This window comes from Platalea leucorodia (assembly GCF_965183815.1).
Source record: "Platalea leucorodia genome assembly, chromosome: 1".
Taxonomy (NCBI): Eukaryota; Metazoa; Chordata; class Aves; order Pelecaniformes; family Threskiornithidae; genus Platalea; species Platalea leucorodia.
In genome coordinates this window covers 55,449,079-55,570,974 of record NC_138823.1, presented here as the reverse complement: position 1 = coordinate 55,570,974, position 121,896 = coordinate 55,449,079, and the positions used below count along the sequence as shown (strand labels likewise).

The following is a 121,896-nucleotide window of genomic DNA, read 5'->3' as shown; positions in this document are numbered from 1 at the left end:
TTCTCTTCTTGAATGTCTCTGTGATGCTTCTGTGTTACACTGTGGTCGGTAGTGTTCCATACATCCATGGATGCCGCTGGATTCTTTCCTTTCCAAAAATTTGTGTTCTAACACCAGGTCAGGAAATGGACAACTCCATATGTGACAAGTTGTTTTCCATGCCTCTGTGCCTTGGTCTGTCCTCCTTAACTCCTGAGCCAACCAGCACGATTGCAATCCATATGAAAGCAGAACCGATGTGATATTTTCAGACCGTCCAGAAGCTGGAGTGATAATGCTTACACCAAAAGTAGTAGATGGCGAACATCAGTTGGACAGGACAGTAGGAAGGAATGATATCCTGTAGCTACCATTTTGTTTCGTCTCTGCCAAGACCTTCTTAAAATGACAGGCATCACTGTTGTCCATTTGGCTTTTGTCCAGTACACCGCAGCCTTCTGCTTCAGCTTGCTTTTGGTTTTATCACCCATTCTGCCTGAGGATTTGCACGGTAAACATCTAACATGTACGCATCCGGATCCAAACAGTGCTGGCCTGAAACAGAAGTCGATAGCCATGAATCATAGGATGTTTTGAGCACATTAGTAAATGGGAGAGGGCTATGTTAAAATGTCCTTGAATGTATCTCCGACTTGCACATAGCGAGCCTAGTTTTGTGTGTCCAGCTGACATCTTGCCTGCATAGAGACAGTGGCTTTGGTAAATTTGCCAGGGATTTTACTCAGTGAGAGTCGTGAATTCACTTTTATTTCCAGGCAGGATGCCCTGCATTACACTGACTTATGGACAAGGCGTTTAGTCGAATGGTGAACGAATATTATGGTTTCTTTAGAAGCATTAACAACACTGTTACTGTAAGTGCCACAGTATGTTTTTTTTTATTTCTTTGGATTTACTGGGCTGGAATTACAACTCTGTGACTTCGTTTCTACGCTATTTTTTAAATGCTGAAAAAGTAGCTCTGTAAACCATGTGTTCCCATCCAGCTAGGATCTTGCAAAGAAATATAGGGGCTATAACGAGGTTTTTGGCAGTTGCTGGTTTGCTGGTTGAAAAAAAACCAAACGAGTCTTCTGAAGTCTGGCCGTCTGAGGGTTTGTTTAGCTGGTGACTGGGGCTAGGAGTTGGGTGGTTGGGGAGGCCCTGCTGCCTTTGTCACAGAAAGAGGCATTTGGTGCCTCTTAATTGAGTTAAGTTGATTTGTTGGACTATATTGCATTTACACTGGGTGATGAAGCCACTTAACTGGTGAGGTTACATTGCTGTGACGCAAAGGATTATGGTAAAATTTTTGTACAGTTACTTACAAGGTCACTGGAGTCCTAATGATTTTATTCAAGTGAAAGCAATATAAATGAATTAATGCATAACCAGTGGACTAAGGTACCCTGAAAGATCTAGGACTATAAGCATAATTTTAAATGAAGATGCAAATTAAATGTCCAGATTTTTGAAAGAGTGTGGTGGCAATTGTTTCATAAGGCCTTTAGGATCTTCTCCTATTTTAGCAATGGTTGGTCATCCCATTTAGCCAGGCAAAACAAATCACTAATCAAATTTAGCTTTGTATATGTATATTTTCAGTAATAAAGACTTTGCTTCCTGACTGCTGCTGAAGCAAGTCTGTGACGTTTTGTAATAACTTTATATAAACTGTTTAGAGCTAAATCTAGAAGAATTAAGGAATAATCTAATCAGACAGTTGACAAAAGACTCCAACAGAGCATCCAGAATTTTAGTATGAATAGAGAAAGGAAAGAGTCAGGACTGTGCAATATCAAATTAAAATCTGTTTTTTGACCTTTAGGCCAGGAACTTCTGTGGCAAGCCACTGTTGTTATTGCAAAAATGCCACCGCACGGAACATGGGAGAAGACAAAATCCCTACTGCAAGGAATTTACAATCTAAATAAAGTACGTGGATTAGTATAGTACACTCATACCTGCAGGGGCTGAATTCTCAATTCTGTGGTTTTTTATTTGGAGGAGGTTAACACTTAAACACAGTGAGGAAGAAATAGGTCTTGGGAAAACGATTGACAACGAGGTGGAATGTGCTCACGAGAGGAAGACTAAGGATCTCTTAACCATGGAAAAATGCTCAATTATGAGAGCGAGAGAGGTAAGCGAAGGGTCAGATGAATTTGGCAAGACTGTCAGGAGTCCTGCTGAGATCCAGCCATCAGGTCACTATATCTCCTGCGCGGTGCCCCTTCGGTCATGCTGGAGTCAAAAGGAATCATTACATTGATTTTAACAGCTTTTGGGTCAGAGTCCTTTCCTGCAGATGAACTGGAAGGTAGGAGAGACCCAGCTGTGTGAAAACAGCACTGCCCGGGGGTGTTTTAGGAGGCTAAGGACATTTAGAATTGAATTTTCAAAAATGAGACCTACCTATATTTCCTCCAATTTCATGTAAACTTTGGATCTGGCCTCTCATGTTCTGTGATGAACCACGGCTAGGATAGAAAAAAACCTTCAGTTTGTCTTCCTGTTATAACCACTGCCTTATCAACCACCATCTATATTAAGATAAAAATTGATATTTTTGCCCCTGTGAACTTATCAAAAGCAAGGACTTCCACCAACCGGAGCACTGCAGAATACTGAATCTGCTACAGAGGTAGATCACTCTGTCACAGTTAACTAAGCCTTCTATTATATTATTTATTTTTTATTATTTATTTAAAGAGAATTACGTAGTAACATGGGAAGACTTTACAGAAAAGACTTTCAGATACAATTTATCATTTTCCATAACTGTTAATAATTATTATCTTACAGAAATAAAAACATTAATGTTTTATGGGCAAATGTAAGACAATCCCTCTGGGTTCTCTAGGCAGCAAGTCTATAAAAGGTATGTTTTTAGTAGTGGCATAACAGAGGGCAGATTGATTCTGTATGGGAGCCAATTATTAAGTAAAATATAAGGAACAAAATCAGTGGTTAAAATTTCTATGACCAACGTAACCATAAATTAGCAATTTTAGATTAGAAAAAGAGTCCTTGTAACACAATGAGTCTTTGAAAAGGGGACAATTTATTCATTAATAGTTCTGACATTATTGCTCAGGAAAAACAAAATGTTCTGATTTACCCACCTGTTTTCACAGTGGAATCGAGCCAGGATGTCTTTGGCTTTTGTTTGGCTGTTGAGTTGAATTGCCATAGAGACTTTTGAATGCAGTGGAGCATAAACTCTTATCACCCCCTCGGGTATGTCAGATTGCAGGTATGGGGGAAAAGTGACGGCTCCCTAAAATCAATATTCAGTAGAGTAAGTCTAAGGCAAATATTGCTGTAGCTCCATTCAGAAGCAGTTCTGCAACTCTTTTAAGGTTGCTTGCAAAAATCGCTGTCCTGGATTCGCTTAATTATTCAAAACCCACATTTACAGTCATGCAAACACAAGTTTATAGATACAGTATAATAAGATGCAACACAAAGACACAAACTCCTTAGTAAGCATCACATAAGTGCACGCAGAATAAAGTCCAGCCCTTGAATTTTAATTGCTTGCAGTAATATTGAGTCAAGTTGTTATCTGAGATTTTTTAAGTTATTTCTGTTAACATTGGTCAGTGAACCAACTGCTTATTTAAAAGTACATAAAAATGATAAGGAATATCTGGTCTTCCTTTTAAAGATTAAATTGTCCTGAGGCACAAAGATCCAGTTCTCTGTTTCCACTTCCTATAGCTTCACCTAGATCGAAGCTTATGTACAGTAAAATATCGAAGTACCATATGGTTTCTGTTAATTTGAAATTTGACCTTGTGTAGGGTTCAAATGATCATCTGTGAAGTTTATGCACTCTTCCATGATTAATGGTGGATAAATCAATTAGCAAGGTTTGCATTCCAGTTCTAATCCAATTAATACCATGCTGAGGAGAGTACAATAGTCTCTCCAGTCTCTGTCCCTGTGTAATTTAGAACATCTGAGACCCGGGGGTTGTGTTAAGTGCTCTCAAAATTCAACTCAGTTATCTAAACAGAGTTTGCCTCCAATTTACCCTTCATATTTCAGCTACCTGCAATGGCTAGTCTTGCTTTTATTAGATGCAAAGCCAATTACTACGATCAATGAACTTGCCTTCCCGAAGGTGCAATGACTGCAGTAACTGACTCTCCTTAGAAGCTCTCACTGTATTTGTTCCAGGGTGAATACAGTTTTGCAATGCAGTAGTCTACACTGCCATTTTAAAGAAATATCTGTGTCTCCATCTGCAGCACAAATGTGTGTCCTACCCGCAGCGTATTTCAGTCAATGCTGGCAAATGAATTCTCCAAAGAGCTGAATTAACATGGATTCACGATTCATATATATCCTTTTTCCTTCTGTTTTTCCCCAGACATTCCCTTCTGCATTTTCGTTGTTGTCTGTATTAGGTGGCTTATTCTCTATTTCTTATAATCTCTGAATTTTGCTCCTTCCTAATTTGTCTTTTCTTTTGTTCTTCAAGACTATTCTTCAATACCTATAGAGTCCCTGACCAGTTCCTTGATTATTGCTCTTACAATTCACCAATCTCCATTCTTTTAAACCTCCATGGAAGACTCTAAAGACTTTCTCTCCAGGTTATTAAAGGTAGTTACTACATGGAAATACTATATATAAGCTGCAATATGGACTGTGTATGTTGTGCATGTGTACACAACATGCTTTGTTGCCCAAATTATATGTTATACCTAATACATAAGTTAATTTTAGGTGTCTATTGAAGTAGCATACCTCAAGTAAGTTCCTAAACTCCATATCTGCGCAGTGGAGAAAAGTTGGTGGCTTTAAGACCTCCAAAGGAAGATTTTTGTATCAGACTTTCCTAAGTCTGAACTGCACCTCGAGCTCTGGAAATCCTCAAAAATATCCACCTCTCTCCTCTGACTACATGGGGAATAACAACACAAACTACTTCATTAGGCACTTAAAATTTAGACCCAGTTTTGGTGTCTACGTTAGGCAAACTGGATTTTCTCTCTGCTTAGGAATTTAGTGCAAAATTGTAAAACTAAAGCTTGCAAGGAGAATATTGAGTGGCCTGGACCAGGGCATGGGTAAGTGCAATTAATCCTAATGTGGACCATCGTCCTACTCAACTGCAGATCCATGCATTTGTTGAGTATCTACAGATCATTGCTGTCAAGGACAGTCCACATATGACCATTTTCTTATAAAACAGGTACAAAACCAGCCTGTGTTTGTAACAACTTATAACTTGGGCTGCTAGAAATCATTCTGCCTTTCTCACCTTTTCTCAATCAATCCCCAAAGCTTTCTCTTATCAGGATGTTGGACTAGGAAGCACATCCTTCAAGATAGCTCCCAAATCAGCTTCTTTTGTATGGTAAAATTTCCTCCCCGCCCCCAGAAGCTTTTATGAGATAAGAAAGGAGGGAGGTTGCTTAAACCTGCCCTTGAAAATGATATATTTTTATCACACCTCTGGTCTTTCAGGTCTCTCACGTTCCATCGTCTTTCTCCTCAGAAGTTTTCTCACTCCTTTGTCAAACATCAGCTGCCTCTTGCTGTTGTTCATTGCTGCCTCATTCATTTTTCTCACTTGGGAAATCAGGAAGGATGGGACCTAAAGGGAGGAAACCAGAGCTGAGAATGTACAGTAATTTTTCCTCCCATAAAATTGGTGCTGGGGCTTTAGAAAGGCACCAAATGTTAGGCAGCAGAAGCTCTATTTATTCCCAGAAGATACATGCGATTAGTAGCTCCCCCTAACAACCCACGATTATTCCTTTGGTGAAACTGTAGATCATCTTTCATACCATATGAAACTTTTTAGTGAAGTTTGCAGTTGTAGAAATTTTATTACGAGGTAGCCTTTGCAATCCCCATCATACCCTCCCTCTGTTATGAGGAAATGAGCTGACTGTTGTCATCCTCATGCCAACCTTCAGAAGTCCAGCAAGTAGCACACACTTTCGGCCCATATTATTATGGGCTAGACTTCAAACAGTCATTTAATAATCTCATTCAAGTTTAGATATCTCACCTAGGCATCCAGATTAAATCACTCTCCTATGCATTCTTCTGTATAAACAATGGTGTTGGATAGGTACCTCCCGAGGGCAATTCGTGCTAAAATGGATGTCTTAGTGACATTGGTGAAGTAACTCTTCATCCAGAGGTATCTGTCACCCTATCTCATTCTAGATATAGAAGACTTCAGCCAGTTTCCAAAAAATAGCTGTTTCTTCTAGGAAGGTCAGTTTACTCTGATTTCTACAGAGCTGCTGCATATAGCAAAATACTTCTCTGTACTGGAGCCATAAAGAGGGAACCAGCATTACTCACTGTCCACAGGATGTCCTGGTACCGAATTAAAAGCCGCACAATGTGTGCTGTGGTGGCGGCTGCTTGCATTTCTTGTTGGTTTGCACGTTTCCCTTTGTAGATGAAAAGGTTTGGTGCAACAATCATAGAAACATTCCACAAATTCATTTTGTTTTTCCCTTCATTAGCAACCACCTTCTTCAGGAACTGAAGAAAGGCCTGGAAAAACAACACTCGTTATGCTGAATCTCACAAAATAGTTTACTTCTTAAATGCAACATTTTCAAATGCACAACATGTCTGGCTTGAAAGCTGGTATATTTACACTTGGAGGTGACATTTAGGGGTTTTTGCATTTTATTTGGATTACTCTGATATTTGCTGGCACAACCAACCGTGTCAATCACAGAGGAATAGTTAATGTTATTAAAATACACATTAATAATTTATCTATCAATCACTTAAAGCATAATCCCAAATGTATAAGTCAAGTACAATGTCTGCACTAAGGCTCTGAATCCTGTAGTAGAGGAAAGACAGAAAGGTGTTGCAATGGAGTAGTTAATTTCTTCACAGATTTCAAGGTGTCCATTTTGATGTATCTGGCCAAGGCTTTTTATATTGCAGTCATCAGGGTGATCAGCCTCTCTTCAAATGTGCGCCAGTCCCATATGTGATTGATATAATCTGAGGAATTTCTGCCAGCACCCCCCAAACTTTTATTCTGGGATAATGAAAGCAAGAAGCGCTCAGTGGTTGTTCGTTGATGTCACTTTTGCACATGCATGGCAGAGTCAAAGGAAACTCATTTCCCTTTTGGGCAGTTTATTCAGAATTTTGCTTGAGTGACTGAATAGGATGGATTGCAGCTGTGGCTGGAGTTGGGGTCTGCCAATGAATTCTTTTGCAACACCATACCATTAAAACCACTGTCTTTGTACCCTGACATTGCAATTAAAACATTTTTACAAACCCAGGAATTAAAAAACAGAAACTGTGTTGGAGAAATTTCTAAAACCTCATTATAGATAGCAAGTAGAGATGCATTCAGTTTTTCATCACTTCTATTTTTGTATAAAAGCCTAGTAATAATAATAAAGACTACTCATCTAGCACGTTTTACGTATATTGCTCTATATAGATGCAGACTTTGGTAGAAGAAATAACGCCCATTCTTCACAGAGCACTAGTAGACCTCCAAATGCTTTAAAGAGGGTTGTTATTCTTGTCCCTTTTTATTGTATAAATAAATACAGGTAAAGAAGGCACCTGGACTCATAAAGCTGTATCTAAACTGACTAGTGGGAGACTTTCAGAGGTGGGGGACCTGCAGGGTCCTGGGGAGCAGGGCACCTGATGAAATGTCTGGGCGTTCCCAGGCACCTTGTTCACCCAGGTTTCCTTTATGTGGAAACAAGTCCAAAAACGCAACCAATGTCTCTTAGGGTCAGGACATAGCTGCAGCTAGATCTGGGAGCTCCCAAGAACCCAAAATGCTTGTAGCCACCGTGTCTATATCAGGAAGTAGTACATGGGTGCGGGTTTGTAAGACAAAACAGCTGAGGCTGAGGCCCTGACATCCGTGCTACAGATTTACGTTTCAGGGGTTTTTACTTTGGACTACCTCCTCCAGTCTAGTCCAGTGCCCTGGAAGACCTACAGCCCTGGGAGTGCACTAGACAAGCTCCTGGGGGGCAGCTTCTTGCCTAACTTCATCCCAGAGAATACCAGTTATACAGAAAACCCAGAAACTGGACCTTCTTTTTCCAAACTATGTGAGGAACATGCCTCTTTGAAATGGATGCTCCAGAATAAATGATGCCTGGGAGCGATTTACTGACACCAGCAGTTGGATAACGCCAGCAACTATTTCTTAATTGCTTGTAAGAGAAGTGACAGCCAGGGAACTGGAATGTCTTTTCAAAGAAATGATAAAAAACACAGATGAATAGTTTCACGGTGCAGCATCTGATCAACTGACTGTTAGGAAAAAAAAAGTGTCTCTCATTTAAAAGTCAAAGGCACCACAGATGGCAGGTGATAGCAAACGAAGAACTTTTACTTACCTTGGCTGTGTCTCTGTTGGCTTCAGGCAGCAGCATGATCAACAGATGCAACGCTTGTAGCTGTAACTTGATCTTGGAGATTTCTGAGAATATGAATAATTATTTTTTTTAAAATCCCAATTGCAATTCGTTTGTTCTAAAATCCTTGTTGGTCACCAGTTCTAGAAACACAGCAACCACTGCCTGGTTGAGACTAGTATGTTTAGATATTTATTAACCATAATCTTTTCCCCAAATATAAAACCAATTGTAATGAGTGGATTTTTCGTCATCATCTTGGGTCTTTGTCACAGGGGGAGACAAGGCTCTATAAAATTCCGTCTAAATAGCAAGGAGCCAATATTTTTCAGTAGTAGCTGGTTTCTCTTCCAATATCATGGTTAGAATGTGTTGTATATGGATCAAGTATTTTCCCCCTTTCAAACTGAAATGGATTTTTTTTTTCAGAAAATTTTCAGACTGTTGTTATTGATTAATTTGCTGAACGCTTGTGCCATTGGAGTGAAGATTGATTGCTTATAACTTAAAAAGTATTTGTCCCAAGTCTAGTGCTCTAGATAAATGTAGAGCCCCTTGTCAGTTACAAAATACCATTGTGTTTTCAGCAATTGGTATATATTGAGACTGTGCAATGCTCACTAGAAGAGCTGGGGTGGAGAAGATGGGAAGAATAATTCTGTCATTTGCTTCCACTCAGGGTGGATGAGAGAGGTTTGGAGAAAAAAAAACAGTGAGTGTTGTGGACAGTGTATCTGTTGGAGGGAATAAAGTCACTTTATTCTGCACAGACCCCTCATGTTCAGGCTTCTCCAGACTGCTAAGCAATCGTAACTGCATGAAGTCTGGGACTCACAAGGAGTGCATTCAGGTACGTGAAGGTTACAGGAAGGGGTCACCTCCTTGTGCCCTTTAAACTGCCTCTTGAGGACACTGAAAACTTGGCTGCAACCTTATATAAAGGTTCAAAGTTTTCTGTACTAATTTGCCTAATAAATTTACCATCCCAAGTGTTTCACTCTGTCCTAGCTCAAGCGAATTTACAATGAAGTCAATAGGTATTGCAAGGTACTACTGTGTTCTTCCTGGAAGAGAAATGAACAAAACGTACTGAGAATGAGAGGGTGTATGTACACTGAAAACAAAACCCGACTGCCTGAAGCTTTCTGTGATCACATATATCTTTGTACAAATATTCTGACCTCAGCATAAACAGAGAGAAATAAAATAGATCCAATAGAATATCAGCTAAAGGGCAGTAACCTGAATTTACCTTGCAGAAATTTTCATTTGTGAAATCTATAATTTGTGTGACTCAGAGTCTATATATGAAAGTCATTGCTCAGCCAGCGTTTGCTCACAGATTTCAAATCTCATATTAAACAGTTATGTCACTCACACAATGACTCTACGCTCTTAGCTAAATGCAGAGACTTTTTTCCATTTGAAAAGGAAAGCTTGCAGAAAATTTAAATGCTTAGGCAATGATGTACTGGGCCTTTTTTTCTCTCTACTTCAGAGACAGAAAAAATTCCATGTTTTTTTTCTCTCTACTTCGGAGAGACAGAAAAAAGGTAACATCTACTATTACATTTTATCTAGATCAGTCCATACTAAGTAACTGCTTTTCCACCTACTTTCCACAAGCATGATGAAAGCAGGCAGATATTCTACTGTGAAGAGTGGGCTTGGGAGTTCTCTTATAAACATTTTCAGCAGTCCTGCTGCATCATTATTTCGTACTTGGTCCCAGTCAAAAGTGTCTTCATAAAATTTTGCCTCGAGTTCTTGATGGAGATTCTGAAAGAGAAAAGGAACATCTGACCTTTAATCATTGCTTCTGACCCGGCAGTTTGAGATCACTTCAGCAATCCCATTACAAACAACAGGCAGGTTTACACCGTAGTTGAATTAAAGTAGCCCTAAACCAATAGCAGTCTAGGTACAGCCGCGCAGAGTTCAGAGCAGGTTAACAGATCAGATTCCTGGGGATATTTTGCAACCCAGGCTAAATTTGGTTTGCCATAGCTACATTTCTGCCAGTGACCCATTCGAACCATTTCAAAGCAAGACAACTTTGTGCAATGTCTTAGAACTAGAAACAGAAAATTCAGTTAAACAGAATTTTTAGCACAGCTCTTCTTTTTATTTAAGACACTCTCCAGAGGTTTTGACCCTTAAATCACAAAGGAGTGGCATTTCTTCCTCACTGCCAGTGAACTTGCTAGACAATCTGTTGGCATCCAAGTCCATGGGCCTTGAGCAAATGACTTTAACTTCAAGTCTTCCTGTCTTTAGAATGATGTTTTCTTTTAGGATAGCTATAATTAGATTTGATCACTTCATAGAAAAATAAAGGTATCAAACCATTACTGTCAGAAAACCTCCATTTAATACATGCCAAAAAACCCTGTCAAAAACCACAAGAGAGATCTAAGACAGAATTGATTATACCCTTTTGGGTGCCCACTTAATTCTCTTGTTCTCCAATGTCAGCATCTTGCTCTATAACAGGTCTGTTTAGTTCTGGAGGGTAACTAATCAATGTTTCACACAATATGAATGGAAATATTCAGCAAGGTTCCTAGTAGGAACAGAATTTGACTTTAAACCCAGATCACAGTTTGGAAAAAAGCAAGCTCCTCAAAAATTTGTTGGGTTAATAAGATTGTAGGGGGCTATTGTAATATAAGGATATCCATAAATAATGCAGCTTTCACAAATATTACTGGCCAAACACTGCCTTATCCATAGGAAGTTTGTTGTTGCTTTTTGTGAGATGATTTATAACAAAATATGTCTGTAGCTAATATTCAGGTTTCAGATCATGTTTTTGTCAAATATACTTTAACATTACGCAGAAAAGTTTAGTCCATTCAGACAGAAAAGCTTTTAGAAATTAATTCTGTTTACCATGTCTCACATGAATGGAAGGAAATTACATATCAAATATGTCACACATAATGAATTGGAATGGTTGGCACAAAAGGAAATAGAAAGTCATTCAGGATTTGGTATATAATGTTACAATCTCATTTTTACTAGCACATTTTACTGGTTGTAATCTGGGCTATCTCAGCTTCCTCTGTATTCACATCCTTTGCACATAATCCGTACAAACACCTGGATTAAATTCTCTCCTGGTAACTGACTGGGAAGTGTGGAACAGAAATCCTCACCTCATCAAAATCACGAGGGGAGAAAAAAACTACTCCACATTTTTCTGCTGAGAACTGGGAAAAGGCCATAGAATAGAAAGCAAGATTTTTGAAACATAAACACTTTTATATATATATATATCCACACGAGCAAGCATATATGTATATTTTTATATACTCACCCCCCCCCCATACATATATATATATGCACCTAAGTACTTTTAAAAAATGCTTTTGCAATTTTTTTAAAATGTGACTGATCCCGCAGTAGACTATCATGCATTTTTGGTTCACTGGAGCTTTTGTTATAAACCAGATTACAGACAGAGGAAAACTTGTATTTATTTCTTCTATTCTTTGTTTTATATGAAAGTAACCTTTAATCACTTCCATATGTCTTTTCTTACTCCAAACAAGACTGAAATAAAATTGGAATGTCCTCAAATCCTAATGTCATAATAATGTATGAAGGCTTTGAAGGATGAAATCTGGATCTGCTTTGAAAAAATCTCTCTTGCTGGTTGGCTTGTTGGACTGACTTAAATGAAGCCAAAACTCAAATAATTTAAAACTTTCATATGGGCAGTTTAACTTACCACCCAGTATAGGAGAGTTACATATAAAGTCATATCTCATAGCAGCTCCCTGGATATAACTTGTGAATAAGAAGAGAACAAGACACAGTACAGTATATGCAAAGAATATGAGAGTAATTTAATTAGGTAGAGCACAGCCCTGCAGTGTAATCTCCCTGGAGAGTTTGGAAAAAATTGAGATTGTGTGAAATAATACTTTAAGTATTTGTATGAAAAAACGAGGAAGCTGAAAGTACAGGCCAAATTAGGAGTGTCCTTCTGCAAGATGTGGCACTTCACAAGGTGCTGAGAACTTCTATCAATCCACAGGGTCAAAGGGAGCTAGGATGCTACTGCCTATCTTCGATGCATTTCCTGTAATGCCACTTTTTCTTGTACAGTTATTTTTATGATCCTCAGCCCATCAACGTTTAGCAGTCCCCAACATTACTTTTTGTGTGGCTGAAACAACGTTGAGAAAAAAATGTTGCCTCAGAAAGCAAGACAAGCTTTCTTGAGGATGAGAAAGTGGGAGTGGGATGCAGTATAAGAAGTTGTTTAAACCAGATGATTAAAAAAAAAACAACCTAGAAAAAACAAAAATCTGGGAAACAGGTAGACACTAGTAAGCCCAGAAAAAACTTGTTTTCCTAATTTGCCTCTGCCAAAGGCTTCCAGCTCCTGGAATCAAGTTAGTCTGCAGAAACAATTGCAAGCATTACTGCACCACAATGTCAGGTTATTGGGTACCAACTATCTTGTGCTCATAGCCCACAAAGAGCCTGTGAAAATGCAGTACTTGAGGCTGCCGAACAGTGAACACAGGCCAAATTTTCTCTCACTTGGAACATGAAATTGTAAGATAACAGAAGATAAATGAGAAATAAAATGACACAAAGGTTAAAATGACATAGAATAAGATCTTTATCTAAAGTTCGCTCAGTTTAGCAACTCTGGATTTCTGAAATAAATTAAAACAGAGATAAGATCACAGCAGTTTTGGACAACAGAGATAGATAAACTGAAAGGATCCCTCAATGTTTAGTAGAGAAAAACTGCATTCAACATGAAGTCTGTGCTTTATATAGAACATTAACAAATGCAAAGCAATAGACCACGTGTTCTGTGATTTATTGGTTCCCAGGAACCAATCTGACCTTTCACTGGTTGGAGTAGAAATGCCGATCTACACGCATCAGTGTTTATGTGCAGTGTGCATTTGTGTGTGCTGCATTATTTTACATAGGGTCTGTGGTCCAGGAGACAGAAAACTGGCACGGGCGTGTACCTTGACTCTGGAGGCAGATCCAGGCACTCGTAGAATTCCTTCTGTTTCCAAACCTGTTTCCTCAAGCTTGAGCAGCAACTGGAAAAAACCCAACAAAACCCAGGAAAATACTCAGAAGCAGCACTTAAAAATACTATTAACCTTTTTTCAATCTAGGTATCCTTGAAACTAATTTGAAAAAGATACATTTCTATGTAATTTGCTAATGAAAACAAGCCAGCTCATGTAAGTAAACCTTCCTATTTGTTCTCCGTATTCATGACCCTGAAATATGAAGTATGCAGAGTACAGAAAACTGATAATGCAACAGGCCCCTCTGTCCTTGATTAGAGGCTTGGCACTGCTATAGAACAATTAACATGTAAACTTATTAAGAAAGGGGCAGATACACTGGGTAAAACACAATGGTGTTTTGAGGGAAAATTAACCTCTGAGAAATGTTTAAGCCTTTCCCCGAGGAGCACAATGGAAAGGTCTATAGATAACATACGTTTCTGGGAACTGAGAACTCAGATTAGAAAATGATCCCAGGATATTTTATTTTGAAATTTCTGTGAACAGAGGAATAGGCTTTCCACTCTAATTCTTTATAAAAAAAAAAAATGTTTTGATTTAACATAATTTAGAACAAGGGAAAACAAATAAAATCGTTTCCTAGCATTTATTCATACACCTCTGGCTTTTCACCACCAGCTCTGCTTCCTGCTGTAGCTGTTGGATCCTTCTAATTTCCCATGGTACCTTGACAGGGGAGCTGTGGAGCTGGTTGCAAAGTCATGTAAATATTCAAGTCATGTCAGTCTTTCCCCTGGCGGTCCACACCACTTCCCCTTTTGTCAGTATTTACAGGGAAATTTGTTGTAGTTTCGAGTCCATGTAAACCTGTGTAATTGCATGTGTTCTTCTATCTGTCTACCTGTCTCCAAGACATCTGCTGAATGTCATTGTACTGTCAATGTATGTCAATTTATATGTCAAATGACATATAAATGATGTTGCCTTGTTATACAAACCTCAACAAGAAGATACCACTTCCATTCTGGAAATAGTAGCTAAGTAATACCTACAGTTTGAATTCGCGTGAAATTAAAACTCCTGAGATGCCTCATCTGTGCCACTTCTGCACACATACACAGTTTTGCGTGGCTCTCTAATTTAATGAGAAAGGGAAACAGAAAGCCAGACATTTGTTTCCCAAAGTTTCTTGTACAGTACCATATAATTACAAAAATGGAAAGAGGTCCCCATCACAGATAAAACACACAAAAGGAGCAAAATTTTGTCTCTTGTCATAAGGTTTTCAAACTACAACATACAGACAGACAACCTGTAGACACCTTCGAGTCTGTAAAGCCTACATCTTCTTTACCTGATGTCTGCGTTGAATGTCACTGCAAATGATGGAAATGTGAATGTTAGTGGCTGTGCAGGCTGAGTTATACTCACTTTTTGGAAGATGAGGGGAACTTTTATTCCAGGAACCTTCTTTTGATCATTCTCCAGCAGTACGGTAAGAGGGACTCCAAACAGACCATTTTCTTAAAAATAATAACAACACATGTGAAAAAGAGGAAACACAACCTCATACATGTCATCTTTGCAATGCTGAGCGGCGCCCAGGTGGCCGCCATGGGACGCCACAGCACAGTACCTCGTCCCCGCACCCTCTCTGCGCGGTTCCTCTTCAGCTCCACCCCCAATGCATCATAGAAGGCTGTTAGCTCAATCAGGGAGAGGTAGCGGATCTTCTTCATGTCTTCAGGAGAGAGGTCTCCAACCTCTGTCAGTCCAAACCGGCTTTTCCGAACAATGAATTTCTACAGTAGAGATGGGTCTTATCTTTATTTGCATAAAAATTACAGGACGTGAATTTTTGTTTTGAAAGAGATGCCCATGATAGGAAGTCATATTAGGGTAGATGGTTAACATCAAAGAGCTGAACTACAACCCTGTATATTCGCTTGGTATGTTGACATAACTTGCATCCATCTGAAACATAAAATTGAGCTTCTTGCTCATCATGTTCCCTTGCAGTTTGACTGGTAAGCGGTGCTGGAGCAGAGGTGTTAACCTCAGTGTCTGTACTCCAGCTGGGACAAATGAGCTACATGCTAATTAAACTGTTGCCCAGTTTCAGCAGGATCTAACATTTTGCTCTGCTCCTGCCTCCCCCAGACCGTCTTTGAATGCTGTTGAAGTAGCTGACACATTTCATCATGGATATGGTTGTATATCAATTGTCTGTGTCTGTGTGTGTGTAATGAATCCAAGCCTGCTTTGCATATTACTATTAATTTATGAGGTCTTACAGAAGACTTCAAACTAAAGACCTGAGGAAAAGCCCAGAAGCAAAATCACTTAGTCCTGATGCCAACTTGCCAATTTACTGTTACTTTTTATTACTTGAGAAGCATTTAGGCTTAGAAACAGGACTCCCAGCAGCTAAGAAAGAATTTATTCAAGTAGGCTTGAACTAAATGATACTTAGTAATTTGAGGGCATGTGAAGATGTCTACATATTTTAGAAACTGCAGCGTCATGGACCAGTGCCAGGCATTTTGCATCATGACAGAAGCATTTGTACAAATGTCAAAAAGAACAAATAGCCATCAGTTTTTGACATAATTGTTAGACATAATAACAAAGTTATAGTAAAAAACATGCTTTCCAAAGAACTGTGGATCTTCGGTATCAGTTTTTTTTTTTTAATTTATACCAGTAATTGTTAGTCAGACGTATAAATAAATAACATTACAAATCATCTCCTCCCTTTAGGGAACTGAGTGGAAACCCAGCCTTTAATAATGTTTTGCTTCGGGAGATTTCAGCCCAGTCCTCCCCTTTTAAAACAAATTTGGACTCAATAAATTTAACCCATCTTTAGATGAAGCCAGTCAAACAGATTAAGAAAAAAACAAACAAAAAGAGAATTAAACTTACTTACACCAAATTTCAAAAGTAAGAGAGGACAAAGGACATCTAGATCATGTAGGTTAGGACTTCCTAAATTACATTGCACATGGTCTTTCAATAGGGATTAATCATAATTGGGGGAGAAAGAGTGCAGGGGATGGAATAACTAATTTAAATGCTGTCTGGGGTATTTTAGGCCAGAATCTTCCCAGAATTTCCCAGAAATTCCACTGTTACTCTTATGCCAAGACTTAATAATGTAACAAAAGCTACATGGAGGATAGTCATCTGAAGACACATAAAATACTAAAGAATATCTATGCATTTTGGTTCCAGTGATGCAAAAAGTCCAAAAGCAGTCAAAGCACAATAAATAATCTTGAAAATAAGAAAAAATCACACAGTATACATACATTTTCTGAGGGGAAAGAGAAAAAGTATGTTTGCCAAGAAAAAATGACAAACAAACACTCCCAAACCAACTACAAAAGGCAGCTACAATGATTTTCCATGGTGGCTGGTTGACTCCTTGGGAGACTATGATGTGATGCAGTGTTAACACAAGGTTTGGGGCTGGGCCTCTTTCTTCTGTCTTATGTCACAATTTTCCGGTGATTATTCTTACAAACAGAGGAGTCACAAAATGCAGCACTGAAGGAAGCTGTGCTATCCTAAAATTAGATTACTAGCATTTTGGCTAAGGATCGTGTCTGATATTGTGTGACATATTGTTTCTATGTGGAACTGTACAGTGTACTAAGATGGGCCTGAAATGCTTACTGACTCTTAGTTCTGTAATATCTTCAATTAAGTCACATTGATCATGGTCCCACATTGGAGAAATTGCATGTAACCCTATGTAGACAGTGATTTTGAGCTGGCTCTTTTGGGAGCTGTAGGGGACATGCTGTTTTATGATATATAACTTCTCTGTGTGCAGCTCAGTATATGCCATCCATGAAGTTGGTTGTATTAATGTGTCAGACCTGTCCTGGAGAAAGCATGATGTTGTGTAGACGTCAGTCTGGCGCTGTTGGCCCACCTTGAGGAAGGAGGGGCAGTCCTTCAGAGTGTAGGTGACCGGTTGCTCTGTGTAACAGAGCAAGAGGTGATCTTTTTTTTTTTGCTGGGGCCTATTACAGTCTAAGCCATTATGGGAAAAAGCAAATACCATGAGTGGCAGCATATGAAGTAAGAGAAATGCCAATGTCAACATCTACGATTGTTGACTTTATTCAGAAAGTCTCTGTCTGTGATGACTTGGTATATTTCTCGTGTACTCTTCTGAGCATGCAAAATGATGTCCTGCACGCAGAATAGTTCATCCCCAGCACAGTACTGGCCTTTTCTAATACTAATCAATTATAGAATCATAGAATCATAGAATCGTTAAGGTTGGAAAAGACCCTTAGGATCCTTGAGTCCAACTGTTAACCTAGCACTGCCAAGTCCACCACTAAACCATGTCCTCAAGCACCACGCCTGCATGTCTTTTAAATACCTCCAGGGATGGGGACTCAGCCACTTCCCTGGCCAGCCTGTTCCAGTGCCTCACTACCCTTTCGGTGAAGAAGTTTTTCCTAATATCCAACCTAAACTTCCCCTGGCGCAGCTTGAGGCCCTTTCCTCTCATCCTATCGCTTGTTACTAGAGAGAAGAGACTGACCCCCACCTCGCTACAGCCTCCTTTCAGGTAGTTGTAGAGAGCAATAAGGTCTCCCCTCAGCCTCCTCTTCTCCAGGCTAAACAACCCCAGCTCCCTCAGCCGCTCCTCATAAGACTTGTGCTCTGGACCCTTCACCAACTTCGTTGCCCTTCTTTGGACATGCTCCAGCACCTCGATGTCCTTCTTGCAGTGAGGGGCCCAAAACTGAACACAGTATTCAAGGTGCGGCCTCACCAGCACCGAGTGCAGGGGCACCATCACCTCCCTGGTCCTGCTGGCCATGTTATTCCTGATACAAGCCAGGATGCCATTGGCCCTCTTGGCCACCTGAGCACACTGCTGGCTCGTGTTCAAGCAACTGTCAACCAACACTCCCAAGGTCCTTTTCCTCCAGGCAGCTCTCCAGCCAATCCTCCCCAAGCCTGTAGCATTGCATGGGGTTGTTGTGACTGAAGTGCAGGACCTGGCACTGAGCCTTGTTGAATCTCATGCAGTTGGCCCCGGCCCAACGATCCAGGTCCCTCTGTAGGGCCTTCCTGCCCTCCAGCAGATTGACACTTCCACCCAACTTGGTGTCTTCTGCAAACTTACTGAGGGTGCACTCAATCCCCTCATCCAGATCATCAATGAAGATATTGAACAGGACCGGCCCCAGTACTGAGCCCTGGGAAACACCACTCATGACCGGTCACCAACTGGATTTGACTCCATTCACCACCACTCTCTGGCCTTGGCTGTCCAGCCAGTTTTTAACCCAGCACAGAGTGCACTTATCCAAGCCGTGAGCAGCCAGCTTATCCAGGAGAATGCTGTGGGAGACAGTGTCAAAGGCCTTACTAAAGTCCAAGTAGGCAACATCCACAGCCTTCCCCTCATCCACTAAGCGGGTCACCTTGTCATAGAATCATAGAATATGCATCCACAGGTCCATGATATTCAATATGGCATCTTCTCTTCCCTGTTTGTCACCAGTTTCCCTGCTCTATCAACTGGAAATTGTCCAAGCTGTTGCAGAGAACAATTTGTGTGTGTGTGTGCGCACGCACGTGTGTGTGTTGTAGTGAAGGCTGGGGTCCTAGGTTTGCTATTACAGGGAGCAAGGATGAACTTCTGGTTTGCCAAAATCATGATGAATGCAGAGATATCCTTAGTCTCCACAGGACACCAAGTTATCCCCACCACAAAAAACCCCAGACACACTAAAGCACAGGGATTTCACACCAGTTGTAATCTACTTGGTGTCTTATCCCTCCTTTCAACAGGGAAGCTTACTTCTGCATTTCAGGTTCTTCTTCCTTGGTGGTGCCTGAGGTGGACAAACGGATAATTCTCAGAGAATTCAATGTCTGTGTGGATAGCAACAATCTCCTATTAGTTCAGGACCTCAGGACATCATAACATTCAGGAAATTCTTCCAAATAATTTACAGCTATTTCATACATTTCACTAAAAAGGTGGTATCTCAAGCACAAACCTAATCTCCAATTTTCAGTAATGGAAGTTGTGAGGGCTGATGGAAACAGAAAACTAAGTTCCTTGACTTCAAGAAATAATTCCAGATAATGACACAATTGCTTAGTGTATGTCTGGTTGGATGATATGATAAACTTTCCTTTAACCATTCATGTAGTATCTCCTATAGTGTAATTGCACTGAATACTGTTTGGAGACAATCAGTACTGTTGCAGGACTAAGGCTTGCTTTCCCCCTTTCATCTGTGAAGCAGTTTTAAATCCATGTGTTAACAAAGGCAGATAATCTGTGGGGGAATAAAGTAGGGAAGCAGACCAGTAATGAAAATGATTGTTAGTTTTAGTGCCAGTAACTGGTCTTTATTTCTATGTGAAAAATGTGTGGATGATGCAATATTTGTGGATTGAGTTACACATATTCATCTGCGATGGGTACAAGTATAAACCAGGCTTGGATATCCAGTTTAGCTTTGGTGCCTCTCTGGAAATCAGTCACAAGCGGTAGGCAGGCAGGCACAGCAGGCGGTCTCTATAAAGCACACATAGCAAAGGACAGCTAATGTATCATAATGGACTCCGATGTCCTGGGGATATAAAGCAGGAAATTACTGGGTTAAAGAAAACAATTGAGGAAATATGTCAAGGACAAACTTACAGGCAAAGCAGAGTCTTCCTTTTTGAACCTCTGGCTTTTCGGCCATTCTTGGGTTTTTGGATGGACCGTAATGGATTCTGAGAAAGAGACCTCATAGGAGAGCTCTTCTGTTATGGATGGGCTGCCTTTATCTAGTCCGCAGTCTAGACAGCTATTAGCTGAAAATAAGGGAAATTATATATGAATGCTGAATGTATGCTTGCATTTAGCACAGAGACATTAAAAAATTGAACCAAGAGGACAAAAATCTTGAGAAAGTAATAAAGGAAGTGCTTCAAAGAGGAATTTCAGTATAAACCACAGCATGTTCCTGTTTTGGCTGGAGGAAATAACCCCTTAGAAATAAAATCCCTATTTTCATTTTAGATTATTTAACTTGTTGCTTTTCGTGAGAAAGATAGTCAAGCTGGAACTTCCTGTTTATCAGGAATTATCAAGTTTTTGCACCAAAACAGGACTCAATGTACAATCTTCCAGTTTGAAAAACACTGTATCTACTGGAATTTCTGGTAGATATTGTGAAGTGACTTAGTGTTCTACTCTAAAATTTAGTCACCTGCTGAAATTAGTGGATGCCAAAGGAAATTTTTTTAAATCAGTACAATCAAGTACAGAAATACCCTATTGTCATGGAGTCCAAAGTGTGATAACATGCGTGAGTTCCAGTGTTGCCAGCTTTCATGACTGATCTCTCACATCTCAGGACAATTTTACATTTTCCGTTAAGGTCCAGCTCCTAGACCCACACAACTGGAACAGAATCATAATTTTCATTGGAAGTGAAGCAAAATTTCGGCCCCCAGGACTGCAGAGAAGAGTTTACTAACATAACCGAAGTGCATTCAAAAGCCATGGAAATCAGAAAGTGAATTAAAAAGCATTGCATGTTTTATAAACACGTGCTTGCCCCATGATTTTTGAATCATTGAATTTACAGATACAGGGACTTAAACACTTTTTTTGCAACACCCTTTGTTTTGCCAGCCTTTGTTTTGCAAGTCTGGGATGAAAAAGCTAAGTGTGTTATTAAGTGGCTTCTGAACTGTGGCCTTAGATGTTACCTAATGGCCAAGATGTTTTAAGACATTTTCCATATCTCTTTCCATCCTTGGACCTGGGACCACAGACCATCCACAGTGTCCCTGGCAATTTGGTTTCCTATCTGTTCTAGTACAACTGCTTGCGGAGCAGAGGTATCAGCAGAGCAGTAAAATGAACAGTTTTTGCAACTAAGGAAAATGTCTGTGGCACTATATCCAGAGGTAAACATCTAAGAGACTAGTTTTGAAACTTGGGTATTGATATCCCTTTAGTTAAACCCTGAACAACAATGATGGGAAGAGCTTTCAAAATGAAAGATGGACATTCCCGTGGAAGGCTGCTGACAGTTATCCAGACACTGAGTAGAGCAGAGCTATCATTTTCATTAGCACTGCCAATCACTGTCAGGGCAAAGTGTTTAAGGAATGTCCAAAATAACACCATTAGTAAATCAGAATAATAGGGCAGAATCAGAAAAATGATTAATTTCTAATACTACAGTTTCTGCAGTACTGGAGAAGAAATGTGAAGGAAATATGCATCTTTCTTGCCATGATTTGCAACAAGAAAATACACTGCTGACATATTTTGGACAAATTCTGCACCATATTGTTTAGATTCTCTTTTGACATTCCCAGCCTTGCAACGGTCAGTACTTTTTAGACACTGACGCCTCAAGGGCAGCAGTTTGTGTCTGTACAACACCGGTCATGGATGGGAAACTTTGGTTCCTGCATGACAATAAGCTGACAATGATTTTAAGAATATATATGCAGCACGGCCCCGACAGAGAAGAGGGGACTAACCTGAGAACCACAAAAGGATCTTTCTGTGTATCATTTTCCTAGGAGGAAGTGAACACTGGTTACATGTTTGCATACTCACAGCTAACTGATTTCCAAACTGGCTTCTGCCCAGGAAGCTGGATACCATTAGAAGGAACTGGTGACACTGGAACTGTCTCAAATGTGGGCTGATAGGCAAGGAAAAATGATCAGACTGCAGTGAAGGTAAACGTCTACGGACAGAAACTGCTACAGTTCAAGCAACAGCGTATCATTTTCAGCTTACACTCTTTTGCCAAGTTTAAACAACCTGTTGTGATTCGCCAGAGTACATTTTTCATAGCCAAGCCTGAGAATTAATCTTCCCCACGCTGCACAGATTTGGATCGTGTTGAGGTCAGTAATATTGCAGCTCGCTGTAGCTAATGAGTCCTGTCCTATATAATGACTGAAATTAGCTAAGTAAATTGCTGTATGTAATTGTACTAAGTGAAAGGTCCTCGTCAAGTTGTAATACATCCTGCTTTTAATCATTTTGGCCAGAAATCTTTTTGAGGACTCTCTGACACAAGCTGAACATCCGCTGCTCCCAAGCACCTGTCAGAAATCAGGCTATTCACTGCCTTCTAGGGTTTGGGCACCAGCAAATTGTTAATGGATGGATGTCCTCCCATAGGTTATATACTAACACTTTATAAGTGAACTGCAAAAACATTTTTTTGGGGAAAAAAGACCTTTTCTATAGTCAACTTCATTTCTTTCCGCTCCAGAAATCACTATGCACTGTGTGAAAATGGGGGAAGCATGTGTGGCACAGCAGAGAAAGGGCTCTGAAGCCCAGGGGGTGACTTTCAAGCACTATCACCTCTTCTTGGCAACTGAATATTGCCCTTGTTCTCAGCATTTTTGGGAGTCGTCATAAGACAAATCTGAGTGTATGTGTTTACATAGAGCAGCAGCAGCTCATCTGCATGTTCTTGGGTAAAAAAAAAGGTCAAGAATTTAAAAAATGCTCTGAAGGGCACTCAGTGAAAATAAATACAATGCCCCAAACCAGCCTTGTATTTTTTCTGCTGTCCTTTGCACCCTAGTGGGAGCCCTTGCAGCCCTCCCTTTCCCAAACCTGCTGCCTCACCTCTGAGGCTGATGGAGCAGCCCCCAGCTTTCCAGCTGAACCTGCAGGTGAGGACCCCAATAAGCCCACAACAGCCACTCTTTAAATTGCTCTTTAAATTGTTAAATTGGCTGTTTATCAACAAGCAGCAATGCCTCAGGGCAGAAATTTTGTCTTCCCCATTTGTAGCCAATGCACAGGAGCAGCATCCAGGCTGCTAAAAAATGTCAGATATTTAAAAGACAGGCAGCTCTTCCAATTGGAAGCCTGAAATAATGTTGCCATTGTTTTATTCAATCTTATCCTATAAGCTATTTGAGTAAGAAAGTCAAATGTAACATGAATAAAATTTCTCCTGAGAGAGTCCATTCAATGGCCCGCAAACTTGATAGGAAACAAGATTTGAGTCACATGGACTTCCTTTGCCAGAAGACTGTAAGAACCATTGATTTTTTTAAAAGGAGAACTGTAGGATGCTTTTATGATAAAATCCCATAACATTTACACAAAAGACTTTAGAACATAAAAAAGCAAGAGAAATTTCAGGTGGGAGCATGGAAGTGGAGGGGATGGTTAAACTTGCCTCAGCAATTTGGGAAAATCAAACACAAAAGTAGTTATTCTGCTGCTTAAGGTCCAGATGGAGAAATTAATGGTAAACATTAGCAACTGGCTCATCTACTGTCACTGCTCAAAATGTCTGACCCTGCAAACAGTATTCAGAATAGATTTACGGTGAGTCAAGTTTATTAAGGAAAAAATCCTTCCAGCCTTGTTACACAGGTGAAATCAATAGTGAAGCAGCTGCAGTAACCAGGTTCTGTTAAGCATGGTGGAGCTGGCGAAGGGGAGCTGACAGCACAACTCTGCCTCGCACCCAGCAGAGCTTGCAAGAGCCTGTGGGCTGCTCTAGCTTGTGGCAATTGAATGTCATGAACCATGTAGAGTATCAGGGGTAGCTAAAAACATCGTATTCTTGGTCTCATTTCCCAGCTTCCACAGGGAGAGCATATAAAGAAACCAAATCTCTGTCTCTCTTGTGAAAATCTCTTCCAAACAGGACCAACAACCCCTTCTTCCCCCTTTTTTTAATCTTAGGATAATATGATACAAAGAAAGGGAAGACTGGGAATAAAACCTTTTCAATGCATGAATTTTAAAGATCCAGATGGTTTCTTTAGTAAAAAAACAAGACTAAAAAACTTTGGAAGCTCATGTCTTAATGAATGGGAAAGGCCAAGAGCCAAACTGTGTCCTTAACTAAATTGGGGCAGCTTTATTCATTTGGCTGGGCCTCCAGCGAAGGCAAGACTTCTCATATCCTGATTTCTGACTGAACGTGATTCATTAAACAGTTCACATTATCTGATACTAAAAATGAGCCCGGTGTTTACTGGCACAATGTACACAGGAATTTCCAATGGGAAGAGGAAACCAAAAGAGCAAGGAAAAGATGGAGATGAGGTAGGTAGTTCTTTAGTAGCTACCCTCATTGTAGAAGATGTAAAACCAAATCATTGGAGCTCCAAAGCAACCAAATTCTATTGTCAGCCCTGTAGCTAAGAGAGATAAAGGCAAAGGAGGATAGCCTTATAACTCTGGTCAGGATACAAGTTGCCCATGCTCTGGATATATTCATATTTCCGAGCACTGTCATCACAAATGCCTTTTCATGCAAATAGCTCTGGGTTAGTTAGTGATTCTTCTTTAATTAGGACATGATTTTCTCATGCATTGCTCAAGTAAAATGCTCCTGAAACTCTTGAGGACTTTCAGCTGATCACAACGTACAGGGTTGGGCTGTTAATGAGCACGATGCTTCATTTCCACCCTCCAATAATAAAATCAATGTTTCCCCCCCAATTTGTATTCTGCTGTTGATTTTTCTAGGCTTTGAGCACTAGCAGAGCTGATAGCTTCTGATGGAAGCAGCAGGGTACCAGCAGTAAGGAAAATCAGGCCGCTGTGATTAAGAAACCATCCAATTTAAATCTCCATAGTGTGGCTGTCAGTCAAGCCTGCTGTGTGTAGGCCTGTCTGAAGCAGAGCAGAGGCACCTCAGCTGGGGCAGGCTGCTCCACCAAGGCATCACTCTCAGAAGGGTGAGGTACCGCAGGTGCTACATTTTGTCCCCAGAATCACAGTACATTTCCAAGGTGGCCAGCAGAAAAAAAAAAGAATAAACCACAACCCCCCAAAAAAGGAAATATGGCTTCATTTCCTTTCATTTCAGTCCACTTGGGAAGTTGAGGGAACACTCCTGTCCTGAAGGGATGGATGTCAAGGCAGGATGAGGGAAAAGCACCCTTTACTCAGTGTTGACCCCACAGACACTGGCCACTAATAACAAAATATCTAGCAAGCAGTTTTTTTCAGAACAGAGAAAAGAAACTAGGGCAAATCCATCTTTTTTTTTTTTTTTTTTCTCCCTGCTCTGGATGACAGCTATCTATGCCTCTTCAGTGGTCTCCTAAATCTAATCTCAGGTGACCCTAGTGAGCTAATCACCTTTTCTCTCATCATTAGCCACAGAAAAGAGTAATCCATCCTGTGACTCATCCCTCTAGGCTCCTGTAATGCTTAGGTTGTTGGGAAGAAGTTCTAAGTCCACCATCCTAATGGGGAGGATTATAGACTTAGGTGAAGCAATTAGAGCTGTTTTGCTATGTTTACTTCTTCCCTTCCCAACTAAAAAGCAGGATGGGAAAGCAAAACTCCTGCACATCATTTCAAGCACTCTTTCATCAGCAGCTGTGCTGAAAAGATTTGCCCCTCCCTGTTGCTTTTCTTTTTTGGTGGAGTGTTTTTTATTCCAGATCACTTTCCCAAACTGATTAATCACAAAGATTCACCAACAGCTGTAGTGCCATGCCCAAAGAGGCAGCAGAGCGTGAGGGGCTGCTTCAGCTGACACCCCCTTACAAAGGGCTGCTCAGGAAACCCTCAGCTTGGGGCACAACGCCCCCCTCCCCCGCGATGCATCTGTCCCTCAGGAGCTGATAATTAGGATGGACTTTCTAAATCCCATAATAAGTAGCAGAGATAGGAGCAATGGTTACAAGGAATGCCCAAAGGGTGTTGGGAAGCTTGCAGGCTTTTATAAATACAATCTGTTTTGCAGTCCATTGGAGGGAGGTGATGGTGTGCTCTGTAGCTGTATTTGTGTATCTATCTGTGCTTAACATTTATGTAAGCACCCTGCAGAACTGCATATTTTTGTGGGAAGAAGAATTAGAAGTCTTAATTACTTTTCCAGTCTTATCTTTCAGACTTTCACAATGCAGAACTAGTAAGTGAGCTGACTTTCAGAGGAAGAAAAACAGTGATTTGAAGGGCAATGGCCCTGAAGCTCTTGATTCCTTTAGCAAGTGAGAAACAGAGGTGAAAAATAAGCAGGGCAAAACCAGATCAATAATGTGCCCATCCAACAGAACAGGTACAACATTTATTTGGCTGATTGAAATTTATTAGGAAATTCAAGCTTTATTATAATTTTAAAAAATTTTTAGCACATTAAGGTTTATAGATACTTGAAACAGGAGAAGTGTGTTAATCTAATAAGAAGTGCCATCAGCCTTTTAATGTTCATGCAAACATGCCTGAAGATTTCTCATGCAAGAAAGTCTGCCCACAGGAAACTACTGGATGCTTCTGGATATGTGCAAGGGGTTCAAAAGAGCCCAGATACTTAAATTGGAGACAAATACGTTAACTCCCCAACAATTATATCTTTGTAATTTTAATATAACTATGCAGCTACAATTTTGTTTCCCAATTTTTTATTTTAAATTTATCCAGGATGCCAAGCCTTGAAGAGAAGGTAAAACAAATAGAAATGGACAATGCAATTTCATAATGAAAAAGAGTTTCTTGGAGTCTTGTAATGGCAAGAACTTTAATATTAATTTCAAAGGTGAGTTTGTGAGCTTATTGGCGACTCCCATTTAAGATATCATGAGTGACATATGTAAAGTCACGTGTGTTGCTTTGAGCATTGGACTAAACTCACACAGTTGACTGCATTCACCAAAATCAAAATGTGTAGGGATAAGAATTGGTGCGTTTAGAGCTATCCTCAGGGAAAAGTGGATGAAACCACCAGAGGCAATGCTCATTTGTGAAGCCAGGAAGCAAATGAACAGTTAATAGATTTTCATTTGCTATGTAAGTGAAATGTAACTGCTAGTGTACCAGTTGCAATCATGCTGGCAGGTGTTTAATTGCTTATGCATATTTGAAACCCAGTTGCTTCATTACAGAAGTTTTACTTCACCACTGAGACTGCTGAGTAAATAGCAAGTGTCCCCAGAAGCCAGCAAAAATTTGAATAGCTGCCAAGAGTAACTCACCAATTTCCAAAAAATAAAGGAGTAAATGTTAGTCTTGATAGGAGATTGCAGGAGGAAGGCTGGCAACAGATACAACATTATGTCACAGGTTAGTTGCAAAACTGTGCATCATCTATTTTATTTTTCCTTTGCTCTGAAAATGTAGTAAATACAGCATTAAAAGTCTGGACTTAGTGCCAGGTACTGCTACTGCCTGTCTGTACATTGTCAGCAGAAAAGGGTTCCTGTCTGGTAGAAGCTTTGATGAGCTACTTGCAAAATGCATAAAAATTAAGCTCAAAAGCATTCACTAGGATGTATTGGCTACTTACAGAAGAGTCATTGGTGCCAAAGATGTCTCGCACATCCCGGACTGTGTGCTTGTTCTTCTTCCTCAGGGTCTGAGTGTAGGTGTTGTACCTCTTCTGTACGGCGGCAGCTTGAGTTCGTGTCAGAGTGGACAGCAGGGCTTGGCCATCCTCCTCTTCAGCTCCCGAGATCAATGTAGATAAACCTACGTCTTGCAGCCATTCTGCCTCCAGCTCCCCTTCTGTGGAGGAAGAGAACTTGTTACCAGGCCTGGCATGGGAGGGAGAGGGGGCTGAAGGGAGGTGGCACAGTGGACTGCTGCCTTAGCCTTTACCTTGAGAAGACTGCACTTCCAATCTTTCTTAGGCCACAAGTGTAAGTTAATTTAGTTTTGTCAACATACTGCCAACTTTCAGTTTGGCAGTCTCTGCACAGGAGAGGCTTAGGAGAAGAACAGAAGAGGTATTTTTAACCTGTGCATCAACTCATTCATGTGAAGAAGGCAGTAGGGTGCCTAGCCTGACACAGCAAGGTCACTAAAAACTAATCCCTCATTCAAGAGCATAAATCCCCTTGGTTACCATTTATACCATGTTGTACTGGATGAAGCCATTTGGCAGGTGAAAATTAAATTGGTATTCCAATTAAAATAAGCAAAAATACTGAAGTGGTGTATACAATAGAATAATGTATTTGCACACTAAGGATGAGATTTGAGGTGCTAGAGAGTCAGCTGGTAATGAGACACCTGGTGAAGATGTCACACTGAGAGAAATGTGATGTCCACCTAATCCCATAGCCTGTTTCGGACAAGATGGTTAAGAGCCAGAGCCACTCACTAAAGAGCAAAGGTCAGGCAGGGGTAGGTATCAAGGAGGTCAGGTAGGGGTGGAAGATGCAGAAATAGCTATCCTTGCATGCTAGGTATCATCCTGATTTCTAATAATTAAAGACTGGCTAGCACTCTATACCCAGGATTTCTTGATATCCTGATTAGTAACTAATACCTTCTTGAATCCTGTTCAAAACCTGTTTCTTAAATGGTTCAACACGGCAACTGGTTCCATACTGAGATTATGCATCGTGTGAAAAAGTATTTTCTTTCCTCAGATTTCAGCTTGCTACCTGGTACATTAACTGAATATCCCCGGTCACTGTAGGACAGGGAGAAGCTCCCAATCTACCTTCTCTAAATCACTTAGTAATTTTAAATTTTGCTGTCATTACATTTTTATTTGTCTGCTTTTTAAAGTACAGAGTCACAGTCTTTTAAAATCTCTCCTCACATAGGAGATTTTGAGGGCCTTCATTTTAATTCTGTCCGTGAACAATCCTAGCTCAGCAATACGCTGTGTGAGACAAGACAAAAATTGCATTCCAGCTTTGACTGAAGAGGAGGTATTACAAATAAACATGTCAAACAGGAAATGGATTAATTTGCAGCATATTCTATAAAACAACTAGTCAATGTGCTTATTGTTCTTGTCCCAGCACTGGTCTTAATGGCAGGTTGGTATTTCCACTCTCCCTTTATTGCCTCTTCTTGACACCAGAATGGAGGCAGATTGATGGATACCAGTTCGCTGCACTTTGGCAGTTAGATACACAAAAAAAGAAAATCACAGGGCTGGACTGTAGGGACAAGTGAAAGCATCTTACACATGTGCCTTCACTGACTTCATTGTTAACTGCCTTGTCTCTCTACAAAGCTCTACAAAAAATATCTGCTTCTAAAACTCCTGCTTTGTGTTAGATGGGATGTGACCAGCCCTGTATCTCATGAAACAGCTTGTCTCTGCTCTGATCCTTTCTGTATCCATAGATAGGATGACAGGCTGTTCCTTTCCCTCCTTGAACCAATGGTTCATCTGCCGTCCTCACTCTTCTTTCTTACAAGGTCCCTTTTCATTTCCCTGTGCTGCTGTTCTAGCCACAACAATTTGTGTTCCAGTTTCTTAATTATATTCATTTTGTCTTTTGTCCTGACATATTCTTTCCAAGAATTTAGTTTTTAATCAAACTTGGCTTTCATGATGCTATGAAAAATAGTAAAGCAGACATGAAATTGTGCCTTATTACCAGCCACCCCTGTGATTTGTTTTCTGTGGCTTTTGCCCTTTTCCTGTTCCAACCACTCATAAACAATGGACTAAGAAATAACGACAACAACCAGAGGAGTAAAACTATTAAAGAGAAGGTATTTCTGCATAAAAAAAAAAAAAAAAAAAACCTCAAAATTTTATGACACATAGGTTTAAATAAGGGCTAAAAGAAAAACATGTTGTTTTACAAATCATTATTTTTATAGTGGTAGCTACTTAGCAGCAGGGTCTTGATACTGTGTTTGATTCTGCTCTGCCAGAAGACAAACAGATAATCAAGAGGATTCCCTCTGGCTGGTAATTCTCTTTTTCACATAGAGATTGCTAGGAAAGAGGTGTGCTTTTCCTTGAAATTCAGATATAACCTCGAATAACTCACAGCATCCCAGCCTTGTAACACCAAGTGTCAAAGCAGTTCTGCACATCACTGCCATCTTAAATACCGCATGACTTCCTCTTCCCCTATATTTTCACCCCTTGTATCACTTGTTATGATCTTCTGTTCTTTCTTGACTGTAGTTATTAACGTCAACAGAGTAAGTGTGCTGATGTCTTCCCCTCGCACATGTGGTCTGGCAAAAAAACAGTTTTGTGGTTTTGATAATATCAGTGGTCCCTGGCTGCTATCACCCTTTGGCTTACTTCTTAAGGATTCTGCATCTCTTCCTCTCAAAGACATCTCAAAAGGGTGACATTTTTTTTTTTTTTTATTTTGCCCTGAGGACTTCCACATTGATTTTCAGTGTTTTGATCCTTGGGAAGGAGTATTATCGTATTAGGAGCTTAATAGAACTCATTATTATTTCCAAGATTTATAATCCCAGACTGAATATATTCCTGAAGTTAATAACTAGAACAAGCATTGCCTGGTGGTGTGTAGGTGTATGCAATATATATGTGTTTGAAATAACAGTATGAAGGTAAATGAAGTGTGGAGATGTATTGCATTTTACCTTGCAGTCTTATTTTTAATTCAGGACAGAGGGGAAAAAATCAATGCAATGTAATGAGGTGTAATCAGACAAAGGGTAACACAGAACTGCAGCAGAATTTGCACTGTTGTGAAGATTTAGCTCAGAAGTGATGAAACTGATGGAAAAGTTTCTGAGAACATGGAAAATGGGCTTCTGTATTGCCTTGTCCTACTAACTCACAGATATGTGACATTCCCCTGACCGTGCAGACAAGTCAGGGACACCCAGTTCACACTGACAATTACTTGAAGGACACACCGAGAGATTCACAATCACTTTCTGGGGTCTCCAAGCTAGAGAGCATGATCACACAGGAATTTTCCCAAATAAGGTCAAACTGATTGACACAGATTTTTTTTCTGCCTTCCCATAACAATAACCATAAAGTTTCAGTGTTTTACACCTTGATTTATTTTTATTTGAGAACACAGGCCAGCACAAAGAAGTGCAGTTTGGATTTAAGCTGCCAGACCATAACCCACATAGCAGACCGACACTTCTGGTGAACAGAGGCCTTCTCCTTTTGCTTCCAGGAGAGCCCTGCCTGGAACTAGAGAGTGGGAGGTGTTCCCCATGGAAACAGTACATGGTTGGAGCTATATACCTCTGTGTGGGATATTTACCATGACTGGTTACATATTTGGTTGCTTAATAAAGTAGCACCCTTTCCCCCTTTTCACCCTTCTTCCTGGAAGCAGAATTAATGACATCCCATTGCATGTCAAGGTAAGAAAAATACATCGTCACTCGTGTTAATAATTGTATGGAAAGAACATACCATTATTTCAAAATCTATCCGTAGATCAGTAGCTACCAAACTAGCGGCCATGATCCACAAAAGGGCTGCAGCAGTTATCAGTGGGTCATGACCTCAAAAGAAATTCTTTTTCATCCTATAGTAACACCTGATATTTTGTGTTGCACAATATAATGCATTTGTAAGTTGGGTCATAACTGGAAAAAAATGAGAACTGCTGTTCTAGATGTTATCAAATCATCTAACACAAAGCTGCATTGCAACAAGCTAGTGCAGACTATTACATATTTTTCCAAATACATTATGAAAAAGAAGAGAGGGAAACGTTAAAGTAACAGAATGAGGTAGTAATACCTTCAGCATAATTTGTATAAGTGATGAATGAATTTGGACAAGTGGGGAGTCTGAATGATGTAGGCATCCATATAGTCAGCCTTATTTAATCTTTTCTTGAATTGTATCTAAATTGGGCAATCTCAGAGAAACACGCAGTTATCAAATTTCCAATATCAGCAAACGATATCTAACTAAAAACTGCTTCAAGACTTTCCTAACTTTTGCATTATATCCTACCAAAAGCCAGAAAGTTGAAAATTCCAGTATACCAAATGAACTTTTTTGCTCTTTTCTATGTTTTGGTTTATTTTATTTAATGCTGGAGATGAAGTTTTCATTTAGTGCCTCTCTTTTCTGAATTACACCATATCTGTCCTCTTGAAGTACAGATAAAATTGGTGCAAAAAAAGCTACTTCAGAAGTCAATAACCAGCACCAGTGCATAAACCAGACTGAATTATTGTTTCTCTCCAGTGATCTCTCGTACTGTGACATTCAGAAGTAGAGCTACAATGACCATAGACCCAGCCTAGCATTTTTGCTCATACTGGATGACAGTAGGAAAGAGACCAGGGCGTCACTAAAGAGACAAGGCAAAGTCCAGGTGTGAGGAAGAAGTGGTGTTCATGTGCTTACCATCAGCAGGTTTGAACTCCAAGAGCGTTGCTTCTTCAGATCCATCTTCACTGCTCTCCTTGATGCTCTCTACTTCGCACCAGAAGTCCTCCATGGAGGTACTGTCCATGGAGGCCTGTGAGTTGGAGCGACTGAATGCAGGAGAAGGTGCCGACTCATTGGAAAGCATCCTGTTAATTCTTCGACAACGAGGGAGAGACTTTCTGAAAAGAGATAGAGATGAAAATAAAAATACTCTCTTTCCATCATGCTAACTTGTACCATGCAGACAAAGCCTGCAACTAGGGCTTCGACTGCGACTGTACCAGGGAGCAGGGAACGAGATGTTGGAGGCAAAGTGCACAGTTCTGGTGGTCTTCATGATCTCTGTTGCTCATAACATTTATGGCTGGAAATTTATTTTGCATCTAACAGTTTATCTCTTTAATACCCTTCAGTGGTTTACACCATACAGGGGGACTCAGGAGTTGCAATTTCTGTTTCTAACACTGATACCCATCTAATGAGACACTGGAAAATTATGTTAACTTCTCTGTGTCTCCATTTCTCTTTCTATCCCTTCCTGTTTTGCTTACTGGCTGAAACATTTCAGTGCAAACTTCTTTGGGGAAAAATAATTAAACTTGGGAACCCTGACATATTTTACAAATTCATCTTGGCTCCAGAAAAGAATTAAAAACTTGAAATATTTTGATTTAGAAGAATAATTACCTTTTATTTGAAAATCCTTTAAAAATAATCCATTTTAAAAATGAAATTAAAATAAATGAAATCTTAACAAAATTTGTCTTTGAAATGAAATAGTATGTTTTAGGCCAAACAGAAGGTTTTCATCACAGGTTCAAAAAAAATTATGATTCACTAAAAATCAAATTTCAAGTTACAATTCAATACAGTGATGGAATCAAAACGAAGAAGTTCACTCCTTACCCCTTTGTTCTTTTCTTTTCCCACTGTAAATTATTGCAGCTGAAGACAGTTATACAAGGTCATACAAAATCTTATAAAACACCCACCACAAAAGTCTTGTCTGACTTTGGTCTTTCACATTATTACGATTGCAATACTGTAAGCAGCCTTTGTAAGTGTAATTACAGTAGTTACAGTAAACAGTAATAATAACCACAACAATATTTGTACAAAGGAGTCAGGAGGTAATGTAATTATGGCAGAGAGCTAGACTACAGGAATTAATGGAAAATTCTGTCTTGTGGCCTTCACTTATCTGAATTAATTCAAATGCAGTTTCCCTTTCTCTTCCTTTTCTTTATGGCATCATCCTGCCAACAGGCCTTTGTTTAAAACCACAGGCATCACTTTTACTCCACTAAAAAAAAGGATACTTCCTTTTCCGTACTTCCGTCCTTGTCAAAGTTTTCATAATGGATGTATAAACAATATATTATTTAATAAAGCCGACTGGGCATGCTTTTCCCCCTTTGTGCTGCTGCCTCTGCTGCATCCCGCCTCGTCAGTGAAGGGCTGGCTGCTTCCCTGAGGCTCCTGGAGCCTCCTCACTTTGTCTGGGTGGTCCCAGGCAATTCCTTCTGGGTTAGGTCTGAGCCCCAGGTTGGGGAGCTGCAGTGGAAACAATGGAGCATAACAAAGCCAGCTGTGGACATTATCAGTGTTTTAAAAAGGCAAAGCTCAGGTCTTTGCCCCTTTTTGAACACAGGGAAGTGTCATACGGACGATTCAGCTGCCAAACCTGCCCATGTGCTTTTGGTCAGCTGCTGGGAAGCAAAGCTTTCTGACGGGTGACAATATTTCGGCAGAATAAAATGTACTATGGTGCTGTGGAGACACGTCCTCCAGGAAGAGAAGTGCTATCTTCAGTGTTTCTATCCTTTTTTTCCTCATAAACAGCAAATGATTGTTTGCTTTTAAACATAGTGCTGAAACTGTTATTGTTTTAATTTGAACAAGCCACGGTCACCAAATCTGAAAAGAATTTGTGACACAAGTGTGGTTAAAGCTATTTGAGTGCTTTCCATGTAGCTCTCCCTCTAGGGAGATGTGAGCATTTCAGTTGGCTTTTGTTTGCAAAGCCTCAGATGACTGGGGTACCTGATAAATCATAATTACTGGAATTATGTGTCTGGACGTGTTGGCCTCTGTTTTTTTTATGGATTCACCTATCTCTCTTCCCTGCATTGCCATCAGCAAGGAAAAAGAAAATGCAAGTCTCACAGGACTTAAATATAATGAGTTAATACTGAACCAAGCGTCCCCAAGCAGAGTTTTTAATGAGCAGAAGCAGAACCCCTGAGAAGCAGCCAGAAAACCCCACCTCTTCAGCTGGGAGCTGATGGGGACGGGGGAAACAGCTCCCACCAGCCAATTGCTTACTGCTGTGAAAAGCTGCACTCTTTTGTTTAAAAGGTGATAGTGAACACAAATAAGGAAAAAGGCAAAACTTCCTGGCACTATAATGGCATTTGGGGCCCCTTTTCACTGGGCGCTGTACAAGCAGAGAGAAGCCACAGCCTGGTGTGAGGTGTGGAGTGGGTGCCCATCATCTGGCAGCAACCTGTCCCTCCCCGGCCTCCTTAACTCGGGGCTCTGCCCACTGAGCAATTCATATCCCTGCTTAGTATAAACCTTTGTGAAAAATAAGTCCCTACATCTGCTATATAGCACAGCCCAGAGCTCCCACACTAGCAATCATAGGAAGAAATGCTCTCGCCAGTCTGGAATCAAACACGTGCTGGGATGAGAAGAGGGCTTTTTCCCTGATAGCATCACTGGCTCCCATCATTTAGTCATGGTCAGGGAATTTAAACATTTCCTGCTCTCCCAGTGTGAATCTTAACCACGACCCTTGTGCTCTTCATGCACCACACCAGACTGATCCTTGGGCTTTGACTCCATCAGCACTTCAGCTAGCTCAAACCAAGGCTTTTTATTTCACCATATTAGGAAGAAAGAGGCTTGGCGGGTTGTTTCTTTTCTCCCCACAGTGAGTATGTTATTTTGTAATATTACCATACCAAAAAGCTAAATGCAAAACAGACCACGTAGCATGGCAACAACTGCTGTGACAACCAGCTTTACCAAATACGTCTAAGGTTCCTGGGTAATTAACGTGCATTTACAATATTAAAAGTACAGCGCTTGTTTGGAAAATCAGCTGAACAAAGTCTCTTGAAAACCTCATATCTGAGGCTTGTTATCTCAGCCCAGATTAAATCAAGCTGTGTAAAATTCCTGTAACAAGAAAGGTTAGGCAAAGGTGCTTTATCCTTATTGGTAAACAGCTGAAGCTTGCTTCCAGGTGGTCTGGTACAAGCCTTCTGCAATTATTCTGAGTCTGCCTATTAAAAGCTCACATGTTTGAAAAGACCTCCAGCTGCCTTTTTGACCTATATACCTGTGGCTTTTGTCCTGGAGGAAGTGGTCTCGCTTTTATGTGATAATGGCAGTTGTCTCCATTTCCTCCAGCCAAAGCTGCTCAAAACAGTTTCAAGAAAAAAAAAAAAAAAATCCTACTTACTGAGGAAGCAAAGCATATTCTTCACCACTTTTAATTCATTCTTGAAGGACACTGAATGAGCACTGACTCAGCAAGCTGCCTGCCTGTCTCAGAAATAGCTGAACAAGCCCAGGTTGCCTGTCGTCTGGGAACTCTCCTAGCTGAAAACCTATGTTCTGGATACTTTTTTCACCCTCAAGGCTTTCTGGCTTGTTTGTTCTTTTTCTCAGTGTCTGTAGAGAAGTTTACAAGGATAAAATGTTTTCACTAAGCCAAATCTGTTGTTCTTACAGAAAATTTGAAAACCAGTCTTGTTAGGTAAGTAGTAATCATGAAGCTCGTGCTCAGTTTCATTTGCTCCCTCTCACACACAGGCAGCAGTGAGCTAATCTGAAAGGCTGACTAAATTAAACACAAGAGGGATCTCAGATTCTGGCTTGCTAGATGGAAAACGCTGGGAGAGAAGGAAGAACCTTAAAGCACTGAGCAAAAATTACAGTGACTCCACTGAACGAACTGAAATTGTTTTCAGGGTGGAATTAAAAAAAAAAGCCACACAGACACAAACCCAAACCCTTGAAAAAGAAAAGAAAAAGAAAGAAGAGAAAAGTATACTGCAACGGCCAATGTTATCAAAGAACTCCTCTGTTACTGGATATTGGTCACAGAAGAAAGGGTTAAAGAGTGCCAGTAAGGGGAAATATGATGATATCATGTAGAAAGCTTTCTGTGGAAAGATTTTTGCAAAGAAGTAGGGTATTTCCATGGGGCACAAGGAGGCTGATTCAACTGTGTGTGACTCTGGTTTTGCCCTGGTGTATGTTTATAACTCTGATGAAATGCAATAGCAAACCAGGCCCACTGAACCTATATTTTATATTCGTATATCATGCAGAAGTGTGTTGTTCACGGTCTGACAGCACACATTGATTTCAGGATAGCCAAGCCAAATCCAATAAGCAATTCTTATCCTATCCCCAAAGTGAAGGTTTGTCAAGCCACACGAAGAGCTGGTTCAGTGACACCTAATGATTGCTCACAGGCTGACTAATGATAAAGCCAGGCTTGTGTTTTCAGTTTAATTAAGTAATGGGTGGTAAAGAATCCATAAAACAAATGGGAGCAATAAAGCCATCTTGTAGTTAAAACCAGCATTTAATCCTTGTTTACACAGAGAGACGGGACATCTTACTCGTGTGCATCATTATGCTTCATTTCATTCAGCGGGTTGTGAACCTGCCTCACCACAATAGTCACTTTTATAGGAATGGGGAAGATGAAGGAAGCAAATTCTCCTGGTCATTTTAGGACCAAGATCCACTTTTTCATATTGCAATCATTCTATCAGTGTAGCCGCTTAATCCAATGAAATCAGTAGTGCTTGAAAAACACAACAGTGGCAGCACGGAGTGTTGTTTCCTGTATCCAGATCTTTCTATCCTTTGGTTTATCATAACAATTCACCAACTTCTGACAAAAAATAATTACCCTCTCTCTGCTCAGCTCTTCCCAAATGTAAAAAACGAGATGGTAGCTTGCATTGATAGGGAAACAAAATTTATTCCTCTTTATTAAGAACTATATTTTCCTCTGTTCTGAAATGTTAGCTATCAATCATGTGCCAATATTTCTCTTTTTTTTTTTTTTCATAAAATGTGTACAAATTCCAGGCAAAGAAAGAGTCCAGCAATTGGAAGTAGTATCTTTGTGCCCCAGGCAAAGAAAGAGTCCAGCAATTGGAAGTAGTATCTTTGTGCACAGTTCATGGCACAGTTCACTCTTGCCTCAAATCTCTTGTCTTCTGGTTCCTTCCTGGTGACCCTGTTCCAGCACTGCTTGCTGTCTGCTTGTTTCCTTCTCTCCATGCTTGGTGGCTTCTGCCCACAGACAGGGGCATATCTTAGGCAATATCGCCACAACTCCATCTGCACACTTTTGTTTCTGATTGTCTTGCCGAGGTTAGGCAAGTTGTAGGCAGGGGATCCTAATGTTTCCCTTTTCTTTCTCTAACATCTAGCATAGCAAATATTTAACCTATCATGCTCATTGATTTCATGGAGGTGTCACCCAGCCTCCCTTGTAACAGAGTGTTGACATGAGAAGCAGAATAGATTTTTATTTCATTAATAATTTTCTCATCCTGCTACCTAGCAGAACTCCAAAATCATATTAGTCTGATGATTGCTCTTTGTTACAAAGCTGGGTTTGAAAATAAGCTGAGTTATCACATTACTATATCAGCTAGACTTGAAAGCACAGGATTTCAGTACTTTGCATGTCTACAAAGCATTCTACAAAATATGCTTCTGTCAACTATTAATTTTATTTCTAAAGATGCTTTTCTGTCTCCGGAAACGTTTTGTGGACCAAAAGGACTTGTTTAATGAGTCTTAATCTTTAAAGACTTAAATGAGAAAAGACTTATAAGACTTATAAGATTTAAAGGAATTAAAAGAGTTTCATTTATTTATTCATAACTCATCTGCAATTCATCAAAGTTACTAACAGGAGCTAGGAGATTCAGCTGTAGAGTTTGCATGCCAGTGTTACCTGCCAGCATTTAAAAATGCATTTCACCTTGGGTTCTTCAGCTCTCTCTTACGCAACTTTTTCATAAGTGGTAGGGAAGTCCCCTGTCTGTAACAAGGGCCACTTTGTGACCGCTCTGCGGCTGAGCGTGAAGATTGCAGAAGAATCTCTCTCTGTTTGTAGGTTTCAATGTGAGGGCTCTCACAATCAGACCCTTTGAGCTAGGGGAGTGCAGGGAATATACTCGCTAGGTATTGCCTGCTGGCAACGATGACCTTTGGGGACATGACCCAGACCTCTCCTCCACACTGGCAGTCACATCACTCCAGCGCTGGCTCGATGGGACAGAGACAGTGCACTACATGGCTTCAATTGTGTCTGTCAAAATCTGAAAGGGACTCTATTTTGTCTTCATTCTCCTAACAAGGCTGTTCCTAAAGGGCAGCAGGGATTCCCAAATGATTAACACTAACAAGAGTACGTTCTGTTAACCATTTTTTTTTTCAAGTGAATTGGAAAAAGATTCTTTTCATGTAGACTAAGAGGCAGCAGGATAAGCTAGTTTTGAATGCTGAAGACTTAAGGACATGAGAAGATCATGACAGAGTATGTTAGATGTAATTTTCAATGGATATGGGCAAGATAAGAAGCATCTGGCCAAGGCCTACAGCAGGCAAAAGCTGGTTGTGAGCAGCTAGTTTAAACATCTTAAACATTTCCAACATATTTTTATTGTTAGAGGTGACAAATTCTTTTGTTGTGGTGGTGCTTGCTTAAGTCCAATTGCTTTTATATGAAATAAATCCACATATCTAGAGCAGACCAAAGTTTTCCAGGAAGAAACATAGGCACGTGGGCTATGTACTGCGGGCTTAGGAAATCCCGTGCTTCCAGGAAATGTTTGATCTATTGTGCATGTACAGTACAAATGATTTGTGTCTGAGCATTGAAGACAGTGAATCTGACAGTTCACTGTACATACGCCTCAGAGCTGATGAAGGCCTCCAGGAGCACTGGGCTCACTGTGCATGCACTGTACAATTTATCCACTCATGTTGACTAGGTGCCTCCAAAAATTCCATCTGTCTGGCACTTACCCAGAGAGATCGCTAGGTAGTTGAGCACCCCAAAATCCAAGGCAAACCCTTCAAATTCCACCTGGACAGAATTTGAAATCAAGATGTATGGCAGCCCTGGATATACTACTATAAGGTTACCAGTCTTTGGGATGAATTACTTGGTTCAGCCACACAGTAAGTATGAAGCAGACACGTTTCGTTCTGCGGCTTGGTGCAAGCAGCTACCTGGTGTCTTACCCAAAGTAGCAAGCAAAGATGAAGCAGTCACATGAATGAAAAGGAGAGGGGGAAGCACAAATGCACTACATCCTGCTTAAACTCTGGTATGGCACAGTTTAATGCTTTTCACTGCATTCACTCAGTCCCTCCTCATAGAGCTATCTGTAGTAGTGAGAAAACTCTCACAAAAGGCAGTGGAAAAGCTGTATTTCTCTTTTGCTTCCTACTGCTCTGGCAGTGTCACTTCGAAGGTAAGCAACAGCCCTGTAAGCCCTCCCTGGGCGTAGCATTCTCTCAAGCCAACTGGAGTATGTCAGGCCACTATGCACGCATGTGTGTGTAACTACAAATACCAAGGAGGCTGGGAGAAGGAGGGTAATGTGCAGAGTAATCCAGAATCTTCTCTCACAACAAAATTGATAAGCCTTTGCCAGCAACTCACGCTTAGCCAGACTCATTATTTATAACACAACAGGATACAGTTAACACTGCAGGAAATGCACAGGTTAGAGAGCTCAGATGAAGCTTAAATCATTCAACAAGCAAAGTACACCAAGTAAAACCCACTGTGGATGTAAACTGGACAGTGTTAAAAGATTTTTGGCTCTGGAATCACAAACTAGATTTTCTAAAGAAAAAGAAAGATTAAAATACTCATCAGGCACAATGAAACACTGAAACATAAAAGGTCAAACTTTCTACAGCTTTCAGTACAGCTGCTAACACTGGTGCATTTAAGTGGCAATTGTGGAAGAATATATACTTATTTTTATTTTATATCATTCTAAAGGAGCTATACTTTCAACCAGCATGATTATTATCATTAAGGAACTCACAGTATTTATAGGACTTTCTCTCTCTGAAGCACTTAAAAAGACAAATTCAGTCATTTTCGTTGAATTAAGGTAACAACATAAAGAACTGGACTATACTACCTACTGGAAGGCATCTAATGCAACCACATACATTTCAAGTGAAGCTCTTTAAGCTCCTGACATAATCAATGAAGGGAGGCAGATACTTCTAGAGAGTGAACATATAAACTAAACAGGAGCTCGAAGTCATGCAATATATCTTTGAAGTTTTCTTTGTGCTTAGCTTTAAGCGAACTCCAGCTGTTACTTTCTCTCTTCCTATAATTAATGCACCCTTTTAAGTAAATGTCACCACTCCACACATTACAATTTTTTCAAAGGCTTCAGGACCTAAGCAAACAAGCAGTACTTATTTTCATGAGATATTGGGTTTTCCTTTAAATGTGTTTTAATGTATATGGGAGGCAATGGTTGAGCTACAAAATATGAATATGTAAACTCTCTAATGTATTCATTTACATTTTAGTCATGAATGGTATCGGTTATCCTGCAATTCATGAGAAAACATTTTGAACATTGTGCTTAATAGCGTTCACAGGACTGGACTGAAGTAACATAAAGCAACACACTGAACTTTTAAAGCTAAGCAATGCACATCTTTCAAAGCTATTTTATTGAAAAAAATGCTTATGTGGTCAAGATACTGTTAAAGCTTTCAACACAGTGAGAAGCAACGTCACATTGTCACTATAAAAATCTTGGATCTGATTCTCAAATAGTTATAAACTGTTACAACCCCACTGGCCTAATTTATCCCTTATGTTTAAATTCAGAACATCCTTCTTTGTGGCACTGCTAATGTTGAAGTTATTACAAATCACAAAAATTTCATGAGCAAATGTACTTCTCACCATTTAGATTTTTCTCAACAGCTCTGTGTTGGCTGTCAGGCAATTCTGAACCCTCAGCCTGTATTTTCCATGGTGTATTGTACTTTGTGGCATACTGAATCAGTCAGAAGGAATGAAAAATTTGCTGGAAAATGCTGCAGCCAAATAAAAATCAAGATGTGTGCATAATTCTATTTTTTGCCACTCAAGCACATTGCTGAAGATTGTATGAGTTACTTTGGAAGAGTCTCAATTTGTTGAATAGACTGTTCTTTTGTTAATGAGGCTGCTTAATAAAGCAGTGTAGATGAAGAATGTACACTGAATAAAGCAATGTAGATGAATCTTGGAGAATATCTCAAAGCACTATGTTCCTATTTTTACCTGAATAAACATGGTTACGCATCAGTTGTAATCCGATGGAAAGTACATCAACGTGGAAACTACAGAAAAACAGATTTTTAGCACATTATCTGTTGATTATTCTTGTCAATGTCCAGAACAGTCTGTGACTTTATTCTGGATGACTTGAAGCAACATGAGACCTCATCTCTACCCTTCCATCTCTCCATCTGCAGCCAACCCTGAACCCTGCCTCTTTTCCTTCCTTTTCTGTTTTCCAGAAAGCAAGTGCTGCTGGGCTGGGTGGGAGCCTTGTGTAGAGGTGGAGCAAGCAGGGAAGCTGATAAGGGCTCTGTGCAGAGAGGAGGTGATACCAGTGTGGCATAGGGGGACCTGACACACAGTGCAAGGGATGAGGATTGCAGCTGATGGGTGTGTTCCCACACGTTTCTCCAACCGCATTTGACTGTCATATCTCCTTATCAGAAGAAGCCACACACCAGCCTCTCTCTCCATCCAGTTCTAAATATTTACAAAAAGCTCAGAGTCAAAGCAACTATGGTACTTTGCATTCTAAAAAAATTAACTACTAAAAAATTCCAAACAGCTAGGCAATATTAACAGAGGTAAATCCTCTTGGCTCTGCTGAAGCCAATAGAAGTTTTGCTAATGTGGTGCACATTTCACCTTTAAGCTTTAAAAAATAAGCTGTATTAAAGTAGATTTTTGACCAACATTTTTGAGGGAAACAATGAACAACTAATTTCTTGCTAATTCACTCATCTTCTTTTTGGTCAAAATTTTAGTGTGTTTCACTCACTTTAAAATTAAATAGCAGTATATTATTTGGTAACTTCTCCCATTCAGGACATTGATAACTGTACAAGCATAAATGTGTAAGCCTAAAGCTGAATTTAAAGCAAAAGCTGGTAGAAGACTCCTATTGCAGTTTGGTCTAGAGAATTTTAATTTATAATGTAGGTACAGAAATGTGTTGGCAAGAACCTCTTGAGTTGCCAGATGATACTAGTAGCATTACCAGTACTATGAAAAGTCCTGGTGAGATGGTGGGAGATGTAACCACAAGAAAGGACAGAGCAGAGCTGAAGATGAAGAATGGAAGCTTAAATTTGATGGAGACAAACACAACAGACAGGGAACACCAAGCAGAAGATCACAGGTGTCCAAAGAGCAGATGTTTCCATTTTTTAAGGAATCAATGGACCAGAAAATCAAATTTATTTTATTATATTCTCAGGTCTTCAATAGAGGCATGAAGAGGGCAAGGAAAAAACAATGCACATTCTTATACTTTGGCTATACAATTCCAATCAATTAGGTACAAAAAGTTTTCTGTGATCTTAAAGTGATTTCTAGGCTTATGCTAAGGAGATGGAGGCAATATCTTCATGAGAATTTTCAAGGCAACACCCTAAATTTCAACTGGTATTTTTCTAATTTGTGTTCAAATGGTTGTATTATGTGCCTGTGGAAAACATAACCTTTCTATGTAAGGAGCCAAATGAATCAGTGATGCTTCCAAACCACTTGAACTCCTGTGAGAGCTGGAAATGCTTGACTAGGTTACACTTCTTTACAATGCCCATAAAAAGGCAAATAACAGAATAAGAAAAATCACCTCTTAAATGGGAATACTAGTACATGATGCATAGCAGCTTTCCAGTTGCCTTCAACTACCTTTTTTTTGTCATGCTTATTTTATTTTAGAGGTTTATCTCAAATATTTCATCTATGAGCACTCTGAGGGAAGCTGCAGTATGCCAGGTATTTCAAAGCTAACTTTCCAAATATATGCAGCTCCTGAAGCTCTTGTAGCTAAAGGGACCACTAATATTTGCAAAACATGGTGCTTTTGTCTGCAGTTCCTCACTGATATGAGTAATTCTGAATCCTACAAGCAGCCCTGCTGAAGCCGGCCAAATGACTCTTGTGCATAGTGTTTGGAAGTTTAAATGTCTTAATATTGACACCAGGGAAGTAAGACGTAGCTCTTGGAAAACTCTGAGGACAATGGGCTCATGTTGGAGGGAAGTCTTCAATGCTCAGAAGACGTACAGGGACAATATTACCTTAGCTTCAAGCATCTTAACATAGGTACAAAATGCCCATTCATGTTCTCCTGGGAAGCAGAAACCCTAGATGGCCCAGAACCATGCTAGAAAGTTCTACACCACCTTTTGTAGACATCATGTATTACAGGAAGGGACTACTCTTGGCTATTTTGACAGTTACTGATTTGTTCTGGTTTGTTCTAAGCTGTTCTGCATTTGCACCAGGTTGCGTTGGGAGAATGGAAAGAGGACTTTGGATAATTGTCTCTTTAAGCTGTGTTGAATTGTCCTCAGTCACAGCTGGGAATCTGAAACCAGATACCAAATCATCATGCAGTGGATAGTACCAACAGAATCAAGAATTTGGTAACTACTAAAACACCCCAACCAGGCCCTGCAATGTTTAATTAACTATATGGGCAAGAGCTAATTCATCATAACAGGAACATGGAGATGTCAAACAAGAATTACAGAGGGAAGTAAAGTGACATCTCTAAAATCACACAGATGTTTTGCCACAGAAGAGGGTTAAAAATGCAAGAGCTAGTTCGTGACTTAAAGCTATGGTACACCATGAGTAATAGAACTGCTAATCTTTAGTAAGTCCTGCAGAGCTTGGCTGAATTTTCTAACTGAGCTTTGTCAGCCCTGCACATATTCTTGGCTGGATAGCCTCTAAAAAGTAATTAATATTGCTATACAAACATAGTAAATCATGTGTGAAAGCTCACATGCTCACGTCAAATGGGTACAACTAAGCTGTTATTGTGCCCTCTGTCATTGTGAGTACATGCTCCTCTTCCCGCTCCTGCCTAGATAACAGCCATGATCCATGATAGGAGGTTAAGATTCACAGGGCATTCATCCATCTTTTAATGATCGTGTCAGATCTTTCACTGTGCAGGCACTTTATGAATGTTGTGAAGCTGTAACGCTATCCTTCCCATGAGGACATCGAATTACTTATCCATGCTTTTGATATAATGCATCTTGGCTGAACTGTTGCAGCTCTCTTGCTCTGGAAGATTTCCAGTCAAAGGCTATATTTACGTCAGTTACAATTGATTCAAAATGCTTCCACAGGATCTTGAACAGGCTAACACATCTTCATGAGTTAAATCCAAAACAGAGATGATAGATTGCTTTCCAGTAAAACGGGAATAATCATGCTTGTACCTCTAGTTCTTTGGTTTGAGATGGCATCCGTGATGGGTATTCAGCCACTGCTTGGATCAGTATCTTTTCTGGACTTCCAGGTGATGACAGATTATGCTTCCAAAAGGGACTTAGGAGGGCAGTCACCTAACTCTCAGTTTCAGAAAAGACTGAAGCATTCAGGAGCACAAACCCTATGGACTTACAGGGAGACTAAATGATCCTGCACACAAAGACAATTTTGAAGGTGGTACTTAGGCTATTAAGTCACAGAAGCACTTTTGAAAATTTGCCTTCAACTTAATTGTGTACTATTTTACTCTTTGTCCTTGGAGGAGTTCTTTTTCCGTGAGCATTAAGCTTGCTCAGTTTTCTGGGATTTTGACCACCTAAATTCAAGCCTTATCTTTTAAATTTGGCTTTGATTAACACAGCCAATGTTATTTATTCTTTTGCTTGGCAGGAGTTTCTGCAAGACCACCATAAAGTTGGCCTGTTTGTATTGTATTGTACCATTAATCTCCTTTTCCTTTATGACATACACACACAATATCCTAAGGGGAAGATTACTATACATATATATGGATTCATACTTGCATATAAATACATGTATGAATACACAGCAAAGATGGGAACAAAGGGAGGGAATATTTTAGTAATCATCTCCTAAAAGCCTTTGTGAAAAAGTCCAGATAACACATAAAAAGGAATGTTTTGTACAGCATGAACTAGGGGATCAACTTTAATTGGTTGCTTAATGGAAGCATAATTCAAGATAAAAATGGAACAGACTTTATTCAAAGTAGTTGGAATCATTTGGGTGTGAGAAAGATCTGTCAAATTAAGAGGCTGCTATATCATTATGATCATTTATGCGCAGCTCACCACCTAAGGTTTTCCAAAATAGTGCATTTGAAGACACTTTCTAATAAAAAGTAATTAAGAAAGTTGAAGAAAATACAATGTTGCTTAGAGTCGCTAGGTTAATTTTCATCAGAATTTGGTCATTATCTTAAACTAGCATCAACAGCAGAGAATTTCTAGCTATCTAGAAACATCTACATTTCTGTGTCTCACAGAGACTTTCTGAATTAGGAATCACTTTGCAATTGCACTGCAAAGCCCTGCCTGAAAAAGCCCTGACACCCAAAAGTGACCTACCTTTTCATTGCATGGACAGGATCACCTTCACTAAGAACAAACAGGAGCAAACCCAGTGATGGGACATCCCTCAGAATTTTTCCAGTCATATGAAAAAGCAGTCACAAAATCACAAAAAGCAGTTTGGACAATCATTTATGCCAGTAAGCCCTATCTCCCATCCTGACAGAACACTACTGGGACTCATAATGACATTGTATTTGCTGAAGAAACTCTATTAGTGCTAGGAGTATAACTGTCCAGTGGAAATATCACAATAACTCTGCTGATCTGATTCTCTTTTCTAAACAAATCAATCAAGAATCTAGGTAGCAAAAGTCAAATCTCCAGGGATATTACCTGCCTGGATTTCCTTTCAGCGAACCTTCAGGTTTGACAAAGGAAAAAGAAAATACTTGCTCTTTCATCCTGATCAAAGTCAATTAAAATCTATTATGTACTCATCATATTGGACCATGGTCATCATATTGTGCTGCTCTGCTGCTCTTCAGCATCTGATCCCTTTGATCCCCAGTATAGGCCTTGTGCTGCCCCTACAGAGGGAATAACAGGGGAAGAAATCCTTGAAAAGTTTTCCCTAAGGCAAGGAGTATTATTTCTGCTGGTGGTCATGACCCCGGCTCGTGATATTTTGCTGCAGGGGGACTTTGGAACCGGAAAGGTTGCGCTGGCCATTTCAGTGTGTGCAAACTGCCACAGAGCAAGAACTGCTAAAAGAAACTCCTCAAACACTCCTGATGTTTACTCTGGACGTGCAGAGCTGTGAGCGTCATGCCAGCCAGCCAGCAGGAGAGAAATCCCCTGGAATCCCTCTGTGAGGGACGAGAGCGCCTGTCCGTGAGCGCTGGATTGGTGGTCTATTGTTTGCATTTATTTAGACTACATAAACAAGCTTCCAGTTTCCTCAAAACAATGTGAACAAGTCCTAGTTTCCAGCTCCCTTGAATTTCTCCAGTTTTCATTACTAGGTAAACAGTTTTAGCTGCTCTTCACCACCAGTCCCCTGATGCCCTGGATTTTTACCTGGTTACTAGACATAAGCACCTTCAAACTGAAAACAGCCATTAGAAAGAGCCTGCGCTACCTGCAAATCCCTGCCTGCCAAGTGTACAGAACCAAACCAGATTTGAGCACAATTTGAAAAACGTGGATTACGATAATGTATTTGTGAAGGTAGGAGCACTTTAGCTCATTTAGCCATGTAATCTCTATGAACACATCACTTAAATTGTCAGACGTGGCTTTTCTCCCGTGGAATGATATAAGTCAGAAGTTTCTTCTTTCCTTACAGCTAGGTTTGTATAAAGCTCTACTTGTGCAAGTTAGAGTCTGGTCATGACACTGAGCTGAAATACACATAATTATCATAAACCTCTATAGGACATCAGAAGGTCAAATTTGAAAAAGGCAAATTTCTGACCCCAAATCAAATGAAAGCAAAAATGGGAAAAACTGTGATTAATCCATTTTGAAGTAAAGATTCTGCTCCCTCTGGAACGTTATTCCAGCAGAACACATTTTTAAACAGAATAAATGGTGAGAAAAAAATGTATTATAACAGAGTATAATTTTCCAGAAGCACACCTTGTTAATAAAACCTTAATCAGGTTCATGTTAGCAGATTCTTGAGACGCATTTTCATACAGCTTGAGTCAATGCAAAGCATGCATATGCCCATCCTGCAGTTGCTTTTGCTTGCACTGTGTCCAGTTGTTTTTCTACAGTGGATAATTTTTTTTTGTTCCCCCCTTTCCTGCCTGGTAAAGCTGGAAAATTCCATTAGTGATAACTCTGACAGCTTGCTCCCCCTCCTGTCACTCCTCGTTTAAGAAAACAAGAGGGAGAGAGCAGGGTCTGGAAGGCTGAGAAGTTACTCATTTAGTAAATTCCGCAAGTCTTACCTCGGAGCAGAATAAAGCCTTGGTGTTATCCTTAAAGAGGCAAAGCAGAGTCCTTCTGAAACCCAACTTCTTCATGCTCCTAGTGGCAGTGAGTCCCTCCTCAGCCTATGATCACCAAGTTGGATATTCTGGGAGCTATCTGACAGCCTGTGATAGGGTATTCTGCCTCTAGTCGTACAAAGGCTGCGGGAACAAAGAGCGGTGGAGCTTCTGGCCCTTGTGGGAAACGGATTGACACTGCTTCATCACTATTTAAAAAGTAGATGCCTTCAGGATAAATGCTCTTAGTGTGCTTTCCTGTTTGTGTCAGAACTTAAACCTTTTATCCATTTCCTAAGAGGAGAAATAAAAAAGTAATCAGCACTAAGCTGCGCTGTAATTCAGGAGAGTCCCTGTAGGGTGGCTCAGAAAAAGACAGAGCCAATTTATGTGTTTTCTGCTAAAGGGATATGAGATACTACCATTAGCATAACACAAAAAATCGTAAATGACCAGATGCAAATTAATGAGGAGCTCTCTCTGCACGGAGATGGCTGCTCCACCCAGAGCAGAGGCATAGTGCACAACGCCAGTGAGGAAGGAGAAGCGAGCCAGAGTACAGCTGTTAAGAAATCAAATATTTATGGGAAAGCCTTTCTTGCTTTTCCTGCAGTGGGAAGATCAGTGGGAGGCCTAGATGAATGCTGAAAAAAGCATGCACCAGGTTTTCTATGAACTGTGGCCCAGAACTGGGTTTTGGCCACAAGATTGATAAAAGTCTTGAAATTTGGGGACTATTTTGAGCTACAGCTGGGGGATGAGGAAACACACTGTTCTGTTAACGCTGTTAAAGGAGCCCTAAGAAATAACTCTTAAGCATGGAAAGCATATGAGATGGTCAAAGTTTACTCCCTCCACCAAACCTTTGTTTATCCATTGAAATGCTTAAACTGGTCTGTCAAATTTACAGCATTCCTGTCATCATTCCTCAAGTCTGAAATACAGGAGGAAAAGCTGACTTTCTGGTTATAAGCTTTTTGATATCCTTCACTTCCTCCAAGACATGGCTAAAGCCCTTCAGCAGAATAAAGGGAAAAGAAAGCTTGTTATTTAATCAGAACAAGCAGAGAAAGAAAGGGGAAAAAAAAGCCGGGGGAAAAAAAAAAAAAGAAAGGAAAGGACTTCCTGAATCAGCCACAGATTTCCGAAGGGGACAGAAAAGAGCAAAACCAGAAGTGGTTTGGTTTTACAGTTCATCTTGAAGTTAAATTTGCTGTATGTTTTAAACTGGACTTAATGTTGCCTATTTCTCCTGGTGAACTTTTAGGATCACATAAATCCTTGAAAAACTGGAAACCTTCCAGTCATTTACCACTGTCTGTAGGTCTTTTTAGGGACCAGGATCCTTTAAAGGATAAAGTGCAGGGAAAAGAGTGGCTCAGGAATTTGGTAGTGCCTGTGGGGCTGTTCATGCTACAAATCCAGCTGGTGTTGGTGGTGACCAGCAACTGCTTGGCAGCTATTGCTGTTTTGCCTGAAATGATATAGTGATGCTAGTCCACATCATCCTGACTAAATACCTCTATAGTGTTACCACCTATAGACATTCAGAGGCAACCTCTAGGCTGAATAGTCATGAGATTGCCCTCCCTGCTTCCTTCAAGGATGTCTTCTCCCTCTTTTTAATTAAGTGGTACACTGCTGCCACTATTACTCTTCTTGAGTTGTAGCTGTATGAAGAAATTAAAGTCATTTTATACTTAATTCTAGGCTTTGGCTGAACAGTCAGATACATGCAGTTTTAGGATTGCCTTTTCCCAAAGTTGCTCTCTAATGGAGTTTAAACAAGCCTCGGTAACAGTGACTTAGGTTTTCCTAGGAGTTAAGGTGAGTTTCGGTTGGATTTAGGGAATGTGAAGGTGGGTTCCCATTTGCAGCCCAAGTCCCTTACAGCTCTCTGCCTGTGCGGCACAGAAAAATGCGGTCGGGGAGAGAGGGGAGGAAGCAGAGGCTGGCTCACTTGCAGCAATTCACAATGAGCACGCCTTCCCTCTGGTTGCTGTTGGCAATTAAAACACTCCCCGTGTTTCAGTAAGTGCTGGATCCTCTCGTCTAACCCTAGATGTTGAACCGGAATGTGTGAGCCAGGACCTGCTTGCCACAGGCGCCTGATTACAGCCAGCGGAAAGAAAGCCACCTCCAAAGAGCAATTCAGCTCACCTATGGATGAGATGAGAAGACAGTGAGGGACTCACCAAAGAGCTGTTAAATGCTGGAAATGGATAAGGGCTCTCCGGGTGTTAGGTACACTAAAAATTAAGGGAACTGTAACCCTCTCCCTGCAGTGTCCTTGCACTTAGCATATTTTACCTCCAAAATGCAGTGTTTTCTTTAAATAGAGTTTAAACAAACATTTAGTTTAAAAGTCTTGCCATAAAACTATGAAAATGTGTTTAAACGTCCTTTTTTGTCCTCACTCTTTCTGGACCAGCACAATGGTGAGCCCTAATCACAGCTGTCCTACGAAAAATAAACAGTGGTGAACTCGTATACACAGGTGTCCCACCGAAGCATGACACAGAGATCTGCCTGCACTAGTGTCTTTATTCGTATTTGAACGTTCTGTTTCATGGTTGGTACAAAAGTAGCTCTGAACTAATTCCATATATGGGACATAACGATGAAATATTTCAGCAGATATACTGAATGTCATACAACTGATAAATACTGACACATGATTTCATGCTATTCTTTTTCTAAAGTTAAATGCTGGGACATAAAATAGATCTGCTGTTGACTTGGTTTTATGACTGCAGAAATACATAGATTATCCTTACAATGAGACAAATGTTTAAGCTTTTTCCTGCATCTGGATGTAAGAACCAGTCATAAACAATTAGCTATGTAAATAACTGATTTTTCAGGGCTTTGGCCAAACAAGTAATTGAACAAAATCTTCATTTAAAGTTAATCTGAAATAAAGCCATTTGCTTTTCCTGTAGAAATTCAGAAGAACAATAAACAGTTTCATCTCAGAGATTTTTTTTACTTTTCTGTTGAAAGTTAAATCCAAATAAATTAGAAACAAAACAGTTCATTTAGGAGATGTTGCAATGAAATGTTTCAGCTTTCTCTGATTTTTGCCTATTTTTTTTTCTTGGCTGAAAAAAGTACTCAGTAGATTATTCTGATCAACCCAAACCTTTTTTTTTTTTTCCTGTGAAAAAGGAATGTTCCTTTTTTTTGGTCCCACTTCTAACTACAGTCTTCTGCTTTAACAGGTCACTGTTGCTGGGGAATAGCTTTAAGGACTTGTCTAACTGATGTCATATGGCAAGCATGAAAATAAAACTACAAGGAAGGAACTGGAAGAATTATCATCGGATTAATTATTCCACAGAAATTAAACTGGCATGATCATAATCATGTGGTAGTTTCTTCTGAAACATGACTGCTATGTCCAGGGACTCTATATATTGATCTATTCCAGCTGTTAGCGAGCAAAAATCAGACGCTCTTCGCCAGGCTAGATTTTACATTAACACTGGGATACATTAAGAACACATGCTCCAAATCTGGCTTGTTTTTCATGGTAGAAAAATGGCAATATCCTAAAACTTAATAAGTGATGTATTTGAAAGCAACTATGTAGATAGGAAGAAGATAGTCATTCATGGCCAAGCAGTCCAGAATTGACATCAGCTTCTCAGATGCCATGAAAGGTTAAACCTCCTCTTAGGAGATCTCTGCAGATCTCCTTCTTCTGTCTGGGCTTTGGCAGGGGATCTGTGAAATTTCCTACCTACACTCATGATCGATTAAGATTTAATTGTGGTCTTAGCCCTGCCTAGGAGACCATTAATTTACAGAATAGAGATTTTTCAAAAGAAACTACTTAACCTCAAGACCATTTAGGCATAAAACCAGTCAGGCAAGAGAAGAGGGTTTACAGAGCATGACAAAAGAAGGATTGCAAAATGTGCAGTGCCGACGTACAAAAACTGCGGAACAGAGAAATCCTTGCAGTTCCTGTAGGAAGGGTTTTGTTTTGCAACGCCCCTGTGCCTTGCAGGAGGCCCACGGCTGGCCGCTGAGCTGGGTTTCACAAACACGCTGAGGCGGCATTCTTTATCTGCAGTAACGCTCGGTGTCAGCTGCGAAGGTCACCTTGACAAATGAACTTGCCTGGTGGAAAAAAACCTCCTCCGCCAGTAAATGAACAGGAAGAGACTGAGCTTGTTTTCCAGTGCCCGTTGCAATAGCTGCAGACCAGGGCCATATGTACACTGGAAACAGTATGTGGAGCCATGTGATGGGGGAGCCATTTTTTGTGCCGAATTTACAAACACAGAGGTTTTTTCAGGTGGCTCTTTGATCTTTGGAGAAACACTATTTTGCACTTTGATTTTCAGTCATCTGGTGACTTTTGACAATATTCTCCTATTAGCTCCCTACCACAAAAGCCTGTCTTACTTCTTGCGTTAAACTATATCATGGAGAAGCTGTTAGTTATCCCAGTCCCAAGGATTTACGGTACAATTCCCTAGAGAAGCCACTTACTTTCTTTAGAGACATAATTTCTTTCAAACCTAAACAGGCCAAGGCGGCCAAGAATAAAAAGATGACAGTCTGGTAGAAGAGTTGCTGAGTGAGGAGGATATGAATAACAAACCTTATCAGTCACCTGGCAAGAAGATGAAGAAAATCATTACTTGCTAGTATCTCTGAATTTCAATGTATTTTCACTTGGAAAGAAGGACATAAGCTGATCATTTGTAATGCTACCATTTCCTACATTCACCAGGCTTTTTTTTCTGGCTTTTGCTCTTCTGCAGCAACATCCTGACCGTGCTCACACCCTGAACCAGGTGTGGCCCTGAAGAGGCTTTCCTAGGTACAGTTTGAATCACCCCTCAAGAGCAGTGAAATTCTGACCCTTAAAAGTAATCTTTTTCACTGATCCTTCCCCATTTTGCTTTTTCTCATCCCAAACCATCTTTCTGAATTGATCTTTCTGCTACTTCTCCCTGATGTTGCTCCATGTCTTTGACGCACAGGGAAATCTTATGGGTAGGGTTCCTGCAGTCTAAAATGATTGCCTGCCTCTCTTCTCCAAAAAAAGTATATTCATAACATATGATGTGGGATGAGGGTTCAAAGATTATTATAAAGAGTATAGAAAACCCAGAATGCATGACATCAAGGGCTGAAGGATTACTGCAGCTTGAGCAAAAACAGAGGAACTTTGTCTAAACCCAAACAAAGCCAAGCAATGGGTAAAAGCCCTGCTTACTGATTGCCAAATGTAAGACATTTATTCCCTCTCCTCCCTTAGATGTTAATGAAGCACTGCTAAAGTAACTACAGCTAAACCACTGTAATGTATCAGAGATATTTTTATATTAACAGATGTTCTTCACTAATGTGACTTTAAAAGTAACTGTAACTGCCAAATTCATATTTGGCCAGTAAGCTTTATTTTAAGAACTGGGTTAAGTTTCTGCTGAGTTTCTAATGGTCTATCAACCAATTCGCTTCTCCTTAAAGGTGAGGATTTAATTTGAACACAATATCTTACTAGTTTCACCCATTAGGTAACGTTAATTTAATAAGCAATATTACCTGAGGGGGACTGTAAATCATGAAATGTGTTCCAGTAAAAGCACTTTAAAAAAATCCCTAACTAAATAGGCATTACATCTGAAAATTCTGTTGGACACAAACAGACAAAGGAAAAAAGAAGTTTTTACTTTCTGTACATAATTATGGCTCTGAATATGCTCAATCAATTACAAATGTCCAATCTCCAAAGTTCATTCCTTTAAACAGAAACATACATAAGTCAAAGACATATCTAATTACAATGTATAATGTAAATATTAGGTTAGTCTAAAATTTTGTTAATTATTTGACATGAAAGCAGACCTGGGCTTGGCAGTCAGGCAGAATTCGAGAGGCCTGTCTTGTACAATGCAGCAAAAAAGAGTGTAGGAGAAAAGAAACTTTTATTAGCAAGTTTAAAAGAAGGAATCCATGTTAACCACTCCACTGTGAACCATCACAGACATTTAATCATAAATAAAATATGAGAAATTTGAAAATATTAGTGTGAGATAAAAAAGAACAAAAAAAGCAGCAGCCCGCCTCAAAAGTAAATGTAATACCATTGCTTATGATTGCCACAACTCATTGGCATTAAGAGAATGACGGTAGCTGAGGCCACAGATCTCCCTTGCCTGACTTCTATCCAGAGACCTAGAGCCCACTGCATTCAGTGCTTGGCACACCGAGTGCGGCCAAAATCCTGTCCATGCCACCTGAGAAACCAGGACCATCACTAGCACTAGCAAAAGTGGTGTTTTGCCCCTACTTGTGCAGGTCTGAATGGCTACAGTGGGTGCAAGGTAGTGGAGACTCAGGCCCCCAAAGGCACTTTTATCTGCTTGGGAAACAGACATACATCTTTTCAAACAGAAATGCCTTCATGAGCCTGAATGCTGTTCCTGCTTGCTTTCAAGATCAAGGCTTTTATCAAGATTTAGAAATTTCTGGCTTCAACAGCACTGCCCAAACAAGATATACCCAGACCCATGGTTTTCATGAACGGTGATACACAGAAGAGCACTTCTTCAGGGCCAGCCATCACCTGCTGTTTCCAGCTTTTCTTTCTCAGTCCCTCTCACACTTGCACAAACCCAGCTGGGAGGCCTGAGGACACCAGCCGTGTGACAATGTTACAGGTTTCATGTAGTCCTGGGAGATGATTATCTGACAGTTATTTCCTCTTGCAACACTCTCTCTTGCATCAAAAGTGCTTCAGCTCCCTGTTGTTCATGTAACAACTGGTACTGACCCCAGTGCCAGCGGTTTCACCAGCAGGAGTTTTTTGGCATTGGCAAGACAGAAGAAAAATGTTGATTATGACTAATAAAAAGTGCTGGATCAGAGAGAGGAAAAATTCAAGATACCTGATAAGAGATGGTGTTTCGAAAAGGCTTTCCTGGCAAAACTGCAGTAACAGCCTCCTTTGCCAGCTGTTGCAACTGCAGGCAGCCCTTTTCGGGTGCTCTGATGGATGAGTGTTTCACATAGTCCCTGTTCTTGTTTTTCTGCTGATCCATATGAGCTGAGAGGGCAACTTATGTCTTATAGGACATGCATTTTTAGCTTACTTAGTGGTGGGTTATGGCAGATGGGAAAAAGCATGTGTTTTAAAGCGGGGTCAGTGAAATCTGACAATGTCACCTACACAGGACACATACAAACACTATCTGATGAAGACACCCTTTACCCCCTGCCACACTAGCATCGGTGTTGGGGCTGTGGGTGCAAGAGACCTACCAGGAAATCCCATGGGGCCATGTCTTGGTAGGGCTGCAGTGCTGTCTCTAGTATTCTGGCCCAATTTCAGCGTACATCGAGGCCTGTTTACAGTACTCATGAAATTTCAGTCTGCTGCTTAAGCCACCTCTGCTCATTGTGTTTGTTTCTGTGTGCTGTGAAAATGTTGTTGTTGTTGTTATTATTATTATTACTATTATTATTATGCACTGGAGGTGTGAGTCAGAAGCAAAAGCCTCCTGGGTGCTGTGCTTTGTACCAGCTACACTGAAAAATGCTGTTTACCATCAAGAGCCTGCAGCTGACCTCTGCCCATGCGGAGCACTGTACTCGCTGGCCATGTCCTGATTGCAGTTCAGTCAGAAAATGTTGTCTTACACCCCTAAGATAGCTACGTTTCAGAGATGGAATTGCTTCTTTCTCACTACATAAACTCAGAAAGTTAGAGGTATAAGAAGAACATAACTATAACATTAAAAAGCCAGAGTCTTTCCCGTATTCAATTACATGGCAATTTTAAAGCTGCTGTCTTGGGTCCTATGAAGCATAGTGCTCTGGTCCAGTGAAGAATTATTTCTGGCCTCAGAGGGTATGAACATATGTGCGTGCATACAAGGCCTTAATCTTAATCTTAATCAGTGATCCAGGACTATACTTTGTCTTTTTCAGGCCCTAGGCCAATTTTATTGCTGAGGAAAAGAGGTAAATATTTCCTTTATTTTTGTTTTTCTTTCTGGCAGGCTGCTGAGAGACTATAGCAGCTATATAAAGATGGCCGGAGGTTTGCAATGCTGGTAAAATTTTGTTGTGGAGGAAGTGGAAGAGTGAGCAGGCAGCAGGTGAAGGGCGGTGTTCCTGGGTTTCCACAGGTCGTGTGGTTTTCCACGTGGCTAAAATGCTGGGTGTCTGCGCTTCGGTACCACAGCTGATGCACTGCAGGCAACTAACACACACCACGCACATACATACGTGTACGAATGCACAAATGAGCACAGGAGAGACCATACCATGGCAAATGTATACTCTTCAAGGATTTTTAAAGCATTGAGTAATGATCAGCTGATAGGGGAATTATGCAGCCTGACCCTGAAACTAAAACCTTGAGGAGACTTGCCGTGACAGCAAAAAGTGTCTCTGCTTGCTTTGTCATCCCTTTCTCATTATAGTCTTCAGACTGGTTACAGATCTGGCTATAAAATTTGAAAATTTGCTTAGCATTTGTAATTTACAGCTGCTCTTTGCAAAGATTCGCTGTTATTGGAAAGAGATGGAAGTTGAGTGCACGGAAGGTGCACCTTGTGGTGACAGCCGCGTTTAGAATTATCGACTTGAAGTATTTCATGCAGTGTATGCTGTCAGGCACACCACGAGTCCGGGTGTTCTAGGGATTTCTTTGATTTGATTTAACAGCCCATTGCCTCTTTGGAATATACACTGACAATGCCCGAGAATTTATTACACGCTTTCCCTTCTCCTCTGAAGTTTTTTTTTTTCACAAGTTGAGCAAAAGGAATTTTGAATAACTCTGGGTAGGAAGTCAGTTCAGGCTAAAATATTGTCCCCTGGAGTGTCCCCAGCTGCCAGTGGCCTATACTGGAGTTTCCACAGTGGGCAAGCAGTGGTCTAACCCTGCTTGGTACTGACTATTCAGAATAAAAAAGAAAAAATATGGGGGTTGGAGTGTGGTGGGGAAGGAAAAATCTCAGTCAGAAGTGCCAGGGCTCAGAGCTGGAAAGAGTTTTTTCCTACAAATCAGAAAAATTAAGCAAGGCCTGAGTCCTGTGAGGTGCTCAGCATGTTGGCCATGATCCAGTAAAGCACTTAACATTAAGTGTGCTCCGGAGAGTGCCATCGGGAACAGCCTGAGCACTAAGTACCCAGCAGGATCAAGCTCCAAATGGGGACCAGACATAAACCAGATGGCATTATGTTAGCTTTGCCATATTAATAAGCTCTTCGGTTTGCATTTTAAGATCTCTCTTATTTTCCCTTTTCTTGCTTTGCCTTTTCTGTAACAATCAATAAATGCACTGGTAGAGGAGGACAATGTAGTGAAATTGGCCCTTATCACCTTTTCACAAGCATGGAGTTAAAACAAGAGCTGGGAGATCTGCTGCTGTTTTTTAAACTTGAACTTAAATCAGCGGTGCTTTGACAAGGACCATCAGGAGTTTGGAGCTGCTGAAGGAAGGAAAACACGGACTCTGTCCTCTAATGAGCTCCCCAAACTTGTGTGGTGAGTGTGCCGTTGCGTTTGAGAGCACCGGCACCTGCATCAGAGGTTATTCCAATGCCTTGGAGATTTTTTGGGGATGGGGACAGGTAGGATGGCTGAGTAGATACAATGGGAAGCAGCTCTCTGGCTGTTCATAAACTGGATTCAAACTGAACTGAAGCTAGACTGCTGCCATGTAGTGCTCAGCACTCACACATCCACTGAGGTCACCTGCAGAAGGCAGCGGGAAGAAAATAAAACCCTAGTTGCCACTTTGTTTTTTTAAACAAGCTCCCGGCTTTCCACTTCTTCCTTTCCAGCACAGTTATAACTATCTCCAGAACTTCCTCAGACCTGGGATTTGTGCAGATGCCAGCTTTTACATGGATGTTTTTGAAACTGAGTGCTGCCCAACTGGAAGCTGTCCTAGCTGGAGCTGCTTTCCCGCAGGGAGGGCACAGTGAGCAGCCAAGGTGGGATGCGTGCCTCTTCTCTGCTGACACTGCTGACTTAAGACAGGGCCATCTGGGCTCAAGTCTGAGCCTTGGAACCTGAATTAGGGCAAGCTGGCTGGCTGGCAGGCAGGTTAGGGGTACTTCTCCTGCACAGGCTGCGGCCATCACTTGTGCTGGAGCTGTGCATGCATGTGGGTTGTGCAGTGAGACTTAAGAGGAAATTTCTGTGATCATTTTAGCATTCGGTCAGCTGGAAAAGGAGCTGACAGAGGCGCCAGGCCTTTGCTTTCATGACTGCATTAATCTTCTCCTAGCCTTGGAGAGAAATTTTAGATGAACTTAGCACATGTTCTCAAAGAGCTTTCTTTCTCAAAGTTATTTGTGCTGTGGATCCTGCACTGATGAATGATAATGCCAGTGAAACGGCCAATATAAATCAAGCTTTGCTCGATCATCATTTTAGTAAGGATGCCTGATGCTGTGTTGTTATTTAAGAAGTTGACAGTTGACTACCATGGTCCAGAACTTTTGAGACACATGGATTAAAAAAATGGTTTTTTCCTATCTCAGAAGGTGGTGGGGACAGGAGGAAGCACTAATGCCTCTTTTTTCATATCTATGTGTCACCCAAGAAAATTTCTTTCTTAGGTGTAGTTATGGAGTTCTTTTGGTCCAGGGGAAAGAGTTTCAGATGTATATAATTTTAAGAACTAAGACAAATAATGTTATTGCTACTGCTGGAAAAGTTCCTGGTTGGCAACCAAGCTATATTAACTATCATGTGAAAGTTTAGTCCACAGCAAATGTGGCATAATTCAGAGTTATTCTGCCATGAAAGAGGTAAAAGCCTAGTTAAGTTACATTTTATATGCCCTGTGCTAAAAGCAGGTCCCTGGGCAGTTACAAAAGTTCACATTGTAAGTGGTGGCTTGTTCAGTCATCACAACTTGCTTGTGTTTCTGAGTCCTAACAGAGTAGGATGGAATGAAAGTAGTTTGGAGATAGCTGACTACCAGACAGTACCTATGGGCTCCATGGGAATTTGACAATAACTTTTGATCAAACAAGGAACAAACTGAAACTAAGCTATTTTGTATTTGTGAGCTGCCTATTCCTCTAAAGTTTCCTCCAGAAAATGCTCGCATACATGCACTTGTCACAGCTCCAGGAGGTATACGAGTCTGGGGCAGCTATTTTGTTTGTTTTTCCTACACTTTCTGTCCACACCCTGGCCATAGGCAGAGCTACAGTTCTGAGAACAGACAGGGAACGTTTTCTGGCCACACTGTAATGCTTTGAGGCAATGCTCTGAGCTGGGAGGTGGGTCAGGAGGACCCCAGAGCACGCCCTGGCACATCCCACAGTCAAGCTTAGAAGTTGCCTGGGTCTGTCCTTTATTAGCAACTGGGCAACACAATTAATTCCGCCAGATGTCCATCTGTGACAAAAGTACAATTCAACAATTTTATATAGAATATTTCTATATGAAACAGAGTACGAATAATAATGTGTGAATCAGGCCCAGTGAACGCTGCAGGAAACACAGGGCAAGTGCTACTAAGAATAAGTTTATGATAAAGTTTGTGTCCAATGAAAATTAGACAACTACAGCAACTCAAAGGAGCCGCAGTGTTGCTCTTGTTATTTATCTTGTCACTAGGCTTAAAACCAGCCCATCCATCAAAAGGTGTTCAAAGTACTTAGAAATGGAGCAAATCAGAAAACTTTCTATGGTACAGACAGTAGAAGTATGTAAGTCAAGAATTTCCCCTCGAGATATTATCTGGTTGGTTTCTTTATGCAAAATAAACGAATTTCATTTTTGTTAGGCAAACATAGGATCATAGCATGAGGCCACAGCTAACCAAGAAGCTACTCTCTTATAATTTCCAGGGAAGCAAGACTTTCCTATTTACATATTGTATACAATAATAGCCAGAACTCAAATACAGTGTAATAAATAATTTGACTTTAGGCATTTCAAGGATTGCATCAAAGAAATGTACAGACTCGACCTTTCAAAAAAGTTCTCCCATCATATCTGTTATGAATGTATATTTCATTATGCTTTCTTTGTTGAAATACCTGGTGACATCAGTGTTTCAGTTACTTGTTTAGACTTCTGAGTAACTATTTTGATTTCAACAATCAGTATTTAATATTCTAGTCACAAGCTTTCTTTTCTACATAATGCAATTACAGAACTTTTCAAAAGCTTTAATTTCAACAAGTGCATGATTAAATCAGTAATTTAAATAAAGCACCACATCAAAACTAAATGTTGAAGTTGAGATTCATTTAAAATAAGCTTCAACTAAAGAATTTTGCATGATCTTTCATCTACTTTCATCATGGTTTCAGTCTATCCTTCACTTCACTACTTAGTAATGGAAGAGTGTATCTGCTCAGCAAGATCTCTTCCAATGCTGTCAAACATGTCTCATTTTCAAAGACTGACGAACCAAATTTTGTTTGATGACAAGACAAATGCAAAAAAAACCCCTCATCTGCATAGCAAAAGCATTCACATGAAAACATGGCTGTCATAAAAGTAGATTTTAGATGTTTTCTTTTTCACTTATGTACTTCCTATTTCCTTAACTAATTGCCACTTTATCCTTAAATTTTGAGTTTTATCTCGAGTTCCTTTAGGTTATTTTAATGATTGGAAGATTCCTTCATTAGGTTTCTGATTGGTGGTTGTATTAATTTATTTTATCTTTACATAAGCTACACATTCTGAAAATACAGATAGGATGACATAAATCTCCACCAATCTTCTTACCTTAGGCACGTAAAAATTATATTTATATTCATTTAAATTGATGTCTATGATCAAAATCAATTCAATGATTCATCCCTAGAAGGCACAACATCAACTGCAAAGACCAAAATACCTTCCCCATTCTCGAAATCTATAGGACTTATTGCAAAACCACAAAAGAGCAACTCATCAAAAGTCAAAAGTAATATCAAAAGCATAGAGAATATCACGGGTAGAGGAAAAAATCCCACAGCTTGATACTTACAGAATTTCTTAAAATCTAGCCACTTTCCAGCTGCCAGCCAGAGGATAGCTGTGCATGAGGCAGGGACACAAACAGTACATCCCTTGTTACCTGTCCACACGGCTATTTGAAGTCTGCGAAAGAGCAAACTTCAGAGCACTTACATAATGACAAAACAACACGAAGGAAAAACACATACATGATTTCTGCGTCAGCTCTTCTGCTTTCTGCACGGCAATTCCCATGAAGATCGCAATGTAGAATATTTTTTTTGCTGTTAGTATTGCTCACTTTGAGTTTTTATAGCTGCTTGGAGATCTGCATCATTGTATTTGATTTCAGCTAATCAAGCATACAAATGAACAGGAATGCAGACACACAGCACTGTAAAAAACACAGAAGGAAGTTTTTTCAAACAAAATCCCTCTATTAGGCAGTGGTTCCAGTGATGCAATCAGAATAGGAAGGAAAGTCTGTGTTGCTTCATTGTTTTGTTTGGATTTTGGGGTCCAGTGCTAAGTTGTGATAATATTTCCATTCGTAAGTATATTTCTCTGAGGGCAATCCAAAAAAGTGACTATGATGAATTTAATAGGAAAAATATCCCATTGAACTTGCTAAGTTTTTCCATCATGAGTGACCATTACAGAATTGCCCCACTCAATTATCTTTCCTGTGTAGTTCAGTAGCTTTTGGCTAAGTTTATTGTTTTCTATCAAATTCCAATACATGCACAAAGTGGATTCAATAGAAATGTAATTACAGAGAAATTCAATAACTGATTCATCCCTGTGAGGAATTTAAGAGTTTTTAAATAAGTGAATGGAGTGAATAGCATAAATGACCAAAAAGAAGCACTGCAATATATATCAAAGATATAGAGCTGGTTGCAGGGACATCTAGATCGTGAGAGACAAGCCCAAAGCCTACTGCCGCCAAGAGGAGTTTTGGATCTGACCTTAAATGTTGTGAGATGTCAATTACATTTGTAATCTAAAGATTCAACTCTCTATAACCTCCACAGTTCAACAGTTAAAACAAACATGTCCTCTCTACAGACATGACTTATCTGATCAGCCCATCACACCGCATAATTCTAAACAGGATTTTCCAGGTGGCATGTACAGAGCACTGTATCACCTCTCTGCCTTTAGGTAGCACAGTTTAAATGTGAGAAAGGCCAATGGTGGCAGAAATGTTAGCTTAAGCAAACAGGATTTTTCCTTACATCTCCCAAACATAAAAAGCACAGCAGCAGTTTTGCAAAGTGAGCAAATTCTTTTCATCAAATGTAAAATTGATATTGAAGATTAAGAAGCTTCCTCCCCTTCTGTAAGAATATGTCACTGCTCTCACCATATGTAAGTATGGGTTGTTCATTGTTTATCCCTGAGACCTAATCATCGTTTTCAAGTGATCTTCAGAAGATGCTAAATTTGGTCTGCTGTAACCACATTATAGGGCATTACTCATTTTTTAGGTTGTCACGAATGATGGAAAAGTGGTATTAAGTTTTTAACTAAATATAGATCACAGGAAAGCACAGAAAAATAAATAGTGAGCTTCTTATCTTCAGCTATACCAGTTGCTTAAGTTTGTTGACGTCAGTGAATGTTGTAAGACCCTGTGAAGATGACCAAGGCCATAAATATGTATTTTCTGTAAAGATATCAGAAAATCTCTTCCCACTGTCTATTACTTTCCTGACTGTTTCTGGTACCTGCCTGATGCAAACTGCTTAAGTTCAAAGATGAATCCAATACTAAAAGTTTAAATTTATTCGAAGTCTTCAAACATTACCTATCAAATGTTATTGCTAGTGCTATGTCCAGTGAATTCATGGGATGTGGCTGTCTGGGGGCTTTACGGTAGACCCACAGACGCATATCATTTCAGTGTTTGGTTCATTTCTATTGTTGCACAGTCTGAGGTCCCCTTTGGTTTGGATGAAATACAAAATCTATCTCAGTGATGGAAACTCATCACCAATAACCTCAAAGGAGGTAACTTAATCTAGCCATCCACTCCACTGATATAATTAGGAATGCACTTCGTCAGCCTTTGAGGGTTTAACTACAGCTGGCTGGGTTCAAGGCAGTCTCAGAAACCAATCTGTTCTTAGTAACACCATCTCCTTCACAGAATTACAGACATACTTTCAGCAGATATACCCAGCTAACTGCTGAATGATGGTTTTCCACCCACTTATGTCTTTTTCATGTCAATGTCTTTTTCAGCATAACTGAAGCGCTGGATCAATGCCATGAAATGATTCAGAAACCAAAGGCTGAAATGACAGCTCAAGAACAAAGGTTATGAACCTTATTTACAGTGTCTGAATGTGGCTCAATTCAGCCTCTGAACATCATCATATTCCTGATCCAGCTGATGAGATTTAATTAGAAAGAGATGCTAATGGGTATTCGGGTGCTGACTGGCCTATCTATTGTTTAAGAAATAAAAGATATTTTAGGCTCTATTCACTAGGAAAATCAGAACTCTACTTTTCACATGGATTAGCTAAGTTAGGGGAAAAAAAAAATGTAACCTAATAAAAATTTAAAATCTTTTTAAAATTTATTCATAAAACTAGTTCTGGATCCCTGCTGTACCCTTGACTCTTCTGCTGGAGTCTGCAGGGATTCAGATGATGAATACCTTGATAGTATTGTCAATAAGCTTTTTGACCTGAATATCACAAGCACCACTCCTTTTTCATGTGCTTTGCTCTGGTAGGAATCTGATTTGCACAAATGAATGAGATATTCTGTTGTGGTTTAGGTAAGTTGCGTAAAACTTCCCCTCCAGCCTGCAAAATATTTGAGAAAAATGCAGTATAACTTTATACCTATTTACTTTATGCACCCAGACCTGAAAATGCCCAGCCTAACCTATTAATCAGCAGAGTGACCTGTTCAGAAAAAAAATACCCTTTTTTTTTTTTTTTTTTTCTTATCAGTCCTGAAGCATTAGTCTAAACACTTTGAATTCCAGCCTTCAAGTTTCCACCTATAGCTGTGTCAGTGGGCTGGACACAGGCTTCTCCAGGCCAGAAGCCCTATAGCCGTGGTAGTGCAGTGCTGCGCCTGCTTATTTTCTTGGGCAAAATGCTGTGCCAGCATCATTGTACAGCTCCTGGACACAGGCAAAGGGAGGCTGGGTTTGCTTGCGGCCACCCCATAAAAAGATATCCTGAATTCCTGTGTTGTAATTGTTACGTGGTAATCATGAAATTCACTAAAGCCATGGATTTATTACCTTGCTGTTAAACCTTCTAATGTCAGACTGAACCTTTTGATTTTTTTCACCGCTGTATTTGGTTCCTTTTTGCCTGCAATATAGATTTTCAATAGGTGTCACAATATAGGCATCACAACTGGGCCTTACATATGCATAGTGCACAAATTTCAGTGTCCTGTGTCTGAGAGAAAAAAAAAAAAGGACTGCGAAATAAATAAAAAACCGATACACCTCCTTCTTGCTTCAGTAAGTCTCCATGTAAGTAGGAGAAGGTTAACTGTGAAAAGTACAACTTACTGTATCTTTTAGAATTCTTGATAACACTAACAATGTTAATTATAGACATCCTCATTACCCACATGAATATCATACACCATGTTTGAATCTGGAAAGAGAAAATGGGCCTCCAAGGACATCCTATGACAATAAACTCACCATACAAATGGGCGATTCCTTAAAACTGCAGTGACTCATTGTTGCATGGCACGCAACGTAATTAACTGCAGATTTACTTGTGTTCAGTGTAGACTGAGGCAAGCTGGTTTGGTTTGCATGGTCTTACTGCATTGCTGAGTGTGGCACAGTTAATGTCAGGCCTGGGTTAGCTAACTCTTATAAAAAAATTCAGTAGTTAAAAAAAGCCGTAAGAGATGGAGTCCATTAAGGATGAAAAGCATCTTGACCACACAAAACAGCTGCAGAGTCAATGTCCCTCGCAAAAATCTGTGGTGTGCTTCCTAAATACAGAACATGGAAGTCCTGTATGTTCAAGAAGGCTTTTCAAAAACTGACGTAGTAGGTTCCTTTGTTTAATTGCCACTCTTTGTCAGAGGCAACAGATGGCTTGAAGACATATGCTTGAAGAAGATTCCAATTAATATTTGATTTGTGGGATAAGTAACTCTAATGTTTGCTGTATACTCTGTGAATTGCCAGTGGCACATGGGTAGCCTTAAGCTTCATACTCCATCTATGGACTTGTACATATTGTACACACACACGTAAATAAGAATAAATGAATACTTCCAGAAACCTCACATTTCCAGTAATGTTATCCTTAAATTCTCATGGTTTAATTGCTTTTGCTAATTGAAAGAGAGAAGGAGGGAAGAAAGCAAGCAAGCAAGGCAGCATCAAAGGATTTCAGCAGATCACTGGGGATTATGGGGAAATGCATCCTGTGAGTGGAAGATGTAAGAAGGACCTTACACAAGGCGGACACAATTGTTTCAGCAGGAGACTAAAGACTCCCACATATTTAAAAGACCCCTCTCCTGTGCTTGGCCAGCTGTCCCTGCTTCCTTCTGCCCACCCTCTCTCCAGAAGTGAGCACTTTCAATGTGAAATCCTGCTGCAGCCTGAGTACAAAGGCTTCCCTTGTATCTGTTCATCAGGATAACCTCGTTGTTTCCTTTCGCTTCCTTGCACATGCGTGATATGGGCACCATCTGGGCCAGAAATGCCCAAGGACAGCCAAGCCTGCAAAACATCTTCAGAGAATGCCCTAGGCTCCCCTGCTGCATGTTTCACGTGTAACTACAGCAAAGGTTTTATATTCATCTCCAATATATCCAGACAAATATTTAGAACTCAAGTTTTCAAAATATTTGAATAATGGAGGGAAGTATTGCAAAAGGAAGACAGGCCTAGTCACAATTATGTTTAAATTATCTAAGACTTCATACTGATGTCTTATTCTGCAAGAATCCTACTAAATAGGAAGTCAGCCTCAGCTGAGACAAGAGATAGCATAATCAGATCGTGCACTGTAAGCAAAGTTATTGATAAAAAGATCTGAGTTCTGGTGGCTTGATCCCATTTCCACTGAATTCAGAGGTAAAACCTCCATTACTACACCTAGGTATCCATTAACTCAGTCCATGCGTATAAACAAGGCTCATATCCCACTTGATGTTCCACTGCAGGATTTATTATTGACCTTTTATTAGACTAGAATATAAAAAAACCCAGAACATTTAATGTTGGATTGAATGCTAAAACAATCCAGTTATTGCTCTTATACTAATGTTAACCTTAAAAAGGATCTGACATTCTCACTTTTAGATTCCCTCTTGGCCACTATGTATGATCATCACTGGGCCAGAAAATAAGCTTGGATGATATTTTGTTCTGAGCTTTTGTTAGCCAGAGAAAGAGAAACTCATGGGGAGGAGGCTCTCCATCACCATATCTAGAGTTTGCATAGACTAAACCAGAGTCTGGGTAACTGCAGACTCTCTGATGTCTGCAGGGGTGTAATTAGTGAGGAACATACTACTCAGTGAGTCAAATTCAGGCCTTGTATAAATTTGTTATTCCCTGCCCAAATCTGTCCATTGGGAAACTAGTATTTTTCTGATTAGCTGTAGTAACACATGAGGACTTACAGCTCTAGAGCTTCTTCCATCTCTTGTAGCAAACTGTGAGAGTGACCTGATGTCTGATGTCCTGACGTTTCACCCACAGATGTTTAAAATATAGTTCCCTGGCTTGCCTCTTGCTTTACTTGTCTTTTAGCTGGTAAATGATGTCAACCCAGCTGGACTTCTATATCCGATATAGGTTTTCAGTGTATTCTCTCCTCTGTCTCTCTGCACTGGTAGGGCTCTTCTACCCTCCACAAAAAGACTTATGGTCATTATTTATTTTGCTCATTACATGCTCAGAGCAACTTCTGCACAAAGAGATGTTTTAAAAGGCTTGTATAGTCCTCAGGTAGAAATTCAATAATGGCAACACTTAGTAGCAGAGATTTCTGTCTCTCCTTTGTTCAGATTTCTTCTGTCTAAACATAGGTCCATCCTAAACTGGATGATTTTGCACATCGAATAATCCCACAGGCTGACAGTAGCCAAGTATTACACATAACATCCTAAATAAGAAAACATAACCGTCTTCAAACGAACAAGCTGATAATAGGCTCCCTGCTCCAGTGTTTGTTCCACTCTCCTCAGAGACTCTGGCAGTGTCTGGAAAGTTAACAGATACAGGCGGGGTAAAAATGAATTACAGAGATGAGGGATCCCTCACAAAGCATAAGTCTTTCCCTTGCATTAATTACAGGGGGTGCCAACTCAAGCACTTCTGCTGACCTCTGCTAAAATAGTCCTTCAGGGTAATAGGGCTCTTTTTCAAACAACCTGTCTTTTAAACCAGTTCAGCTTTTGACTTCAAAATCACCACTTAAACGCCATTCCAAAACCCATTGCCACATGTGTCTGGTGGGACTTAGGGGTCAGCTATAAATGGCCCTACCACACAACATCCTTTGGGAGACATTTCTTTTCTCACTCCAACTCCTTTTATTTACACACAAGGAGAAGAATCAGGTCATATACCTGTGAAGGTGGTCCTTCTCCCATCCTCCTTTGCTCCCCTCTTCCTCCCTCCCCCTTACATTCTCTTTTTGTCTCCTGAGTCCCTGGCACATACAACAGGACTTGGAAGACTACCATGGGGACTGTTTCCACCAGGAGAGAAAGAAGGAGGCAGGCAAAGGGGCCAAAATGCTAGATAGGATGCCTGGCTTCAGTCACCAACTTGGGATGTGACTCTGGACACCCTTCTCCTGGTTTCCCTCCTGTGCTCTTTTGATGCACCCACCACGGTGGTACCTGAAGGCTGCATAGAGCATGGTCCCACCCTGATGGCGGATGTGCTGCCTGCTCGCCTCACTCTGCTGTGCTGCCTGGCCAGACAGAGCAAAGGACCACAGTGGGCCAAGTGGCTGCTAGTACTGTGGTTAGCCAAAATCCAGGATGTTAACTTGATTGTTTGCTATGGATACTCCACACTATTTCAGGATGTGATTCTATATTTGTACAGTGCTAACCAGATGCTTTTCAGATATTGTTCTAGCTAGGACTTTTACTACCATTCTATAGTTGTTCCTTGCAGTTCCCACCACTGCACATTTTCCACACATTTACACTGAATTATTTTGATCTCCTGTGCAAAAATAACACTTTACGGTTCTTGATTCCTGGCAGTTTGTTATGCCAGTGCTGTCAGTCTGCCAGATGCAATCTGAAGGTGTCTGTGTAGGGCATGCAGGACTCTCAGGTCTTACTTTTTTTTGCGGGCAGCTCCGACCCTCATGTAATCAGAGATAAGTGACTTTTAGTTAAAAATGAATGGGGCAGCTGGCTAAATGCTCAACCAAACAAAATGATCAAAGGGACAGTGCCAGATGTTTTCCATCAGCTCTACATATGGAGGTACCAGGGAGAGCAGCAGGAGCACCAAACTAAAAAGAAACCAGAGAAGCCAACTCTAGTTTCAACCATAACATGAGGAACTGGCTATAAATACTACATTCCTCAGTGAGGCTCCCACAGGACATTCTGTAGGTATTTCTAAAACCTACAGGAAAAGCGTGTCTACTATTGTCTGACTTATTTATATGCATCCTTCTGGTAAATATTTTATTAAGAATAATCATTCTTAGCATCTATAAAAAATATGCTTTAAAATAATATTTTAGAAAGCTGTTAGAAATTATAATTTTTTTTTCCACAAAATGTATTTTTTTCCAACTTGTGCAAATACAGTCTTTTCCTAGACTACTGTTTTGTGGGGTTTTCTTTTACCACTTTTAGCACATTTTAAAATTTTAATTTCATAGGTTTTGAAACCAAGTTACTGCAAGGGGCCCAAGTCATGTCAAGATTTACTGTGGAAAAGGAGCCAGATTTTTATTTTTGTCTTCTGGGGAAGTTTATGGTAGAGTGAGATAAACATCCAAAATAGTTAAGGTTGTTTATCCTGCATCACTTGGAAGACATTCTTGACATCACTTGTATACAACTGAGCAGAGGAGCTGCTCAATCAGCACTGACAGAAATTAAACCCAGATCACTCAGCCTCAGGGCATACAGACCTTACTTCAGTGTGGTAAAATCTGCTTCTGTTGGGATAAAACCTGAACTGCTCATACAGCTGCTCTTGTCACAAGCCAAATTTTGGTGCATAAAGGCTCTTCCACCAGTTGTATTCCTTCCAGAGACACAGTCATTATTTCAGGACACTTTACCTCACCCTGACATATGTCTGTAGTATCTTGTGGCTGGCAAAAGAGGATGAATATTGCAAAAAGATCTGGTGCCATGCTTGTCCAGTGTAATGTCTTTACTATTGGCCCCAAATCTGCAAGTCTTAGACATGGAGAGCTGGCTCCTGGAAGTTACCAGCAGGTAACTCAAGGCAACATAGAATCTTCAGAAATTTTTCCTGTTCTTTTTTGACTCTACAGTTTAATGATGCCTGCCTGAAAGTCACCCCCTGACAGTAGGAGGAGGGAGACGTGCTGAAGATGAAGAGATTGGAAAGGTATTTCACTGAAACAACTGAAAGTGCCAGATTTGCTGTTGACTAGGGGAGAAGCTAAGAAGGGGTCTTGGCTGCGTTGTTCAGTGGTGTTGAAATCCAGTTTGTCCCTTACCTATATAGCAAGCTCCTAGTTTTGGTAGTATATATGCTGCTCTTTGCATGAGTATTGATTATAAAGATGTTTATTCCATGCATAAAAAGCTTGATGTGCCCTTGAAAAGCTGCTCTAAACCCACTCTGCAGGAACGAAGCCCGTGAACGTGCCTTTTCTTTTCTCTGACTCTTATCTCATGCACATATAAGCGTAAGCGACTTATTGCAGTGGAAATATCTGTGATTTGCAGTGCAGGATGAGCTCTTTGTTGGTAGATATGCTAGTAACAAATGGGCTGAGGAACTCACTAACTCTCATACTTGAGTCAAGGAAAGCTGGAGCATGACTCACTTAGGAATGCTTTGTACTCCCCTAATTGCATAATTACCTTAGAGAGCTCACTGGCCATTTGGCATAGAGGGCATGCCTGTTTCCTCTGAGCACAGGAATAACTCCTCCTAGCTTCTCCTAGCAGGATAAAAAGGAGATGTGAGGAAGACGTATGGCTGTGGCCCCACTTTTCCTCTATATAATCCAGGAGCAGTATTTGTGCACAACTACAAAGTCCTTCATTCTCTGAAGTGAGGATGGGAAAGTTGACCATTACGTAACATAAATCAGCACTTTCACCCTTGCGCTGAGGCAATATCTGTATTGAAAGGGATAGTGTGATATTCTGGGGTGTTTGCTACTGGTACTTGTGACATCTGAGTTCTAATAAATGGGATTAAAACAAAGTGAGGGGGATGCCACAGGCACAGGAATCTTCCCCACTATACTCATATGCCATAGAGTTAATCTGACTGCCAGGCAAAGAAAACAGAGATCTCTCCAACACCTTGTTCTCAAAAGCAATAAGTAAAAAAATATATGAATAATATAAATGTTATCAACCATTACAATGATGCAAAGCAGATGGCAAGCAAAATCAAGTGACCTGAATGTCCCATGAGAAAAATGGAAAATGAACTTGAGTTGCATTAATGGAACTAAAGGAAGATTTGGCTGGAGAATTCTCCTGGACCTCTAGCAAACTCAACAGTAAAGTTTTCAGTGCTCACCCCATGTATAGAACTGGTAAAGTAAGTAATTCTGCAAGATGGAACAAAAGAAGAAAGAGAAATGAATGATATAAATAGCTGAGGAGGAGATATTTAAGTATAGCTATCTTTAGTCCCCCTGATGTTCTCTTGTTCTGGAGAATGGCTGGAATTTGTGGTCCCTATTCTTAATCTTATTAATGTTATCCAACAGTAAATTTGGAAGCTAGAATTCTCCTTTGCAGATTAGTGATGGCATCACTATGTAGTCAAGCTTTCATCCTGCTCTCCCCTCTGTTACACCTGTGAATTTACCATCCTTCATTGCACCCTGATGCATCTTCCATTCAAAGCAGCTAAAGCACATCTTCTTCTGTCCCCCTTACAACCCACCAGCTAATATCCCCTAACATATAATGGGGTATATACTCTCTTGTCTCACTGGGCTTATGAATAAAAATACTTGTGGCTGCTATACTTCATGCTGATGCTAATGCTGCCTGTGTGTTTTAGATACGCACACAGGATACCTACCTGATTGGCCCTTCAAGAGTTGTAGATGGATGTGAATCCGAGTGGTCTGATGCATCTAAGTTACTTTATCAGTGTAAACTTTGATGTCCATGGGCTTCTCAGCTGTGTACTTGGATTGGCAAGAGTGTTTAAGATTACTCATTTGTTTAGAGGTTCATGATGGCTACTTAAATCGTTCCTTCTTTTTTATCAGTGTCTTTTTAAATAGTGGAAAGCAGAGCAGTTTAATGCTGACTGAGGCTGCATTAGCTTCCCCTTTCTGTGAGAAACCTCTGCTTAGAAGGTTCCCAAAGTGAAAGTGTTTGCAAGAGAAAACAGCTGGGAGACACTCACGTCCAAGCATTGCTCTGGTGAGTGGAGCTGTTCTTCTGATAGAAAGGGAGCATCATTCTAAAACAAGAGAAATGTTTTGGGGAGAGGAAGGAAAATGAAAAATCTTGATTCCTAAGCTGAGAGAGAACTGGTCAGCAGTTTATCAAATCAAAGGGTAATGTCAAAGACTGATTCTGTTCTCACAGATTTATATCTGAAGTATGGACTTCATTAGAGCTACATCTAACTAAACTCAACTGAATTCAGACAAAGTCAGGCTCTGGGTCCCAACTGCTTTTGTTATCAAACAAAAAGTAGGAAATGCCTCTGTTCTTTGCATGCTTTTTTGAATCATTCTTCTGGAGACTCAAGAAGTTAACATGACATAGTGCGGGTGGCTGCCCTAGGGATCAACACCAGACAGAGTCTATAGTAAAGCCTCTTGCATTAGGATGGCGGCAGAGGAAACTATACAGAAAATGCAGTCCAAGAAAGAGTTCTTAGAAGATGAAGCAGGGATTAAGCCAGAGCCTATTTTACCATTTGCTAAAACGCTCAGTGCATTTGCCTTCATAGATCCTGCATTCCAGAGGACTGCATGCTGAGTTAATAAAATCCCTCTCTTGAACAGGCTTTGGAAACTCAGATGGTCACTGACTGCCCATATGGCAGAATTTGGCTATTGCTATTAGACAGCTGCAGGAAGCTGAAGACAAGAAAAGGGAGACAACACCAAAATCTTATAGGTACATAGATATAGAGAGACACATAGCTTTGCCTCATGGCAGGAACTTCCAAAATATGTTCCTCATCAAAACGCCAGGATCCTCTTTTCTTTTTTCCTTTCAGGAACTGCAGTTTGCACTTCTTCTTTTCTTAGGTGATACATATGTGATTTAAACCCTCATACACCCTGAGCTTAAGTTTCAAGGGCATTTTAAAACAATTAGCACACCTACAAGAAAAATAGCAAAACACCACATTTCCGTTGCTCACAGACTCAAAGGGAGATTGAGTTTAGCATTCCTCCTTGGGGAAGAAATGACATGCTCCCCAGTAACCCAATGCCAAACCACTGCTCTCTGTTTTGAGTAGCAAATGCCATTCTTGCTGCGTCTAGAAGGCCAGACTGTGTTTCTTTTCTTAACATGAAATTGTGTATTTTGGTACCGCTCTCAAACAACAGTTTAACAGAACAAAGGAGTTATCTTTATGAGACAGCCAGGGAAATACACAAAGAACAGGAAGATGCAGCTAACCTAAATAATGACACTGAAAACAAAATAGCTATCAGCCTATAAATAAACAATATGAAGTAAATATAATTATTTTTATTAACAGAAGACACAGAGTTAATTCCTGGGGATAATGACATCTACTGCTTCCTCAGACTTTAGTTCTCATTTCTTTAGTCAAGCCACAGAATAACATTTCCTACTTTCTTCAACTTTTTACAGTATGAACTTTCGTACCACTTCTTTTGGAGAAAATTGCAAAACCCAGACACGTACATTTAGGAGAAAGGTCGGATCTTCTAAAACAATAAAATTGCCCAAACTGCTATTTTTGAACTGTGCAAATGCATGCATTCTTACAGAGCAGGGAAGTAAACATACACACGACTGCATTAATTAAGACAATGCTTAGTTTCCTGCAACCCAAAGGAATTTTCTTATTTAGACTAAGTCTTTAACGATGCAATCTCCCATTGTGTGTATGTGGGTGTGCAAAGCAGCAACTGCAATTTCACAAAAAGGCAAGGGCTGGTCCTGACCTGGTGGGTGAATGGGGAAGGAATTAAATAATCCTCTAAACCAAAGCCAGAATCAACTTTCTGAGCGCCAGACTCAGTCACTCTAGCCTTCTCACTTTCTGTAATACAGTCCTAAATGACCTGAGCAGAAGCCTGATTCGTGTGCTTTTTTTCCTGGGGATTGTCTTGTTGAGTATTTTGGGCAGGAAACCAGCCTGATCTGTTGACTTACAAGATTTAAAATAAGCACTCGTGTTTCCCCCTCCCAATCCTGACCAGCAGCACTGGGCTCAATCACTTCCCTGGTGGAGGCAAGAAACATGCAAGACCAAAGTGCTCGCACAGTGGCCGAGCGATCGGGAAGCGCACTCGGGCTGACATACAGTCAGCAAAACCCATGACCGACCCTGGCGAAACATCAGGGTGCAGCACCGATCCCCATCCCTCGACTTTACCTGCTGTGGGGTGAATGGCTGGGGGGGATGTCCTGCACAAAGCTCTGCTCCATGCTCGGTATCCTGGCCGGGTTGTGGGGATGGTAAGCTGTCAGGACCACGCTGCCCGAGTCCTTCATCTCCATGGTCATAGGCACATGTCGGCCCCGCTGCCTGTGACAAAGGCGACCAGGGGGTGCCGACGGGCCCCGATGGGAGGGCGAGCAGTCCTGTCACAAGCGCGAGCGCATGGCCTGGCTCCGTAGCAGCCCCTTGCCACCGTTGGCTGTCAGGAGAGCTGTGTAACTGAGACACGGCTCCTCTCCCTGTCAGGAAAGCTGAATTAGCATATATTCAAAAACACCGCCCACAAAACAACCCACGGGGAAGTTACTACGTTCCTAGGAAACTAGAAACCTGAGATAATCCTGCACAGCACTGAGCGACTGCCGGGAAAACTTCTTCCTTTCTTTCTTGTTTCTTTTTAAGAGTCAATTTCTTAACACTTCTCCTGCTCCTGAAATAAGCTCGACTAAGTGAAATTATCTGCCGGCTAAGCAGCAGAATGAGTGGAGAGCACTACTCAAACACGAAACATGGTTTGGCGGAGCAGGGAGTGACATTTAAGCTGCTTACATGAGAGATTCAGAAACCGAGTAGGCTCTGCTCTGTTTAAATAATCAAGGAGCAGGAACCTTGATTTCCTACATGCTGGATCATTTCTGTGGCAGAGAACTGCGCTTGCTTTCTCCTGAAAACAGATTAAGTTTTCGTTTTGCCTGATACAGCTGTGTACATAATGAGAAGGGCACTGGGAAATGAGTGAATTATTTTTACAATAGTGTGAGTTCATCTGGAGCAATCTCATAAATAAATACACTCTGAGGCGCTTGATATTTTTTCATCCTTGTGCTTGATCTTTGTACGCTAATTGAATTTTTTTCTCTCAAAAGGAAACCAGCAAGCAAAATTATTGGGGTCCAACTCTGGAGTAACACCCAGAGAAAACCTGGTGGGCAAAATGAGAAAACTCACACAGCCCTTTATTTTCCTCTCTCACTTCTTCAGTGTTTGGGTTTTTTTAAAAAAGAAATGTTTCTGATAAATGCCTATTCCTGAAAACTATTGTCCTGCCTATGAAATCATGGGAAGGATGTCCCCAATTTTACTCTACGAGCCACCGCTCTCTGAGCTCCTTGTGAGCATGTGGGTGAAACAGCAGTCTCTGTGCACCTTTGTCAGAGCTGAGGCCAGTGTCCCCAGCACAGGTACTGTGCAAAACGCCTGTCAGGCTCCTCTTCCACATCCCCCTTGAACGAAGGTCATCTCACTAGCATTGCTATAGGGCTGCTTAAATTGCACTGTTGGTCTCTCCACCTAGCAAAGTAACTCAAGTTTTGAAACACAAAAGTTTTTGAAGCACAAAAAAAGTTTTTGAAGCACAAAAATTATTAATCTCATCTCCATCTTCCCCCTGAGCTCTATATCATGCCTGAAGGGGCAGGACAGTTTCAGTCAAATATGTTGCTGCGACTCATGTAGGCAGTGCCCAAGTTAATTTTAAATTGGCCGGCATAGAACACTGATAACAGTACACTTGGCAGCACTTCTTGCAAGACTCACCCAGGAAGCATAAATATTTGAACACACAAAGCCTCTAGGCTTGCTCTTGTTACACTGTTAACATGTCCTGGATTAAATATTTTAAAGCCAGGTTGCACAAGATAAAATCATGGTTGCTTCCATGGCAGCTTGAAGGCCGTCTGGGAGCCACCGTGCAACCATGTACATATCTTAGCAATGAAGGAGGAGGCTCTAAGCTAACTTTGGAAGCATTGCCTACTGCCCACAGCATCAGGACTATATCCCACAGTGCCTTCAGTGAGGACCAGGGAGAATACAATAACCAGTGAAGACCTCATTGTGCTGTGTGATTACTGGGGTATTCAGGAGAGGGATAAGGTCTGAAAAATTAGGATAGATGCTGTCATGGATCTCATATCCCAGCTTTGTGGAGCACTGACCGAATGCCAGGTTAATGCCTGGCTGCTGGATGACCAGGGATGCTGCTGTCAATGTAATTTTTTTTCTCTTCCTACCCTGGCTTTATATTCCCTTTCCTGGACCAGAAGGTGGGTACCCCACTTCTCCGATGAGTGGGAGTAAATTATAAATATAAATTTATATTTGGCACAAGTGCAAATAGGTATTTTGAAAATTAATCAGTCAAAATACACATATGAAACTGAGAGCTAAAAATTTATAAAATTAGTTATATCTGCTGACACCCTTTAAAGGCATTCTCCACAATTTCAAGAAACTAAACATGTGAAGAAACACACATTGTGGAAGGCACCAAACACCATCAGAAATGGCACAGGTGTCCTTTAGGAGACCAGGCTGCAGGCAAAGTATTGGCTGCAATTCCAGGAAAGTCTTTTATTCTCCCCTTCCTAGCATCATGGCACTGGGCTTTCTCCAGTACCATCAGACAACAAAATGATGGGTATGTGCTTTAGGCTGTGTGTAGATAAAGCTCACAGTAGAAACACTGTGTATTTTGAGTATTTTTTTTTATTTCCTCTCTTCCCATAATAAAAAAAAAAATCAAATATCAGTATGACTTAGAAAAGAATAGTAAAATCCATGTAAAGAAAAGAGGCCCACACTTACTTAATGGCATTTTCTCTCTAAGAAAAATAAACATGGAAGATTTTATTTGGAGATTTATAAAGTGCTGGTGCATAAACTGGAGGCTTGTATGGAAATAGCAGTCTGTTTGGCACAAGTACAAATAGATATTTTGAAAATTAATCAGCCAAAATACATATATCAAACTGAGAGCTAAAAATGTTTATATGCGTAATGGCTCTTGGGGTTAGACATCTGCATATTAGTGAAAACTAAAATGATGCTGAATCAACTAGAGATACACATCAGCCATTAAACAAAGTTTTAACTGGACTTTTTAATACAACCATAAGAAAAGTGTACAAGGCAATGTGGGCCAGATTCTGCCTTCAGTTCTCTGTGCAATTCCATTAGTTAAAGGAGAATTTATTCTCCTGGTTTCTAAAGAAGCAAATAGGAAAATATTTTAATCCAACATGCTTGTGTTTCTACAGGATCCCCTTCAATACTAGATCGTGAAATACTCAGGACTATGACACTTCCAATTGTTTTTTCAGGTAGTTATTAGCTCTGTAGACCTTTCAAATACACTGGAAATGCCAGTTTGGTGAGAAGTAATATTGTGAGGATGCTTTTGGTGGCAACCAGTAAAGTGAAGTTACAGCAAGAGAAGAATCTGTGGGGAGTCTGTAGCCAGTGAACACATGAAGAGCTCCTTTGGGTTTGGTAGGCAAGGACCTTGTGCTTTTGAATTTTACATTATGCTTGTGCCGAAGGGAGTGCTTTGCACTGTCACAAATTTGGCAAAATAGTTGTTTATATATGGATCAGTGGGCCCAAATTTTGAGAATGAGGAATGTAAAACCTTTATTAACTTATTGTTTCAGAAACCTAAATCAGTGGCTATATAGTTGTATGATGAAGCCTTCAGCTCTTCTGCTGAAGAATACCTGTGACAGCCGTATACAAGAAGTATAAACACACAGAAAGTCACTAGTTAATCTTTACTGAGATGAAATCTTCCTTGTTGCTAGTAATATTAATATATATTTACATAATATTAATTAATAATCATTGTGGCAGTAACATGATGGGCAACCTTTGTATGGCAAATTTAATGTCTATTGCTTAGAAAGGAAGTAATAAATTTTTAACATAAATTCTAAACAGCCTTTTCTGGTTAAGTCCAAGGGGGGCTGTCCCTGAGAGGAATGGGATTTGTCAGCTAGAGGTTCTTGTCCTGAGATGGTGGGGGCATGCACTGTTATAAGAGTAGACCCACAGAGCCTTGGAAAGTGCAAAATTCCCCTTTGAACTACAAATTACACAAAAATCTCTGGGTATTGAATTTCATTGCTTGCTTCCAGCTTAAATTAACCAGGACAAAGTTGGACAGAATTTGCAAAACTTTGAAGTTAATTTTGGACCAGTTTAATGTGAACTTGGATTAAATTAAGTTTTAAAAGGAAGCTGTGTAAAACACAGCATTTTTTACTGATTCAATTAAAGGAAATACCGTGGAGCAATACACAGAAAAATGTCATCCAAGCACTGTGCCTAAATTTCCTCATCCTTCTTGTTCAGACAGTAGTATGCAATAAATTTTGTATTTATCTGTGTGAAAGAAGCCAAACCCAGAACCACTGTATTTCTCTATGCTTTGGGGGAAAAAAAAAGGGTATATCTTACTTGCCTTTAATTTGTTATTTGGATGGGAAGATGCTTGAGGGGTGAGAGGCAGAAGGACTCACTACACCAAAGAGTTAGTGCGGGCAAAAAGCACCTGGGCACTGAAAAGGAGGAGTGCCACAAAGTCTCATGAAAGTCAATGACAGTGACGTGTGTCTTCTGCGGCTCAGCAGCAACACCTCCGGTTAAAAAAGGCTGTGAGAAGGGGCTGGCTCTTGTGTCAGGAAAATTTTCACTGTGGCTTGAGGTTTATTTCCTTTAAAGGAATTTTGTGCATCATGAAGGATAGTTTCTAATGCTTGATTTAGCCTCTGTGCTTTCTATTCCCGTGATGCCGGAAGGATTACAGTCTTTTTTTTGCACTATAAAGGTGAGGTGTTTGTGTTCCTCTGTGTGGGCAGCTGGGAATGTGAGTGAATGGGTGAGATTCATCGGTAGCATCAAAACACATCCACTGCTTTTAGAACATTGAAAAATTCATAAGCCAAAAAAACCCCCAAATTAGAGGAAAATCTTTGTTATTCTGCTTTCTTCATCTTTTCAAAGTGAGATTAAAAACAACATTGAGAAAACCATTGCTTGTGTTTTGCAAACAGGTTAAGTATCAAGGCTATTTAGGCAAAGAGAATAGCAATTGGATATCGTGGCAATTGGTGGTGTTTCAAAGGTTTTTGGAGTATGAAATAAAACATTCATCTTTGTTAAATATAACCTCACATATTTCAGTCCCAGGCCCAATTTAAATATACATCATACTTTGGTGAACTTTAACATGGTCATTTTTTTATTGAGTGATTTACAGTGGTTTCTTTTATCTTAAAAAAGACACAAAAGCATAGAAAAAAAATGCTTTAGGCAACTTTGTGTAGCTGCTTGCTTAGCAATGACCCTCATTTATTTTCTAGGAGTTCAAAAGTTGGTTCTCCTTAGCCCAGATTAGACTATCCATATATTATTCCCATGTTAATTATGTACAGAAAATGAAACTTTCTTAATCCATCTGCCACAATAGGGCTTTCTGGAGGTTTACTTTAAGAAAAAACTCATATCCTTTCATTCATCCATTAGGTTCATGCTCCTTCATGACATTTTGATCTAACCACTTCAGCTGGGACAGCTGACATCCACAGCTGAATGCTGTGGTCTGTTTTTTTTGTTCTGAGGCAGTAAGTTAAAATTACATGAAGGAGTGGTAATGTGGTCAACCTAGGAAAAGTAGCATTGGGAGAGGCTGGGTGCTTCTCTGAAATGTTTCTGTAAGCACAAGCTGAAAATGGGAATTGGTCTCTGCAGCATGGAAGGGGAAAAATGGTCAGGGATAGACAGCAATGAGCATTTTCAATACATGTATATCCATCCTGATGCCTCTGAAACAGCAGAATTGGGTTGGGCATTTGCATTTCATACGGGGAAAATGAGTCCTCATCTTAAAATGATATGTATATTTATAAATATTTATATACTCCACATCATACAATTAGGGTTGTAATGAAAAAAAAACATAGGAAGATAGTTTCTTGTATAAAAAGCCAACCAGATAGAACTCTATAACATTAACTTTTTAAAAGCTACTGCTTTCCAGGGGCTAGTCAAATATTTAAGTAGCTGTATGTATATGTATATGTACATATTTGCTTAGGATATATGTATATACACACATAATCCCTCCTCCCCTTTTAGCCACTATTCTAGCATTTAAGAAAGGTATTCCTTTTTTTAAACACAGTGAACACCAAAATGCAGTTTTCTGAGGGTGGTAATGATTTATGCATCTACCTTTGCCATTACAGTGTCACTTTAGTAGAATATCTGAAGATAAAATTATTAAGAAAAAGATTGTAGACCCTTTCTTGTTAAAATAATAAGCAATTTCACATTCAGCATTTTGGTAACATCTTTAACCTGTAAGCCACTCCATTTCTAGGGTAAGTTTTATGTAAGGTGCCGCCGGGATTTCCCTGTAACTATGACAATGATTTCTTTCATCGTGCCATTTCGTAACCGAGTCTGTTTCCCAGGGATCAGCAGTAGATATGGGAAAGTTGTACCCAGTGAGGCAGCCACCAAAGCACTGCTCTCTCAATTGAACCAGACTTTGAGCTGTGTTCTGAGGGATATGTGTAAAAATTGATGAAGAAAGATAGAGAGGTGTTAATACAAACCACTGATGTTTATCAGGCACATAATGAGAGACATCAATATCAGCTATCTTGTATTGATTGCATTCTACTCCTTTTAAAATCAAGAGCTGTGGGTTTTAAAATTACAGAGTCTAATAGTGTTATGAACTGAATTTCCCACATCTGCACCCAAGAGGAGAAACCCCAAATTCTCCTGCCCATCTAGAGAAGAGGGTTGTATTTCAACAAAGCATAGCTTACATCTTCAACCTGCTTTGGCGTTCTGTGGCTTGATGACTGGAATTCCTGAAGTTACTAAATTTACTTTTGCCTTTCCTATGCAAAAATGAAGAAACTATTCTTCTTATCTGCTGAATTCTCCATAGCAGTACCATATCACCACTAAAGTAGTAACTGAGGTCGTTGGAGGAGTATTATTCATGTATTGGTCATGCAAGCATGATATCTCAGACCTTCCCTAAAATATCTGTGTGTGTAATGAAGAAAGGTGTTCAAGTAGTGGGTCTGGGCTGTATACAGTGGATCTATCCACCTACCCCGCATAGTACCCACTTCTGGAAATGCTGTGAGCATGTTGCCATGACCATACGGCCAAGAATGCCCAAATTGACCGGAGAACTTCATGCAACACTCATTTCTCAATTTTGAATAAATTCAAAAGTTGCCATGGTCATGAGTGGGAATCTGTGAATTTCTGCATTCTGAATTTTGGTCAGTGCTTTTAAATATCTAAGTTATTGCAGAATAAAGTGAGTTCTACTCAAAAGTGATTTTCCTATTTTGATAGAGACATTTTTATAAATTAGTCATTTCAAATTTAGATCTGCCACAAAAGTAAGTAGATTTTATTGACTTACACCAGCTCTAATGATTTTCCATAAGAGGAGGAACAAATAAAGCTAATTAAAATATCTATAAGTGAATTTAATGCTATAATTTACATTACAAGTTTGTTATAATTTTAAATCCTAATTCTAAGGCCTCTATAGTTTATGAACAGTAAGAAGAGAATGCTCTCAAATTAAAAATAAAATAGTTTGAATATACCTAAACAATTTAATAGGCAGCAGAAAAGCACTGGAATGTACAATTATTAATGGCCATTTGCATTTTGAAATCATATTATCAAAGGTATGCGTTTACTTCATAATATTGCTAAATTAAACATATCTGTGGGAAAAGCATATTTCATTAATCTCTGTACAAACACTCTGTGTTTTAGGAACAGAGACATGGAACTGACTTTTCCAGGAAAATGCAGGATGCCTGTGGCATAACCATAGAGGGAACCTAAGCTGCGTGACTCACAGTCCTGTGCCCTAATCACATGTGTGAATGCAGCTTAATTAATCAACAATTTGGAAAGTACTTTTGTAAAGGAACGTGTGAAAAAGATAATACATTTAATCAGCCACAAAAAAGAGAACAACAACAGGAGATGTGGAGAACACACCATGTGAGCCACAGAAATGAGCCATCTTCCCTGCAAGTGCCTAGTTAGCAATTTATTCTCTGCAGAGGGTATGTGCTAATTTTGGTGGGATGTCTAGGGAGACTAGAGGGCGTTCCACCTAATAATTATTAAATCATCCAGATTAGTCCTAAGTGGAAACACTTAAATGAACATAACATTGCTAAGCACATTAACAGTAAAGTTTCTAGGCTACTTTTATGGCACAGTATTGAACACCATGAGCTTAAATATGTTTTAGAAGCACTAGAAATAAATTTTGCCGCTGATCCAAGTGGGTGGTTGCATCACCGTGGTGAACTAAATGAGCAATGATAATCAGAGGGTGACAGAAGGGAATTTTGCAATATAAAGCATCCGGGAATTACTGTCTTGGGAGACTGCAAAGAACATTTCCAATTTTTTGCTTAACAAGGTCAAGCATGAGCCTTTCCCTCTGTGATACTGGCACCAGGAATTTTGTTTCATAGTTGAAAGATATATTGGAGTTTGAGGACATGGAAATTTAGCATTAAACTTTGTCATTGTATATTGTTCATAGAAAAATAAGAATTCCCAGGGTTATTGTGCCAATTTTTTTAGTGTAAATTGCTAGCCTTCTCAACAAAATAGAAAAAAAATTGCAGTTATCCCAAAGGCATTTCTGTTAGAGGAAAAAAATATCATGTAGTTATTATTTATTTGTTTCATTTGGGTTTTGTTTTTATTCACATGTAATTTATCGGTGGCCTCAACAGGCTACAATCCATGGTATGCAACCCTATTAAAACAAAACAAAGTCCCACCAGGGATGAAATGGATCCATTTTCTCCAGATTAATTTAATAGATGAATGTTTCACACAATGAGGAAGCCAAGACTGCAGATGACTTGTTTTTGGTTTGGAACTTCAGGGAACAGATGGGAAAGCGGCAGCATTAATGTACCTTAATGGATCCACAGGACTGCATTTATTATTTGGCTTCAGTTCAGATTTTTTTTTATTTTTTTCAGTGACTGTGCCTTGCTGAATCACCTCAGCGTCTTTTCAGAAACGTTTTCCTTCATTTCTCTACTGTACTTTTTTCCCACTTTTGATCCAACCTTTGTTGTCATGCTTGATTATAAGTTCCAGTCTCAAAAAAGCATGGGCAGTCTCTAGCTGTTTTTCAAAGCGACTATCATACATGAAGATGCTTGAAGGACTGAAGGGAATAGGCAGGAATGTGGCCTCTTGGCCCCTGCTCCAGGGACTGTGGATACTGGGGAGTACAAGGAGAAGGGCCTGCAGAGAGCAGCTCAGCTCTTCCTAACCAGCATCTCCTATTGCCACTGTTGGAGACAGAGGACTGGGCTAGATGGACCACAGAACTGACCTTATAGGCATTTATTGTGGTCCTCTGTTCTCAGAACGAATTTTTATTAATTACTGTGGAATAGGATGGGCACAAAACTGGACAAAATAGAGATTATCCATATAGGACAAGGTTTTGTTTCTGGTACAATTCTGGTCTCCCAAAGAGATGCAGACAACAAACACAGATACTGATTATCATAATTTAAATACTTTTATTTGGGGGCACTGTGATATAAGAAGTCGAGAAAAAACAGGAGTATATTTTTTATTAAAAAACTGTTTATATCCAGTTCACGATGGTGATTTTGTGCAGTTATAACAAAACTAAGGCACGGGTCTCAGTCAGAGGAATGAAGTTCCAAAGATGTTTTTGGAACTTTATTTTTGGGAACTTGAGTTTATCCTTCAGTACCTTTGGGGCTGGAGGATAAACTCAGGAGACCCTGGAGATGAGATGCAGCTTAGAAATAAAAAAGAAAACTTATGGTAGTGATTCTGCTTATTTTTGCTTTTACCATACTCGTCTGACCAAGCAAGTTCCTGTTATTAAGTAGAAAGGTGTCATGATCTTACCCATAAGTGGAGGCAAAGCATATTCACATATTCGCCATTGAACTTTAGTCCACCAACAATCAGTGAAGACACCCTGTGGAGGACCTGGAATTCAGTTTGTGGCTCTGTTTGCCATTTTGTTCAGCAAAGTATTGGATAAATGTGTATCTTGTCTATGAAAACAGCCTGCCTTCCGTATTTATGAAATCTTAGACTTGCTTCTAGCTTTACCAAAAGACGGTGTGAGCGTGGTACCCCACAGGGATCTGCCTTGGCCTATCAATCGGATGTGCTTTTGTAGCACTACCAAACTGCAGTGCTCCTGTGTAGAGGACTCTTGTCTGCTGTCATCCCACATGGGGCACAGTAAGGCTTGGCTTGCTTACTTTTAAATACAGCAACAAAAATCTCTGGACTGCTACTAATAGTGCTGTCTCTTTGGATATGTCTTCTGCATGTTATGTGCAACATAATTTTCTTTTATTTCTTGCAAACAGCAGTTTCATTATATCTCTCCAGTTGTTCTGCTCTCTGACATTTCAATCTGTCTTACCTTCTACTGACCTAGAAAACGATACCATTAAGTGAAACTTAAAAAGAAAGAGAGAAACTAGCAAACTCATAATTCATTAAGTGTAGTTCAGCATGACTCAAGTAAGTACAAAGAAGCGCAAGAAAAAAAAAAGATCAGATACTGGTAAACTGGGAGTATTTTGTCCTCCTCAAAGTCTCATCATTTGATGAATGAAATACTGCAGGTCTGTTACTACACTGGAAACACATTTCTTGTGTAACCATGCTAGGCATGCATGTCTCAGCAAAGATATAATGACAAAGATACATGGATAAATCTGAATTACAGCAAGCGTAGGATTTTATTTAGTCATCCAAGTTTTTACTCAGCAACCAAACTGGTGTGTCAAACCTGGCATTTGATTGCATAAAATAGATAACAGAAACTCTGAGCAAGCTCTATTTTCCTGGGAAATTACTGGTATTGCAACAAACAAATAAAAAGGCTTTCACACACAGAATGCAAGGCCATGCATTTTCCTGGGTCATCCATTGTATCTAGTGCCCAAAGTGTGCCTTGCTCTTTCTCAAAACAAGAGCTATAAATAGGCAGGCATTTTGTGCCATTTTAATGCTGAGTATTACACATTCCAGCAACTTCAGTTTTTCTGCTGGTTATTTTTATTTTCCTTTGTTGTGACTGAGAAAGTGAGCCAAGCCTACTGAAATGCCACCCACTCCTTGAAAGAAAAATCTAGGAATAAACTCAAAGATCAGGAAAGGGCTCTGCCTAGAAATACTCCTGAAGCAAGGAGAAGATATTGCAGAAAACTAAATGAGAAGACTGATCTGAATGCAGGGAGTATTCTGTTTGCAAACAGCAATGAACTTTTGTCTGAAAAACTCTGCCTTTTCTGGTGTTATTTTAAACCCCAGTCCCTAACAAGAAACATCACTAGACTTAGGACGGATGAAGGAAATTTTTTATGGCAAGTCAGAAAGCTGCCTGAAACATGTTACTTTTTTTTTTTTTTTAAATATGGCCCCCTATTGTTTCCATACCTTGGAATCTGGCACTCAGAGAGCCAGTAATTTCCTCTGAACAGTTTTAGAAAACACCAGGAATGATATGGAACATGAATATCCCTTACAAATAGTTTGTGGGGGAACTACTACAGCATGAAGACACATTTATAACACATCACAGGGTCTTCCTCACCCTGTTATCTTTAGCAATACAGCCCTCAAATTTGCAATCACCATCCTGCTAGCAAAAAATTCCTAAATCTGCATTCATGTCAGCAGCAGCTTTTTGGATGCCCTTTGTGTTAACAGGTCGCGGTGCAATGCTAAGTCTTTAGTTCACCTGGATGCTGAAATCTGTGCTGGACCCACGCTCTGGTGTCAACCTGGGCCTCGTGTTGCACATTTAGGCAGCCTGGACTCTGGCTGCTTGGGAATCCCACATCCCTTGGTGGCAGGCAATGGCAAGACTCTTCCAGGGACAACTACAGGCAGAGTCATCTGCTTAATCTTAGGCACTGCAATAAGGGCAGATAGAAACAGAAAGTCAGAAGGGCTGCATCATGCTGGGGCTGTTCCTTGTGAATACAACCATGAAACTGTGTGTTTTGGAAAACCCAGGGCATATACAATGTTTTTCTAGCAGATTTACCAGCTAGTTTGCCCAGACTGGTCTGTGAGAGTACTCTAGAGGACAAACACTCAGCAAATCTGACCGTGAGCTAACAATAAATTGAATAGCTTTACTGTCCCTCTTCTCAGGATTTAAAAGTTTAATACTGAATTATGCAAAACTCCTGTTCCTGGGAAACATTGTCTATGTGGGATCATAACTATTCTGTATACTGGCAGACTGTGATCCTTGTGGTCTCATATTGATGTCACTGCAGTTTTATTCTGGGCTAAACTTCTTTGACCAAAATAGAATTACTCTTTATTTATGACGCTGCAAACAAGGCTAGTACAAATGGCTGATCAAAGCAACTGCTCCAGCTTCTAACAGCTGGGCTAGGACTGGTGCTGGAAGCTGCGATTCCATGGTTCTGCATTGCTCAGGAGGAGGCCCATTTGCACAAAGCTTCAATACCCTAAACTTCTGCTACAGTTTTGGTCCTTCGCTAGACCACTTTCCAGGACTCTTGGCCCTCCTCCACCTCGCCAGTAATTCGTCCAGCCTCATAGACAAGGTTGCAGATTTGTTATGTTGTTTTAGTTCTTAATTTTCTCTCTATGGTGAATTTTGTTCAGGGTGATTCTCTTCAGGAGTATAGGAAAAGGACAGTTTGGTGACCCCCAAAGAACATCATAGTGTTTACAATTGGTAGTGAGCATATAGCAAACACTACGGGCCACTGGACATCTGGACTTAAACACAGGAAAAGGTTTGAACATGACTGTATTTCCTGAGCTGCAGCCTGCATTCTAGTAACGGGTGTCTATGGGTGCCAACTCTTCCTTCACAAGCTGATGAAAATGGGTATTTGTGCTTGCAGCAGCTAGAAGGGCAACCATCCAAGTGTGGTCTGCTGTGTAACACATACAGGGCTTTCTCTGCACTGACAGCAACTCTTAGTGCTGCAGATCCTTTGATAATTTGCCCTTTACTAAGTAATCTAGCTCCTACTCCCATTATTTGTATGAGAACTGTGTCCTTATTCAGATTGTGAAATTATTGCAGCCTATGTGCTGAAAATCAATTAAAACAAGTTAAAGAAAATAATAATAAAAAAAATTCTTTGTGATTCTGAATAAATACCAAGATCTTTTTGCTTAGCAATTACTGTACCAGCCAAGAGACACTGTGTCCAGCAAATCACTCAACAAAATGCCTTTCTGTCAGAGAAGCCTGCTCACCTGACTTTGCTTCATTTGCAGAGAGGATCAAAGAGATTTCTTACTGCAAGTGGTGTGCTGATTCTATTGGAAGACAGTGTAATTATGATACATATATACCATTTTAAGTTGCAAGTAATCCCCTAAAGGGCTTTAGAAAATTCTGCTTCACAGTGCACCAAAGGGGCAAAAAGGGAGGCACAATCCCCAAAATTCGTACAAGTCTTCCAGCTTTGGCTCTCTAACTGCCATGAATGATGAATTGTGTGGTATTGCTTTTGAGTCAGATACTACTAACTTACTTTCATGGAAAGAAAAACACAAGAGCAAAGTATGCCCTTTCACCTGGAGCATATGATTAGAAAACAGAGAAGGCAACATAAGAAATGTTCAGCACAAGGACAGGAAGAGCCTGTCCAACTCAATAGGCCCAGTCTTTTCTTTTTGCCTTTGTTTATCCAAAACTAACTTCCCTTCTTTTTTCACTCTGCTCCTCTAACTCATTCTGAACTTGTCTTCAATTTCCAGCACTTTTTCCATTAGCGCTACGTAAAATCTTGGCATAAAGTAGTTGTGATGGAAACATTCCCCAGTTTCTTCTAAGTTTTGAACTTGGGGAAGCTCTAATCTATTTGCCTGTAGTTTTAAAGGGCAGTGCAGACAGTGAGCACACAGCTTTAGTCTGCTAGCTGTCTGTGCGTTACAACTTAGCTGAGTTTTAAAATTCTTGTGCCAAATTAGATTAGCCTGGAAGCTGCTCCAATAAACTTTTAAATAACCATAGTTGCTTGTGGCCATACTTTTTGACCAGCATGGCACAGAGCTGTCCCATCAGTCTTCCTTTTCCCATTTAAGCATTGTCAGGACAAGGGAATATTGTAAGAAGTCCATAATTTTCCCTACACCATCAGATTTTAGTCAACTTGGAAAATTTTGTCACATTTCATGAGGAAGGTAAATTTGTGATAGCTGTGAGGGACAAAGCGGACATACTCCATCAGACTGTGGCCCTTGATTTTTATAAGTCCCATTCAAATTACTCATACCTCAATATTTTTAGAATGTTTAAAGCATATACTTCAACTAACCCTGCCATAAGCAGTAACCTCTTTTCCTCTTTAATAACAGCTGTGCATCATTCTCTTTTGTTCTTTACTTTAGGACACAATTTTTATCATACACTAGCTCTTAGCCTTTGTTCTACACTTTTTACCCAGTAATCTTTGATGTGAAGCAATGCTAACTATCTTCTGAAAACCTAATTAAATTAGAATTCTCCTTATCTATCATGGCAGTAATATCTTCAAAGAATTCCAACAAGTTAAGGTTGAATTCCTTTGCTTCAATATAGTCCAAGTGTCTTGAGATGTTATCCCCCTATCACAGAGCTCTTTAAAATAGCTTTCAATAAATTCTTAAAACAGTCTTCAAAAATCATTGGATCACCATCTCGTCCTACCTCTCCCATGTAACTGTTTTGATGATTGACCTTAAATTATCTGTCTCTGTTGTTTTATACAAGGATCCCACTGTAAGTTAGTGAACTTCATATCAAAATTAAAATAAAATAAAAATTTGTTCAAATGTTCTCTTTCTTCTTTTACTCACTAATGATCATGGACATCACTTTGATTAAACGGAATTCTACTAACCAATTACATTATCTACCTAACAGAATATATTCTTTCCTCTTTGACTTTGAAGACTGATTCCTAGCTGAGAGCAGCCTGCTTTGTATTTCCTTTACAAGGGAAGGAAACATAAGAAAGATTTAATAATTTTATTACTTTTAATCCCATAATAACCTCTCAATTTTTTCTTTTCAAAATTCCAGTCAACATGCAGGTTTAATATATAGAGGGAATAAGAGCAGTTGGATTCATATGAGGTCTTAGTATTGAGAGCTATCCTATCACTTATGGTTGGTTAATTTTTGCTTTAATTTTAAAAATAATTTCTAGGTTTTGTTTGTTTGGTTTTTTTTTCATAGCACTCTGGAATTCCCAGCTTGCCAACTCCTTTTTCACTTGCATAACCATAAGCACACTGTAAGTTTACACAGTGTCCTGGAATAATTTCATTTTTTCTTAGTAATTTCACCTGTGCTTGTGCAGAACTTGCCGAACACTTGGCTCTCCTAAGCTAAAGGACCGGCTGGGCTGACTTCAGTTCTGCCACTGCTTGGCGCCTTCCAACATGTGGTGAGCTTTCAGTTCCTTTTTTATACCTTCCGTGTTTACAGTAAGGTTCTGTGCTTCCACTAGCAATGAGTTAACCAGACACCAAAGCTGATTCCAGCTGCATAAAGCAGTAAATGGAGTCTGTAGGAGAGATTTTGCTGGGGTTGTACAGAAGTTTGTCCATGAGCTGGGAAGTGTGGGGATACATATGTATAGGAGAGGGAGATGTGAGGATCTCAGGAGCCCTACTGCTTTCTTGCAGAGGGGAGACAGAAGATTTCAAAATACCTCCTGTAAAAGAGCAACGGCCACTACCTTACTTCTGCCAAGCTGCAAAGCGTGGCTAACAGGCACAATTTACACAGCGGTGTCCAGGGAGGAGGAACCCCTCATCAGCGATCCCATTTAAGGGCTTGCAACAGCCCTGTTCTCTCCCCTGCTGTGCCAGGGCACAGGTCGGCTGGGCTTGTAGTGGTCTCCGTGCCCGATGGCTGCCATGGCATGAATGGTGTAACCGTTTCTGCTTAAGCATCATGTAGCAACTTTAATTACACTTTTGTTTAATTTAATGGTGCTCTCTAATCATTCGCATGAACTAAACAAAAGTTATGTAAAAATCAGGGGTATCTTGAACTGAAAACTTACTTTTGAGGCTAATGTCTGTTTTTTTTAACTAGGATATCCTTTTTGGCAGGTTTACAAGCATGTGTCAGACAAATGTTTTACAACAAAAACATTTTGCTACAATCACAGGCTGATAGAATGACTGATTATCATTTAAGAGACCCTTTGTTCTGACTCCTCAGAGGTCTCCTCATGTGCTTACAGTCTGAGATTCATTTCTCTCTGAAATTGAATTCATATGTGCTGGAGAAAAAAAATCCATCCCTTCATTCTTCTACCATGAGGTCTTTTTCTTTCCCCCCATGACTGATTTTCATAGTCCTGTAAATGATTTTCATAGTCTGAAATTATAATTTTATAACTACAGTGAATGTAGCTCACAGAGTGCAAAAGAAGTGAAGCTCAGCCCCAGGAAGCAGGGAATTGCCTGGACTATGGAGTGCTGTATGGAAACACCTATGCCAACTTTGAAAGAGGTGCCTTGGGTACAGAAAGCAACCCAGCTGCTGCTTCACAGAGGGGACTCCCCATTCTCATCCCTCCTAACACAGACCTCAGGCACAGAGATTAATTAATAGCAGCCTGCTGAGGTAGTGAAATATTATACCTATAAGAGTTGCCTGCAGTCACAAGCTGCAGCAGAGCCAGGAGCTGAACCCAGACTGGAGTTCCAGTCTGGTGCCTTTTAACACTTCCTTCTCTCACATGACTATTTACATTACTGACCTTTGGAAAAACAAAACAAAACAAAACAAAACAGATATTTATACATGCTCATATTTGCACACAGGGTTCTTGGTTTTGAAACATCTTTAAAACCTCTGCAGTCCAAAGGTCTCTGTAAACCCTGGTGTTCCTAAGGGGAAGCGCACACTGAAAATCAAAATTTGTATTCTCCTAACATTTGAATAGAGATATAACCAGTCTGGTAAATCCTGTTTTGCCACATTAGTTCCCTTTGGCACAGAATAAAGGAATCTAGGGATAGCTGCTGGGCGGCTTCTAGGAAAAGTAAGAGTAGCACTGTTTACGTGGTGACAGTAGCTTGGTTCTTACAGGGATTTCAGGAGCATGGTCTTTATTACTCCCTACTGCAGACCCCAAGCTAACCAGTTCTGAGAGGAGAGCACTTGCTCAGCAACAGATTTGCCCTGGTGGCAGGAGAAATGTTTTCCACAGCTATAAAATCCTGGGATGAAAATTTGGTTGCTCGTTACTTTTCTTGGCATTGTTACGTGGGCAGCGCAATGCTCATTAACTCAATTTACTGTTTGTACCATTTCTGCTATAATCAGTGATTCAAACTTGACAGGATAAGAGCACCTCTACATTTTCAAATATATAACACATTGCTGTATCTTTTTAAATATCCAGACAAAACTTTTTTCATTCTTTTTTTTTTTTTTTTCCTTGTTTTTCTTTTTCAGCCAACAGCTAGCTTCCCTGGGTTGATAAATAGAGAGAGAGACTTACGGAGGCTTGTAAAAATAGAATAATAATTTTCAGGTTTTTGGACATCTGTGTAAAATTTCTTTGCTCAACTGAGTCAGCACAGGTCATTTAGAGAGGCCTAAAAGAATGATCTCACAGGCTTCACAACCCAGAGAATAAAGAACTCAGAATGTATATATATACACATTTTTTTACTTTCTTGAAATATTGCAAACCAAACTGTGAATGATTCCTCTGCATTGGCCTCTAATGACATAGTAAAAGTTGTTCTTTATGATGTAAGACCAAAGCTTAGCAGTGGTCTCAACCGCCTCAAAAAATTTCAATTAACCATGTGGTGAACAAGCTGCCTAATTGCTTTATGGAAGTAAAACCACTATTACTTGGTTATCCTTTTCATGCAAATTTGTAAAATGTTGAATTTATTGACTTTATTGGCTTAAAATTGAAATTTTTAATTCACACTACTGATCTAAATGTCCCTCTTTGGATATCACAGTGTGTAAAACAGTTCAGCTAGACTCTGCCATCAGGGTAAGTGCCTGATCCTCTTCAGAGGGCATGCTGTCCCCCTTTTCTGAGCAAATACTACTTGTTTTAGCCTAGGTCTGCTGAGCCCAATCCTGGATCACCAGCCTCCACCACCAAATAAAGGATTTTGGCTTGGCGAAGGCACAATGGAGGCAATGAACAAATCCAGTGTAGCAGTCCCTAAGTTTCCAGACAACCTTGGGGTCATTAGAAGCCACTGTAATTTAGAGGAGTCTTTATGTCCTCCTGGAAAGTGAAACTGCTGTAAAAGCAGAAGAGTGACATACAAAATGCTCAAATTAAAAATACAGATAAAGAAGAAAAAGAATGACTTATCTCTCTGTGTTTTCAGAGCTAATACATCTAGAAGTATTGTTTCACGACATCAGTAGGACGTGTTACCCTTTTACAAAGTCATGTATCATAAATTAAAATGAAAAAAATTACTAAATTTGAAATTAAGGGAGAATTTCAGTTACCAAAAATCTTTCTCGGGGAATTCTGTACATGGCTACATTATCAGTTCATATGCAACACGAATTGATAGAGGATTATATGTAAAATAAAAATACTATACCTTAAGGCTCCCACATTCTAATGAAGGCTATGGTAGTCTGGAAAGAAAAAAAGATCTTTCTTGTATTGTGCAGAAGCCCAAATGCACAGATGATCTCTGTGTTTGTACACACACAGACAAATTAAAACACAGCTGTAAGGTCTAATTTTAGGGGCCACTAACCTTGATCATGTTTTTTTAATAATCTTCCTATTCGGGAATTCAAAGATTCAAGGAGGGCATAACCTCGAGGGTTTTAACCAGTCCTTGAACCTGGTATTCACAACGTGTCATCTGATTTCAGAAACAATATTATCAGACTGCACTGGTAAATAGTGGCTTGACCATGAGGTCTTTCTCTGGCGTAGGTACAAAATTAGGATGTCCTGGAAGCTGAAACATCATCTTAAATATAAACAACACAGAGGGGTTCCACAAGGGTGTTTCAGCTGAAAGAAAAGCGCTAGGAGTCTAATATCACATTCCTGTGTCAATCATAACACAGACAAAAAGCAGAAGTAAAAATCCTCCATCCTTCAAATCCCCCACCAAGCTACCTTTCTTAATAGTTCATCCCTCTGAAGAGGAACTTCTTTAGGGTTTTCTGGTAAATAAATGAGGAATTACTGAAAAAGTCCTGAAATGGACCTTATGCTTGAATCTTCTTTCTTTTCCTTCAGCATTCCCAGTTACATCTCACCAAATTAAAGCTTTTCTACATTTTGGACCAGCTGCTGGTTTTACAAAACTGCAGAATTTGCTACTTTCAAATGTACTATTTATTTGAAACCTTCTTATATGACAGCTGACTCACAGTAAGCAGACAAAAAGTGTAATTAAACAGTAACTCTTCATGTAATTTTATTCAGTTACAGAAACCTGTGATATGTAAAAGGAATGAAATAAACCAAGTGTATGCATCTATTAAAACATAAAGCATAAGGGAGGTCTCAGTCCTGTCCTGCAGCGACACAGCGGCTCCACAGCAGCAGTTGACTGATGCCCTGCACAACCAATCTGACAATACTAGAAGGACAATCCCAATGTACGGTATTTCTGCAGTAGGGAATAGAGCTAAGCTGAGCCCAGGATGAGTTAAACCTTAACCCATATATACAGTATTCTCAATTGATGTTAAGAATCCATTGCCTGAGCATCATCTGCAGATTTTAGGTTTGCTTGTGATGGCGTAGATGAATAATATTCCAGGATGGCATTAAAGGAAAGTTCCACAGCAAAATCCACTCCCTGTCATATTTCTACCTTACGACCAGAACTCTGTACAGTCACTCCCACATAACTGTTCAGTTGTGTTTCAAAATCAGAATGATTCCCTGCATTCCTGGTTAACACATTCAGAGGTTAAACATAAACCAGAAACCAACACTGACTATCATTAAGCATTCCTGTGCCAAATACCTTGCTGAAGCAAAATGATAAAAGCTCAACACGTCATTCTTGGCAGGTATGACTGAATTTTTTTTTATGCTTCTATTAATATTCTTATTTTACTATGGTCTCACAATTACTTCTATTCCTCTACATAATTCCACTTTTTTTAATATTGTGAGCCATTATTTCTGATTCAGTCCTGTGTTGCATACCAAAAAAAGGCTGCAGGAGCTCCCAGCTCATTATTAAATATTGTAATGAAGTGCTGTGGAGCTAACATGATACCATGTGAGCTGGCAAAATGCTATGTGAAATCTAACTCTAAAAGGCAACCAGAGAAAATGGGCACCTATTTACTCATGTATTTTTTCCACTTAACCAGAATGTGCACAGGGTCTGTGTGATGAACACTAATTTGGTTTCTGCTTCCTACCCAGATTTATGTCTATTAGAACAGGCTATTCCTGTCCAACTGTCAAACAGCTCTCCACTGATTGCTATTTTCAATATGTAGGGATTTTTTTCCTTGCTACTCTCTTCCAGGGGCTCCAGGCACTCCAGAAAAGGGTGGAAAGGAATGAGCAGTTCACAGGCCCTGGTCTGTGCAGCTACAGGTCATGGAGCTGAACCGGCTTTCAATCAGTGCATCACCCATACAGTATTTTAAACCCTGTTATTATCAAAAAACACAGTTCCTGATGGTGCAAATTCATGAGGTTTTCTGAACTTAGTTGCAAGTGGCATCTGAGATAAAACCATGAAACTAAAGAATATTAACTAAAGCCTATGGGAATAGTATAGACACATATGGAATGACGTACCATCAATCTTATATGTTATACCTTTCTGTTTCTGGTCTTCTCCATATTCTGATGCATTCATGTAGATTACAGGCTTGAAAATGAGAAGGAGAATTTGTCTCTGGAACATTAACAAATTTGATTATGCCTCTCCAGTACTCAGAAGTGACATACATTACGAGGATCTTTCCCAACCACATTCCTTCTCTTCCGAAGTTTGATAAAAATGAAAATAGTGTCAGTACATAAAGTACTTGACAGTGCAATCCATTCATTTTATCTCCTTTGATAAGTACAGTATTACCATAGATTCATAACACAATGGGTTCTGCTTATGTGATAAACCCCACCACCTTAATCATCCATTTTTTGTCCAGCAAGGATTGGCAGATATAACTTCCAAGAAAGGCTGCAAGACACTGGCAGAACAAGTCATGGAAAAAGGTGGAATTCCTCTGGTTTTCTCTTCAAGTGGAAGAATTGAGAGAGTTGGAATTGCCTTTGTGTTTCCCAACACTTAAACAAATTTTCCTTATCTTCTTTATAAGGGCCACTTAGTATAGCAGAGGGGAAACATTAAAAAAATGCACAACAGTGTGTAATATGTAAAATTATGGAATCCTCCTGAATAAGGAGCTTTAAAAACTTTGACTAGAATCCCTCAAATCTGATTGTCTGCAACAGGGGAACACTAAGATCCTATTTAAAAATAATAATATTGTGATAAGAAGGTGACTTGCTTAGCTTTTTCTGGATTAGGTCAATGAGGTTGCAAAAGTGTGAAAGACTGGCAGACAAGAGTTTACATAGATACAGTTTCCTTAAAACACTGATTTCACCTCTGATTTTCAAGCTCCTTATGAAACAGCCAAACAAATATGAAACTGTGCCCAGAAAGTTCCTTTATAAGCAAGAACAAATCTGTCTTCACATAACAGAGATTTTTCACCTCACCTTTCTTAAAAAACAAATTCTGGTTAAATAACTTAGTTTAAGCATTAAAAAACAAAGACAGTCTCTCCTCTCCTCCCCAAGTGCTCTTTCTTTTTTTTCTACTCTTCCAACCACAGACACTCTCTGTATCTCCCCAGAAGATCAAACAATATTATCAAAACTAGAAAAACAACTTCTCCAAGGGTTTTGTGTTGTTCTCCCTGATGATGTTTTCAAACACCCAAAACAAAAGCAGAATTTCTTTGCCACACAGAAATCCCCCAAAACACCACTGGAAAAAGCTAAAACTAAGATAAAAACTCCCTTTTAAGAAGCTGTTTTCTTGGTTAACTCTCCACTGTAAGTCAACCAAAATAATCCACTCTGCTTCTAAAAGATATCTCAGCATTAGTTGTTTCTTTCATTGACTATTTTTCCCTTGGAAGAGGGAAAATTCTTGTATACTTTGCTCTTTCTCACGTGTTTTGCTGTGATTGCCTAAAGCTCCCATCAATCTTATCAGACTTAGTTGTAGCATTTGGGTAGTTCAGAACTTAGTTCTTGGAGAAATAACCCCAAAACAATACTTTGTAGTCTGGAATTCTTCTTTTATGCACCCCTGTTACATAGCCTAAGAACTTTTGAGATGAGTAGTACTGATTTTGGAAGATTTTCTGACTACCTTTAAAGAGCAAAATGAAGGGAAAAACATTTTGCCATGGACCATAGTTTTAGAAAATAGTTATATTTTGTAAGAGGGTGAATGTTCTCTGTCTGTACATCCTGATTTACATTAGCTTTTTGCTTTGTTCAGAAATGTTTTCGATCCTCATCTGCTTGTTCAATGCTTGCTGCAGTGTGAAAAATTAACCTCTATGATATAAATCACTGTTTATGGACTGTCTTGCAAGAGATAATTTTCTGCTGTTTATTATTCTTCCTATTGAAATCAATATTCTAAACAACAATAATGAAGAAAGATGTTTTGACCTCTATTTAAAGATATATACATTTACCTAATTATTTTAATCCTGTTCTCATTTAGCTGAATAACTCAGTTGATGCATCATGCAGTGTGATGCATCAACTGCATGGTGCATGAAAAAAGTGCTGAAGAATTTAATCAAGAAAAAGCATATTGACTTAGAAAGTAGTTGAGTTTCAAATGCAACTAGTGGGACATAAGAGGAGCGGCAGATGTAGCTCTAATACTGATTTTGTCCAAGAGGGGCAGCTACTAAGCAGTCAGTAGACATTATCCTCTTCCTGTGAAGCAGGAATGGGTTTTCTGCAAAACGCCTGTTTGGCTGTTGCTGGCTGTGGGCCGAAATACCTGTGACAAATATAAACATCTCCTTATGAGCAACTGCTAATCCTCTGTCACATAGGATATGAGACGTGATTGGAAGAAATTCCACACATCAAGCAGGAGATCTTGTAGCAGGAAATTACAACATTACAAGATACCTTATTGAGCACAGAATATGTCCTTAAACTTTTCTTATCCCTACTTCGAAAAAAAAGAAATAGATCCTTACTAAAAAGTTTGAATTATTATTCTTCAAATAAAAGTTGATGTTGATTACAGTTTTTGTGATGGTATTCATGACCCCTTTATTTATTTTTTTTCTACTTCTAAATGACCTTATTAGGACCATGTAATATAATCTAGTTAAGTCTAGTTCTAATTTAATCTAATTCAGCTCACAAGAGCAGGAATCCATCTGTTCACCTACTTTACATGTGAAACCATTACATGACCTAGTTTTGCATGAAATATTAAGCTTAATGTACTTTTCAACATCCCTGAGCTGAATAGAAACCTGAGCTTGTAATAAAATATGGAAATAGCTGATCTGAACACAATGACTACTGAACAGTAGTCTGATATGCTGCATTTTGTAGGGGAAAGTGGTATGCATGTAAGGTGTAAGGATATCATGAAAGCATAGTATTTTCCATTTGTAATAATAACAAATGGTCAATTTATGCTATCCTGCTGCTTATAACAATGTGGGCAGATGGTTCTCAAACTGAACAAAAGTTATGATATGAATAACCTATAAAATCAGACCAATTAAATATAATAAATATGATGAAAATACAAATTAATGTAGCAACATTACTCTTCCGTAATAAGTGATCTCATAGTTAACAGGATCCATATTTTTGACTTAGCTTACCCATCTTGTAAAAGGATTAGTAATGACAAGCCTTTGCAGCCTTTATACTTTCTTACAGTAATTAATCTTATTTTATAATCTTCAGACTATTCTGAAAGAATAGTCAGGTTGCTCTGAGACCAGAAGTGAATTTTTGCATTGCTAACTTGCATGAGATGGTCTTTGTTGGTCTTAAGAGTAGTTTTCTGAATGTATCTATCTTCAGCAAGTATAATTTTTTACCAATCTTTGGGGAATGAAGTGTCAGAATGACAGCCTTCTCCAAACATGATGAGAGGACCAGAAAGCCATAGCAACACCAAATTTCCTAGATGAGAAGCCCTTGTCACTGAGAGGGAAAAATTAAAATACAAAGCATTTCAATTCTTTAACCCGTATTGCTATTTTAAGTATTGGCGTCTCTGGAGTGGAGAAGGTAATTTTAGAAAGGGAATAGCAGCTGCTAATTTGAGAGCTAAAAAGGCAACCAAAGGTATTTATGGTAGTTGTAACAGTATGAAGTATGACCTCCACAAAATCTCAAGAATCTGCAGGGAAGCACTTCAGAATGGACTACTCTAATTATTAACAAAGCTTCAATTACAACCCACACCACATGCCAACAGTTGTCAGTGGCTACCATATCAAAGATACTTAGTGAGCCTACAAGGGTGTACTATAAGCCTGGTTCTCTGTACCCCAGCTGTCATAACTTATTTATTGTTAATATTCCTATGACACTACTGTAAGTACTTCAAACATAAAAGAAAGATTTTTTGCCAAAGATGAACAATGATAGATCTCCTTGATTAGATCAGAAATGTAGTGAATTGTCCAAGAGGAGGGAGGAAAGTATAGTGTTTTAGTGAACTTAATGAGTGAATTTTGAACTCCAGGTTAAATTAATGGTTTTAACCTGGACATGCTTCTCTGACATCTATCATCTCCTAAATGCCTCCACATCCATATGTAGAAATCACCTCTGAAAAAATGTGCACAGGTTGGATATAATAATCAGATATCCCATTTTAATTTGTGGTTACTGAAATGACAATATCTTGAAAATCAGATAGCCCTGTCCTACACAAACCGGAGTGGCCAGTTGGTCTGTAGGGGCCACTGAAGCCACCAAACATTGAACAAAGAAGCCAGGAAGTAAAGCATGATTGTAAATAAGGATTCATAAGAGGTAAGCCTCATGCAGACATGGAAAATTTTGGACAGGAGAAGAGTGGAAGTAAATGGACTAGCTTTCACAGTAGGAGAAGCCCAGTTTAACGGTTGGCTGATATAAGCCAAGACAACACGAGTCTCCTTCCTAGAGTATAGTTGCTGTACCCTCAAAGATTCCCTTGAGGAAGGGTGAGTTACCTTTTACTTTCAGGATGCCTGTTGGTTTTTTAGTTATCTGTACACATTTGGATTCTGTTTTTAGATAAAAGAAAGTGCTACAGTTAGAGATTTATGAATAGCATGTGTGTAAAGCAGAAAGACTCAAAACTGCATGAGGATCCTGAGAAAGATGGGTAAGGGGTCTCTCTGAGAAGTCTGTGCTGGACTCAGTGTCAGGTGCTTGTATCTCAAAGGCCTGATTGTCAGAGGACATGGTAGGTAAGGGTTCACATTCAAAGAACGAGAAGGCCCACAAAAAGGAAATGCCTCAGACTTGTTGGCTTAAGCAGAAGTGGAGATTTTCAGTGGGTGAATTTTGATGAAAAATCAACCCTAGTCCCAATTTAGTGCTAATTCATTACGTTAAATGGGTGACATAATGTCTGCCTACATTCACTTCTGTGTTCCATTCACGTATACTTTGCACTTCTATAGGTTTTTCTAATGCTGCAAAGCCTTTTTCTAACAAGAACGAATGACCTTACTATAACCTGTAAAGTAAGCATTTTATTCCTATTTTATGGGAATCTGATGCACTGGCTGATTAGATGACTGACCTGGTATTACACCCAATAGAGCTGTGGCAGAACTGAAAGCAGAACATTGATCTTTTCCTACGGCTTATTACCCTGTGACTTTTTATGGCAGAAAGTCAAACTATTTAGCTTGCTTTCCCATCGGTTCATGTCTTTTGTACCTGTACCTCAGCCTCAGAAATCTGCCTATCAATCCTCTCGATGCCTTCAGATCCATACTCCTGCATCTTTTCTGAGGTTTCTCAGAATTTCTCAGCAATTTCAGCTGCCCTCTTTTCTCTGTCGGTGGTATGTGAGGTATGTGCCATAGCTTGGCCAGCAGCTTGTGTCAATTGGCTCATCAGCAGGCAAAACACCAGAGATGATTGATCTTACGGGTTTTGCTCAGAAAAAGCACTCACTGCGTTTCTCTTCTCTAGTCAGGTGACAGTTTTCATGAAACTTGTATGAATTTAACTGTCTTTAGGATTTTCATTCTCCCATCATGCCTGTTTAAATTGGCCAATCAGCTCTCATAGGAGAGAGGTTGACATAAAAGATGTGATTGAAGTACACCTTGCCTCCAAAGAAACCAGTTAAAACCAAACCTAATCTAAATGAAATACAAACTCCATACACTGAGGAATAAATTGCTCTACACTGAAGAGGTAAAAATAAACTTTTCTGCGATTGTTCCTAAAACAACCTAATACTGAGTTTCTTTCACTTTCCTTTGAAACTTCTGGTAATTTTGGATACCTGATGCAAGGAGAGAGACTTCAAAAGTCAAGGCACAAATCTTTGGTTCTTCTTTTTTCCAGTCAGAGGAGAAACTGCAGTGAGGAATAGATTCCATATGGCAATTGATCTATAAAGCTGAGCTGGATCATTCAGTCTTTCACCCCTAATTGTTCAATAGATCCATTACACACCAGGATTTTTCATAGCCAATTTTTGACTAAGGAAAAGGCCACTGCTTGACAAATGGTCCTTCTGTTCCTGTTCTGTCTGAGCCTCCTGATTCCCCTTTGTTTCCCTGTCTGGCATTAGCCTTCTGTTTGGCTGAGGTGCAGGTGGGTAGTGTTATTACACCGGGAGCACTTGGCTTGTGTAGCTACATTTCTGTCAGTATTTATCATAACAAACACTTTTTCCCTTTCAGTGGATTCCTAATTAGAGTCTGAAAGCTGGCTCAAGGCTGCCTTAATATATCAAGGGCCCAATTCTTCTTTCAATTACGTAAAAGTGAGTCCAGGGCAGTTAATAGAATCAATATAGATTTATGCCAGTGCGATCAAAGTCTTATCCAAGTTTCTGCTAAGGAACACATTTGCAGCTGTTTGGGGGAAATAAATAACTTAATGTATTTGTTGTGGTAGTAGCTTGATGAGAAAATGGCAGTTTCCCTGATGAAGATGTTTTTCCCTCTGCTTAATTCCCACAGAGGATGTCTGGTCGTGATGAACACCTGCAGGTGAGAAGGCTGCAGGCAGCATTATTGGATGTAGGGTCCAGGTTAGCTGTCTGTAGCCAGCATGGGTTAAACACCTTCAAAGAGCTACAGTAAGGAAAAACAGTGAGGACAGGCTCACTCCACAGCTGGTGACAGGATTATCCAGAGGCACAAGGTATTTTAGGGCCTCTATTGCCCCTTGCACAGATAATGTCAAGTACAGAAGATTGATAAGGACGTTTCTTGCAGGAATGTAATGTCTCCTATCTCAGAAACAGAGAGCTAAAGCGAAGATCTGTTCACACGCAAGCAAGCACACTGGATTGAGCGTGCTGGCACTCAGGGGGTTGCTTTAGGAGAACATAAATATATGTTCATAAACATAAACACAAAAATACCAACAGGAATTCCAGCAGCCTCCCCCAAAGGGAATCTGACATAAAGATAATGTAGGTGGGGGATATTTTTTTCACTAGGAGACACTCCATGTTTACAGATGCACTGTGAATGAATCCACTGAGGGCTGGAAATATTCACATAAACTGCTATAAAACACAGCACAAATGAAGAGCCTGGTCCTTTTAGTCTTAACAGGAGACACGGGCTTGTCCAGCACTATCATGCTCATGCTTAAAGCAGTCTGAGCTGTTTTTCTTTAACTGAATTGATTCAAAACAATCATAGGTGATTTTGATTATCTCCAGTAAAAAATGAAGAAGTCATACTCTCTCTGTCACGCAAACACAGGAAATTTGCCTCGTAAAGTCTCGTATGGAAATAGATTCTGAATATGACATTTCTTTTTCCTTAGATCAATGTGAGTGGAGTTATTAATTCCCAAGACTTTGCTATTTTTCTGTTCCTTGATTTGATAGTTCAGTTTTAATTCCCAATTTAGTTTGCATATACCAGTTTATTTTAGTTTATTTTAGTTACAGGACATCTGAAGTAGTTTTGTCATTGAATTCAACATGCAGATGTAGAATTAGGGCAGTAGAGCAGGAAGCAGATGTCCAAAAGTTTGCTGCCAAACCAAGGCTTAACTACGTTAAGTCCAATATAAATGCTTAACTCTCTCTTTGATCCCGAGTCTGTCTTCTGACCAAAAGGATCAGATTTAGACCAACATTGTGTTTATTCTGACTTTTGATAGCTAGAAAGATCATAACAGAGGAATCAGTTGTTGATAAAGTATGAGAAGGTAGGAAGACAAAGAATGTGTTTACAGACTTGGTCAACGTTTTCTCTGAGGAACCTATGAAATAGGCTATTGCTTCACACAGGGTAGGTATTTTTATTCCCAGAACGTCAAAACTAATTAGTGTGTGTGTAATTCTGGTTCATACCTCACTTTACCACCTTAGGACAATTACTTATGGCTGCTGTAAAAAAACACTGTCATGTGGAATCTTACAGCTGTATCTGTATCAATTAAATTTGAAGCTGGCTTTAGCAACCCCAGGCACATGAAAAACAGAGTGTGTGGAGATTTCCAGACCACTAGAGCGTTTTTCAGGACTGTATCCTGATATCTTAGTTAACAGGAACCAATTGATCCCAGAGTATAATATGCTGAACAACACATTCCTGAAAGGAATTTGCTGATGTATTAACAAATGGTGATCCCAAGCTGTCCTGCTTTAAACTCGATCAAGGTTTCTTTTCCACAGGGCACTTGATATCCTAGCCACATTTAAAAGGGAGGCTGAGTCCTGAGAAGAAAATGTAATCATTTGTGGAACAGCAGTGGCATCTTTACGAAGGAAGCCAGCTGAAGTGGCAGGGTGTTTTCAAAACTTTTCTTGTAGACAGATGTTCAATTGAAAAAGCTCTGATTTTTCTGCAAACTTGCAGGAGGAGGCATAGGCACTTTGGGAAGTAGATTTGTTCACAAAATCACTTCTGTTTGATGTTATCCCTTCACACATGGATAACAAACAAGATAATCAAGCAAATGATCACAGCTGTTAAAAACCAATTGTGTCAGGAAGAAAAGCATGTGCGAGGAATTTCCCACAGAGAGGTTTTGAATAATACAGCTACATTGCTGTCCATCATGCAGATGCCTTTTCTCTTTTGCCAAAATTCTATACACAATATAAAGCTATTTCACATAAAATCTACACGTAAAGGACACTTTACTTTTTTAGATTATTTATGGACAGTTCTATAAAATTCAGCACCTTTCCATTACAGAAGTAGTAACAGAAAGACAATTTTAACAAGATTTTACAGAAAGCTACAAGCTTTCTTAAAAAAAGTACACTAACAAAGTGTCAGTCCGATATTTGAGATTAAAATGTATATCTGTGCATTAATTTTAAAATGCTAGGACGGCAAATTTAAAAAAATCACAACTTTAGGATGGATTTCCAACAGCTGTGTGCCTATATGACTCAGCTCATCTTTGAGATACTGGTGTTGATTGCAGAATTTTTCAGCTAAGGTTTATCCTTCATTAAGTGTCATTGCAGGATCACGAAACAGAGAGCTTCTCTTTTCTTTTCCTGTTTTTCTGTATTTACACTTTCAGTCATTTTGGAAATCAGATGTCAATGTTCCTCTCCCCTGAATTAGAAAAGGGGTTTTGGCATGTAGTTTTTGAAATACATTGAAAAACTGATGAACTATCAACTAATTTCCTCAAAACATGAATTGAAACATAAAGTTTCAGAAGTTTCAGAAAGTGATAGCCATAAGAAAAGCACTAATATTCTCATGGTAATAAAAGTTTGCAAGAAATGTCTAGTGTCTGGCAATAAATCGATTGTGGTCCATAATAAATTCCAACTAATTTGGCATCCCAGTGTTTCTAATAGGTTTGTACCCTGGAGTTAGATTTTCTTATTGTCCAGAATTTGTTGAACTTTAAGTCATGTGAAACTGTCTTATTTGAACTTTAAGGCCATTTCCTTTCTTAGGACTCTACCTAAGGGTGTGGGGAAAAATATCTTCCTGATTTTCATAGGTCAAATCTTTACCTTTGATTAATTAGTTTAATCAAACTGATTTGGTACTTTTAAAGTCATTGCATTCATTTAGGTAATTATGGAGCACATGCCATCATAATTTAATCAGGTAAATATTTCACTTCTTCAGTGAGGAAATGGCTGACCCTCTTTCAGTAAAACAATGTTGGATAGATTTCAAAATACTTTTTCATGATCCGTGATGGAGCTAGATCCAGCTAAATGGAGCTAAATGGATTTCAAGGAAGAAGGAAAATCCTATGGTTGAGAGTGATCAGTTTTCTGCTGCAGAACTAAAGGGAATACATTTCTTAAGACTAAACTAGGTGTAGATTGCTGCTATTTCTGGTCACCCAACACATTTAGTTCATGTTTTCTTGCAGCCATTTGGTACATAGAATTTGCTTTAAATTTTATCTAAAATGTAAGCACATCTGGGAGGGTCTCTGAGGTCCTGTGTTAGGGATGCACATCCGTGAGATCCTGCCTGAATGTTTGGATGGCAGCATTTGGGTGAGATGTGCAGCTGCCCCTTTCCATCCCAGATTGAACAGGAGTCTGGGCACACATACAAGGTCCATGTGATCAAGGAAACAGGATTGCATATTCGTTGTGAAGCATACCTACTTGTGCAGTATAAACACAATTTCTGTGACTTCACTCCTTGAAACAAGTATACCTTCCAGTACAGGACCACTTACATTTAGAATTGGGCTTTTTAAAAGGTGAATTGATTAAAAATACAGATAAAAATCACACAGAAACCTAATAAATGGTCTATGTAATATTTGTAGCATTAAACAATAAATCACCTGGGATAGCTGCCTTCTCTCAAGCAAAAGAATATGCTGTGAACAGAAGTGTGCACACTTTGGTAAATATTGGAGCTGAAGCTGCACAGACATCCAGACCCATGCTGAACATGGGCATATATTAAAAATATGATCTGGCTCAGATAAGAGGTAATGGTGGCCTGAAACATACTTTATATAATGTTTGTAATGAAACACAACATTACTAGTGGTATAATAGGTAATTGTACAAGTCTTTCAAGAAAAGACTTGTTTACAGCTGATATTGATTGAAAAATGGCAATCTTTTTGCCAAAAATGTTCCCCTTTTTCTCCTTTTTGAAAGGAGAAAAGATTAAGCCAGTTTTGTTTACAGAGTGTGATTACACTCAGCTGAGTGCTGTTAAAAGGCAGCTTGTTTAACCTTAACTCAAGCCAGTGGAATCAGCAGAAATAAGAAACCATCATTTGAAAGCACAAAATCTATAATATGCCTACCTGAGTTCCTCAGACAGGACATATTAATATGTGTGCTATCTTATTTTAGCATTCTAAAACAATGTAGCTGCTTTAAGTTAGTTGTCTGTGTTGTCTGTTGCTCCAAGTCAATGAGAAGAGAGAGGTACATCCAAAGGGGAAATTTTTTCCCAGATGAAAAAAAGATTTCTGAATTGACAAAATTTCCATTAGATAGGTCAGGAAATGAGCCACAGGATCACCCAGCATTTGTTCAGAAGGGCAAAAGATAAAATTTTCCAGACATTAAGTCTTACAATCAATGCTGAAGGAACAGTGCAGTGATCATTCAGAACTGTCAAGTGTAATGCAAAATGAAGCAAACATTAATTGCAGAACCATATGATTTAAAGTGGATGCAAAAGTACAACGTAATATTATTCTAAGGAAATTATGTCTTATTTTAGCTATGGAAACAATAGAGAAGCTTAGAGCAAAATTTGTTTCATGTTCCAGACATAAAAGCAGTAAGAATATGTGTAACTATTCAAATATATATTTTTAAGTAGTATCACTTTCGAAACAGGAGATGCAGTTGCATTCCTGCTCTTAAGCTGTTAACCTCCTGTTCTAGTAAGACAGTTAAAACTGAGTTTGCTGTAAAAGCCAAAGAACCATGTCTAGTAGGCAGAGACCATACTCTACATATCCTGATATTTTCTAAATCCTAAAACGTAATTTATTCCAGTGATCCTTCTCCAACAAAACATTAATTTCCCCCAATCAGCAGAGTAAAGGCTAATAGTGATAAAAGGGGAAAGCAAAGACCTTTATGAATGAGAAGATGGAAGAGCCTGCATCTTTAGTTGCTGATTGTATTTGCAAAGACAAAATGAGACTGACTGACTCACACAGACTTTAATAAAACTTTATAGTTTAAACATTATCTCGGAAGATTTCCTGTGACAGTACAGAACCCCAAAAAGAGAATTCTCTTCAGTACATCTAAGTGCAATGTAGGATTTGCATTTAGAAAGACAGGCTTCATGTTCTAGGTTGTTTCATATATTATTCAAGTATTCTACATTTAAGCCGAGTTCATTTGGTATTATTATTAGGCCTAAAATATATTAAAGACCAATCATGCAGATCTTGGAGTGCCAGCAGACAATGAAGTTACAACAAAAAAGGTGCAATATGGGTTAGGAACCATTAAGACAGACTGAAGGATTGAGGCAGATTTTCAGTGAGCAAGAGAAAAGCAGGAAGTTAAAAATCAGTCTAACAAATCAGTCTACCATACCCTTATCTATTAGAGACGTATTTTGAGCAATGAGAGCTTAAGTGGAGATAAAAGTACAAGCAATAGGTGATATATCTGAGAAATCTCAGGCAACTGCTGATGGAAGCAGAAAAGGTAAAACTGCAGTTCTGCAAGGCACAGATAAGGCAATAAGGGAACACAGTCCCTGCCAGGAAAATCACTGCAGGCATCAGCACTGCCATGGCCCTTAGGTACAGAATTATTCAAGAGACCAAAATTACCTGTATTGCCAAGTCTGTGTAAGCACGGTAGAAACTAAATTCTCATCAGTTTACTCAATGTGATAGCAAACGTGTTGGTGCATCTTTAATCAGACAAGCGAGTGTAGGTAAACACCTATAAAATCAACTATATATGCTACAAACAAACTATGTGTTTCCAGAAATCTGAGCTTAAACTCAACTGACTGGTCCAATTTTAGTGCTTGAACGGTTCATAAAAGTGACAAAGCAGCACTGCTGACAAATCTGATTACTAAGTGCCTACCTCCTGATTCCCAAGGGCTTATTGAACATGACATGTTCTACATGTAAAAATATTTTGCCACATCTGGTATAGCACAGACAGACTTCAGAAAGCATGGTATGGCTTGTTAGCTCTCTGTCTCTATATTACATTGGCCAGCCAGATTTCCCAGTAGCACACAAAATAGTTCCTATGTTCCAATAATAATGGTTCCAATAATAATAATTCCCAAAATAATAATAATAGTAGTAACAGATCTAAAAGGAATTTTGATCATCTACTTCATCCCTTTGCTGAAATATTTCAGCTAAGACTTTTCTCATATAGGAGAGTGAAAGGATAGCTCCCTGTGTCTTGTAGAGAATAATCTCTTTTATGGATCCTGGTTTGGCATTTCCCACCCCTGTTTTTCTTTCAAGAGTATAACACTGCTAATTTGGGTTCAATTTGTGGTCCACACTAGCCACATGGACTTTTTTCTTTAATTCCCTTCTGTGTCTCTATTTGTGTAACTAAGCAGTCCTACTGCAATTTGATTTTCTTATTGAAAGATATAAGAAGAACATTTTGAACTTAAATTTTGTCTTCTAGCTTGCTTGAAACCACTTAAAGGCCTAATTTGAAAAATATCTTTCTCTACTGTCCAGACCATTAATTTAAATGTGTAATAGTGCCAGATCCATGACAAATTATGGAAGCTTTTTGATTGCTATAGTATTTATCCTAATTTGTACACAATTATCCCTTTTGAACATTAATCATAAGCTCTCAAAAAAGAAAGCTTGTTCACAGAAATACCTGATACAGATCATTATGTCAATAAATGTCAAATTATGTCAATAAATCCTCATCAATCTGTGGCTAAAACTGGACCATGTAAGAGCTTATGAAAATGAAAAGGGAGACACCCAGAGGACGAAAACGAGTGAAACCTCCTGAACTGTTAAACAAAACCAAATGTGTTCCAAGTACTGGTAAAGACTCTAGGTGGTGGTTTTCTGTTGTGTTTTTTGTTAGTTTTTTTGTTTTGGTTTGGTTTTTGGTTTTTGGGTTTTTTTAATGTGTACTAGTCCTGTCTCATTTTACAGTAGCATAGTGCATAATTTTTAATGTAATTTTCTTTTTGGGTAAAAGCCTCAAAGCTAATGTTTGTGTTGATGAGCTTAGCAGATGCAAGAAAGCTTAGAAGAAGTACAAGACAGTACTAAGTGCAGCAATAGCATGCTGAATTGTATGAATAAAGATTAAAAAAATAAAATTTGGATCATCCTAATGAATGCGTATGCCAATTTCTTCATCAAGGAGTCAATTGTTCTTTGAGCAGACTACTCCATAAATTCTTCACTCCAGAGTTCAGAAAGGTAGAATAAGAAACATCTAATCCAAGTTAGAGACAAAATATAAGATAGGATAGAGTGGTAGTATAACATGGAGTGACAAATAAAATATCTTTGAGTATAATCTGTTTAAAAATTAAACAAAAAATTGATTTGTAAAGCTGCTGAAACTTTTCTTCCTTCTGGCTTTGCAACAAAATGTATCTTTTAGCTTCTAGTTAATGTGTTCCTTTTAATAATTGCTGCCGATATACATCTGCAACACAAATCAAAATATTTTAATATCATTTCATTTGTCAGATAGATGACAGTCCCTGTTACATTCTTCATTTCTGCATAAATAAATAATGACAATAAAAAGCTTTATTTGCCACTAGTGCAAAAGTTTCCAGAATATTCTTCTTCATGTAACTATGTACAGGTACATATTACAGACTTAAGAGTACAGTGAAATAAACCAAATTGTATTTAGTGTTCACACCTGGAGGAATCCAATCTGCAGTTTAGTTATCCTAGGAAAAAGGCTACACATACTATATAATGGAAATAAGAAAAAGTCAGTTGTTATTGTTATGTGATATTCAGTTATTTGGATCCAATACAGGATTTATTTATGACAGCAACATTATTATTCTCAATAACACTAATGTGCTAGTTAGATAATACTAAAAGATTGAGAAAATAACTTTAACATCTGTTCAGATACAATTCCTGACTGATTCCAGAGAGTAGCAGTATCAACACTCAGTTGCAGCTGAGACCTTTGGATTTTTAGTTGTGATTGGTATGTGGCAAATCCTACACATATACAAAAACTCCAGCCACGTTTCTCCATAGAAAGTAGATTTCTTCTCATGGGACTGGATTCCACTGAGTAGTACATAGATTTGCCAATAGTCACAAGCCAAAGTATGATTCACTCTAAGTTCTACCAAGGTGGATGTGCAAAATACAGAACGTGAAGCACTACCGTGCTCAAAGGAGGAGTTAAGGACATGGTTATGCCTGTATGAAGCTACACTGGCTGTTGAACAACTGAATTATCTCCTGGTCTCACATATGAGTGTGGGGAAAGTCAGTTTGTGGTACTCCTTGTTGGGCCAACAACCAGACAACTGTGCTTTATTAGACAAGGTTTTACAGTTGACAAAACCAAAAGACAAGCACAAAATTCACAAATACAGTAATGACTGAGTAATTATTTGTATACTTAGTACTTGTCTCACCAGGCTAATCCTACTTAATCCATTGTACAGCTCTTCCAGAGTATTCTGTGTTTAGAATAGAGAACAGATTCTTTTAAGAAAAATAAGAATGACATAAGTATAGTACGTAGCAGTAACCCAAGTAGGATAGACTTTTTTTCTCAATGAAAAGTGGTAAGTCATTGCTAAAATCTAAATTCTTCCTCAAGGAAAAAGATATTAAAGATCTCAAAGTAGATAACTACATAATGAGCTATGAAGTGTTATCAAATTAGGTAATTCAAGATTAATCTTCAATATAGGAAGGAAAAACTGCTCAGAAAGAAAAAAAAAAAAATTTAGAAATGCTCCATTGTCTAAACCTCTGGAGCTAGAAACAATATTGATTGTCATAATGTTTAATGTAATATTTATTTATCATAATGTTTCTAGAATCAAATATTCTCCTTCAAATATTTTAAAGATTTTGGGGAAGACTGTTTTTGGGATCTATAAATAAACTATTTTTAGGTATAGTAGTCAACTTTTATCTTGGATGATGAAGTGAACTTTCACTTGGGAGGTCTACAAAAAAGATTAACTAAGGCAAGCCTATTAAAGGAGTTAGTTACTGAAGATTTTTGGGTGTTTGCAAATATAAGTTCTTTCAGATGAACATTATTAAAAGTACGTAAACCTGTCTGTCTAGCTATCTTCAACAGACTTATCTGCAGACAAATCATTGTAGCTTGCAAAACTGAGCATCCCTCTTTATACCTGCTCATGTCCTACACCTGAGTTGAGGCAACCCCTGGTATCAATACAGGATGGGGAATGAAGGGATTGAGAGCAGCGCTGCTGAGAAGGACTTGGGGGTACTGGCAGATGAAAAAATGGACATCAGCTGACAATGTGCCCTCGCAACCTGGAAAGCCAACTGTGTCCTGGGCTGCATGAAAAGAAGCAAGACCAGCAGGTCAAGGGAAGTGATTCTGCCCCTCTACTCTGCTCTGGTGAGGCCCCACCTGGAGTACTGTGTCCAGCTCTTGGGCCCCCAGTACAAGAAAGACGTGGACCTGTTGGAGCGGGTCCAGAGAAGGGCCTCAAAAATTATCAGAGGGATGGAATACCTCTCCTCTGAAGAAGGCTGAGAGAGTTGGGGTTGTTCAGCCTGGAGAAGAGAAGGCTCCGGGGAGACCTGATTGCATCCTTTTGATATATAAAGGGGGCTTATAAGAAAGGTGGAGAGAGACTTTTTACCAGGGCCTGTAGTGACATGACAAGGGGTAATGGTTTTAAACTAAAAGAAGGTAGATTTAGACTAGATATAAGGAAGAAATTTTTTATGATGAGGATGGTGAAACACTGGAACAGGTTGCCCAGAGAGGTGGTAGATGCCCCATCCCTGGAAACATTCAAGGTCAGGTTGGATGGGGCTCTGAGCAACCTGATCTAGTTGAAGATGTCCCTGCCCATGGCAGGGGTGTTGGACCAGATGACCTTTAAAGGTCCGTTCCAACCCAAACCATTCAATGATTCTACGTCCTTTTGAACTTGTCACTGTTCTTCACATGTTAGTTTTCTGTAAAGTCTGATGCAGATATGATAATGTTCTAAAACTCAGTGCTGCAAGTTTGTGGTATGGCTGCTGTATAATTACTTCTATTTAATGAGCCAAATCAGCCAACTTTTCTGCTTCTGTTTTTCTTAGGCAATGTCACTGAAGTTGCCTGCAGCAGAAGTTCCTGATATAAATCTACTGATAGCTGCTTTGGAGCAGAACAATAACAGGACAAAGTTAAGTCTGCTTATATCCTTACGCAAACACAGTAGTGGATCATAGAAACGCAACTTTGGAGAGTCATTTATAAATGTCTTTTCCTTGCTTTCAGCACAACTACTGTTGAATCTTCTAATGATCAAAATGATGATCCAGTTCAGCTTACCCTCTAACCAAATTAGTCCCTTTAATTAAAAAACTTGAGGGTTTGCATCCACAATTTTAATTTAGTTAGTAGTTTTAAATCTGCAACTTTTTGGTAGTTCCTCACACTTCCTAATTTTGCATTTTATGGTTCTACTGTTCAGGCTGGAGTTTTTAGTTGTGACTAATTGCACACCATTCATCAGGCATACGGTGAAGAATTTTTAAACTTTTATTATATTGAGATCATTTTGTTAGTTATAAGATTGTGGACAAAGAGTTTCAACAAATGTTACTTATGTAGATTCATAATTTGTGAAAACCCTTTGAAATTGTGTTACTTTGCATGAGAATGATCTGATTATGAGAATACCTTTAGGATGCTGTGCCACTAATCACACATCTTACAGTTCTTTCTTCCTTTGTATACTTTTTCCTGCGTATTTGTGCTTCACAGAACATTACTTAACATTTCCCAAACAGTTTCATCAGGCTTAATTAAAATTCAGTACCCTTGGAGAGGCAGTATTAGTATTCCTGTTCTACAAATGGCCACTCTGAAGTCCAGTCTTGCTAAAGGTCAGCGTGGCTCAGAGGAGAAGAGAACTGAGCTGACTCTAGCCCTGGGTATAATCACTTCCCTGGGGCATGAACCTAAGCCCAGAGGAACCTTCCCTCTGCCCTTTGGAATCCACGTGGTTATTTTATAAAGTTTCTTAAAGCTTAACGACCACTACAGGAAATTTCAGTTAAATGAAGTTATGCTGGTGAAGGATAACAGAAGGACTAAACAAAGCTGTTTTAGCAGCTTGTGTTTTATGAGAAACAGAGGTAAGGAAGAAACCACCCACACATTCCAGGATGACAGAGACAGTAAGAGGGTATGGTCCCTTTGAGCTTTTGAGTGCTATGATAATCAACAGAGCTAAATAAAATGCAGAATTCCCCAGGCTTTTGGCAATGTGAGCCTTCAGAAGGACATAAAATAATAACCAAAATAAGATCTTAAAATCTTGGTTTTAAAAATCCTGCCTGCTTTCTCTAGCAGCACTAAATTGTCCCTGAAGTTGGCTGTGTATTCTGTCTGATCTCCCTTTTTCAGGATTAGATAAGGGAAATGAGGTTACGGTATCCTTGATCAAAACAACTGTATTAATGGCCTCCTTTTGGATTAGGCCAAAGAAAGTCTCTACATTTGATATGCTAAAGTTGAGAGAAAGCCTACAGTGTTTGTGAAGCCTGCGGCCAATATGGTGGATACCAATGTGCAAAACAGAGTCAGCAGTAACATGCTGACTGCTGTGAATAGTTGATGGTAATATTCAGCGTGAACTGGTAAGGTTAGTCAGCCCAGCAAAGCAGCCAAAACCTTTACTGAGATTCTCTCTCTGGATGTGCACTTACCCATTGAGAAAAAGGCTCTCTCACACACTGTTGCTCAAAATGCTGAATTTATGAGATCTCCTAATGCAAATCCTTCACTTCTTGCTTTGCACCCAGGGAGCTTCTCCATTCATTACCCGGACTCAATCTTCTCCCACTGCAGACTGAGCAGGCAACTAACTTGTTTGCCAAAACGAATGTTGCCAAGTCCAGCACAGGGCTTCAATAAACTGTGGCATTCAGCTATTGTATGGCATGCAGAGTTTACTTGGGTAAAAAAAAAAAAAAAAAAAAAAAACCAAAAAACCAAACACTTTGGAGAGTGGAAAGATATTTTATAAAAAAGAAAATTCCTTTGCACTTACAGGCCTTTAAAGAGACTGCTAGTGTTTAGCAATTGACAACACCAGTTCATACAAAAAGAGCATCTTCATAGTAAGCGTCATGGTATTATTAAGCTTTCAGGCCATTGATCAATGAATCTTCATAGGACTCTGTCCACCTCAATATCCTACTATTTCTTAGGGAGAAATCTTGTAGAAAGGCTGTAGAAACCCTATATAAAATTCTACCCTTTCTTGCTTCCCCACGATCCAGGGACACTACCCCTCAGCCCGTCTCCCCACCTGATGTACCTGCCAGTTCCTGGGGTCTGATGCCCCTTTACAGCAGCTCTGTTCTGCTACAGATCTTTGCTGCTCCTTTTTACTGCTGGAACTCACTCCAGATAACATCTATGAAGGAGAAAGTGGTTTGGGCAGCATAGTACAGCCAGCTCCAGCCCTGGCCAAGGCACAGAATGGTACAAGATCGTTCAGAATAAAGCAACGGTATCCAGGCCTGAAATGTTGTTCAAAATCATGGTTAGAGAATTTCAAGAAGGCTGTTTCTGAAAAGAGAGCTTTAGAGAAGTTACAAAAAAACCATTTTTTTAATTGGCCAAACAGAGCCTCATTATGAATTCTTTCAAGCTATTTCCTCTTGGCCAGCCTAGTTCAGCTGGAGGGCTGCTGCAGACTGGAGGCAGTATAGCTGTAGCAGCTTCACCCCAGCCGAATGCTTCAGGAGAGCAGAAATGCAGAATAGTTATTCTGTATTCTTAAAGCTGAGGCAATTCAACTGTAAGGTGGAATTGCAACAGCTGAAGCCCGATTTCCTGGATAAACCCCCAAATCCCCCAAAACTGGTACCTAGAGTTCCCTTTTATTTGTAAATTAGTTTTTAAAATGTGAGATAAACATAAAGATGAGCTATTTAAAGAAAGGAATGATGAATGTAAGTAAGTAAGTAATAAGTGTATAATGGCTGATTGATCACAGAGAGGAAGTAGACTGGTACAATTGTAGGGCAATAGCTTAAATCTTCCATGTTTTAAAATTATGCACCGCCAATTTTCCCCTGCAAATTTCATCTTATAGGAAACCAGTGAGTATAGAGAAATAAGGAAAAAATATGTGTGACCTGTGCAACCCACAGACAGTCAGGAGACTTCATTAAAATAAGAATCCTAACTTTTAATTGAGAAAGAGTATGGGGAAATAGTGAGGAATTGCCTACCCCAAAATGTTGGGAAGGCTGTCACCCCAGCCCCAGCTGTAAGACTGAGGCATCTCAGCACAAGTGAAGCCAGGATGGCTCTGCTCATGCTGGCCAGCATGGGAAGAGAATGATCAGTAGAGGAGGGAAAGGGTGAGAGACAGCAATGCCAGTCCGAAGCTGGCCTAGCGGTCTTCAAAGAGTGGAGTTGTCTCTCATAATGGCTCAAAAGTAGACTGGCCCTGAAGCTATACCAATTTAGCCAGGGTTGGGGCAGTTTGTGGACTGGGAAGGTAATTGACCCTCTGTGTCTTCTCCATTCTCCTTTTCTTCTTGCATTAAGGATATCAGAGAATCAGAGAATGGCTGAGGTTGGAAGTGACCTCTGGAGGTCATCTGGTCCAACCTCCTGCTCAAGCAGGGCCACCCAGAGCTGCTTGCCAGAACCATGTCCAGACCGCTTTTGGACATCTCCAAGGATGGAGATTCCACAACCTCCCTGGGCAACCTGTGCCAGTGCTCAGTCACCCTCACAGTAAAGAATCATAGAATCATAGAATCATTAAGGTTGGAAAAGACCCTTAAGATCATCGAGTCCAACTGTTAACCTATCACTGCCAAGTCCACCACTAAACCATGTCTTCAAGCACCACGTCTACCCTTCTTTTAAATACCTCCAGGGATGGAGACTCAACCACTTCCCTGGGCAAAGAAGTGTTTCCCAGAGGGAACATCCTGTGTTTCAGCTGGTGTCCATTGCCTCTGTTTCTGTCACTGGGCACCACTGAAAAGAGCCTGGCTCCATCCTCCTTGCACCGTCCCTTCAGGTATTTATGTATGTTGATAAGATCCCCCTGAGCCTTCTCTTCTCCAGGCTGAGCAGTCCCAACCCTCTCAGCCTTTCCTTACATGTGAGGCTCTTGAGACCCTTAATATTCTTAGTGGCCCTTCACTGGACTCTTTCCAGTATGTCCATGTGTCTCTTGGACTGAGCAGCCCAGAACTGGACACAGCACTCTAGGTGAGGACCTCACCAGTGCTGATCAGAGGGGTAGGATCACCTCCCTCAACCTGCTGGCAATACTTTGTCTAATGCAGCCGAGGATATCATTAGCCTGTTTTTCAGAAAGGACACATTGCTGGCTCATGTTCAACCTGGTGTCCGCCAGGACCCCCAGGTCCTTTTCTGCTGAGCTGCTTTCCAGCTGGGTGGCTCCCACCCTGTACTGGTGCATGGGATTGTTCCTTCCCAGGTGCAGGACTTGGCACTTCTCCTTGTTGAACTTCATGAGGTTATATCCTGGGAAAGAAAAGAATCTGACCTCTTAATTTTCCTACTACTAGAAACTTTACTTTTATAAGAGCTTTGTAAAAGGATCTTCCATTAAAATAGGCAAATATATAAGACAAATATTAATTAAAAATATGGACAAATATTTCTCGAGGTATCCTCTAATTCTACACTTGGTTTGCGCTTGTACTAATCTCCCCAGTAAAGAAGTCAGACTTACAGGTTTCTTGGTGCCGCTGGAGCTTCCGAAAAACATCTGATAACACATTTGCTACACTCCAGTCCCCAGGTGCCACGGGAGTCTTAAGGAGAAGTTACATAATGCTGTTATTAATTTAGCTGTTTCATCCTTGAGACCTCTTAGAGCTCTTGGGGGCACACGATCCAGGCCTGGTGATGTTTTTAGTGTTCATATTGTTGGTTTAATCCATGGCCATTCCTACAATCACTTAGGTTTCAGACAGGCCCTTTGCTGAGCCCACTCGAAGAAGGAGGTTATGGAAGGGGAATTTCTCTTATTTCCACAGCGAATGTCAAGGCAAAGAATTTGTGTAACATTCTATCCTGATCATCAGCTGTCCCTAATAAAACTGTTTGTGGGTTTCTTCTCCTGATATGTTTGAGGGATTTAGTATTATTTTTTATTTTATTTACTAGTTATTATCTTCAAATTCTGATTTATTTTTCTTTTAATTTGATACGTTTGTGTTTCTATCATCCCCTTTGTTATATTAATTTGAATATGCATGATTTCAGCAATTTGAAAGATGTTTTCTTGTTTCTAGTAAACTCCCTTCCTTGCCATTCCATCTTGTTTTCATCCTTATTTAAGCTTTTCTTATTGCAATACAATACACACATAGCCTGTAAGAATTTAATTTTCTTAGCTCCTCCTTTCAGCCTCCCTTTTCACAGGCTTCCTCATCATTATATAGTGCTCTTTCTTCACGACTTCATGAAATAGTGCATGAACTGGAAGAATTATTTTGCGTGTGTAATCTTTTTCTTGTTAGTAGAAAGGTGTATGAGGCCACAAATTATTTTTGTTCCCATAGCATCAATTCCTGTATGCTAAAATCAACATGATTCAATAGAAATGGACTAGACAACTTCTTGAGCAGCAATTGTATGAGTCGTGGTGGAGAACGATCGCCCAGATGCGATCTCCAGCTCAGGAAGTTGTTACCTAATTGCTGGAAACTGAGATGGTGTACCAGGGGAAATATTACCCTTTATGCATTCTCCATCTCCTATATACCTCCCTAAGCACACCAATCACTGTCCAAGACAGGATATTGAGGCAAATGGCTTTTTTGATATAACTCCATATGCTTTTTTTTTATTAAAAGTAAATCTGTTAAGAAGGAAATGCTTCATGGAGTGAGTTAGAGTTCCCCAGAACTTCATTTCATAGGAAAATAGCGGAAATAGTCCTGATGTTATTAAATTATTCATTTTAAAACTACTTTAAATTTAGAAGTACCTGTTAGTTTATGAAAAAAGACAAAAATGAAGTGAAACAGTTTTGTTGCAACATAGAGTTTCTCCTCATCCAAAATTGTTTTTCTTCCAGTGTCTTCCTTTCAGAACCATGTCACAATGGTCAGCGTTAGATCCTTTCAGAGCATCACAGACTTTGCAATCTATAAAACCTTTCACAAATCAAAACATTCAAAGCCTTGAAAATACAAACGGCCTCAAGAATGCACAAAATATAAAGTCCTTCCTGGCATATGAGAAGAGAACTGGTTATACTGAAATGAAAGGCTCCTGCCTTTGGTGTTTTCTTGCAGTTTCTATTATAAAAAGCATTAGGGCAAAACCAGACCAAGAAATGCAAATGTAGAAGTAAGCTACAACCAAGATGTAACTTGAAATGCTTTAGTCCTCTATTACATGCTTCCCAGTCACACTCACTAAGCTTCATTACAGTTCGATTTCACCTTTGTATCTGAGTTATGGTTCTTCCCTTGAAGCCCGGTTACCTCACTTAGCTTTCATCCTCTTAGCAATGGACATATAGGCTTTTTTTTTTCTTGCTTTGGAAAGGCATTTGGTTATAAATGTGAACTGATCTTGAGGTTATTTGGTGGTTATCAGCTTGGAGGAACACACACAGTTTGTTGTGATTGTGGGCTATTTCTAATGGTATGCCCATACAACCTTCTTTGCTGATCATTCCTGTGAATTGGAATGGCCTGTTTATTTGGCCTGTTGTGGAATGTAAAAATTCTGAATTACATAATAAATTTTAAGTATTAATTATGATAGTTTATCAATTCATTCCTAACTGCTTCAGAAGATATATCTTGTTCTCCTTGCTGTTTTATTAACCACAAAGTTATACTAACTTTAATAAATATAAGTAAACAACATAATTTTAATAAATAAATTTGTATTTTATAACATTCATATGTATATCCTAATTACAAACCTATTAAATCCTATGAAGAGAAACAGAAATTTGATCATTCTTAAAAAGCATTGCCTGACTTCGAACAGAGCAGCATAACTGAGATAAAAACTGCATTTAAATTAAAATGCAATGCTGTGAAATGTAAGTTTGAAACCAAATCAATTTTATGATGTCCATTGAACACTGAAGTTGCAGGAAAGGCTCAGTACTTCTACTGAAAGAGCTCTCATCTTAAACTGCTGGGAAACAAATAAATATTCATATTAATGCTTGGCCTGTACTGGGGGACTTGAGCCTATCCCTGGTAGGAAACACTGCATAGGTTTGGTTTGTATGGGGCTTTCCCTGCAAGAGAAAGGATCACATTTCCCTGCAAGAGAAAGGATCACAATTTTATAACCAGCCCTGTAGTAATAACTTGGGTGCAGATATCTGAATTGACATGCATATTTCAGAATCCACAGTGCTGAGTTAGTTTTCCTTCTGGGGTCCAGCCTTACTTAAAAGGAAAGCTTTTTTGAAGGAAATCGATTTACTTCGGTAAAAATTCTCAGAAGTACTGCATTTTCCCTCGCTTTTTGTCAGGATGTGAAACCTGCCTTTATATCTTTCCACATTTTCTGTGAAGCCTTGAGCCAGCTCTGCCGGTTTGGCTATAAAGCTGTTACCCAGCTTGTACGGTGATATTTCTAATAGCTCCGATATCTCATGCTAAGTCTGCTTAGGCTTCCAGGAAATATGCGTTCTGCCTTGGATGTGCTCAAGTGCACGGCACAGTTGTTAGAGTAGTGACTCCATACTAGCTATCATCATATCTGTTAAATTCATGATTTCCCTTGCAGTCACAAGAGAAGAAACAGCAACGTTTAAAGCACCATCTCCATTTATTGACTCCTAAGTCTTGCACCTTGCCTAGTTCTTAGTCCTTCTCTCTTCTTCCTTTTTCTGCACTGTCTCTGCTGGGCCCACCTCCTTCCTCTGCTTTTGCTCAAGCATGCACATTGCTGCAAAGGAGGCCATGTTGGTACCTCCACAGCATAGCCCCAAAGAAACAAAGGTTCTTGTTGTGTCCCTTTTTTTGGGGATTTAAAATTAGTGCTCCTAAGATTTTCCCTCTCACTGCAAGGAATGAACCATAGGTTTAAAAATCCAAAGACTCACATTCTCGCATAATTGCGGTAACAATGACTTTAAGAAAAGATAAAAAAAATAAATAGTAAAATACTCATATTAGACTGAAAACACAGCTGCAATATGACAATATCATTTTTTCTTGCTGAAAGGAAAAAAAAGTTTGGAAGAAAATTTTAAAAAATATTGTTAAAATTGGACCTTTCCTAGAGAGCAAAATCTGTTACTTTATAATGGCCATTTCTAATTGGAGGAATCTTTGTTTAAAAATGTTGTTTACCTCTAGTTTCTTATTCTTTTTTCTACACAAGGGCAAGTTTTCTTATGTCCCCAAAATACAATAATCTCTAAATGTAATAATTTTTACATGTACATAAACCCTCAAAAGACACTGACAAAACATGCTGCATATTTAGGTATACAGGGGTTCAATTTCATACCAAATTTCAGATGCAGAATCTGACTCAGCCAACTCATTAAGCACATACTTTGCTTGAAGCCAGGGATAACTCTATTGACCTTAACAATTCTATTAGCAGGTGTACCTTGATTTTAAACCCACGAATGTCTCATTAAAATAAATGACACCGACTATATAGACTTTTAGCTCACAGCCCAGGCAGATATACATGATTAATCTTTGCTGGGTCAAGACCACAGTATGCACTGTCTGACAGCTTTATCAGTTATGTGTGATAAGGTATACAGTTAAGTATCATTATAGGTTCTCATGTCTGGACCAATTTAAAAAAAATGAATTCCTGCTTTGGAAAAGTTTTGAAATAATCTATGTAGTTTATACAAAGAATATGCTTTCTTTTCTCATCCTGCACCCAGCACAAAATATTCCCTTCATCAAACACTGACCTGGATTTTTCCCCTCTCTTATTTCCCGTCCTAGAGATTAATAGATCTTTTGTAGTTGCAACAACTAACAATTTAAAAATTGGAAGAAAAATACTGTAATGATTTTAGAGAAAGTGTATATTTATGTTTCAGAACTTCCAGAACATATATTTCATGCCTTGCAGTGTGAGTGTACTCACAGCTTTGAAATCTACAGCCTTTTAATGACTCTTGCTAGTCACTTATTGCAGTCATAAATTTTGTAATGTCAGATAAAACATTTCTAGGTGGGTTCTCAAAGAGGAACTCAAGAGTTTAATGTGCTGTGCTGCTTATATAAAACACTGTGCTAACAAAATGACAGAATTTCCTAATTAAATGAGGTACAAATTGTATAATGCAGTGGTTAGTAAATCTATATTACTAACTCAGGAGCAAGGCATACTAAATTATACATGATGATCACCAGAAATTAAAACAGAATATCTGCAAGTTTAACAATCAAACAACAGATGATTAAATGTAGGCTTAATTCCTCTTTTAAACCCACGGATAGTTTTAAAGCCCGTTTTAAAAATATGAAAATGCAGGTAAGAAGTGTAGTATTGGTTTTAGCAGAATATGTGCTTTTTGATCTAACACTTCCCAGGTGAGCTTAGTCATTTAAAAAAAACCCAAAAAACCCAGAAAGCTCCAGTCACAGGAGCTGTGAATGAAATGCAGTCCACAACTCAGGAAGCTGCAGTCAAGAGGGAACCATCAGCTGCTCTATATGACAGACAGGTGCCACTGATTGTCACCCAGCTATTTATTCCTTTACTAAGGAGTTCCTTTAACATAGAAGCAACCAGGTAGAAAACTTCTGAGCAGTAGAGTTGCAAGAGAGATAGTTATTTGGCCTAGAAATGTACAAGTAATTAACAGGAGAGGTGGAATTCTTAGTAGTTATTGATACTTTGTGGACAATTATCATTAATAACTGATAAAATTTGAATGGATTATCTATTCATGAATAGTATTGAGAGAATGCACATCTTAAATGACATTCAAAGAAAACGAACATTTTAACAAAGACCACAGCAAATCAAAGAGCTATTATGTTTTAACAATGCAACACACAATTTAACCAGATGTAACTGAAAGTTAGTTTTTCTGCTGGATAGGAGAATGACCTCTACAGGAGGTCATACTAATGGGAATGGTTATCTTAACTTTTTAATCAATGTGCATTAAAATAATGAAATAGAGCGTGAATTTTAAAGTGAACGTATTTGTGGCAATGGTATGTATAACACAAATCTCATAATAAAAACTTAGGTTAGATGGCTCTAATAGCAAGACTGTTTCAAGGACCTTTTTTTCTGGAGAAATTGGAGGTGTTTATAAGTGACAGAGAAAGAAGCAAAGCAGGAGATGATTGTTCTTCTGATGGATGAATTACTAATATTTTCTACCTTATCCAAGGATGTTCAATAGCCAACAAAGAAATTAAGTGATTAACTTAAGCTGTCTTTACATTTCACTCAGGCTTGCACTACAACAGTCCTGTGGTATGCCAAAACACTGAAGATACAGTAATGGATCGTGCATGTATATGAGTTTATATATGTTTATCTGTATGCTCAGGTGTGTGGACTGACATTTAACTCCCTTGCACTATCTGAAAAGAAATATTTGAGAAGTAAGGGTTTACTGAATAAGCTTAAATGCAGAATAACATCTACTGAGAGATGGAGAGACATTAGTTTTACATAATATAAATGCAATCTAATGGCAAGTATTAACTGATTTTTTTTTTTAACATGATCTATTAACCGAAATAATTTTTTATGTA

General features: G+C 39.5%; 1 protein-coding gene across 1 annotated transcript; it reads right to left on the bottom strand.

Annotated features, from left to right (window-relative positions):
* Positions 1–242: 242 nt before the first annotated feature.
* On the bottom strand, positions 243–73,983 carry ARHGAP28 (Rho GTPase activating protein 28; the record flags this gene model as incomplete). Its single annotated transcript, XM_082309705.1, has 15 exons — positions 243–534; positions 2,395–2,459; positions 3,105–3,259; positions 5,447–5,590; positions 6,313–6,510; positions 8,358–8,440; positions 9,992–10,154; positions 13,376–13,453; positions 14,822–14,913; positions 15,027–15,192; positions 20,082–20,239; positions 22,008–22,095; positions 27,682–27,899; positions 32,464–32,666; positions 73,853–73,983. 15 exons carry the CDS (start codon positions 73,981–73,983, stop codon positions 443–445), a joined length of 2,034 nt encoding a protein of 677 aa, XP_082165831.1. The 3' UTR covers positions 243–442.
* Positions 73,984–121,896: the final 47,913 nt, after the last annotated feature.